Raw genomic sequence first — 144,179 nt, forward strand, 5'->3', positions numbered from 1 at the left:
GCAGTAGCTGGTGGCTGAAGAGCTGAATTTTCCGAGTTTTTCCCACACACGTGCTTTGCTGTCATTTCAATTAGGAAGTTTATTTATTTATTTTTTCCCATTGTTCTTTGTACATCCAGGGTAACAGAAACATCCAACAGTTCATTTGGAGATTTTTCTTTCTTTCTTTCTTTTTTTGCACATTCATTCCTCCTAGAACATAAAGTGAACTTAAAAAAAAATTGGAACCATGCTGTTTATTAGCTGTTTATAAAAGTGAATAAGAAGTTGCTTGTTCTTTTAAGTCTAAAATAAACAAGTGGAGAGAAGCATTTTTCTTCTACAATATTTAGCCAACATAAGAAAAAGTCCTTAGAAACGCACACAAAAAGTGAAAAAAGTTATTACAGGCATTAACAATATTTTATAATGAAGCTTGAAATCTATTTACATACATAAATACAATTGAGTTTATTGATACAACTTCTTCTGAAGGATTAAAAAAAACAAAGACAAATGATCAGCTTTGCCAATACTGACCTGGCAGAAAGAAAGAAGGCATCCCAACAAGGAACCAACCAACTAACCAGTAACCAGCTAACCAACCAACAAGTAACCAATCAACAGACCGAAATCCCCCAATAAATGTATACCGTAAACAAAAGGCGTCTTGTTCAGATGTGGAAAAAATATATTCTGAAATTGTTGTCAAACCATTTATTTTCATGTATAAAAGACCCTAAACATCGCATGCCTCCCCCCACAAACAAAATTAAAAGAACCAAAAAAAAAAAAACCTATCAAAACCAGAAAAACCCTAGGACTGAGTGTCCCAGGGAAAAAGGTATTTCAAGAAAGAAATCCGCAGTCATCAACTGCAGGCCGTTGAGGGAAACCGTTTATCCCTTGCCAGTCTGAGCATTTGTCTGCTACCCAGGGCGCTTGGGCCGCGGTGCAGCTACTCAGCCATGGACGGTGACTTTCCGAGGATTCTGCTGCCGGATCTGGACAGCAAGCAGATCGAAAAAGCGATCGAAAAAGCGCCTCTGTTCTGTTGGAAGAAACACATGAGCAAGAGAATGACCGACTCACCCTCTTCTTTATGCAAACGGAGAACTGGACCATCTGTGTTCTGGACACTTGGTATGGGGTAGGGCATGTGTGTGTGTGTGTGTGTGTGTGTGTGTGTGTGTGTGAGAGAGAGAGAGAGAGAGAGAGAGAGAGAGAGAGAGAGAGAGAGAGAGAGAGAGAGAGATGCCTCCTAGAAAGTACGCAGGAGGGAGAAGGTGGAGAGTTTGGAGGAGGGAGAAGAAAAGAGAGAAGAGAGATTGGAGGGTACAGAGGGTGAGAAAAACAGAAGGAACCAAAGTGTGTGTTAAAATCATAAATAGGGGCTTGAATGAGCAGTAGAAACGGCTTATTCCAGTTTTCTTTTCCTGGACCAGTATTCCCAAACAGCTCCACTTAGCTCAAGATTGGCTTATGGGTCTTACCTGAAGACAGTGAATGAAGTCACCTTGAGGCACCTGAAGTCAGTGAATATAATTTCTCGGGAGAAAAATATGTGCCGTATGGAATCTATCTCCAAGACAATGAGTGCCTGATTGATCTTTTTTTTTTTTTTTTTTTTTTTTTTTTTTCTGAAATGAGTAAATACTGTGAATGCTGGTGAGCACTGGGAAGCTCTGGACGGCTCACCGGGCCATCCACAACGAAAGTGGCAAGTCATGATACATGGTTTCCAGGGCAAAGATTTGAAGTGTGGGATTATCTGGTTCTTCTCATAGGGCCAGAGTGCCTTCAGGTATCAGAATTAAAATGAAAGAAATATAAATCTCCTTCCTTTATCTTTCCCTGGCATTTCCTTAGGCCAGATGTGGCAACCTATGCTAAAAAGAACATCTGCTTTTGGAGAAGTAAACTAATGGTCCTTTTCAGAAATTAAAACTTTATTTTTCTGACAATTGAGGAAGCACAGCTGTACAATGTACTGTGGGATAACGAGTGAAACTGAATGGTGGAGGAAGTTATGTCCGCTATGAAAATCTGGCCGGGTTTCTCCGAGATCCCCTGGAGCTCTTCTCCAGATAGGAACAGCCTGATAGCACAGGCTAACCTCTTACCAAAGTGCTGCTGCTCCGTGTAAAACAAAGAATCAATATATATATATAGATATAGATATAGATAACTCAAAAACAAGTTGTATTTTTTTTAAATAAGTCCAGCTGTTTTTGCTGCCTGCAGCCAAAGATCTAATCTGAATGCTTAAATTTATAAAATAATAATAATAAAAAATCCAACACTGTTCTGAAGTCCTGCTTTCAAACTCTCTTCAGAATTGACCTGACGTCATTTCAACTAATTTAAGAGGTACATTAAAAAACAACCAGGTCATTTTGAGCACACACTTGTCAAAATCAGCAGTTAGGATTTATAAGTTGCAGAACAACTGGATTTTGACCAAGCCCTCCACTATGACCACAACACAGTGCCGTTACAGTTACAGTGACCGTGATTTACATGGACTGCAGAGACGTGACGCTTATCATGCTGGTGCACAGATAAAGTGCACGCACCCCAAAGGTTGGGGGCTCAGCCTGGTGGGAGCGGCCAGGAGATGCAGCTGGTAAGTGAGCGGCTTCCGGTCAACGTTCTGCAAGGGTTGACAGGGTATCATCCCTCACAACCAATCCCACTAAGGTAGGCAGAGGGAAACTGGCTCCTTCCGGCTTTGGGGGTACACTCTCTTAAAACCCAGCCACTGGGCCTCAAAGGCACCTGGTGTTACCCCTTCTATTTGGATCTTTGGGGTGTAGCTGCGAGTTTTGGTTTTCATCGATGAACAGAAACTATTAATGGGAGGAAATTAAAAGATCACATTCACTCATTTGGGGCCCAACAGCTTACCTCAGTGAGTCCTGTTATAAAGTTGCCTGAATCAGAAGGCCTTGGGGCAAGCATACCTCCAGGCCGAAATAACATCCTCTTCAGAGCTGGACTCACTGGCACCTCTCTGAACCCTTTGGAGGGCAGAGTTTGACCTTTCTTTTGGAAGGGAAGGAGCCAGGTATGAGGCCCTTTGTTGAGCCTGGCAGAAAATTTTGCACTTCTCATCCTTGGAGTGACCCTCAGTGTCTAAAATCCAATTGAAAACATGGCTGCATTAGCTACCGACTTGTTTGAATAACATAAAAGGGAGTTTAATGTAAACAATATCTCTAGGTAACCAAGCAATCACATAACCCATCCATTTTTTTTTCCAGCCATCTTCAATACAATAACATTTAACTTTGGCTATTATAAAGAAAAATGTAGTACTTGATATTTTTCTTAATATAAGTACATTTAAATAATTAAAAAAGTATCAACACATACGTAAATGTTCAAACATCGAGATACATAAATATCTAGGGATTTCTTTGTGGAAATACAGTAGTTAAAAAATGACCCAAAGCTGTAGCTGTCTCTTTAAAACAAAACAAAACAAAAAAAAAACAAACAAACAAAAATCCCAGCTACAGGAAAAGTTCAAAAGTTAAATAAAACGTACAGAGAAGGGAATCGTATTTCTTTCAGTTGGTCAAAGGCAGAAAGAAGCAAGCTCAAATCTATACATATTTAAAAATAACGACCACCCAGATGCAAACACACATTTTTTTTGCAATTGATAAGGTGTGGAAAAGAAAAGTCCGACATAAGAAATAGATGCCCAACAGGATGAGCTACGTCTTCCTCGCCCCGAACCAAAAAAAAAAAAAAAAAAATCCCACACTCTTTGGAATAAACAACGTGGTTAAAAAGTGAAGTCAAGGGTATAAAATCTTTCTTTTATTCACAGCATTGCTAAATCAGAAGCATTCACAGTTTCCCTCCGGGAATCTTCCTGTTGGCCTCCGAGGGCCCTCCTGGCGGGGGTCTGTGCATGGACGGCAGGTGCAGCCGGGCTCAGTCCCTCCTCGGGCGCTCAGTAGGGCCGCCACACCGCCTCCTCCAGGCGCGCGGGTGGCATGTTGGTGGGCGAGTTGCTGTGGCTGCCCTCGGTCTCCACCACGTCGCTCTGGCTGGGGAGGCTGGGGTTGAGCAGCGCGGCGCCGGTGGACGCGTTGGTGCAGGGCGGCAGGATGCGCGGGGGCGATCGCTCGCCGCCCACCATGGAGAACTGGTAGGAGCCGGCAGAGGCGCCGTAGTACAGGTGGTAGGAGGGCGAGCTGGTCTGGAAGGGCCCGGCCTGCGCCTGCGAGGAGCCGGGGTAGGGCGGCGGCAGGTAGGTGTGGTAGCGAGAGGCCGAGCTCATGGCCGACATGCCGATGCCGATGCCCGACGTGACGGGCGGAGAGTAGGTGAAGGCACCGGGGTAGTGCATGCGCGGGTCGGAGATGGACGGCAGCGTGGGGAACTGGCGCGGGTCGCCGAAGGCGGTCAGGTCCGGGGCCGCTGTGGGTGGGTGGAAGAGATGGTGTGAGTGTGTGGTCTGAGAGGCAAAGGCTTCCCTCTCTGCCAGAGTGCTACTGCCCAGGACACCCAGGACTGCCCAGAGTGCTCCTGCCCACAGGGGAGGGGATCACCAAGAGTGCTCTGCCCAGGACACACAGGACTGCCCAGAGTGCTCCTGCCCACAGAGGGGGGGATCACCAAGAGTGCTCTGCCCATGGGGGGTGGGGGGATCACCAAGAGTGCTCTGCCCAGGACACACAGGACTGCTCAGAGTGCTCCTGCCCATGGGGGGTGGGGGGATCACCAAGAGTGCTCTGCCCAGAACACACAGGACTGCCCAGAGTGCTCCTGCCCACAAAGAGGGGACCACGGAGAGTGCTCCGCCCAGGACACACAGGTGCCCAGAGTGGTCCTACCCATGAAGCGAGGATCATCACCAAGAATGCTCCTGCCCAGGACACACAGGATTGCCCAGAGTGCTCCTCCCCACGGAGGGGGGATCCTAAGAAACAGAGCTACTTGGCAAGAAGTGAGTTTCACCCAGCATGCTGTCATAAATAGTGTGAGAACACAGAGCGATGGCAGACATTTTGGAGGGAGTTGTGCAATGGCCTGTGACATGTGTCATGGCATGGTGTAGCATCTGTATTGTATAAGTACCTCAATGTCACACACACACACACACACACACACACACACACACACACACACACACACACACGGTACTGCAATGTAATGTTTACAATATGCGTAAATGTTAGAGTCCCAGGTTGGCAAACAGCAGCCCATCAGTCAAAACTGGCTAGAGGGAATTTGTGTGTCCTAGGAATTAAAAATGGGTTTTACATTTTCAAATGGCTGTGAAACTGTAAAAACAAAAACACAAATTTTTTTATTCTGTTTTGATTTTTGAGACACGGCCTCAGTCTGCCGCACGGGGGCGTGGGGGTGGGGGTGGGGCTGTGAATCCTTCACCTGTGCTCCCACTACTCTTAAGTGACCAGGACAACAGAGCTCTCAAAGTTAACCATTTCTCTTTGGCCCTTCACTGGAAAAAAAAAAGCCTATCCTCTACTTATATTAAAATATTAATACTGATTAATATAATGATAATATAATCAGTACATTGGCATAACAACATTAATATAACAATATATAATGATATAACATTACAGCAATTGAGGTAATGGATGCACTTATATGTTACTAATAGACTATTAATATAACAACAGTGTTACGTTGCATACAGTATTCAGGTTGGACAATAGAAAACTCATTTTTGTAGGCTCTGAACCCTTGAAGGTTGGCTAATTTTCTGTTACTTGACACGATGCATACTGTGGTAGTGACTGCAGATGTTGGTGATTGGCATACCCCTTGTCTCTGCATCTACCTTCTGACTTGTTCTACATCTGTGTGGCAATGGACACAAGAGCTTATGTCTTTACCTAAGATGTGCTTCACTGTTTTCTATTTTATTTTTGATTATGCTTATGTGTGTGTGGATATGTGCATGTGTGCCTGCAGTACCCACAGAGGCCGGAAGAGGGTGCCAAGTTCGCTGGAGCTGGAGTGACCCATGGTTGTGAGCCAACCTGCGTGAGAGCTGGGAGTCAGACTCGGGTCCTCTGAAAGAGCAGTGTGTGCTCTTAACCACCCAGCCATCCCTCCAGCTGCTGCTTTACTGTGGTTTTTTTTTTTTTTTTTTTTTTTTTTAAACACAGATGGATGTAAGAACTCGGTGTATCAGCTTTTTGCACATCCTGGAATCTCCTTACAAGATTCATTTTGTTAGGAATGAGTCTACATTCATGCCATTGGCTGTCCTCCCGGGGTTCACCGGGTCCCCCTGCATTTCCCTCACGTGCATGCTGCCTTTGACGCAGACTGGGAATGAAGGCCAGCATGATTCCCCTTGCAGACCAGTTTACCAAAAGTGGCCCAGCCGGCGGCACCTTTGTCCATCCTATTTCTAGTGGGTGGTTGGGTGCTGACTTACTCCCTGACACTTGTTTGGGGACATCTAGGTCCTTTACCCACTAGATGCCAGCAGTGTTCCCACCCCCACTGTGACATCCGAAAATATCTCCAGACATTGCCAAACTCCCTAAGAATGGGTGGAGGGGGACGCACACTTGCCCCCTGCCGAGAGCCGCCACTGTGAATTGGAGGAAGGTGTTGTGGGTAGCTTGTGTGCTTCAGAATGAGAGTCAGCACACCCACACCTCCCAAAGACACCAAGGAGACAGCAGAGGCAAGAACTAACCGCTCAGAACGTTAAACCGTCAAATTACCGCACAGACTGACTTTAAGCTCTGGTGGCCTGTGGTCTGGGCCCTTCTGAGTCGAGCCTGCTAGAGAGAAACTTGAGGAAAGCTAAAAGCTTCCTTTGAAAGGAAAACTCCCCGGGTGGATTAATCGTGTGTTGGAAGGCCTGGGCTGTGATCAACTTCCTTCTATTCCAAGCCTATTATTCCAGCTCGAGAGCTGGTGTTTGTGTTCTCTGTTTCTCCCTCTCCCTCTCTCTCAATAATCTTTTATTGCTCTAACACAATTTTACAAAAGGAACTCTTGTGTACATTTGGGGTGAATGTGAGGGAAATAGACTCCTCATCAGAGAGGTAATTAGAGTTTATAGAAACAGCCGGAGTCTGCAGCAAATCCCCCTGCTAATGAGGAAACCAGGAGTCTGACTTGCAAACAAACACCCCTGTTAATGTTTTCAAAGCCAGTCAGACATGTGGGCAGCGAGAAGGCTGTAAACGGACAGCGGTCCTGGGGCTGCCCTGGCTCAGCCGCCCCTAGCGTCTTCTACAGCCAGGCCACACCTCATTCCACAGGGTTCATCCCTGCCCCCTCGCTGGGGCCCTCTGGGAGCAAGCTCCATGTCACTTGTTTGGCTTACACGGAGAACCGTGACATGTTTGAGTTAACAGGAAGTTTTACTCCACTTTTTTTCCCCAGTTAGATTTACACAGTCTAGGGAGAAGCCACGGCAGGAGGGAGGGCGGGAGGGCATTAGGCAAACACAATCCGTTTGTTGTCATCTGATGCAAAGCTCTGGACACAAACAAATGACTCTGCCCGCCATCCCCTCTTGCTTCACCTGCCCTGAGACAAAAAGGTGAATCCGCTGGAGAGAATGAATGAAAGGTCACCCTGTTTCACAGCCATGCCCGAACACGCTCTGCCAGTCCGGTCCAGTCACGACACGGTGCTGTGGTGATGGTGCCAAGTTACCGGAATCCCGCCCGCGTGAGTCTGTGATTTGTCATGGGCATAAGCCCACGAGGGATGTTACAGTCTCAGCTGCTGGGGGCAGAGTCCACTGAAGATCTGAGATAACTAGTGGTGTCTTTGGACAGAAGGTCACATTCTCCCCCCTCCCTCTCTCTCCTCCCTTCCTCTTCCCTCCATCCCTCCTTGTTTCATTTTTACAGTTTGTAATAAAAAAAAAAAAGACTTAGGTCCTCTAGACATGTTCAAATTCAAGTGGTCTCTTCAAATGCTTGATTTCTTTCACAAATACGATGTCCAACTATGTGTGTGTGTGTGTGTGTGTGTGTGTGTGTGTAGTGCAGTGTGCTTATGGACATTAGAGGAAGAAGTCAGATGGCCCTGGAGCTGGAATTATGGGCAGCTGTGAGCCAGCTAATGTGGGGCCTGGGAACTGAACCCAGGTCCCCTGGAAGAGAAGCAAAGGCTCTAACCACTGGGCCATCTCTTCAGCTCCACCTGTTCTCATTTTGAAATCTGGCCTATCCTCTCTTATTACAAATCACAGTCACAGAATTTACCGATCATCACACTATGGCTCCTCTACTCTCTTGGCTGGCCTACCCCCACTTCAGGAGCAAATGGGACAGTCCTGCCCCTCCCCCTCCAGCTACTCATTGGGAAATTTTAAAAGTAGGAAGTCTGAGGATTAGAAGGTTCAGGTGTTTTCACTGGAAGTATTTCGACGGGTGCTAAATATCTGCCATGACGGAGCCAGCCTTGGCTCTACAGCAGACAGGATGAAAGCAGCTCCACGCCAGGCCCCTCCCACTGCCCCCAAAGGATTAAACAACCTGAGCAGATAATGGCCGCCTTAAAAGGATCTTCTGCATGACTCAGATTAATGCACGCTGTCTGTCGCCCAGGTTGGCAGCTAAACATTAATTAACAAAAAGAAAAGGGGGAAAAAAGAAGAAGAAAAGAAAAAAAAAGAAGAAAGGTAAACCTTCATGTGACAGCTCCTTTCAGACAAGGTGTGGAGTCTTGTCTTCAAGGGACAGACAGACAGAGCCCAAGTGTGCAGGAGAGGAAGGCTGGCTGGGGCTGAGGGTAGATGAAGGGGCAGGCACACAGGGTTGTTGATTGGTGCGATTAAAAGGTTCATCAGCCACGGAGAGGTCAAGTTTGAAAAGCCTTGGGCCCAGGGGTGGGGGGTGGGGTGGGGGAGGGTGCTCTTCCTTTCAAGGATCCCAGCCTCCTGCCCCGGGCTTAGGACAACACTCTCTGGGCCCACAAGGCCTGCACTCAGGGCTTGATTTCTAGAGGGAGCTCCTGCCAAGCTGAAGCTCACTCTCCCCGTGCCTGATCTCTGCCACCCATGAAAGATTGCTTGTTATTCTCTGGTCTTCCCTACTGGGCAGCAGAGGTCACTTTGGGGCCCTGACATGGTTTTTCTCTCTCTCACATTCCTGTGCCATAAAGTACCTTCTTTCTAGCTTGCATTGTTGAAGTCCACATTATTAGGAACACAGCTGTGATTTGGATGTGTTACTTATTTTATTTGGGGTGATAGTGGCACTCCATAGTGAATGGGGACCCTATACCCATGTGTGTGTATACGGGCAGGGCCAACTGGACATAATTAATAAAAAACAAGTTAAAAATTTTTAAAGGACATGAAGTTTTGAGGGAGATGCTATGGGGGAGTGGAAGGGGAGGGATCTGGGAGTGGAGATGATCAAATGTGTCACACTGACGTATGTGATTCTCCAGGAGTAAATAAAAGTATTAAAGGCCACTGTTACATGTGATCGCTGGTCAGCTGGAGGAGCTGGTCCTAGGTGCCCATTTTGGGCGGTGACCAAGCTAAAAGACTTACGTAATAAATTTCCAGGGACAGACCCACACTGGGGACGTTTCTGAGGAAAACAGTAAGTGATTGAGATGTAGGCTGTAGCCAGTGGGCAGGGCAGCACCACTGAGAGGAATCTGCGAAAGCTGACAGATGCTACTGGAATCAGACTGTCCCTCAGGGGACAGGCTTTCACACACAGCCAGCTGAGCAAATGCCATAATTCCTATGTTACCCTCTTAATTCCTTAGACCATCGGCTCCCATGGGAATGCTGGCACTGATGGCCTAAAGTCAGGTGGAAACCGAGTGAGTCAGCCGGCTTTTGTAGTTCATAAAGCGCCAAGGGCTGGTTGATGCTGAAGGTCCTCACTGCTCCCAGCAGACACAAGTGGCAGTGTCTGGTGACATTTTGTGTGTGTGTGTGTGTGTGTGTGTGTGTGTGTGTGTGTGTGTGTATTCATTTATGAGTGTAAGGTTTTGGTCCTTATTTACGTCCTTTAATTACGTCATCAGCCTTCGCCAGCTTCCCAGCCTAAAAAAGCGGTTGGGCCCTCTGTGGGCTCTCTCTCTGTCCCCTCTCCTTTGCGCTCCTCCCCCCCCCCCCCCCCCCCCCCCGTCGGTCCCTCTCTCCCTCTCCTCCCCTTGTCTCTCTCTCTCTCTCTCTCTCTCTCTCTCTCTCTCTGTCTTTTTCTGTCCCCCCCCCCCCCCCCCAATAAAGCTCTAAAAAGGTAACCATGGCTATGATTCTTTCAATCAGCACGCTCCTCCGCGGGCATGGCCGCCGCGGGCGGTGACCAGCCACGAGGGGCAGCTCGGCGGCATAACCAACAATGAGTACCCTGTGTACAGGCACTTGTGCATGTGTGTGTAGAGACCAGAGGCCAGCCTTGGGTTTTGTTTCTCAGCAGTGGTCCAACTTTTTTTTTTTTTTGAGGCAGGGCCTCTCCTTGGCCTGGAGCTCTCTGATCAAACTGTTCCGGATGCTCCCCTGTCTCTCCGTCCCTAGTGCTGGGATTAGAAGCCTGTGACACCACACTTTGCTCTTATACCTATGTTCTGGGGAGTCATACTTGGTCCTCATGTTTGAAAGGCAAGGAAGGGCTTTACCACAGAGCCTTGGAGACATTTCTGAAGGGCAGGCTAGGACATTTGCTACTGGCATCTAGAGGTCAAGGGCGCTTCTAACTAATGTCTGGTGCACAGGACAGCTCCCTCCCCCGCCCCCCAGGAAAACACGATGCAGCCCAAATGCCAGTACCACTGCCGGGCGAAGACAGACTACACTAGCCAGGGGAGCTGGGAGGCCGCGATGGAGAAGCTGGCCCTCTGGTGGAATCTTAAGCAACCCCGGTGGTTGTCTGGAAACAGTCTTTCACAACATTCGAGGCGAGGCGATGGTCCTGACTCCTCTGCCCTTCTGCCTGCCCCCTCATCTGTTCTAATCTGCCTTCCAGAGCCCCAAAGCACAACCCGCCCCCCTCCCCCGACGACACACACGCAAGTCCGTCCCAGGCCTCCTGAGGGTGAAGCTCTCTGAAGTATTTCACAGTTTGGTTCGGCTCCAATTTCAAAGCCCCAAACAGTAAGTTTCTTCTTTTGCCTTCAACAAAGGAATTTTTCCCTGTAACTCCGATTTCCCTGCCCAGGAGCGAAGGTGAGTGCCAAGCCCCAAGGGCTCATAGGTTAAATGACTAATATTTAATGAGCTCGTATTAACAACAATTATGCTAACCATGACACCTGAGCCTTCTACCTTGTTCCCAACCCTCAGTCTGAACAGCTCTTAGCTGGGAATGTTTATCTTGGGGCATATTTGTTTCCTATTCCAATATGTACCCCGCTGCGCTGTGCGTAGGAACCTCTGAAAATTCACCACGACTGGGAAGAGCAGCCATGGTCTAGAATTCAGCTGGGATGTTGACTTCTTTGCCACAGGTATAAAATCCTTTGGCCGTTTTGACTCTTCAGAATAGTAGCCTTTGGCCACCAACCTTCCCCAACAGACATGAGCAAACCCTAAATACTGAAGAGAAAGATTAAGACACTTCTGCCTCCTCATCTGTCACCTCTTAGGATGTCAAGAAAAATTAGTGCTCAGCATAGGATTCCTGCAGAGGCAAGGGACTTTGCCTTTGAACCCTGTTCTGATCTGTATCCGGCCACCTCCTTCCCTTCGTCTCTTCTGTTCTTCCAAACCTTCCCCTCCAGCCCCACTGCAGATACATTCTCAAGTGGCTTACTTGAAAGTCGACTGGAAAGTTCTGCAGAGAGACTCGTCATGCCACTGGCACGTCCAGGTGAAATGGGTGTCGCTGGGTGCACAGAAGAGGTGGTGATCGATCCCAGGTACTGGTAAGACTGATCATAGGACCATGGTGGGGACGGCTGGATCTGCCTCGCGTCTGCAGAGAGACAGGGATGTTGATAACAGACCGAGAGGGGTGGGGTTTTAAAATGAAAGGGTCTTACAAGGATAATTATTAACCATTATTTGAGTAAGAATACGTGAATGTACACAGCTTGTTCATTTGTATCTAACGGGCCTGGTAGAATCCAAGTATCTGATGCCTCTGTGGTGTGATAGCCCTCCTTAAAGAGGAGCAGTTTGTGTTGGTTTTGGGGAAATTTTTACTTTGATAACTCTTTCTTCTATACATTTTTTTTCACATTAATATTACAGGAAATTGTTTACACTGGACACTAGTAGTACCCAATGACTTTACATTCCAAACATAATACATTCAGCTTTGCCAATAATTAATTATAATTATCATCACCAGAAACATTTTATAAGCTTAGATGGTCACCTACGTTCAGGAAACACAAAGGACGTAAAGGGGATTTGGGGTATGAGGGAACCTTGCAAAAATATCCATGGGCTTCTAAATGTTTTCTACTTAAGCAAATACTATTCCCCTAAATGATCACCGAAACAATAGCAATGGTGATAATAAAGTGATAAAAGAAAACACACCCACAGACACAAAATCAGAGAGCAAAGCACACTGGGAGTGAGCTGTTGTGACCAGGTCACAGGCCCACCAGCGGTTGCCCAGTCGACCCAGGCAGCACGGAGTCTTGAAGCTGGCAGGGTTTTTGCTAGTTTGTTTGCTCCGTTTTTGTTTGGTTTTTCAAGACAGGGTCGTCTCCCTACTCCCTCCTTCCCTCCCGCTGGTCCATTTCTTTCTTTTCTTGAGAACAAAAGAAAAATCGTGAAGATGTAGTGTGCCACAAACCTGGTCATTCTGGAACAAACATTGTAACTTGGAGTCTTTGGGATCTACTGGTTAAGAAGCTCTTGATTTCCTTCCACATGGTGGAGGATGGAAGAGACGGCACAGAAAAGGAGCACATTAGACTTAGCAGACAGTGAGTGCTTCAGTGCAGGGGGAGGGAGCCTTGTGCAATCTTACAGCTAACAGTGTAACAGGGCTGGAGGGGAGCAGAAACAGCAGCTTGTCCTGCATCTCAAGTTACTTTTAAGTATCTTGCTCCAAGTCTGTGTGTGGGGCACGGGAAGCCCATACACTCAAATATTTTCTACACGACATGCTTATATTCTCGCTACATATACTTACCAAATGAACATATACTAACCAAATATTTTAATCACTTAAAAAGCAAACAAAGGAGTTTCTAGAAGTGTCACAAAGGCCTCCGGGGTGTGAACTCTGGGGTGGTAATCCATGCCTTGTTGTGTAGACAGCCCAACACCCCTAGCCCCATGTCTAAAACCACACTAAGCATGAAGCGTTGGGCCATGATTCATGCTCTGTCATGTTTTACTGGAGTGAAAAAGTCATGCTAGGCCTTTCTAAACTCATAATTAAGCCATGCACACGTTGCGTAATATTTCACAGCCTTTTAAAAATATGCTTTGGTAAAATGACCTTTATGATTCCAGCCCAAGTTCTGTGCTTTTTCTTTTTTTTTCTTTCTTTTTTTTTTTATTTAAACACAGGTTATAGCTCTGGCGTCATCTTACTTTGCAGTGTTCAGTGGGGACAGCTTTACAAACCCTGAAGCTATCAGCCCATCAGCCTTCATTTTTTCCATCACAAGGAACCTCCTGGGGTCCTTTGCCAGTGGTGGGCCAGTAGGTGGTGGCGGTGAGCCTCTCCTTGCAATTCGGTCTTTTGTGTGAGCCAAAAACCAAACCAAACCAAACCAAACCAAACAACACCAACAAAAATAAAAGAGGCATGACAATACAGTGCCATTCTGCGTTTTGTGTGAGAGGTCTCTCTCTCTCTCTCTCTCTCTCTCTCCTTTTTTTTTTTTTTTTTTTTTTTCTGGCTCTGATGGGAGTAGAGGTAGGGCCAACATGAACAAAAGAAAGCCAGAATTTAAATAATCTTGTTTTTAGTTACCTAGCAGAAAAAAAGTGAGCTCTAGGCCCATCTGTTTGGTGAGAGGTTCAGTAGGCCTGGATCAAACCTTCCTACTCCCCTCTGGAGTGAGATGGATGATCTCTAAAACCATGCAGTGGTGACAGGGTAGGGTTACCCATTCAAATAAATCTAACTCAATATTGCGTTGTTTAACTTATCTGTTGCAAGGGCCAGGGAAGAATCAGGTAGGGTATGTGAGGTGAGGCGTGGTACTTACGATCATAACGGTGTGGATTCTGGGAAGTGCTAGAAGGGATTAAATGGGAGCTATCCAGAAAAGGCCACAGGCTGAGAGAGTCACTGCCAGGAGTTCCGCAAAGCCCAGGTGAAATGAGGGAGTTGCCTCTGGTAAGTCAATCCATCAAAGTGAACAGAAGTTCACTAAGCACCTGCCCTGTGCCGGGCTCGTGACAATGTGGTCAGTAACAGTGGTGAACAAGAGCAATACGGCCCCGGCCCCACTGGGACCTACCAGGGACGAGCTCCCAACCATGCCACGCTTCCTCCTGCACTTGTCGCCACACTGAGAGCGGCTTCATTCATGCATTCAGACAAACATTTGCATATTCATAGGCTGGTGAAATTATTCCCTGGCTCCTTCATTCATGTTTCCACAAACGGTTTTGCTTCACTGGGGCCCCTGTGTAGGGAATCACTAGGAAATGGTTTTATGGCCTCTACCTTCTAAGAGCTGCAGCCACTGGAGGAGCTAAAGGTCGTATAGAGACTGACTGCTCAATTACATGCCTAATTTGGAGTTGCAGATGGCCATTTCCAAGGCAGAGGCAAGAACAGCAATGATGTTTGTGGCATGCTTATGTTCTGCACTGCAGAGTAGGAAGGCACCAGACAGAAGTTAAACAGAGTTGGGGTTGAATTTTGCCTTTATCATGAACTAGCTTCAGCAAATCTCCTGTTCTTCTGTCTACCAAGGGTAATATCAAGGAATGAGCAAGCTACAGAAAAAAAGACATGTCACAATGTGTGCCCATTATAAATGCAAAAAAAGACATGTCACAATGTGTGCCCATCGTAAATGGTCAACTAGTTTGAGTGATTTCCATGATGTATTGCTGATGGAAATGCAATCCCAACAAGAGACTTAGCTGATGCTTGGTGGTAAGGCAACACACACTTGCACCGGGGTGGGGCCCAGGGGATACTGCTTTGCTTCGGGTTGAGGGTCTTGAGAAGAGCTAGGCTCTGGATAGTAAATGGTGAATGAGTGAGGAAGCTGGAATTCCGTGACATAGAGAAAGCGGGAATTCAATATTTCAATCAATTCTTGCTTCTGTTTTTAAAAGTTTGAGATTAGAAATTTAAGCTTGAACCTTCGGTACGCTGGTTGTGTTTGTTTTGTTTTTTTCAGGACAAATGGTTTTGATGAGATTACATGGCCAAAGCCACTTCAAATAATGGCTAAGAGGGGCTCCCTTTCATATTCCCGAACCCCACTCCCGTCCATTTGAAATGGAGGTCAAAGACAAGGGAGAAGATAGGGAGACAGAACAAAGGTCCATGGCGTATTTCACTCAGAATGCTTTAAGGCAACAACATCAAACATCTTTAGAGTCTATCATGACCCTATCAAATAATTCATATCAGAGTACCCTGCTTCTTCCACTTTCAGCACCAAAACTTGTAGAGCTGAAGAGTTACCATTCTTGTCCTTAGAACAAGGAAAAAGCCGAACAGAAAAATCTATGACTTCCTGGATCTCCCAGGGAATTCTAGCAGTAACGCAGGCCTCCACCCCAAAGTCTTGGGAGGCAGACAAGCATAGAAGACCACACCGAGGAAACAGAACCTGACAGGAGCACATCATGGGGATGTCACATGTTGCTGAAAGCTGAATATAGGCCGATATGAGAATATAAGTCTGGAGAGCTACAGTCCTGCCCAGAAGGGACATGTTTGTGGTTCAGGAACTCCACTGGGTTCTCAGAGAATCCCATCTCACTGCAGACTATTGATGGGAGAACTGTAGGGAGCAGAATAAGGCAGAGATCACGGGAAGCTCCAAGACACAAGGGGACAATATCAAGGACACTAGAGGAGCTGGAGTCCTTTGTCAACCATAGCGTTGTAGCCATTAAAAGCAAGCCAGCCCCTGCCTGCACGAACGCAGAGAACTCACACCAGCGGTCTGTCTGTGCTGGTTCATGTTCTGGGTGCACATGCTCAGCTGTGAACAAATTACAAAATGGGGAAGAAATGTGCGGCCTAAAGAGACAAAAGCAAGCCTTGCAAACAGACGACTCAGATATGACACAAATTCTAGAATTACCAGAGAGGGAATTTAAAATGGAAACTGGAAAAAAAAAAAAAAAAAAAAAAAAACCTCAAAAGAAATTCTGGAAATGAAAAACACTGCAAGAGAAACAGGAAATATCTTACACTCTCTACTGTTGACAAGTCACGGCTGAGGGAAGCCAGTGAACTTGAAGACGTGTCAATACCAACTTGTCAAACTAAAAGGTAAGGAGGAAAAAGAAAAGAAAAGAAAGAAAACACCAGAAAACTGTGGGATTGTTTCGAAAGGTATAACACACGTGTAATTGGAATACACGGAGAGCACACATCTGACATGAATGACTGAGACATTTTAACAAACTACAGAGCTGTGGAGCTGTAGCAGCGGAAAATCCAAGTGAAGGAAAAACTCTTTAAAGCAGCACGATGGAGGGAACATCTGTATAGAGGGAAAGAGGGATGAAAATGATGTCAGCTTCCCTTCATAAACCACGCAAGCACCAAGGGACCGAAGTGAAATCAAACGCTGAGATAAAATTCACCAACCTCGAGTTTTAAACCCAGCAAAATTAGTCCTCAAATGTGAGGGGAAAATCATTACCTTAGCTGATGAAACTGAAATCGAAGTCAATCATCACTCACAGACATGTTTAAAAGGCCTCAGACAGAAAGAAAATGACACAGACCAGTGACTTAGATCTACAGAGCAAAGGAGATCATCTTAGAAGGAAAAAAATTAAAATGAAATCAATACTTTCTTTATTTATAATGGATCTGAAAGATAACTGTTAAAGGCGACAATAGCCACAGTTTACGGGACCGTTACAATGTGGAGATCAGGAAATGAACGTGAGTAATGACAGGAAAGAAGGTCAGAGAGGTGGCCTAGGCCACCAAGCCCAGCAGCCTGAGTTTGATCCTCAAGGTCCACATGGTGGAAGGAGAGAACCACTAATTCCTGCAAGTTGTGCTCAGACCTCCATACACACACTATACCATGTACATAGACACACACACACATATACACACACACAGAGAGTAAGAGAGAAGCTAAATAAATAAATATAAATTTTTAAAAAGAAGTAACATATAACTATTAACAAATAACATTATTTGATTGTGAACCTAGTTTTTAAACTCTGGAACAATTACTAAAGCAATTTTTAAAAGACTTTATTTATTTATTTATTTATTTATTTATTTAATGTGTAGAAGAGGGTGCCAGATTCTCCTGGAACTGGAGTTAGCAGAGAGCCCTGAGTCACCTGGTGCTAGGAATCAAACCCAGGCCCACTGGAAGAGCAGACAGTGCTTGCAGTCTCTGCCCCAGCCCTCTAGCTCCCCAAAACAATTTTTAAAAGGATACTTGATATGCAAATAGATGAGCTAAAACAAAATCATATAAAATGTTCAGTTACAGCGAGAGGAGACAGAAAAGCAGGGGGCGGGGCCAAGAACCATGTGCAACCGACATAAAAGTCAAACCATGGCAGATAATAATCCAGCTCTATCCATAAACAGTTTAGATGGGAATTGTCTAAATCTACCACAGAAGTTGTTGGAACAAGCTACAAATAAAACTTAACTACCTGACGCATACAAATGGCTCATTTAAATACAGACTCGGGTTAAGTGAGAAGGGGTGGAGAGAAATTACGCTAACATCGGTACAGAGGAAGCCCAACTTGCTGTATTCGTTTTATACAAAGCTAATTGAATATGGAGATTTCCAAGGATAAGAGATGAGTTACACGATGATAATATGGCAAACTAATAATACGTATTCCTTCACAGGTGCCCAGCGAACAAAGGGTGTCGAGAGACCTGAGGCAAAAACTAAATGAAACACGAGGAAAAGCAGGCAAATCCATCATACGCTGGAAACTTGAGCGTCCCTCTGCCAGTCACTGATACATCATGCAAGCAGAAATCCAGACTCCACGGCTGCCCTGACAGGACCAGCTTGACCTATGTAACACCTATAGACGACTCCACTCTTCGGAAGCCCACACAGAGCACTCACTAAGACAGGATACATTCGGGGCCATGAAATACTACTCGATCTTAAAGGCATCATCATGCACAGTGTTTCCTTAGGCCACAAGACTTAAACTAAAATCAAACAATCCTTTCCCTGCAAAGAAAACAAAACAAATAAAAAAACCAGTAACAGAAAGATTGTTGGGAAATCTTCAAAAACTTGCAGATAACTTGTAAACACCATAAGGACCAAATCAGAGACCTCAAAAGATTTATAATACTTGTCACTTAATGAAAATGAAAACAAACAACATTTAGGGAACAGAGTGAAAGCAGTGTTGAAGGAGACATTTCTAGTGCTGGAAACATATTTGAAAGGAAAGATCCAAAATCAATAACTAAAACTTATGAAATGAGACAGGGAAAGAACACGCTCCAGACCCAAGGCAAAGCGAAGTGACGATTTCTAAAGCAGAGGTCAGTGAAACTGACTACAGACGTCAGAAGAAGGAACGCTATTGCTTTGACAATCCAAAGCCCATCAGTTCATCCTTGTGCCCTCTCTGGCCAAGGGAAGGACAGGCAGGGACATCCCGGAGCCTTATTCAGATGAACCTTTGGTGGCCTGGCACCTGACCTCACAGCCTGGGTTTCCCGTGACACTCAAGGAGCTGGGGTCACTTCCCAGCACCCGGGTCAGGTTGACAGGGCTCCATGACTCCGCTGTCCCATCAGCACCCTTTCCTTGACTGCTTGGCGGGCATGGCTCAAACAACAGATCTTTTGGCCACCTTTGACCACTACCAATAAACAGTGGGCCATCCACTCGGGGACTACCTACTTTTTAAAGAGCAAAAACTGCCCTGTGAACATACAAACTCAAGGGGCCCATTCTGGACTTTTCCTCAGAAGACTTCCCCCTCTTTCTGCAAGGACAAAGGCAGAGTCATTCATCTGCAGGGTGCCCTCCCAATGCACCTCGGTCATGGGTAGCTGGTGTAATGCCCCCGTGGATGCCTCAGAGCACACAACAGGATGTGAGTCAGGACTCAGGGATGTGAGTCAGTTTCCAGGGTGATGTGTCAGGGCGAGCCCCAGGGGAGGCTTGCATCTTCTCCTCTGGGACCCTTATGAAGAAAGACCCAGGTTACCTTTTTGTATATGGAAGAGGTGGTGCCCCCAGATGCTTGGAAACTACCCCCCACCCCAATTGCGCAATGCCAGCTTTTATAGCCCTGGCATTGAGCAGGTGACTCTCTCTGGAAGGCTATTTCCCTGAAGTGTCTAGTGTTTTGAGAAGCAGTGTTTCTTCTGGCTTCTGTGGTGGACATTAAATCCCAGCAGCACCAGATGTCAGAACAGCATTGGCCCCAGAGCTGCCACCCCCCCACCCCCCAGGTAGCCAGCATTGGATTAGCATCGCCTCAGCATTATCAGTGAAACCCCATGATAACATGAGTCAGTTCCCACCAGCTCTGGATTCTGGAAGAAAAGGGGGTTGTGAAAGAGCCCTGGGATTTGCCAAGCATTTGTCTCCCACTGGCCGCAGACGCTTTGGTTAGTCATGTGCAGCTCGGCTGCAGTCACTGTTCCAGCTTTGAAGGGAAGCTTCCACAGAGCCAGGACAGAGACCTGCCCGGGTCTGCTGTTCCAAAGGCCTTCAGGGTCTGGAGGGACCCGTTCTCCCTGACATCCACGGCCCAGGAGGTGACAGGCTGTCCGGGAAAGGGGAAGGCATTGTGGAGTTCATCTCTGCCACCCTTGCTTCCCGTACCCGAATTCCTCACTCCACCCAAGGAGACTTTGTGACTTTGAGGTCAGGATGCTACTCCTAACCCTGGTGGCTTACCCCAGAATCCTTTTCCTCTCAAACCTCTGTTTCCTCATCTTTTAAAATGGGGTGGGGGGGGGGGGTGTGACCAGACTCACCTGCCTCACAGGTGTGAGAGTTAATTAATGTTTGTGGTACAGCTTTGAGATCCACAGATGAAAGGTTCTCTATAAATGCAAAGTGCTATTCCTCATTAGAACTGCCAGACAGTTCCCAGGGGAAATAGTTCAGCCCTCGCCACGAGGCCGCTCCCCTCAGCCAGATCAGTCTGAGACACGTCTGGAAAGGGCTCTGTATTTAGGCAGAGTCCTCCCTGTGCAAGGGTTCAGGGATAAGTCACCAGCTCCTAGAAAAGACAGTGTTTTCATAACATGTCTCATTCTCTTTTGGCACCATCTCTGTGGACCGAGAGTGGCCTTTGGTGTCCAGAGGATAGAGGGACTGTGGTTCTGAGGGCACCAGAGGCCCTGTCTGGTTTCTGAGGCATCCTTTCCTACAGATAATTAATTTCAGTGAATGTTGTTGAAGAAGCACATCCCCTCATAAATGCCTCACCTGAAAGGACTGTCTGCACCCCCTGCTTTTTACACCTCTGACCTCTTATGTTCCCTCGGCCTGGAGGAGCCTATAGTCAGACTGGATAAAGTCTCGTCATGTACCAATCCTTCTGTGAGCACCCTGCTGAATTCTCTTTCTTTCCCTTCTTCCTCCTCCAATGAAGTCTGGAAAAGCTGAGGTGAAGATGCCTTTCAGCCCCCTGCCCCCGGGCCCCCAGTGGCCCTTCTCCAGTGTCTTAATCCTCTTTACTCCTTCCTCGAGTGGGGTGAGGGAGAACTTCTGTGTCAGGGGTCAGAGGTCCCTTTGCAACTTGGGGCCCAGCCGTAGTTATGGAGTGAGAAGAATCTCACTCAGAATGGAAGTTGTTGACGCCTCATGTGGGAAGCTGTAAACAAGAGAACATCGTATTTCCACGGGCAGCTCACAGAGTAGAATGTTCTGGGCAAGGTCCACAGCAGCACCCGCTGCACATTTTACTCCTGTGGCTCTGATCAGATGCTAGAGGCGGCTTCCGGCTGGCCGTGGAAGACTGCTTGTTCTGTCCAGTGTCTGCTCTCTGCTCCTGGTGGGTCTACAAGCCATTCCCAGAGAAGTACCCACTGTGTCTTCTACTGAAAACTAGATGTGGTCAGAGCTGTCCCTTGGGCAGATCACATTAAGTAACATGATTGAGAGTTTATGAGGTCCTCACAATGCCTTCGGGCAGCAGTTCTCAACCTTCCGGTCACAGCCCCCATAGGGGTCACACAGTAGATGTCCTGCACATCAGATATTTACATTAGCATTCATAACCGTAGGAAAATTACAGTTGTGAGGTAGCAATGAAATAATGTTATGGTTGGGGTCACCACAGCACGAGGAACTGTATTACAGGGTCGCAGCGTTAGGAAAAGGCCTTAGAATGATTGTAGGCATCAAGAAAGGAGCAGCCACTTTCTTTGGAACTGCTTGCGGAGGGGGTGGATGACGGACCCGCGACACACATGTGGTCAGCAAAGGCGAACTTGTAATTCCAGAGTGTAGCCTAGAATGAAGCCCGACCCGCTCCAGACTCTGTCATGCCATTGGCAGCCTTGTTTCCTCTGGGGATCACTGTTAACCTCTGTCATCCCAGGACCAGGGTCCTGATGCATTCTCATTGGATCCTAAGTAGCGATTACACTTTACATAGCAGAATCTCAGGAGAAATTCATATTCCTGGGGACAGAAGAGTCAAGACCATATCCTCTAGAATACTCCCACAAACAAAACAGAAGGTGCTCGGCTGTGTTATGATCTGTGTGGGCCTCTCTAGGATTTGGGTGCCTCACCTCTGTGCTGTCCCCTACCCCCAACCAACAGTGCTTGGGCAACCGTAGAGCAAAGGCATGACTTTCAGGTTTTAGCGACTGGGATGGAGACCCTCGTTGGCCAGTTTCTGTGTTGAGGCACTGCGTTCCTCCCTGGGGACATTTCCTCCACCTGTGAGGAGGGCTGATTGCCTCGGCCTGTGAGGTTACTGGAAGGGTGAAGTGGGATCTTGGCCTGTTATTGTCAATTCAGTTACTTGTACCAAGAGACAAGGTAATGGTGTCCAGAGTGAGGACTGCTTGGCTGGTGCCCAGTAGAGATTCAGCCACACTACTGGTGCTCACACAGCAGAGGGTGGCCAGGCCCCACACGGCTACCAGGAACAAGCCTTGCCTCAGCCAGCCAGAGTTCCGGGGTGCAAACTGTGGTTGCCACAACGATGTGTGTGTGTGGTTCTGGTGGCTTTAGTGCCAGCACCGAAACACAGTGCAAGCCCCTCCTCATGGGCCACTGCTCCAGGGGGAGTCTGTAATCACTCTGCGCAGCAGAGGCTCATGGCAGGGTGGCATGGTCCCTGCCAGGACACAGGATCTGAAAGCTGCATTGCAAGTCAAAGATTCATTGTTCTTTGTCTTCTGAGGTGTGAGTCATGTCAAAGGGTTGTTCTTTAAGAGCTTTCATTCCACACTCCCGACTCACAGAAGAACATTCTGACACAGGGAAACAGAAAAAAATTCCCAAAGATGAAGTACCTAGCCCCCTTTGAGAAATGCTTGCAAGAGAAATCCAGTCAGTGCCTGCCCCCATGTTTTCCTCAAGCTTTGTGTGGGGGTGGGCGGGTTGAGGGGGGGTGGGCGTAGGGTGGCAGTTCAGGTCTGGTCTTACAAGACTGTTCTCTTCCTGTCTTAACCCTGGCTACTGTCAGTTTTCCCTTTTCTACATACCAGACTTGGGCTCTTAGAACCAATTCCCTGAAGCAAAGCCAGGAGATCAGAACTATGGAGAGTTGTGGATTGGGGGTGGGGTGTTCTCTCTCTTTTGTCCATCTTCTAGCCTGGCTATGCACAGGTCTCTCTCCCTGTATAGTGGAATCTGCTAAGTCCAAGATCTGTCTGCTGAGACAGATGAACCCTTCATGGTTCCTGGCTGTTCTTGTCTAAATTGTTCCAACACATCCACCCTTTCACAAGAACTGTCCTGTCTGACTGTACAGTCTAACGGACATTGAACACTATACTTCCATTTGGTCTTCCGTGGCCTCTCCACTGTGCTAGAAATAGTGGTAGATCTGAGGAACACATTCACATTATGTAAGGGAGGGTCTTGTCCTCCAACTAGAGACATGTAACCCTCACATACCTTACCATCCCTCCTGCTGGTGGCCTCAAACAGACTGGGGATGTGTGGCTAGGGTCCCAGAGCTGACCTTCATTCTTGAACTATGATGATCCATCTTATGGATCCACCAACTCCAGCCCATTTTCCACAGACGGGTCTTCTAGGGGAGTGGTGCTTATCGCTTATCATAAACACAAGGCTCCTCCTCCACACCCAGCAAATGTTCTCAGAAAAAAAGCTGTGTCTCAGAGACTGCTAAATTACTCAGATACTCACCATCAAGAATAGGGTTGGGAAGAGGAGGCTGCCCCCCCCCCACGCTCCCCATCGCACATTTCTGTTCCAGCTTTGGGTTGTTTAGGGTTATTGAATGTCTTCACTTCACTAGCCACCGCCGAGGCACCAGCCAGTTCTTGCTTCTCAGTTGCCGGGCTGTAACCCCTCTCTCCTTTTCATGGAAGAACCACATGAGGAGGACTTGCTCACTTAATGTTTGTGGGCCCTTTTGCACACCCCAAGTAATTGACCTTGATGTGAACTAATTGGGATTGCAATAGATTAATAAGGCGGGGTGGTGAGGTGGAGTCTACCAGGCAGAGGATACCTTTGAAGATAAGAGCCATGCATGCTTTCATAAGCTAATCCCTGGTGCTCTGAACAAAGGACATAAACTAATAAAGGCAGACTCATCTGGGGGCAATCTCCACTGGCAGAGGAATTCCACCCTGTGCTCTGATTCAGAAAGGCAAACGGAAATCTGCCAGAATTCTTTTAAACTCTAACACAGATCTCAATAAAGGAAAAAAAAAAAAAAAAGACACATACCATACAGAGGAAAACTCTTGGTAATAAGCAGAACTCTGATGATCTAAAGATTCACAGCCTCATTTATTGACTTAGGGAGAGTAAATGGCATTTCAAATACAACCTTCATACTTGAATAGCTGAGGTCACCCTGAGAAAGATGATGCCAGGCTGAGCCCAGCAGTGGGAAACCTCCCTCCAGAGAGCGCCTTTGATTTACAAGGTCAAGGCAGCATTTCACACAGAAGCGGTAGGTTTTTTTAGTGACTTGGACGCAGATGGAAGAAAAGGAATGTACAGGTTGAGATAGCGGACAGTCCGAAACAGTTGCTTGCGCAAAGGGAATGGCCAGTGGAGGACGGGGGAGCCAGAGCTCTACGGACGTCCACTCGACTCACTTTCGTTACACACATTGACATGTTGTATGTATGGACTAAGTACTTAGGATGTTCCCAGGCTGGTGTAAACCAGCAGCGAACCCTCCTCTGGAGAATTTTTAGCCATGTTGGGAAACAGGCTTGATTAGAGTCAGGAGAGGGAGAGGCATTTAGTGGATGGAGACCAGGGGTGCTGCTTGGTATTTGAGAGTGCCTGAGAGGGTCCCAGAACAGAAATGGTTCAGCTCCCAAAGTCAAGGGTAACTAAAATATCAAGGGAAACCTGACCCGGAGAAGGCCAGACTGATACGGTAGTTTGGCCAACTTCAACGACAAGGCAGAAAATGTGACTTGTAGAGGCTGCTCTGACGGGGGTGGGTATGTAAGTTAGCACTGTGGTCTGGGTGGAATACACATGAACTGAGGGGTATGAGGTGGGGGCAGCTGTGGTTGGTTAGGCTGCACCCACACTGGAGTTTGGGGCAACCATTTTCTCACCGTCTCAGGGCTGTTACCCAGACTTGGCTCTGGCCGAGTCCAGCCCTGGGGGAGCCACAGGCGTAAATGACGGACAAGATTGCTTCTGAGTCGAGTCGACCACTGGTTTTGCCGCCTTGGAAGGGACAGGCCAGCACTTGCCTCTTCCGGGCTTCCTGGGCATGAGTCAAATGATGCAGATTACTGTCAACAGTTCTGAGGTCTCATTCCAAAGTCTCATGGGATGATGGAGCAGAAAGCAGCCCCAGAGATTCCCTGTGCCAGCTCCGACTCAGAGAACGCTCAAGTCCAAGATGAAGGGACTCTCTGTTCCCCACAGAAGGTTGGTGGTAGGGCCAAGGCAGATCTCCTGCTTAACTGTGGACTGTCACTTCCACAAGACTGTTTTCTCACAGGAAACCATCTCTCCTTCTATCTAGGCACCATATACTAGCAAAATGGAAAGGCTTAAACTTCAAAAACTATACAAGTAACTGCCAAGTACGTTGGTGGGATGGGCACTGAGGAGGGATAGCTCTTCTTGGTAACAGATCTGGGGCTATTCAAAGCTTTTGAGCTCCCTCAGAATTCTCTCTTACATTTGCATTTCCTTTTGTACCCTGGAAGCAAACCCGGATCGCAAATAAAAGTTGGTATCTGTTGCTATCATAATTCACAAACCATCCAAAATCAAGGACAGGACAGGAAGAGACCATTCTAGGGTAGTCACAGGGAGGAGCCAGGCTTCCTAACACAGGGGACAGCAACTGGGGGAGTCACACTGTCACCCCTTGCCTTGTCTTCTAATGGCTTTAAGCTGCCCAGCACGGCACTGCACTGACTTGAAACCCTTTTATGGAAAGTGCCATATTCTTTCTGTTCACATCACTTAAAATAATGAGTTAGCTGCACTTGTACTAGTCTGTCTTTCAAGTGGATTAGATTCACAGGCTCGTTCCCCTCGTCTCGCAAGCTTTGGCCTGGCTGTCTGAACCTCCAGATTAGACTGATGAGTGCAGGCCAGACAGCAATGAAACGCAATTACCTAGGCCAACTTTTGAAGGATTTGAGCCCTGGGGCACAGGCTGTTTACGGGAGACTGAAAGCACCGTTTGTACTGAGCAGGACCAGTTGCTGTGGTCGTTTGGATCCTGCCTGCCACTGGACTCCAGGCAGGATTTCTGGGGTCTGATAACATCAGCCTCTGTCCGCACCTCAGCACCTCAGGGTCTTTCTGGTTTTCAACAAGAAGACGCAGGCACCAACAAAGGCCTATTATAATATTTCCCTTTGTGTCTGCTGACTCTCTCTCATTGGCTTAGTAGGTGTTTTTTCTTTCTTTCTCATATGTATTGTGTACCATCTTGGGGGGAAAAATCCAGAAGTCATCCTATGGCTGACTGACTCTGTAACTTGGTTCTTTGGAAGTGAACAGCCTTTCTAAAACACAGGAACTTCCTGTCTTCTTAAAACAAAAACAACAACAACAACACACACACACACACACACACACACACCCCAGCTCATCCAAAGCACTTTCTCCTTGATTTGAACAAAAGAGTCTCCAAGAGCACCCAGGGAAGGTGTGTCCCCAAGGGGACGAGGGGGCCAGAGGGCCAGAGGGCTTCCTCTGTGGGCCACAGGCTGACACTGTTTCCCACAGATGCGGGGTGGGAACACAGCTGGCAGAGCACTGTCCTGATCAGAGGAAGGAGAATGCGAGGGAGAGGCCAAGGGGGGGGGGGGGTCCCTGGCTTCCCAGGTTGGTGGGAGACAAACGGTGAAGTCACCAGAAGGTGGGGGTGGGGCCCTGAAGGCCCCGACTTAGAAATGGGTCAATTATCTTCAAAGAAAAGATTTCTTGTAGCTCAGACTGGCCTTGAACTTGTTAATGTAACTGAGAACCACGGAGCTGAGAGTGAGCATAAACTTCTGATCCTCCTGCCTCCACCTCCTGAATGCTGGGGTTACAGATGTGCACTATGGCGTCCGGGACCAGCAGCAGCTGGGGATCAAATCTAGGGCTTGCCCATGCTAGGCCGGCACTCTCCCATCTGAGCCACAGCCGTAGCCCTGGAAAGCGGCTTTATTAGGTTGGGAAGGCAGGAGGGACAGAGAGCTAAAGAAAACGTTTCAAAGGATGGATCTGAAGAAGAGTCGAGGAATGCGGTCTGGGAAGGAAGCAACAGGCAGACGACACACCTGAAGGGCAGGAAGCGGGAGCCAGGCTGCAGTGGTGTGGTTGTAGGGGCTGGGGTCCCTAGGAAGTTGTGGGTAAATAAGACATCTTATTTCAAGGTCTGGGTCTCGAATTAAGCACGCAAAGCAGGTTCAAGGATGCGGAAGGCTGCCTTGGGTGAGGCCGAGCCGCCTACGGAGGAAGGAAGACAGGGCAGGGAGAGAGGGGTATGTGGTGTGGGGCCGGGAACTCCATGGGTTGGTGGGGGGGGGGGGAGGTGGGGGGTAGGGGGGTAGGGGGTTGGGGTTGGGGGAGGGAGTTTGGGGGAGGTATCCAAGAATGTCTCTGCCTCTGTGAACACAGCCATGGAAAGTCATGGACCAGAACATCAAGAGACAAGGGGACCTGCCATTTTCCATCCTTGCATTATTCCCTGCCTGGGACTCTGAAATGGGTTCCGACCCACAGATGGTCTACTTAGACCTGTATACCTAAGATCGGAGAAATGCTTCTACAGGGACCACCACTGGCTCCGGTGCCTCAAGACCTGGACTCCCTGAGACCCAGAGAAGTGCGAGAGAGGATTCAAGGGCACTTAGAACTCAGCTGACCCTTCTGCGGGCCTCAGAGCCCAGATGTGTGTGGGGGGAGGAGGTGCTGGGTCACATGGAGCCCCTCTTCCTGCCAGCAGGTCGCCATCTTTGACTGCCCTGCAGCACAGAAGGACATTGGACACAGGACAGTGAGGGGAAGAGCACTTGGCCCCACAGACCCGGGGGGATCACACTGAGAGGGACTGTCAGGGTTATCTAGGAGGTTGGGAGAGGATTCAGTTTGGTCCTCAGGGAGAAGAAGATGTCCTAAAGGATGGGGCACATGAGGTATGCTGAAGAATGGGAGGATATGCGGAAGTGGTGGGGATGGGGACAGGGCTGGCCACAGGTATTCGCTGGCCAGAGAGGAAGGCAGGGAAGAAGCAAGCAGCTCAGAAGCACTTAGTGCCTCTTCTCCTCCCTGCTCCCCTGCTTGAGTGTGAGCCGTTCCAGAGCCTGGATGGGCTAGGGAGCAATGGAGAGTCCCTTCTGGTCTGGAACACAACAGGGAATTACAACGGGCAGTGAAAACAGACTCTGGAGGCCATGTCTTTGGCTTTCAGTTGGCTTGAAAAGGCAGGAATGGCTTCTTCAGCCATGACCTTCTGAAGGTTACATGGTCGGACTAAGTGGGCCCAGTCAGTGGCACAGGACTGAGGGAGGTTTATCATGGTCCCTGGACACCCTCAGTGCAAGGGTGCCAGTGGGAAGCCGCGGGCTCTTCACTCATGGTGACCCTCAGAGTCACACAGGTGGAATGCACATTGAGGTCAGAGGCCTCACTATTCCTTTACACTTTGAAAAGCTGCCCGCCCCCTGGAACGCCACTGATGTCCATCCATAGAGAGATGCAAGGGTGGCTGAATTACCAGTGATTCATGCTACCAAAAAAGACGAGCCCAACTTCAAGTCTTGTGAGTCCTCAGTCACCAATGAACAACAGTGTTTGCATTCCCCTGCAGTGCCTCCAAGGAGGAAGTTCAGAGATGGGCTTCTTTTGTCAATGAGTTCTTTGTAGCTCTAAGAAGGTTGGCCACAAGCACCTAAGCAGGTCACTGGGAGACCGGTGAGTTATCCGAGTCCCCAAGACATGGTGGCTACCTGTGGGAGAACCACCAAGGGTTCCTATATGGCCTCTATACGGTGGGCTCTTACGTCACAGAATGTCTGGGACAATTGCATAACCCTTGTTTTGTGCCTGTGCCCCGTCTAATTCTGTGAGAATGCGTCCGTGACTGATTGACTAATACACCTTCAGAGACGTCAGCCTTGAGGGGTGTCAACCTGGACCTGGAAGAGTCCCTACCTGTACCTATTGCCATCAGAGCCTTGCGAAAGCTGGCTTTGCAGCGTTCGTGTCTATGGCCACCTCAGTTCTGTTGACCTTGAGGGACAGGCAAGCTGAACTGGAATGTGGCGGTCCTGTGCTTTATCAGTGAGCGATACACGGCTGGAGGAGAAGATGCCCTGTCACCTCTGTCCCTCACTAGTGTCAGCAGAGGACAGGAAGAAACGGGAGGGACACAGCCATGAGTAGGGGGATGATCTCAGGTTCCAGCACCGGGTGGGTGGGTTAAAGGTTACACTCCTTCTTCACCCTGCCTCTACTGGGCTGCTGGTCTCACCATGTCTAGAAGTTGATTGTCTAAGAGGCCTCTCTCTCCTTACACAGCAGTAGGATGTTTTCATAAGAGGGCTGTTGTTGGTATTATTATTTTTTAGCTTCTAAATATAAAGAAAAATTTATAAAATGGGAGGGGAACAAGGGAGTGGGCAGGGAGGTGGGGCGGGGCGGGGCGGGGGGACAGGGGAGGAAAAGACTCCAAGCGTCAGCTGATCTCAATATTATTCCCTTGACTTCTCCAGTCCCCCTCCCCCTCTCCACAACCTCTCCTCCTAGTTCTGAATGTGAAAAATAAGCAGCCCGGGCTGGGGATGCGTCTAACAAGGCCCTCATTGTCCTAGACAGGTGTGAGATTGGACTTGATCCGTGGCCAACACCTCCAGCACCAGAGCCAGCCATGTACGCTGCAAGCGTGCACCAGCCCTCCAGTAATGCCTCTGCAGCCAGCCAGAGACTCAACAATTTAAGGCTTAACAGGCAGAACATAAATCAGAGGAGGATGGACCAGCCGACCGGCAGCTTCTTGGGCAGGTGCCTGCAGACTGTCTGCAGATCAGACCCTGCCTGTTTGGGTTATTTGAGACTTTTTTTTTTTAAATATAATATAAAGATGAGAAACTGGGTGGAGCTGTGCGCACAGGCACACCGGGCTTTGCCCTATCTTGTCCCAACAGCCCCTCGTTTGCCTAAATGGTGTTTTTGAAGGGACTTCTCAGGACGGTTCCCTGTGTTACTTCCAAATACCAGGAATGTGTTCCAGCCTTCGAGTCGGGAGAGATGGGGGAGGAAGCCAAACACTTGGATAACAGTGTGTGCCACCCGAGGCAAGTCACTTGACCCCTCTGGGCTCCCGTTGCTCATCTATTTAAGGAACAGGCTGGCCATGCCATTTTGCCTTCTATGACACATTCATCATCTCCGACAAGTTCAAAGTCGCCATAAGTCTGCCCAAATCAGGTGAAATCACTACGGGTAGGAGATAAGTTCACTGGATGCTAGGGTCCGGAGGGGATCCTTTGCATTTCCCAGCATACCCTTCATTGAGCTAATCTTATCTTCTTCAGAGGCTTGTGTTTCTCAGACTGTGGAGGAGGCAAGCCCAGAGTGCAAGTCCCTTGGGAGTTCGGTCATGACTTGTCAAGAGCATGCTCCGTGGGTGGTGAAGGTGGGGATGACAAGCCTTCAGGGCTAATTAGTGAAGGGAGTCGAGTCCCCATTCTCTTTTAAAACCCGGTTAACTATTAACTAAATATCATTTGAGAGCCAGGATGCTGGAGTCCTCCATCTCTCTCAGTTAAGGAAGGGAGCCAAAAGCCACCCATCAATGCAGGACCCTGCTCTCTGGCATCTCAGGGAGTACGGTGGCTGATCTTTACAGACTCCAGGGCAGCATCTGGTCCAGCCATTCAAGACCTGACTCTGAATTCACGGACAAAGGCTTGGCTGTCACAGGGGCACCTCCGGACCCAGGTCCCAGGTCATTCCCTCTCATGGCTATTCAGTCTTCTGGGAGTAAATGACATGAGGTTGGCAGCAACATTCTGAACTGGGTTGAGGGGACTGTCACTCGGCACCTCCTGCCCCTCCCAGCCTAGGGCCTGCCAGAGCGGTGGTGGCGTTCCCACAGCTGTGGCCCTGTCACCCCACACACCTGTTTGCTGTCCTCTGCTTGGCCTGACAGCCCGGGCCACAGCCGAGAGCAGGCTTAAAGGGCAGGGCCTTGGGTGCTGGAGTCAGCAGAGGGAGGTATGTCTTTAAAATCACACAGGGAGATGAAACCTCCTCGTTCAAAGAAATCCTTTTGTAGATGGTTCATTAAAAACACAGAAGAGCCAGGCCATTCACACAGAGTGAATCTGTCTAATTCACGAGCCAGCAAAGGGAAAGGGGGAGGGGCATGCCCTGCCCACTGCCCACGTGGGCCCTGGGGTTCAGGAAGTGACCTGTCAGCTTGCTGCAGCTGTTTGTAGGGCTGGGAGCCTTTGGTGGGACCGAAGAGGCTGAGAAAGACTGTACCTTTATTCATAAAAGAAAAAAAAAATCTCTACTTTAAGAATAGAATTCAACATTAAGAAAAGAAGAAAAAGGATCATAAGAAACTAAATCCTACCCTCTCCCTGAGCCAAAAACACATTTCAGGAAAAGGCTGAGTAAGGCTGAGCAAGCGTTAGGGGAATGAGCTGTTCCCATATGACAGGCTTAAATACAGGAGGACAGACTTGGGCTGGGAGATTTCAGCTGTAGATGGAGCCCACAGTGGAAAGTCTCTGGGCCTTCAGGGTGTTGGTGGGGGTGGGGGTAGGGCGGGGAAGAGACCCTAGGCAAAGAAGTTTAAGAGTCCTTTCAACCTTGATATTTTATATTCTCATATGGCCTTGTGGGATAGTAACTATGGATTGTCCCATCTGAGTCCATTCAAGGAACAGAAACTCAAATCACATTCCCCTCTCTTCTCTCCAAAGCTAGCACTGCTTCTGGGACTACAGGAAAGAGAAGGTCATTACTGGGGAGTGGCTGTGGACCTCATGGGGCAGTGCTGATGTGAAACACCCAGACACCTATCCACCAGAGCCAGCAGCGAGAGTTGTAGTAGTGAGAGCTGCCAGAGGACAGGAACAGTTCTGAAGAATTCCAAGCGCCCTGAGCGCCGTGGTCAGCACATCCCAAGAACGCGTCTTGACCTCAGTGAAGGGTTTGTGCAGGAATGAGAAGAAAGACTTAATTGTGCCACGTGCTGGGCATCTGACACTCTATGCATGTTGATTCAGTCTTCAGGAGCATCCAATGAATCAGTCACCATGACCACGCCCATTTTACAGATGGAGACAGTGGCACAGGGACCCAAGTGCTTCCTGCAAGGTCATATGACTAGGAAGGGCACAATGTGGGGTTTGGATCCCAAAGCATTATGGATCTGCATTAGGCTTTCCTAGGAGCCCCTTGTTTATTCTGGGTCCCCTCTGATGACCAGGGATGAAGACTGGTTCTTTGCTGGCCAATGTGATGGATGGACAGAGGATTTGGCATTTTGCCTTGCCATCTCCAGGCTCTGGTGTCCTCCTCAGAGGAAGCCATGAATAGCCAGGGAGAAAGTTTGACAATAAGAATAGACCCTCTGTGGCAGTGACTCTCAACCTTTGGGTTGCGACCCCTTTGGGGTCACCTAAGACCATCAGGAAATATGGATATTTACATCACAATTCATAACAGTAGCAAAAATCCAATTACTAAGTAGCAATGAAATAATGTTATGGTTGGGGGGTGGGTTACCACACCATGAGGAACTGTATTAAAGGGTCACAGCATCCGGAAGGTTGAGAACCACTGCTCTATGGTATCTTCCCTCCCCCAGGGCGTGAAAGAATCAAATGAGGAAATCTGGAAAAGAAGCTGGACCAGAAATAACAAGGTTTCCTTCCCCTTCCACCTGAACTGGTTATCCATAATTTTACACAAATTCAATTTCAAAGTCATGTTTTGTAATTTATGGAAAATCATATTAAATTAGACAGATCTATGTCTGTGCAATGACTTCTCTCATTTAGCAACATACGGTGGCTCAGAGCCTCTCAAAGCTTGATCACACAGCAAAAAGTACCTCCCCCCCCCAAACCATCTGTCAATCAGAAGCAGCAATGTAGGGGCTCTAGGGCATCTCCCCGTCAGTTTCTCTGAAAGTGTTAGGGGTGACGGTAATTCCTTCAAGATACCGTATTCAGGATTACAAAACGCTTAGGACCAACAAGTGACTCACTTGCATGACAGAGAGGCCTAGGACACTTATGGAAAACAGTGCCAGAGGCAGGAAGATGTTCAGTCAGCCAAAGGCTTGCCTCACAAGCGTGAGGTCCCAGGTTGATCTCAAGAACCCCTATAAAAAGCAGGGTGTGGCGGTGGCGGCGGCGGCACACGACTGTAATATCAGCCATGGTGACACGGGAGGTGGAGAGAGGAGGACCCCTGGAGTTTGCTGGTCTTCTAGCCTAACCTACTTGGCAAAGTTCAAGGCTAATAAGAGACCCTGTCTCCAGCAAATGTGGCAGTTATTTGAGGAATGATGTCTGAGGCCATCCTCATACGCACATGTGTGCATATGCTTGCTCATATGCATCATACAAGAAAGGTGTACACAGATGGAGGAGGGGTGAGGAGAGAGAACAGTGTTGGGTAACGTGGAAACAAGGAGCAGACCCAACTGAACCTTCCAGACCTGCAGTTCTCAACACGTGGGTCGCGACCCCTTTGGAGAGTTGAACGACCCTTTCATAGGCATCTCCTAAGACCATCGACATACCAGGTATTTGTATTATGGTTCATAACAGTAGCAAAATTACAGTTAGGAAGTAGCAACGAAAATAATTCTATGGTTGAGGGTCACCACAATGTCAGGAACTGTATTAAAGGGTCGCAGTATTAGAAAGGTTGAGAACCACCACTCCAGGTGAGGTTTCCTCTGTCTGCGACCTAAGCCAGAACAGTGTTGGTGATGGGTAGTCACCGGACCACCACTCCCCATCCATTCTATCAACATAAACTGCGATCACTTTCTTATCACCTTCCTTATGATAGTCTCGTTGCCTCAACTACTCTGGTAATCATCCAGCTGCAGATGTGGTCACAAACCTATGGTGCAGTTTCAAAATCGAGGGTGCGGGTGCGGTAGGATCAAGCCTGAAAAGCTCTGGGCTCATTCTTAAGATACTAGTCTTGCTGGAAAACCCATAGAAGCACATCTTCCAATTTGGGCAATTCTGGTTGGTTTGTGGAATAGGCAGTTTACGGCGAAATACAGACGAAGATGAACTGACCTTGAGATGAGACATCTAAATAAACCACTTAGTGGGCAGAAAGGCCAAGGCAAGCCCTTGAGCCTGGGCTGACTTTTACAGATATTTTAATAACTTTATCATTCTATAATTTGCCATCTGATATGTGCAGAGAGATGCGCTAATGGAGAGAGAGTGGCCACAGCAGTGCGGTCGTCCCCTGAGACTTCATAAAGCAACCGTGTTCTCTCCCCGGGTACGAGCGGCAGCTCGGAGGAGTGCAGTTCCACAGTCTCCACAGTTCTTGTTCCCTTGCTATCTCAAGATGTTCTCTTACAGCCACAGGAGAAACCCTTCAAACCATGCAAAGAGGATGCAGCAAAGATTTAGCTCTGCACCTCGGATCTGGCTTTGGAATTACTCACAGGGAATGTGGGAAGCGACAGGAAGAAGATTCCTGCCGAAGTGGGAGTTGAGAATTTAAGAAGCTAGAGACTGTCCTAATGGGTGAGCTACCGGCTCACAGATCTTCCCTGGGGAAGTTCTGCTTTGATCCCACCAAGGGCATCTCTCCTCATCCCCAGAGCAGAGGGATTCTAGCACATCCTTTACCACATTCCCAGGACTTCCTGGTCACCAGAGTGCCCACATCTTGATATGCATATCTGTGTTAAATCCTGGAACCCCAAATTCAGTGACCCAAGTCAAACTGTGTGAAAATATTAAGATGTCGTGGAGGAACCAGGGACAGACCTGGTGTCTTCTCATGTCATCATCCCACAGCTGTTGGACAACATGGAATGTTCATCCCCCTCCTACCCACATGATTCTCTCTTAGAGGAAAAGCCTAAGTTTTGTATTTAAAATGAATACCCACCCTTCCAAAACCATGAGGTCATGATCCATGGAGGTCAGAATTGGACAGTGATGGTTCAAATCTTGCAAATATATCTCAAAGATTCCAAGCTTTGTACATGCCTAGAGGGTAATACCAAGTAATACTGATGCCCAGGGCTGCAGCATTTCAACCTGAGTCAGAGAAACAGGTCCCCTCTGGCCAGCCTCTCTTACCAATGGCTTAGTGGTTCATCCTAGCACTGGGACCATGGTTCTGTTTGCTCCCGAAAAGCTTCTACTTTTAAAATGGTAAGCACTGCTCAAAGGAGCCTGGATGGGCTGGAAGGCAGCCTGAAGACCCCCCATCACCTGGTAATAGAAATCAATAGGACAAGGAAGTAGCCTGGTCCCCGCCCCGCTTCTTTCTTACTCTGTTCCCAGGCCTGCATAGAGAGGCAGACCATACACATGACTGATCAGTGTTTGTTTTTAGGGTGAGCCCTATTCTATTTTTCTCATTATTAGTTTGTCCTATTGACTGTGGCTCGTAACTGAATCGCCAGCATCGACACACAAAATGTCCTGCCAGAAAGGGATTATGGGAGGAAAGTCTATGGAGAGATGCGAGGTTTGTCGGTGACGATCTCGTATTCGCAGGCTCTCTGTGATCCCTACCTTTAATCTCCGTAACAATTGACTGTTCTGCTGCTCTGCAGGCTTTTGTTTAATAATAATAATATAAAAAGTCTGTGTGGGGTCAGGAAATGTGGAAACAGGAGAGAGACCAGGCACTAGGTAGCTGTTGGCTAGAAGGTAAGCGACACCTGTGCCTCAGTCCACAGTCCCTGAGAGTTAGGATGGGTGTCCAGAGGGCTGGAGGAAAAGACTGACCAACGAAGCCTCTCATGTCATGTGTGTTCAAGGACAACCACAATCACCAGACTGGAGTGGGCCTGCGCTTACCAAGCCCACCACTGGGAGAACTCCTTGGTGACCAGGCTGTGGTTTACTTCAGCTTTACACCAGTCTCTCGGGCCAGACTTCTGAGAAACTTCGTAAGGCTTCACACTGCGTCAAAAACTCTTTCTTAAACCTCTAGACTTGAAAGGCTACCTGCAAGTGACTGGTGACTTGGTCTGATGAAAGACTCAAAGTAAATCAGTGTCCCTTTGGAATGGGTGTCTAGTTGACAATACCCTGTGCTAAAGCCACTTGTTACTTCAAAACAACAGGGACATGCCTGGCTCTGGCCTGGCTTTGTCTGGGAGGTCAAATTCTTGAGTCCATCCCAACTGGCTGGCTTTGGTCTTCCTGGATTTTTTGTTTCTCTGCTCCCTGCTGTTTATGTGGCCACTGGATTTTGGAGGCTGGAGTAGGAGGGCCCACGTCTCCCGTATTCTGATCTGGAAAAGCCTCCCTTCTCCACCACAGTAGAGCCTTTGGTTCCATCTGTATGGGTGCTCTAGATAATGCTGTGAAATTGTTGATCTTGTCTAGAGAAAAGAAACTATGCTCTCCTGCCTGCGAAATGAAGGGCTCATGACCCTGGGCTCCAGAAACTGAAGGGCTGAGATGGCAGTGCCCAGATGACAAGACTGGGCATGAGTTCATATTTACCTGGACAGCAGGTCTGCTCTGGGGGATGGATGGGGACATTCTTATTGGACTCACCCAAATCCACTGGCTAATGTTCTGATAACATCTGTACTTTGGTGTTGATCTAGGGCACTGAATGGTGGCAGCAGGAAAGACAGGGCCGTATTCTAACCCCCAGATTGGGACCACAATTTCATTTGGAAAGGGGTGGTCTTTTATATATGTAATTAAGTGAAGGACCTTGACCCCCCTCATGAATGACTTGAGTCTAAATCCAATGACACCTGACCTTTTAAGAAGCAGAGGGAGAGGGGCTGGAGAGATGGCTCAGTGGTTAAGAGCACTGGCTGCTCTTCCAGAGAACCTGGGTTCAATTCCCAGCACACACGTGGCAGCTAACGACTATCTGTAACTCCAAGATCTGACGCCCTCACACAGACATGCCAGCAGAACACTAATGCAAATGAGATAAAAAAGTAAGTAAATTCTCTTTTAAAAAAGGAAGAGGCAGAGGGAAAGACTGAACAGAGAAGGTCAGGTAAAGAGAAAACAGAGGGGAGAGACACAGCCACGAGCCAAGGAGTGCCCAGAGCTGGCAAGGATTAGAGGAGGCAGGAAGACCCTTCTCGTGGGCCCTCAGTGGAAGGGCCATCTCGTGTTGCCTTAAGGTTGGAGCTTGTCGCCCCCAATTTTGAGAGAATAAACTCTCATTATTCCAAGTCTCTAAGTTTGTGGTCCATATGTTGTACCAGCCACAGAAATCCAGCAGACTTGGTACTGTTGACAGAGCTCGCAACAGCGGTCACTCACCGAGGACATGCCACGCGCTACGTTTCTGTGTCCTGAAGACCGACAAGAACCACTCTCGTTTTGCAGGCGGGAAGACTGAGTGAGGCTTTAAGAAGTTAGACTTCTTGCTAACAGTCCTGGAGTGCATGCAGTCGCCAGGTTGTGCCCGTTTGTGGCCCTGCTCCTCCTCCCGAGCAGCTGAGAACTTGGGCCTTTCAAAGCCTCTGCTATTTAACATCACTATTGAGTAAGTGCACAAATGACCACTTTGGGAAGTCCCAAGGACACCGTTTAATGTCCCCGTGTGCAGCCTGCAGGTTCATTAGCGTCAGGGAGAGCTTCAAAATCTCAGCAGCCCAAGAAGGAACATTCGATCACCGAGACCAAGACCCACGGTAAATTCTTTCCCTTGCAAGCAGGAAAGGTGTCCACCAGGGACTAGCAGGATCTTGAGAATATGGACGGACCTCTTTGAGCAACAGTCAGGAAACAATCTGGAAACCAGGTCCTATTAAACCATGGTTTTGGATTACAATGGTGGTGTCAGTTTAAGTGGTAAGTGATTCTCGGAAGGGCTGATTAAGTATTTGGGGGCAAGGTCAATACATAACACGTCAAGGTCATGCACACTGCACTGTTTTAGGGACCATGGTGCTGTACCTGTGCCTGTCCTTAAGGTGACAGGCTGTGCTAGCCACCTCATGCTCAAGAGCCAAGGAGCCTAGGTGGAGAGGACAGCAAGGCCAGCTGGCTCTTTCTCCCTCCCTTTCCTCCTTCCCTCCTCGACCTCTTCCCTTCCTTCCTTCTCCCATCCACCCTCCTTTCTCTTTTCCTCAATGTCTACAGTAGAGTTCTCTAGTTTGAATTTTCGCACTTTCTTTAGACTTAGACTTTGTGTTGCATCAGCAAAGAATATGCAGGTGGCTGAGGGGTCATCAGCTCCTGCCTTAGAGCACTTCCCTTTCTATGAACTTGGCCTTCTCATCCTCCCTGATCACTGGGGGGTGAGGGAGGAGGAGGCAGCACCCAGCATGTGACATAGGCTCCGTATTCTGCACTCGTCTTTCAGAGCTTTTTCCCATCCACTTCTTCCTCCCTTTTCTCCTCACTTCCCTGTCTATTTGTGAGAACATCTGGTTCAGGCATGTTGTCCACGTACAGTTCTGATGCTACAGCTCTTCAGGTCTTGATGCCTGCTGTAGACAGGAGTTATTCTGAAGGAAAAGCCACTTCGTGTAATAAGCAAGTTGTATGAGTTGATTTCTAGTACTTGGAATTCTTTACTGTGTGTGCCTGACATGGCCATTCATAGGTTTACCAAGGAAATCAACAGGTTCATCCCATGTTGATGTGAAAGGTACACGTACGTGACAAAGGTATGTGTGTGAGAGAGAGGGCTGGGGGTGGGGTGGGGGGACAGAGACACAGAGAGAAAAAGACCAATTCTGAGCAGTCGCATGCTTTGCCCCAGGGTGGGAAGGGTTCCAGGTCCCCTTTTCGATCTGTTTGTGCTAGCTCCGCTGTGTTTAGTGGTGGTGGCAGACAGGACAGGAGGCACCCTGGTCTCTCACATCCTTTTCTGCCATTGCTCTTTGAACCCAGGAGTTTGCCCCTTCCTTGGGAAGGTGGAAATGCTTCCTTCCTTTTGCTCATTCTGGGGATTGAGAGAATTGGACGGACATGGTAACCCTACCTCTGAGAACATCACAGACAGTAGCAGAATATAATGTTTCCAAAGGGATTTCGAAGGAGCCTAACCAGCAAGACAATCCATTCAAAAACGGGAAATCTGGGGGCAATGTGGGAGCATATGGCCTTCCTTGGCCACGTGGAACTTCCAAACCAGGGCATCTCATCCACTCTCCTTTAGGCTGGTTAGATGGTACTTGGGAAGAAAGCCTTAGTCGTAAATGGCCACACAAGACAGACTCATACACACAGGAGGCAGTTACCCCAAGAAAGCATAGAGTGGCTGGAAGTTCTCTTACCCCACCATCCCCTGCCCACACATTCCCCTTTAGGGGATGCTCAGAATTTCAGTATTCTAATTGGCTGTCTTTTCTCCCCATCTTTAAAGATAAAGTACCCTCAAAAGATGAGTTAGTGAGGTACCCAACACAGAGCCTGATGTTATTATCAATATCAGCACCAGCATCAACTTCTAATTTCAATGGAACACATCCAATCCAGGTCTTCTACGTGAGCGGCTAGTCCAACACCTCTCAATGCCTGTCAGTCCTGAGCCAGGGGCACAGTTCATCCTTCCACATCACCTTACTCCACACAATCTTACTGCATGTGCCTTCAGAAAAGCCTGGATCTCAGTTCAAGTTCATCACTTACAACGCCGGAAGTGGTGGGAAACGTTTAACCTCTGAGCTGAGAGTTCTGTGGTTCTGTCCATAAACCACACCACAGGTTTGCAGAGAGAAAAGAACAGTGTAGATGGGGACGTCTGAGCTATGCCCAGATACTTCACCGTGAATCCCTGCCTTATAGCAAGAGGCTGAGCATGCTGGGCTGCTAACTATCTGGTTTGCAGGGTTTCTGCATGGGTGTCTTTCCACCCCATCCTCATCCCCAGAAAGGCGGAAGCCATGCCACCTTCATGATGGCTCGTTGGTAAACCAGAATCCAAGACTTAAAATGGCTCACTTGGGTTGCCCAGAGCCATCCCTGAGTGGGAGGTATGAGGGAGCAGTCACCATGACCCCAGAACTCTGTGATCTGTCCCATCCCCTGCTGTAAAAGGAACACAGAGAAGGCCTGGAACCTGGCAGGAGGTTAACAATGGTGTCCTGACTTGCGTAAACACGCAGCCATGACAAAATGGCTTTCTGTTCCACTTTTAGACCTGCTCAAATAGGAAGTTGAAATTAACCTCAGCTCTTTCAAAGTTAAAACCACAACAAATAAACAGTGGTTTGGTGGCATGGCAACCTGCCCCCCTCTCCATCTGAATCCCATTGCAGATCACTGGAGATGTCTATTTGGTAGGATAAGGAAAGGTGATATTCCATACCCATGATCCTCTGCTGGCAGAGCCGAGGCTGGGGTGGCTCTGGCCTGACAATCCCCTGCCTCTCCATAGACCCCTGGCAGTCAATGGCATCTCTGTAAAGCTGGAAATCATTCCCATGTCTGTGCAGTGCTGAGGAAACACAGCCCTGACTACTTCTGGGATCACTTTCTTAAAACTGTGATTGCCATTTAAGAGAGCCGTGAACCTATGCTGCATTGCTTAAATAGACATGGGTACTCTGGGCTAAGCCCAGGCATTAACTGTCTGTAATGCCAGGACCGAAGTGAAGAACTTGGCTGTTACATTATCTCTGTTAATGTTTGAATTTCAAGGGGGGGAAACATTCAAGCATCTACTCAAAAACTAGACTCATAAAAAATAGCATTTTCTTATAGGGAAAGAGAGAGAGGAGAGGAAGGGGGAGAAGGAAGGAGAGGGGAGAGAAACAGGTTGGGAATGGAGAGAACACAACACAATGAAACAGTTTTACATGCTATATCTTGAACACAGTTCTGAAACTGTGTGTCTGCCATGGGCCAAGTAAATCCTTGCATATCAAATTCATATACTGGAGGGGAAGAAAACATCCACAATACAGTCCACACATCTTTTGTGAGGAGCAATCAGGCCCCTAGGACACTCTAAGATCAAGTTATGACGCAGAGAGCCACAGACACCCACACCTGTCCATGGTGATGCCTCCCGCGCTCCAGTGGGCGGCTCCAAAGGCTCAGGATGCCCTGAGCACTGAGCACCACACTGCCACCCTCTACTTTCCTAGGGAACGGGGCACAGAAGAGGGTAAGTGAAAGCAGGCCAGACTTCCGAAGCAGGCAGAGGCGACAATTTGAATTTGCTCCCACATGACTGGGTTTTGCATTGGCTTTAAAAACCCTTTCGAGTTTGGGTTTGGCTTTTAGCAAGCAAAAGGCAAATCTCATCCCAGCTCACAAGTGGCGAGTGTAGCGAGGAGAGGCTAAGAGAACAGAGCTTTCTCCTTGGTTTTTACACATGGACTTCCAGAGAAGACGTGCATGAGCCTACGTGATGGTAAACACAGGACAGAAGAATATCCTCCTTATCCCCAAGACCATGCATCTCCCTAAAGTGTCATCTGCCCCAATTCACCACAGAACTGCACTGGGGGCTCTTTGGATTTGTGGGTCTTTTCCCTAAACACCTAAAACGATGGCCTAATTTTTTGTTTCCTTCTTACAAAAGAGAGGTCTACTGGGCAGTGGTGCCCACAGGGTCCCAGGTGTCCTAGGCTGGCCTCAAACTAGCTATGTAGCCAAGGCTGGCCTTGAATCTTGATCCTGCTGCCAACACCTCCCCAGTGCTGTGAGAGCCGGCCTGGACCGCCATGCCCGGGGGCGTAGGCTTTCTATTTCACACTCTGGAAAGGGTGAGCGTTTGCGAGCCCTGCATGCGCTCCTTCCCAAAGAGAGCAATTTGCTCAGAAAGCCTCTCAAGCAGATGCTGCCTGCGTGTCCCATGCAGAGCGCAGAGGAAGCGAATCTTTGCTTTCTGTGAAAGGCAGAGTCTCACTTCTGCTGCTGGCCCTCGGCCCCTTTCTCCAGACGGGCTGCATCTTTTCCTTTGAGTTGACTAAGCCCGCATCTCTGCGGAAGGGGTGTTACCGTATCATATACAGCTGTGTCCCGCCTGGCAGAGAAAACCGCCTTTCGGTTATTATAATGGTATCACTGAGCAAACAGCCTCCAACGTCAGCGGCCCTACTGCGTAAGTGCCCGGTGAGCATCATCTAACTTGGCGCCGAGGGTTTGTACAGCGATGGCCTCTTACGGGGCTGGGCAGTTAGTGTATCTGACAGCGCTTTTGCAGTTGGTGACTGCGCCCCCGCCCCCCATGGAGTGAACGGAACCCACAGTACTGACCTGAAAATACTATGCTTGATACAGCCACACACACATGCCTCCTTTTTCTTCATATTTTGAAAACAACAAATATTAGATGCAAACTCCACACATAATCTGAAGGCAACAAGAACTTGAAAACTCACCTTTACCTTTTGTTTGTGTATATGTGTGTTTATACATGCATACACACAAACATATACACAATTGTGTGTGTGGCTTCAAGACTAATGGCAGATAAGAAAACAACATACCAGAAGCTGACACTTAAAAAAATACCCTCACCTGTTTATATACAGGTGGCTCTTGGTATCTACAGGCTCTATAGCTAAAGACTGAACCAATGGTGGGTTGGCATTACAGCTTTTTTTTTTTTTAATGTACACATACTGATAATGTATTTTTGTTTTGAATCCCTAAATAATATAGTTCACTGATTGTCACTAGAGCATCTATAGTGTACTAGATGCTAGCAGGAATCAGGAATGACCTAGAGCCTCCAGGAGGATGTACACAGGCTTACGCAAGTACCCCCGACGTATTCTATCAGGGGCTCGGGCATCTGTGGATTTGGGTACCTGGAACTGATACTCCACAGGTACCAAGGGACACATGTCATACCCACTTGCGTATATGGATGGGTGGCCATAGCCAGGCCTGCCCTCCATGCTCAGCGCTCAGCAGCCGCACTTCTCAGTCTAGAGATACTCAGTAGGTGAACCGCTGGGGCGGGGTGACGCGGCTCTGTGCCTGGGACTCCAGCGAGGACAGAGGGCAGTGGGCTTCGTGGGGTACTTACCCTGCATCTGACTTTGAGGCTGAGGGTTAAAGGCAGTGGAGTGATTCAAGGAGGCCCGAGGGTTGGGCGTGGGGGCTGGGTGGTGCGGGCTGACCCTCATGGCCGTGCGCCGCAGCTGCTCCAGTTCACTGAGCCGCTCGGAAAAGGACAAGCTCCCCGGCTTGGTCTCATCTAGTTTCTGCCGATGTCCTACGATAGGGACCGGGAGGGGAAGGGAGGAGGAGGAGGAGGAGAGGGAGGGAGCAAGAGATCAGAAAACGCATTGTGGAGGGGGGCTTTTCTTATCTTTTCCCTCCCTCTCCCTTCACCTCCAAGGTGAGCTTGTTGGAAACTGCCCCTTGGGCTGGTGGCCTGGGGGAACCAGGGCCATTCTTTCCACAGCAGCTTGAGGGAGGCTCCTTCATCACCCTGGCCACTGGGCGTTCTAGGTCTGGGACTCCGGGATGCATCTGGCTGTCTGCACACACCTCAGGTGGTCAGAAAAGAGAGATGCTAGGGAGCGCAGCTGGAGAGAGTGGCCTGGGAAAGAAGCCCGTGCCTTGTTGGCTGTCGGCCACAGGCTGAGAGCTGATCCATGGCAGCCAAGAAACGTGGCCTCCCCTGGGGCCATGAGCGCCCTGACTTCTTGCAAACCTGACCAGAAGCAGGTCTGAGAGGTACCAGAGTGGGCCCTGGAACTCGGCAGCACGCCCCTTCAACAGGAAATTGGGTGCAGCTACAAACCACAGCCTAGGAGGGAGATTTCCTGTTACATGCAGGCAGGCACGGGGCAGCCCTGTCAGGCCCTACACTCTCAGGCCCCTTCCTCCTTCATACAGGCTCCTCAGAACCGTCCTTTCTTCTCTGAAGCCCACTCCCTGACATATCCCCAACAGGGAATAGGCAGAAAGATGCAGCCTATTGCTAGCAGGCCAGGCCCCTGGGAGCCCGGAGGGCTTGGCCAGCAGGTCTGCTGAGCTTCCTGGGGCTGAGGAGTCAAAGGGTGGGAAGATGCCTGTATGGGAGGTAGATGTCCCGATTACCAGGAAATAGGAAGCAGGGGCATTCACATGGACCAGTCAGGAGGCCTGGGCCTCCAGTTTTTCCTGGTCATCCCTTCCAAATTGTCATAAAACTAGAGATTGTAGTGGAGTCCAGCCCCCCACATAGGAACATAGTCACAGGGGACTTGGGAGATCCATTCCTCTTTTAAAGAGGCCAGCTCACCCTCAAGGTCTGTTTGACTGGAACCCTTAACTGAGATACAACTCTCCCATCTGTGCTCACACAGCCTCAGAATAAAACAGGAGACACCATTGGCTTCTGCCCATAGAAAACGCTGCTTCTGGTATCCCTTCCCAACCAGAAGCTAGACAGAGGACCCTGGGTACCATTCCCCCGGCACAGGGTAGGAGCAAGGCTGTGAATGGTAACCCCTCCCCACCCCCCAGTTCCCAATTGCTACAATTATAAAATTAAGTTGTAGAAGTCGTGTTATGGTTTCAAATCCCCGTGGCTTGCCGTTTCTTCCTGCTGCGGGCCCCTTGGCACCGCGGACACTGTCTCAAATTCCAGGCCAGAAAAAGGGCCTACTATATTGCAGAGATTTTTATCACTAACAAGACCTGTTTGGCTCCAAATGGAGGAAAAATGCTTAAGCATAATATTTGTGTAGTTCACACGCAATGTTCTCTCTTTCCACGTATCACCATGGCAAATCTGGACTGTCATTCAGGGCTGCAGCTCACAACACTCAAACACAAACACCCTGAGTCACGCAGGCTCGGCCAGCGCGCATGTGAGAGCCTCTCAGAGGCTGAGTATTTTAAGCTCTGTGGACAAAAGAGGCCAAGTCCCCCAGCTGCCTCCTTCGTCCTTTTACCAGCAGAAGTACAAAAACTTCTTTTTCCAGAACCTTCCACTTCAGTCAGCCGTAGTACATGCAATTGGGTGTGCAGCCTTCTTCGGCTCTTCCCTCCTCTGATGGTTGTGACCAGAGTCCCACTCCTCACCACACTGAAAAACCTCAGGCTTTCTCACGGAAAAACAGTCCCAGCTCTAAAGCCATTTTAAAGCATGATGCGGCCCCTTTTAAGTGCCTATCATGGTCTCACGCCAGTCAAGGAAAGAGAAGGGTAAGAAACACGACTCTGGAGAACTGTGTGGCCTAAGAAAGAATGTGGGCTAACAAGGGCTTCCGGCAGGGTTTGTCCATGTTTCAGCTTCACATACCTAAGGCACCCAGTGGCGTTTTTTTGGAAAACACTGTGAAAGACAGTGTGTAGACAGTGTGTGTGTGTGTGTGTGTGTGTGTGTGTGTGTGTGTGTGTGTGTGTGTGTCACAGAGAAAGAGAGAAAAGAGAGGAGAGAAAGAGAGATAGAGAGAGAGAGACAGAGACAGAGAGACAGAGAGACAGAGAGAGATTCTGAATTCAGAGCATCCAGTGTTCTGGTGTCTCTGGCCAGCCTTTGATGGGTGGTTGTCAGAGTATCTGCCTCTGTAAACTTGGGGACGTAGTCACTGAGAACCCAAATAGGAATAAGCAAGCCATTTGGGACAAGCCACTTTGTGGCCAACACATGTGACATTATTTATTTTTGTTTCTCTCCCCTCATGTGAGCTGTTTCTGTACCAGCTGACACCTGCCAAAATCGTAGTCATTTACAGAGATGAGCTGATGACTGTCTCCTTGGGCAGGAATGCTCAGACATAGCTCTCAGGGCTGCTGCTGCCTAAGCCCTGACAGTCTCGGCTGGTTTTAGGCTTAGGATTAGGGAATAGCTCATTCCACCCTCTCCCCGTGTGCATTCTGGGAGTCTGTAGGAGAGGTGCTGCCTGTGAAGAAACTTGACCCCCATGTTCACAGGGTGTTAGCGAGTTACAACACCAGGCCAGTTGTGAAATGAAAGGCATCTTCAAGTTCAAGGTGTGGTCCTGATGCATTTGGAATCGAGAGGGCCAGGAACACCTATTCTCTCTGGAAACCATCAGGCTTTGTGTGCCAAGCAGCAATATTTTCATGAAATACAGGAGCTTCCGATAGAAACTTTCAGGCTGGGGGAAAATGAATGCTTTATATCTCCAGTTTCCTGGATCTGTGTGCTATTAAAATATCAATTTGCCCCCTGAATTTTAAATACAGAAGCATAGAAAATGCCCACTATGAAATCCACTCTCCACTCTTACTGATTACTGGGCCCTGGAGGGAAGCAGGGAATTCAATACTGGATCAAACCAGTGTAGGAGTGTGCAGACCTAAACCCACACATGCTGGTAGCCTGGTTTTTTTTTTTTTTTTTTTTTTTTTTTTTTTTTTTGAGTTCACGGGGAGTCAATTGTGAAGGTTTCCAGAGAGGGCCTTCAAGCTGTGGCTAACTCAAGACTATGTATGGGTGCATCTTACTGATATTCACAGAGATAAAAGGGACTGACAAATCTTCTATTATTATTTTTACATTTTTTTTGGAGAAAATGCTCCTCAAAATGTTATTATACATGCAGAGCCATAGAAAACAACAAAAATGGAAAAAGAAATACATAATAAAGTAAACAAGTACCATTTGGTACATTTGTTTCTTCCTAAACAGATCTCGGTAGTTCTCTGAGGTGGCTGCCTAAATCAGAGCATGCCTAAATGTTACCATATTTTACGGCAATTGTCGCCTTCCTTCTGTTAAAACTGGGTGGAATAAGCATGCATAGCTCGATAAATCTCAGCTGCCTTTTCCAGGACATCACTGTGGACTGTGGCTGTAACTGGGATACAGCATATGATCCTCTATCAAAGGCAACCAAGTTAAATTGCCACCTTTTCCTGGAAACATTTGATTAGCCAGTCAATACCTTAGCTCATGCTTCTGATAGGAGCTTACTGGGTTCTCAGTGGATTACATAGCATATATTTAAAGTCTTGTTATGGTGATCAGATGGGAAAAGTCTATGCAAAATGACAACACTGAAAATCTCCCCCATCTCTGTCTCTGTCTCTCTCTTCCTCCCTCTGTCTGTCTCTGTGTGTGTGTGTGTCTGTCTGTCTGTCTGTGTCTCTGTGTGTAAACTGTCATTCTCCTAAAAGGAAAGGTGAATTGTATACCATCACCTTTAAAATGCCATCTGCATTTCAGAAAATATCTTTCAGTCAGCCCAATGCTAGCTACATGATCTGGGTATAAAAGCCTTATTCTGTCTTAGCAAACAGTTCACCTTCTTTGTGTCATGGTCGGCAGCTAACTTCTAGGGTCACTAGGATTTTAAAGTGGTGGGACTGAGCGCAGCGGTGGAACGTCTTGTAGGCAGCCAGACAGGCCTTCTGACCAGCAAATGGACCATCTCCCAGCTAATTTAAATGTTGAGAAATACTGTCTAATATTGCATATTGTTCACATATTACAAAGCACTGGGGATCTAGCTCAGTGAGAGACCACTTACTAGTGTTCACAAGGCCCTGAGTTTCGTCTCTAGCACTGTAAAAAGTGAAAGAAAGAAGAAAATGTTCCAGTTTAGCAAACATTTAAATTAATTCACATGCTATACACAAGATATGTAAATGATATTATCTAATATATGCTACTATAGATCCTAATGCACTTTATATATGTATGTTTTTATTGTCCAATGGTATATGAACATAGATAGTTTCACTCCCCCCTTAATTTCCTCTCATGTTATTATGCTAAGAGAACACATTTGCTACACTGAAGAACTAGAGAAGGGCCAGAGAAATCAGTCATGTCTTTTAAATGACAGCTGACAAGCCAAGTTCAGAGAGGTTATATCATTTAGCCCATATCACACAGCCATATGGAGGAAGGGCATGGGTCCATAAACATCCCCAGTTCCCAAGACTTCCAACTCACACCCAGAACTCCTAGAATTATAAACTTGGTTTTGATGACCCCCATCCTTGCCTAAGTGAAGTAATACAAGTGACACACAGTCCAACTGAGTCTAGATCACAGTCCACGAGAGGCTTGGGCTTCTCCACTCTGCCTTTGTCCCACTTCCGTCCCCCAGTTTGCCCAAAGAATGAGGAGGGCCAGGGTAGTACGGTGGTCTGCAGCCAGCTGCCGGCTCTCCACTTGTGGAGCAGGTATCAGAACCACCTGAGGCTCTCGCTAGGTGGGTGCAGAATAAGGTCCCCTAGAACTCCAGTTTCTAGAAAGATCTGTGTGCTGTTGATGGTGTATGTGTGAGAGCAGGGAGGAGGGGCTCCCTGACGGGCTTGTGAACTTCCTGTGAGCACCACTATTCTCTTCTCTTACAGGCTTCTGATGTGCTGTGGGCTGGGGGAATAAAACCCCACACAGTCTGCTCTCAGTATCTCTGGGATGGTGATTGCCTGAGTCTGGTAGATTTCCAAGCCTGTGCTGTTCAAGCTCCTGATCTGAATGGCCTACATTGATACCTATAGCCCATGCCCATCTTCCTGTATCCTTTCGATCGTCTCTAGGCGATTGCCAATACCTAAACAAATACAAACGATGGAAAGACTTTTTAATGTTGTATCTTTTGGGGGAATGACAAGAAGAAAAGTCTTCATGCTTAATACAGATGCACGTTTTGTAAAAGAACGTTTTTCATCCACTGTTGCATGAATTAGCATGTGTAGGGCTCACGGATACTAAGGCTGGCTGTAACCTAAGCTCAGGACACTTGGTGATGGCCTTGTTTGGTGTGAAAACTGCTGCTCCTTTGGTTTATTTTAAAAAGTTCTTCAATATATACAGAGAAACTCTTCCCCGGTGATGGTCATGTGCAATCATCTTCCACTATGGCTAGACAGCTTTGGTTAGAACAGTGGTTCTCAACCTTCCTAATGCTATGACCCTTTAATACAGTTCCTCAGGTTGTGCTAACCCCCAACCATAACATTATTTTCATTGCTGCATTTTTGCTACTGTTATGAATAGCAATGCAAATATTTTTTGAGATAGAGGGCTGCCAGGGGCTCACGACCTACAGGTTGAGACCCCTGGGTTAGATGCTTCTCAGAACTCTTGAGGAAGAAGCAGCTCCTGCCTTGCCATAAGAGGGAATGTGAGAACAGCAGGGATGGTCACATGGAGCTTACACTATTCTCAAAGTGCAGCAGGTAAGACCTCAGAGTGCTCCTGAGGACCAGGGTGTTAATGTAGCACAATAATCCTTCTCCCCCTGAGAGGCAGCTTGGCACCGGCAGACATCACTGCCTGTCTGGCATGCCCCATTGCCCATTCTAAGTCTGTGCTTCCTGCAAACTCTGCTTCGGGCAGAGTAAGTCTCTTCACTGCTCCGGCTCCTTATCTGCAAACCTGGAATTAAAGGACTAAGGTGGATTACTCCCAGGGGCTCTAAAAGCACCCATGGCAATTACATCTGCCGCCATTATCTACTCAGCCAGGTCTTGATGGATGACTCCAAGCATGGTGTTACTTCACAACTTCATGGGATGCCATGACTCAGTTTTCGTAGTTTCTTTCGGGCAGACACCTTTCAGGCAGGTCTTTAGAGCCTGTCCCCAGTCTGACCATTAAGATGGTCTTTAGAGATCTCCCTCTTGGGTGTGTGTGTGTGTGTGTGTGTGTGTGTGTGTGTGTGTGTGTGTGTGAAACAGATTTCCATGTAACCCATGCTTGCCTTGAACTCACTATGTAGCAGAGGATGACTTGAATTTCTGCTCCTCCTGCTTCACATTTCTGAGTATTGGGCGACATGTGCATACCACCACACCAGGTTTATACAGCACTGGGAACTGAACCCTGAGTTTCATGCATGCTAAGCAAGAACTCTATCCATTGAGCTCAGGCTCAGTCCCTGGCTTCTTCCACAGCACCATTGTGTCCCTGTGGTGTGTCTGTGCCCACTGAACCCTAAGTCCATGGAGATGCAATGTTGCTTCCTGTCTGAGTACCTAAGGTGCCCATCACACACTCAGCCAGGGCTAAATGCCAGCTAACAACCAGCGAACTCAACAGAGAGAAGCCCAGAACTTTCACGACCAGCGCCACCCACCCTGCAGCCCCTAGACTAGAGGAAAGTAGAGTTCATTTGGGGCAAACGAATCAAGAACTGAAGTGTGACCGCTAGGAAACTACCTGTTGAGGCAGATTATCAGACCAAACAGGGGAGCGTCCTGAAGAACTGTCCTGTTAGCGTTTAATCACTCAGCAAAACCCATTTGCTTTTCTTTTCTTCCCACTGAAAAATAAGACAAGTCCCTTGTGCAGAGCTGAGTGCAGCACCCTGGCATGAGCCAGCAGGAGAAGCGGCTGCTGCCTTTTCTCTGTAGTGAGTTCCACACACAGATGCTTACACCACACATGCATATACCACGTACTTATACCATGTGCACTGTATGCATCTATATACACATCTGCACAATGCATGCCTACATATTTCTGTCAACTCATATATTCACCATGCCTGTATACAGGACATACTCCTATCACATCATACATATTTGTCACATACAAACACATATAATCTGTGTGTGTGTGTGTGTGTATATATATATATATATATATATATATATATATATATCGCATGTATATAGCAGTCTACCACATAATACATACAATAGCACATATATATGTTATATGTATATTCCATGTGCTTATATCACACATACATATACATATAACACAGTACACATATACATGTTCTATATATGCATTATATACATTACATGCAATATTATACATATATAAACACACACATGTATACACACACACACACACACACACACACACACCTTCACACAGACACAAAGTATCCTGTGATCCATACATGGAGCAGTAAAACTAGGAGAGTCCAAATTGAAAGCAACAGCTAACACAGTCACAAGTCACAGGCGACAGGGCCTTCCTCCCTCCCTCCCTGAGACCCCAGGACTCCTCCCTCCCTCCCTGAGACCCCAGGACTCCTCCCTCCCTCCCTGAGACCCCAGGACTCCTCCCTCCCTCTCTTCCTGAGACCCCAGGACTCCTCTCTCCCTCCCTGAGCCCCCAGGACTCCTGCCCCCACTCAGCTCTCAGATTCAGGGGACAAAAAGCAGCAGCAGGGATCATTCTCCATTCTGAGCTCAGAGGAACAGACTTCAGGTGTTTTGGCTCCCGTAGGCCCTGGTGTCCTGGACTTTCCTGAGAGCAGAGCAATGGCGTCTGCTGTCACCCTCCATCACCTCCTGCTCTGTCTGGTGACTAAGGAGGTAATTGAAGCTTAGAGGAGAAGCTGTCTGGTTATCTTGTGCCTTTGACCAGAAGTGGTCCTCTGTGGGGGTGGCCAGTAGGGGCAGCCTTGTGGGAGGGGTGCAGGGAATTCACACGCAAGACTGTCTCCTCTGTCGGCCTATAATCCCAAGTGTTATCAGCTCTCCTTAATGTATTGTCTCGGGACCCTCCTTAAAGTATAATTAAAAAGTAACCTGATGTAACTGTCCATGTCTGTCTACCAGAGTAGCTCTGACCCGATAGGTTTCAGGAAAGGCGGCCACAGAAGAGTAATTCTGGGATATCAGGCAAAGGCAGCATCAGGAGAGGAATATGGACTCTAAAATGTGCCTCAAGAGTCTGACCTGGCTTTGGACTTGTGGCCTTCAGCAGGGTAAGTCCCGGGCTGCACAGGCCTGAGAGGAAGGAGACAACATCCCAGAGGCCCCCACCTCTATCTCCACGCTTGGTGCATGGCCTGAGCAGCTCTGCGTCTCCCACTTCTCCGAGTGAGCTGCCCTTCCTCTCCCATCCCAGCAGCTGCTGCATGCGATTAGCAGTGGTGCTGAGCATGTGTGCACAAACCCAGATAAACCGAGGCCCTTTCAAGGCTGAGCGATGTCTCTGTAGAACCTGGCTGCATGAGTGAGTGAGGGGATGTCCTTTCTCTGGGATTCTGTCAGCAGCATCAACAATGATCTCTGTCCCTCTGTGCTTAGGAAAAGGGGTAAAGAAATTATCTCTGGCTAGCCCAAGGTCTACCCAGCAGCCCCAGGGCTCTCTGTGGCCAGATACGCCTTCTGACTTTCTCAGACCACCAATACCAGCTGGGAGCTGAGGGTGTAGCTCAGTGGTGAGTGCTGGGCTGGCACGTGTGAGGCACTGGGTTTGCTCAATCCCTAGACCTGAAGAGAAGAATGCCAACTGGGGTTCTAGACTGGCCTCAAGGAAGTGGGACCAAAGAGCCAGCACACAGCCAGATGCTAGGTAGAGTTCTCTAGGAAGAAAACCAACAGTCCCCTTGTTTTTTGACAAACCACTGGCTTTATGTCATAGTTCCAGAAAAGGCTATTTTTCAAGTTGTTTAGAGATGCCGCCAAGTTTCAGCCACTGTGGTCTGCGGCAGAGAGAGAGAGAGAGAGAGAGAGAGAGAGAGAGAGAGAGAGAGAGAGAGAGAGAAGCCAGGAAGGGGTGAGTGAGCAGAATCCTGTCTACTAGTCACCCCAAGTATCCATGAACAAGTGGCCATGTACCTGTCCACCACAGTAAGGAAAATGCCGGTTCTGAATTGGCCTGGTGACATGGGAAGAGAAAGTTCTAATCATTACAAGACCCCAGCACCCCCATTCGCCCTACCACCGCATCCCAGGAAAGGACGAGGGAGAAGTATGGTTATCTCCCTAGCAACCCTGGCCAGCATTCTCCCTCGGAGCCTTTCCCAGACTTGACAATGGTGGGTCTCGTCCCTGGTCACCTAGGGACTCCCTTGTTGGAAGCTGGTCTGGTGGGACCCGGCTCCTCTCTCTGTTGTCTTCAGTGACAAAAAACCACTTTTAAAATGAGTTTTTTGGACCTTTCTCTTTACCTGCCTCCCTTCCGAACACTCCAGTGTGACGGGACAGACTTCGGAGCCCAGCTAGAGAGCCCCAGAACTGTTGTCTTTTCCCAGCCTGATGGGGCCCCGCCCCACTCCCTTCCTGTTCTCTCCCCCACCTCACCCTCCCCACCCCCAGCTACTTCTGCTTCCTTCATTTTCTCTACAGCTGCGGCTGAGATATAGTAAGGCTACTGTATAGGACTTTGAAAGCAGGGCCGCGCAGGGCTTTCCAGACTCCATACAAGCCGGCTATTCTCCGCCTTGTTTTCTTTGGCTTCAGGTGAAGCAGCTCCGAATGAGTCAAACAGTATTAACTTTCAATAGGGAAGTGGTGTGGTCAACCAAAGCTGTTTGTGGCTAGATTGTGAAGATAGGTCGGGCAGGTAATGAGGAACAGCCCAGAATACGTGAGGAGGTGGCGCGGGAGCGAGTCAGGCAGCTCTGCTCAGCAACGCTCTGGCAATTAAGTCAACAGAACTCACACCATCTTTTTATTTTTTGTTGGTTTTTGTCTTTTTTTTTCCAGTTGGCTGAGGAATTAACGCCGAGGTCTCTGACCGGGCAGCTTTGGGAAGTTGGGCATTAGGCTTGGACAATTGAGCACTTTGTGGGTTTATGGATTTTTTTTTCTTTCTTCTTTTTTTCTGATGCTGCCAAAGTCATGGGAAATACAGTTTTGATGGTTTCCCCTCCTTAAGCCACTCCACTCTGCACGGGCCTTTCTTCATGTCTCCTTGCAGCAGCCTGGGGTGGGTGGACTGATCCTCCCTCGACCCTACCCCTTCTTGCTCCCCACTTGCCCCTCCCCCCCACTCCCAAGGCCCACCTCTTCTCCATCCCCCCTATGGACACAATCATCAGAGCAGATCTCGACCTGTCTCCTGCTGGAGGCTGGAAGACAATGCTTTGCAAGTTCAAGTGCTCTTGGGAATATCAAACCCCACTTTCAGGGGCTCTTTAGTACCTCAGCCCTCACTACACTCCCTTCCCACTCTGTAGATGAGAAAATCAAGGTTCCAGGAGCAGCTAAGGCAGGCAGCAGGTCTGAGGACTTTCCACTGGGCACTGCCCCGCTGAGAGCTCAGGTCAGGAGCAGTGCAGAGGGCAGCCCCGCCCTCGAGACTCTGATTTCAACGGTTCCTAGTTCTTTCTCCCTGCACTCTGCTAATTATTTATTTTGAGAGTGGCTCAGTCACCCTCAGGACAGAAACGATTCTCTGATCCTGCCCCAGCCAGTATGTCCGCAGATGGACAGGAGGGCCAGTCCAGAGCCGCATCACCAAGGAGCTGCTGTTTTTGAAACAGGCATTGAGTATAGGGTATACCATTTCACCTCCCTGAAAGTGAATCTCAGACAAATGCCATCTAAGGAAGCCGCAGTCACAGTCACAGCCACACAGCCACACACACAAACACACACACACACACACACAGCCACAGCCACACACAGCCACAGTCACACACACACACACACACAGAGCCACACAGCCATACACACACACACACACACACAGAGACACACACGCAGAGACACACAGACACACACATACAGACACACACACACACAGCCACACACACACACACAGACAGCCCCCCCCACACACACACAGAGACACAGAGACACACAGACTATGGACTCAGAAACGGCAGCCTGCACTGCTGTCTCCAATGGTTTTGCTCCGCGAAAGCTGTAGAAGAAAACTCTTGGGTTTTGGAAAAGAAAATAAATTAAAATAAAACTTTGAACTGTCGATCAAAGTTGCATCATTTGTATCTCAGTGTCTTAACGAGCTTACAGATGGAGGCAAATGGCAGAGGTAAGGTCTCTAAAGCACAGGTTTACAGTGGTGGCTGATTTAAATACTGGGTTTCCCCCTGTGTTCTCACCAGTCTGAAAAGATAGATGAGGTGGAGCCTATCTTTCAGGCTGGAGAAGGGTCTGCAGTTACCAGCACTTGTTGCTCTTATAGAGGACCAGAGTTTGGCTCCCAGCACCCACAGGGCAGCTCAGAACCATTTGCAACTGTAATTCCAGTACCAGGGGATCCAATGACCTCTTCTGGCCTCCAGGGCATCAGGCATGCATGTGGTACACATACATTCATGCAGGCAAAACACTCATACGCAGAATATAAAACAAGTAAACCTAAACAAAACAAAACTGTCTTTAAGAAAGCAATCATTATTTTCCTTACACTCCCCGAGTGTCTTGTGCGATACCTGTAGAACAGTAACAGAGGTTTCCAGGTGCGTGTGTGTGTGTGTGTGTGTGTGTGTGTGTGTGTGTGTGTGTGTTTGAGGCTCCCTCATTCACATCTATTGTATTTCCATTACTTGGCTGATCCACCGCTAAGCCACACTTTGATATATACCATCTCAAACAAGGCAAAGCCCTGTACAGCAGAGAGAGCTCACTTGATACTCATAGAGGATTCGGTAGAATCTCTAGATGCTAGGAGCTTTGGCAGGTCACAGCCACGTGGGCGGTTAACGTTCTGCTGAGAAATGGAGCTGCACATGACACAACCTTTATCTGGAAACGCCCTCCTGGTCGCTGAAGACGGGGAGTGTGGGCTTCTCAAGGCGGTGCCTGGAAAAGGCTTGGGTTTGTGGGAGAACTATGCTTCTGGGTTCACAGCGACCACCAGGCAGAGGAGGAGAAAAGCCTCTTCAGTGTCATGTCCCAAGGGACCAACGTGCCAGGACTCCCCCTGCCCCCATTTTAAAATAACTTGGCATTGGTACATATTTGGCACCCAGTGGAGCAGAATTCCACGTGGTTCCTTGTTAAATAAACCGTTGGGGGATGAAGGAGAGCAGCCCGCCTGTATCTTGGCGTGTGCTTTTACTGTTTAGAGGACACCTCTGTGCAGGGCTATGTGAGGCACTCTGGCGTGCATGTTTCCACTTGTCCATGATGGGGGTTTTATAACGGCCTCATCATCGCGGGGGAGGCGGAGTCAGGCAGCTCGCCTCGGAGCCTCCATTCCCACCTGGTCTATCTCATTTAATTCTCCCATCTCTTTGGGAGGCGGACATCTGGAAGACCCTTCTACAGAGGAGAAACTGAGGCACACAGGCAGGAAGTAACAGAGGTTAAGACCTGAAGCCAGTCTGGTCTGGCTCCGGTTCCCTCTGCCACTCCCTGTGGAGACCTCTGACTCTGTTCTGAAACGCTGGGCCATGCCCCGAGGGCAATGTCAGGCAAAGAGAAAACTGTCCCTCTGCGTGTTTCTCCCAGCTTTTGTAAAATGAATGGGTCAGAATTACCGTGAAGCCACTCACGGGTGAGTGACAATGAGACACCTGGAAGAAAAAAATCCAAAAAGGGCCATAAAGTCATCCTGCACTTAAGACGGGACTTACTTCAAATGTTTACATTTTTGCCTCAGATGGCCAGAATATGACTTACCAGCCAGAGTGAACCAAAATGAAAACAAGACCCAGCAAATGAACTAGCCAGTGTTCGACATTTCAGTGGAGGCAAGCACACTAACTTTTTCAATAACAGTGTGGGCTTTAGTCAATACTTGCTTTAATGGAACCTGGGCATATGGAATTCCTAGGAGCACGAAATTAATGTATCGCCATTAACTTACTTCATAAGGGTCTGGGGAGTTGCAGATTAATTCCACTGTGCTACTTTAAGGGAGGCTGGGGGTGGGGGAGCCCACAGGAAAAACACTTCCTTTTGGGTACTTAGATATTTTTTAACCTTGGCTTTTACTTGTGGGCATAGATTGAGAAAGTTTGATACTTATAGCAAGTTTTCCCAGGAAAGCCTGATACACTGAACCCGATGACAAGTGAGCTGTGAAGAAGGCGCTTGGACCCGAGTGAAGGCCAGTGCTTTCATGGTGCTGATGACAGCTGAAACACACACTGATAGATTATACCTACTTTACCTCTTTCCTAATGGCACCAGTTAATCCTGTCATAGCCCCAAAGCAAGCTGCTTTACAAAATGTTTTCAGATGCAAAACACTTAAAAGAAGAGGCGGATTCAAATTAGCTCCAATGAACCTAGATCCAAAATGAGGAGATGGGATTTACTTATTTAATCAAAACTTTTGGGGAAAAATCCTTTCATGTGTGTGTGTGTGTGTGTGTGTGTGTGTGTGTGTGTGTGTGTGTATGTGTGTGTGTGTGTGCATGTGTCAGTGTCAGAGTCTTTGAGACACTGTGTATCAGCCTTTTACTAATGGCCTTTCCCAGCTACGCAGCTTACAGGAAAACCCAAGCCCTTGGGAAAACGCAAGAGTTCGTTCAAAGTGGAGAAGGGAAAGTGCTAAGACCATGAAAAAATCGCAGTTGCCCTTGGAAAGGGGAGAGGTAGATGTGTTACAATGCGCTCTGACTATGGGGGCTGCCAGCCACAGACCTTCAGCAAGCTGCGGGGGCCACTTGTCTCCCAGGGGAAATGCATAAAAGCGGAGTGTCCCAGAGGATGGGCTGCAACATCCAGAGAGCAGGAGGAGTGCTTTCTCTGTGTCTGTCTGTCTGTCTGTCTGTCTCTCTCTCTCTCTCTCTCTCACACACACACACACACACACACACACACACACACACACACACACACACACACGGGGTGGGGGTGCTCACCAGACACTTGCTTTGACTTCAGTCAAAAGGGTGGCTAGCTGCTTCCTGTGTGTGCAGAACTTGGGTGTGGCTAGCTATCACAGGCATCCTCATGTGATAAGCCCAATACAGTCAGCCTCCATCTCTGGGGTTGATACATTCTTGGGTTCAACCAACTTCAGGCTGAAAATACTTGAGGAGGAGAACACGTGTCTGTAGGAGTGTGTATAGACTTCCCTTGTAACGCAGTCTGACAATTATTCACACCATCCTGTATCGAGTATTTCAGTAACCCGGAGGTGACTGACAGTCTACAGGAAGACTCACACAAGTTAGCTACAGATAATCTGCCATTTGATAGCAGGCGCTGGAGCGCCCTGCGGCAGAATCTGTATCTGAGGTGTTGGTTCCTGGAACAAGTCCCCTAGGGACAGCAAGGGCAGACAGTGTGGAGGTCCTCTCACTTTCCAGAACGATGTGAGGTTCTTCATCAGCTGTATTGTGCACACACTGAGAAGGACCCAAGGGTTAGATCTTGGGTATGAGGCAGACCTCTGCTCTATGCTACTGGGACATAATTTGTCTTTAAGTTTTTCACAAAGTATGACATTTGGGAACAAGTTTATGGAACAATGAGGGACTTAGGAACAGTGCCCGGAATATTTTAAGGGGTCATAATATGCCAGAAAAGAATTTACTGGGCCTAAATACAAAACAAAAGCTGAAATAAAAAAATCAAAATGCATAAATGTTTAATCACATCTCAAAAAATGCAACATTAAGGCAACTTCATGAATTTTTAAATTTAGGATTCACAAATTCCTTTTTTTGTTGTTTTTTTTTTTTCTAGAGTTTTTGAATTTTCCAGAAGAGTCCAAGACTAAATACAGATAATAGCTGACATCTTCTGAATGCTTATTGTGGCCCAGGAAAGGTTCTCGGGGGTCCATGGAGGTAGTCTATCATTCAGCCTCTTGGCCCCATGACACTAAATGGCCATTGTCCCTGTTGGACAGATAGCCAGATATCAACACCCCAAAGTTAGTTAGGGCAAGCATGGGAGTCTCAGCTCCTACTCATTGTTTCAAGCTGAATGGCAGAGACATGAGGGCTGCAGGACATTGTTATTGTAGCTAGAGAATCTCATGACAATGACAGAGCCCTTTCAGAGAGAGAGAGAGAGAGAGAGAGAGAGACTAATGTAGAAGCCATGGTTGAGGAGATGGAGGATGGTGATGTGTGGTTGGTGGCTTGGGGGTGGTGGCCTCTAAGGGGTCCCATTTGTGAGGAAACCATATATCTATTTTGCTGACAATATTTTGTTACCCCTTTGAGTGGGAACTAATTTAGAGATTATCTCGTCTCATTGCCTAGTTCGACCCAAGAGGAAACCAAGGACTAAAGTACTTAAGATAATTGCCCAAGTTCACACCCACAGGTCTGATGGCGCCAGGGCAAAAGCTCAGGTCCCGGAGTTAAGGATCCCAAAATCTTTTCACACATTTTAAGATTAAGGAACGGAAGCCTCACTGTAGACAGTATTATGTTATTATTATTATTATTTTTTTTAGCACTTCATACAGTCAGTTCTAACAAGGACTTCCCATTAGCCTAGACTTCTGCTTCACTGGTGTGGCATTCTAAAGAGCAATACAGCTTTCAGTGATCTGACTGGAAAGACACATTCAAAGGAATGCCTTAGCTTTCATTCATTACCTGTTTCTTCTTGCTCCTTTTTCTCTGAATCAGACAGAGAAGGTGTCCTGACTGTGCCTTTGCATTCTTACTTCTACTTGGAAAGACCCTGCTTCAGGTGGCAAGTGCCTTAGACTTCTGCACAGAAGCAGGACATGGACCAAGAACTCACCGGAGCACTGTCAAGGTCGACTGTTGTCTATCTGGATAGTGTCAAGGTGGATTACTGCTGTTCCCAGAGTCAGACGCATGTCCCCTTCTGAATCCTCTCATATCCCCTTTGCCCCGGGGACCCTTGGTCTGAATTTGAGGAGTCGGGGAAACCTTGATGCTCACAAACTCTCCTAGGTCTAGTTTCATATTACTAAAATAATACACAGGAAGCGATTCTAAGATTCGTTGGAAACACGTAGGCTTGGTTATTATTAATGCTTTTGAGAACCGCCTCTCTAAATCTCCAGGTAGTAAGTGAGATTAGCAGAGTGGGGGCCAAAATACCGGGGTGAAGGCCTCCCGGAATCCCTGTTTGCTTGAGATGCCTTCAGAGTGGGAAAGCAGATATAGAGTGCCCCCCTTTGGCCCTCTGACTTCCTTCTGCTTTACATCCGGGTTGGAAGGAAGGAAAAACTATCTTCATTTTCCTCCGTGTACCAAGACTCTGTCTTGACCTGATACACATGTCTGGTATTTGAACACTCCAAAGTTGAGAGGGAATAGATCATGTTGGTGACCCGGGAGGCACATTCAGTGCAATTCCCTGTGGGCACAATGACAGTCCTAAGAGCACACACTGCTAAGTGCCCAAGCTTTATGTGGCACCCTTTGCTAAAGGGGGATCCCTATTAAGACACCTGCCCCGGAAGCTGCTTTGGTCACTGAATTAATATTTTCTGGAAGAGGTACAGATTCTCCTTGGTTTACACTCTATTGATGCCAGGTCCCCAAGCAGACCTCAGTGACATGCACAGCCAATTGTTGGCACATGTGGCAGTGGGCAGCATCTGTGCATTGGGAACTGCCTGGGAAGCAGGTGGGTAACTCACTAAACCTACTTAAAGGAAGACTGACTCCCTCCAGTCAAAACGGCAAAGACAGCTGAAAAGCCAAGAAAACCATGCCTAGTCACACCCGCATTGATAAGCTCTCCTTATCAAAGATACAGGAATCACAATACAATGAGGCTCAAATACTATCACCATTCTCAGAAGCAGACATTGGGTGTCCGTGGAGCCCAATATCTGGATTCCTCAGCTTCTATTCTGGTTGGCTCGATGGGTGACTTTGGATCCATTTCTTAATTAGCTTTTGCTTCAACTGCCTTGCCTGTTTCTTCTAAGAGTTTATAAATGAATATGCCTGCAGCACTTTGAATGGTATTGGGCAAATGATGATTATTGCACAATGTTGGTCATCACAGTTACTGGATCTTATTACAAAGAGAAAAGAATGTTTTGAAAAAGATCTACACTGTTTTGAATCATAAGAAAAAGCCATTAAACACTCATATGACACTGTTCTAACAATCTTGATTTTAAGTCCATTATAACCATAAGTTTACAGATGTCCTTCATACATTTTGTTTTTTCACTTGAAAATACTGGTCGAATATCAAGAGTCTACTTAACCTATATGTACGCATACATATGCATGTTAAATATTTTTGTTATTTCCCTTCAAAATCAAAGAAGAAATTCATATTCATGAGGTTGGGAATACAGTTCAGCTAGTAAGGTGTTTGTTGCCCAAGTATCAGGAACTGAATTTGGATCCCAGCGTCGATGTATAACAGCTAGCCTTGGCAGTGCAAGCCTGCAACCCCAGCCTGGTGAGTAGAGACAGAAGAACTGGACAGACTCCCTAGCAGCCAGTATAGCCAGAATTTTAAATTTGGTAAACTCGGTAGGCTCCGGGTTTAATGAGAGACCCTGACTCAAACAAAAGGGTGGATGGAGAGCGGTGGAGGAAGACACATGACATTGACCTCTGGCCTCCATGTGGGAGCACACGTGGGTACATGTACACAAACATGCATATTCCACATCACACGCACACACACACACACACACACACACACACAGAAGCATGCACACACACACAAGCATGCATACACACACACACACAAGCATGCATACACACACACACACACATACACAAGCATGCACACACACTTATAGCCACAGGACGACATCAACAAAGTTCTCTAAAAAGCAGCTGGTTGACAAAGAGGCCCTTCAGTTGACCCACTCTCAGGGTGATCTCATCTAGAAGAGATCAGTCGGGGAGACCTGATGACTTCAGGGATGGCTCCACCTTGCCCTCATCACTGAGTCTCAGAGCTCCAACAGCGACTGCTAAGGGCAGCCCTACAGCTGGACAGAAGCTGCCCCAGACACAGCGTTTGTTTCTCGACCTTTTTGAATTGTAATGGAGTCTTATTCCACGTATCACAGGGACCTGGCCCAATAACAAAGACTGCTCCAGCCTCATCTCCAGGATGGACCCAGTACATCAGACTCTCCTAACTACCTCAGCAAAATGTCTCCTGTCACACCAAACCAAGACATGCATTTAAATCACAGCGTGGACTATGTATGTAGAGAACGTATCTTGAAACACACATTCTCATATCTCAGCGTTCCCGTAGTTTCCTGAATTATAGACACAGGGGTCAGTTGAAAGCTAGAGTTTTCCATTAAGTCCCTAGAAATATTGAAGCTACAGAAAACAACTCTTAAAACTCCTTTTGTGAAAAATTCTTTTATGGGGCAGGGAGAGCTGGGGAGTGCTCAGTCAGTAAAGCGCACGCCACTCCAACGTGGAGACCACGTTCCCATCCATCCTGCCCATGTAAATAGCCGGGTGAGGCATGCAGATCCCCGAAGCTTACAGACCAGCTAACATAGCTGAGCAGATGAGCTACAGGCTCAAGGAGAGCCCCTGTCTCAAACAGCAAGGCAGAGAGCAGAAGAGGATGGTGGCTGATGTTGACCTCTGACCTCTACACACACATACCACTACCATCATCCTTTTAGCCTATCTTCTCTTCTTAAACTATCTTTCAGCATGTTAACAAGCCATTAAATGCTCGACTTACTCACTGAAAACAAACACCTGCTGGCACTCTTGCTCCCCGGGGAATTCAATTCCACTACTCTCACTAATGTCTGTATGGGCTGGAGATGCAGACGCATCCCATGGAATGTGTGAAGAGCAAGTTTTGACTTACTCAGGTTACTGGAAAATGACCACCTGAACTACAAAAAGGCTGGGGATTCTCTCTCTGGGGACACAGTCTACTAAAGTTTTAGTCCGACCATGTCAGCACTGAGGTTAGTTACCATATGCACTTGCTTTACAGAGCTGGGTCCCACGGGAGAAATCATAAATGCCAGCCCCACGTTTCCCATACAGAATTCTGAAGGGAGGAAAGAGGGTTCCTAGGACATGAAGTGCAGACAGCATGGCGTGGATGGAACTGACGGACTAATGGACGGACAAACGGACAGATGTGTGGGAGGATAACAATCCAAGATCCGACAACAGTGAGAAATCTTCCTTCTCCCTAGGGCTTCATCCTATTTAAACCTGGACAGGTTGCTTCCTGTCTCTGGGGCTGATTTTTCTTTTCTCAGAAGGACCAGAAGGTTCTTTCTCTCTGAGTCTTTAATTTCCTGAAGTGAGAGAACTTTGCAACATCGCTCAGCTTGGCCCATGCCAGGTTTCTTGGGCTAGACTCATCTAGAGTTCATGGCCCATCATTAATGAGGGGTTGGACAGAACTTCTTAATCTAGAGTGTCTGCATCAGTCAGGGTCCTCACTTCCCATTGCACTAAAAAGTGATGGTGAGCAGAACACCACCAGAAATAATCAAGATGCTAAGAAGACAGAGTATGAGATGTGATGGCACAAGCCTTTTAACCCCAACACTCAAGGGGACAGTCAGGAGTTTAAAGCCAGCCTGGTTTATGTAGCAAGTTCTAGGCTGACCAGGACTACACACAAGAGCCTGTCTCAACTCAAAAGACTAAATAAACAAATAGGAAGAGAATAGTAAAATTAGCCACTAATGGCCCACCCTTGCTTTTGGAGTTGGCCTGCATTTGGCTTTTGTTCTAGAAGCTTCTTGCGAAATGGAAGACTATCTACCTGGGGCTACAACAGCTCTTTATGACACACTTATCCTACTCCTCCCTTTCACTCTTCCCTTGACATCAAATCCCACCTGAGAAGAAAGGCTGGGTACAGAGGGGGGCTCTAGGGCCCTTCTCCCAGTGACTATTCTCATAACTTATAAAACAGCAGGGATGGCGAACACTTTATCTGAACACTTGATCCTCAGGGCGGGCAGCTGTACCCATATGAGGGCCATTTCTGTTCTCCCTGCCATGTGTTTTTCAGGTTCTGAATGCACTCATTTTCTACAATTGCAGGAAAGGATACCATAGCCACAGTGACTGCTGGAGAGCCATAGAGAGTCATATGCCCAAGGGATACTACCTCAGAGCCCAGAAGATCTGCCGCTTTAACAAGGTTGCCTGTTGAGGATCACACCCCAGGGGCCTACCTCAGATGCCCAATGGAACCACCATATTGGAAAGGTCACCTGGAGCGGACAAGGCAAGGAAGCACCACTGGGGATCCCCGACATTCCCTAAGCTCATGCCCTGTGCCAGGCACATGGCGTCATCTAGTGAAGTCTTGTGAAGATGCCGTCATTGTTACATACATTGTATGTATGAAGATGAAACTGGAGTTCCAGGAGGTTCTGAAACTTCCTGCAGGCTGAAGAATTCTAGGGGTCACGTTCTTAAGGGTTCCATTCTTAGCACCTAACCTCTTTCACCATAGCTCCTGGGAGCAGGACGGACCCCACTTTTCAACACCCCAAACTCTGAGGGTATCATTTTCCAGGGACACTTGGCATGGTTTGAAGATAAGCCAGTGTCCATCCAGGGCTCATCTGCCTACAGTCTTGGAACTCTAGTCCAACCTCAGCTCCTGGGCCAGGGTGTGGTCCTGGAAGACTGTCACTTCTGTGTTTACTCAAGGGTAGTCATTAAGTCACTGTGAAGACATCTTTCCTTCAGACTAAACAACCCTACTTCCTTTTTAAACACTCTGCTCACAGGAGCTCTCCTCCGAGACCGTCTTTCTATATATACTGGTTCCTCCAGCACTCTTCTCCCAGCCCAGTCTCTGTTTTGAACAATTCTAGAATAAGACCTGCACTGGGGAAGAAGAGAGGAATGTTTTCACAGTTTTCATCTCTGGCCTTAACAAATTAACACTAGCATGGATGGTCAGCCGCCTCTTCCAGTCCACTCTGACCGCCAGGTCTGTTGTAGCATCCTGTGTGTGGCCAGTCTTCTCTTCACTGTTCATTTCTCATCACACTGAACTTTGCTGTATACTTGAGGGCCTATTCCTTGGCCCCCCCAAAGCCTCAAGCTGTTCTGAACTCATTTGAATTGGCCTAATTTCCCTTTGAGGTCCAAGACAAAGCTTTAGAAAACCCAGGACACAGAAACAACCTTTGAGAAGTGAGGGGTTGACAAGGACACCCCTCCTGTCTGCAGGGGCCTGGCATCCCTTTGGGAGAGACACTGAAGCCGCAGATAGGTTCGTAAGACCCAGCGGGTCTTTGAGTACACCAGCCCAGAGAGTTACCAGCCCCAAGGGGGCCCACTTACTTCGGGGTTCTCGCGGGCCGTCCACTGTGATTTTGATGGCTCTGTGGTAGGTGGCGACTTGTGGGGGGTTGGTAAAGACGGTGATGGTCAGAGTGAAGCTCTTGCCTGGAAAGACACAGAACAGAACAGGACAGAGTGAGGGCTGGTCTGAGCATCCACCCATTGCGTTAATCTAGGCTCTCCAGCCCCCAAAGCGGGAGGTGACAGAGCTGAGGCAGGAGGATTTATTCTCCTGGTAGTCTTATCGGTCTGGCTTTGTCTCCAATCTGGAATGGACACAGTGGGTTCACTAGGTGTGACACATTGCATAGTTATGTGGCTTTAATTCGATCACTAATTAGCAACAGGATCAGGAGAGATCAGAATTTACGCCCACATCAGGACTCTGGGAATCGCCAGCTGGGATTCATAGCCGTCCACTTCCACCCTTTGTCCTCCCATCCCCACTGCCTTCTCTGGATAGTTATAAAATCCAGGCCAAGGAGGAGGAGGAGGAGGAGGAGGAGGAGGAGCAGCAGCAGTAGCCCCCATATCCCCCTTCTATCTCTGCACTTCTGAGGATTAGCAAAGACTGACTTTCTAGGGCTAGGCTGAGGGTAGCTCAGAGGGTACAGTGGTCGTCTAGCAAGCATGAAGCCCTGGGTTCTATGCCAGCATTGCATAAACTGGGCACGATGCTGCACATCTGTAATCCCAGCACTCAGGTAACAGAGGCAGGAGGATTAGAAGTTCACAGTCTCCCTCGGCGACACAGTAAGTTTAAAGTTAGCTTGGGCTACGTGAGACCCTGTCTCAAAACAAATGAACAAACAAACAAATCAACCAAGATTGAATTCCTAAGTGTGAAAACATGCTAAATTAGAAAATATTCTCTGTACTATTAGAAGTTGATGGTTGACATTAAACACTATTCATAAATACCAGATGACGAGATGTTACACAAACACTAATTGGGTAGGGCAGAGCAAAGGTATGCAGCCAGCAAACTGAGGTTCAAATGCATTGTTCATACAAAAGTGTGCCTGGCTGCTGGGCCGGTGGTGGCGCACGCCTTTAATCCCAGCACTCGGGAGGCAGAGGCAGGTGGATCTCTGTGAGTTCGAGGCCAGCCTGGTCTACAGAACGAGATCCAGGACAGGCGCAAAGCTACACAGAGAAACCCTGTCTCAAAACAAACAAATAAACAAGCAAACAAACAAACAAAACCCAAAAAAATAGAAAAAATACAAAAGTGTGCCTGCCTCTCTCTGTAATACTTTAATACTGTAATAATGTCTCTGTGAAAGGTCAGCTCAGAGTTCAATCAAATATATTACTTCTTGGTCTCATGGCTTCAGGGAATGGATTCTGGGTTTGAATTCTCACTGCTTTACCCTGATAAGCCACAATATCTAGACTTCTCTGTTGCTCAGTGTTCTTGCCTGAAAAAAATGGGTACAGGCAATTTTCCAAATGTATACAGTTTGGGACTGAGGGAAGAATAAGTGAGGTGAAGCATTACAACAGTGTCTGTCCCTAGTGTCCAAAGGCTCTATGTCCATGTGTCCCCTGTACTTCTCAGAGCCCTGTATGGAATCCTGGTATTTGACTGAGAGCAATATTAAGTCTTCTACCTACATATTAGTTCTTCAGTTAATACAGTTTCTCCTCTTACTCACACAGTATCAATGAAATGCAAACAGAAGGGAGACCAACCATGCCCATTGGCTCCGAAAGGCATTGGCTACTTTAAAACCCAGCTGACCTGCCTACCCTCCTTTAGAAGGAACATACAGTTTCCAGCTGACATGCGTGTTAACGTGGGTGAAGGCCACTGAGAAATTCCCCAGGATACGACCTAAGGCCATCGAGAATTGAATGTTCCCGAGAATACAATCCATGACCACAGTAAGCTGCACTCCTAATCCTAAAACGTGTTCCCTGATCATCCTGGAGTGTCCGTCTGTAATCTGTCTGCTGAAGTCTGTGTCAAAAAGAGCAACAGCACAAGGAAGGCTAGCCATGGAGTCCATTTTGCACCATGAGTGGCCCAAGGGAGCAGACCAGAGCGGTTTTTAGGAACTGGGGTTCTACGGCACATGAGGCTTTGTGCCTAAATTCCTCCTACCTCCTCAGCCAGCCTCCTCCCCACAGAGAATGCTGCCAGGCTCTGGGGATTTGTCATCATGAGACAGCTGCAGATATCAGGGGATGTTACAAGGGGTTCTCTGCTTTAGCATCTAGCTGACTTGGAGGGACAGTCAACGGAAGCCCAGGGTGGACATGCTGAGAATGATGTGCTGATGTGGAGGCCTGAGGGAGCTGCCCATCATTCTCCATCATCTTCAACTGTATCAACAGTCACATGGCCTGCTGCTGTAAGGCAGGCATCCGGCAAAGCTCACAGTGGGCCATCCTTTCTCAGTAAGAACCCACTATGGGCTACCCCTCGTATCATCAACATGGAATCCTAGAGTCGGCTTCCAGAATCTTCTCCCTAGAATCTTGAGGCCCATGAGCTCAGCTCTTGATAGGGCCTTGGGTCTCTGGGCTTTCTGTACCAACTACTACTTCGCCAGCCCCTCAGATTCACTTGCTTAGGTCTTCCCATCTTCAAAGCCCAGCCAGTTCCTGCTGATCTGCTTCTCAGATGACCTTCCTTGAGGATGAGTGTGCTTGCGACCATTTCAGAGAGGCCTCACACATCACTCTTCCCCTTGATTAACTGAGATGTTTGCTTTGACAGCATTTGTGACTGTCCAAACTTAAACTGCCTGAGGGCAGGGACCACTTCCCCAAAGCCTGTTAATATCTATCCTTCAGAAGTGTGAAAGGAGGAGAGCAGCTGGACGCTTAGGGGCAGCAGAAGACAGTGGAGTGAGAGGGGTAAAAGGGAAAAGTAGCTTGAAGACACCTGCCATGGTGACACAGCTTAGTTCTGAGCTGGCCGTGTGCGTGTGCGTGTGCGTGTCTGTGTGTGTGTGTGTTGTGGGGAGTGACCGGACAATGAGACCTGGTGCCTCTGGCTAGAGAGATAGAAGATTTGGATTCTCCCACGTTTTTGCCTCCCTTGGTCCCAGTTCAAGAGATATTTGTGGTATGACTCATAGCTCTCTGACACTGCCTTCTGCGCCTGAGGCAGTAGGATGCCTGCATTGGAGCTTGTCGCTCCACGACCGCTTTCTTCTCAGTTCGAGGCTGTGGGATGCCTGTAGCATCTAAAGTTCTCTGATAGTGGCTTCTGAGCCACGGGTTCAGCCACGGTTGCCTGAAGTGTGTATTGCGGCTCCCGGATGAGGTCATCTGAGCCTGTGACTATCCAGCATGGTGTCCCATGAACAGACCCACACGGCCCGTATCCTCGGTTGCTTACAGCTTCCGAGCTGCAAAGACCTCAAGGAGTCTGGAGTTCAAGCAACCTCGGGGCTGATACAATACAGTCCCACGGCTTAATACCCTCAGATCCCATCTCTCGTTGTTCTGGAGCCACAAGGCCAAGATGGAGGAGTCTGTGGGACTGCTCCCTGCATTGGGGGTGGCCGGCTCCTTCCTTCTCCTCCTGACTTCCTTAGACTGCCAACAGCATCGGCCTGTAGGAATGGGTACTCTCAGCACTCCATTCTCCGACTCCATCTCTGAATGGTACCTTCCTGTATATAGTATAGCCCTTGATTCTCCCCCATCCTTAGAAAGCCATCAGGCTAAGACTTAGAAAGGTGAAGTTATGGTCTCAAAATCACTCCATCTAGGTTGACAAGATGGCCCAGTGGGTATTTGCTGCCAAGCTGGACAACCTGAGTTTCATTCTTGGGATCCACACAATTGAAGGAGAGAACTGACTCTCCCAAGTTATCCTCTCACCTCCATAGATATGCTACAACACACACACACACACATACACGCACACGCACACGCACACGCACACGCACACGCACGCACACACACGAATAAACATAACCCAAAAAAATAAATCAACTAACTTAAACACAGAGAAACGAATCCTAAGCCTTACAGTCAACACCCTCTGTGTTTCTGTCACTGGTGTCAAAAGCGTCCACCTGTGCCAAATCCAAACTCACTAGCCTTCATTCACCCCCTCCCACCATCCCCCAAAGTGAAAATTGCCCCTGTGATTCTAATGTGCAAACTGTTTTAGGCAGCTGCCTATGAACCTGGGTCGGGGCTCAGTGGCGGTCTCCTGGAGGGGACTGGGGCTTTTTGAAGGTGAAAGCTTGTGAGAAATCCCAGTTAACCAGAGTAGTTGACTTAAGAGAGGAATTTAGCTGCAGTGGAGGCTGGCAAGGTCACTGCTCATCTCCGTGATTCTTACTACTTTATGCTCATCATTTTATGTGCAGACACAAGGAGTTTCCACTTAGTGATGGCTCCCAGGTAGGGCGATTTCACATCAGTAATGGGATTCACCTGGGAGGAGATAAACTTGTGTTTGTCCTCACAACGGGCTCTGGTTACAGTCGATGTGTGTGGTCACAGGTCAATTGTGGGTGTCCCTTCTCAAATACTGCCCATCTTGTTATTTAGACAGGGTTTCTCACTGACCTGGAACTTGTGGCTTCACCTAGGCCAGCTGACCAGTGAGCCCTAGGGATGTGCCTGTCTCCACATCCTCCCCGGGATGGAACTCAGGGCCTCATGCTTGTGAAGCAGACATTTCGCCCCCTGAGCCATCTCCCCAGTCCTGGTGAGAGCTTTGAGTACAACAAGGACATCTGCTGATTATCTGTAGATGGTGGTGACTTTTTTCTCACCGGTGAGTGTGACATTTTTCCCCTGGGTGAAAACCTGAGCCCCATTCCTTTGGATTTCTTCCAGCTGGGCTTGGCACGTCATTGACAACGGCCCCCGGGTAGCCAGAGGCACAGCTGAGGGTGCTCTGAATTGCAGGAACCATGTGCTCGGCTCTCCACCCACCCAGGCCCATGGCTGCTCAGACAAGGCCCTGCTTGGCCAGCACCTGTAGACGTGGGAGCTGCAGCCTCGAGCACACATGCGTTATTAGCCAAATTCCCTTATTAAAATGACCTATGGGCTAGGTATTTTAAGTGTGTGGGCGTCGAGAGTAAAAGACTTTCAAGTGTTTTTCTCGCAAGCTGCAGCCAGAAGAGGAAGGACTTAGAGAGGACCAGAGCAGCACCATAACCCTAGCCTTCCTGGGCTCTTCAGGACCAAGGGGAGGCAAGGGGAAGGGAGGGCCTTAGCTCATGCTCCAGTGTGCTGCCTTCCCAGAAGCCCTCACGGGCCAGGACACAGATAACCCGGGGCTGATCTCAGACACTGCTTGGAGGCAGAGGCTTTTGGCACTAGAGGGACAAGCTGTAAGTCACAGATGCCCTGAATGTGAGTCACATGGCCAGTGGGAGGTGCTAGGGAGAGAGGGAAGCATTAAAATCTTCACTCTGCTCCTGGTACTGGATGCAACAGGGGGCATCAGCTCCAGTGTATGGTTACAACTAGGGAGGGCAGCTGTGTGATAAAGAGTGGTAAAGAGTGACAGGAGGGTTGAGTGAGGGAGAGGAAGGACCAAGAAAGAAAAGCCGAGCGAGAGAAGAAGGGGCCGCAGTCTGGACTCGCACTCCAAGCATCGAGAGACAAAGCTCGCTCATAAGGCTCCAGGAAATACCCAGGGAGAGTCCCAAATGTGGCCGCTCTGCCAGTCAGTGGACCTGTGTTCGAATCACACTTGCTGCCTGTGTGATTGTGGGCGAGTTTCTTAATCTCTCAGGGCCCCAGTTTTTCTCTTCTGCAAAACAGAAGGTAGTAACAGCCCTTCTGTCTCAGAGTCTTCTCATGTAGGCTAAAGGAAATAAGGAACACGTGGGCCGGGCACCCAGCAAAGTCTTGGTAAAAATGTCAAAGACGTGAGACAACCTTCCACAAAGACATCAGGGCCCCAGAGATCCTGTGAGGAGGGGTTAGGGTGAGACAGTCACAGACACCTGATTGCGGGTAGGACTTGTGGAAACGAAGGAATGTTCAACAGGTGACAGAGTTGGTACTCGGACTGACTTCAAGTTCACGGCTGCGTCACCAGCTGGCAACCTTTCGTAAGGCACGACTCTGAGTGGCTGATCCGCTACATAAACAAGCCAAGACAGCACCATGTGGCGTCTCCCTCGACGCCAGTCTGTCCATCCACGGGGCAGAACAAAATACGAATGGCTTTATTTAGTCAGAAAGGTCACGGGGTGAGCCTTCCTGGACACTCACTGCTGTGATGTGGCATGCTTTCCAGGGCCAGGAAGTTCCAGGGCCTCAGGGAAGGGTTCTCTGGTGAACAGGGACAGTTCTGAGGTCTAAGAAAGCCTTGGCTAGACGCTGTCTCTCTGTCCAGCCTGAGACACACTGCGCTTCTCCTCACATCTAGCGAATGACTAGACCACAGGGTCAAGACACTATCAAGTTGTGTTCCGCCTTCCTCAGGAGGGCTGAGGCCGGAAGTGGAGAGTAAGCAAGACTGTCGATGGCTAGGGAGCACGTCCTGCCAGGTCCTAAACACCATACATTCCAGCCAGACCCTCTCCCCACCCCCAAGCCAGCTGGAGTCAGGGGTGGCCCTCTGTCTCTTGCTGGGAGCACGCCGCCCTTTCTTGGTCTGTGGGCGACTGTCCTACTCCACCGTTCCTCAGTGGCTCTGTAACTCATTCTCCTTGGTGTAGGTTGGGACGCATGAGTCATCTTCTCCTTTGGGGGACTGTTTCTGGGGATGTGAAACTTGCCCTTTGTCACGAAAAGGAAGATCACACATGCAAAGGATCTTCTGCCCGGGGATGCGGGGTGGCCATTTTCCTCAAGCAGTAGCCATATCACCCCATCCACATGTGTAAGGGGGCTGGCTTTCTCTACTTAGAGCACCCAAGAACATGTGAAAGGAAACATTTTTTTTTTCTAAACTTTGCATTTGAAGAATCAAGGCAGGCAGGGAGGTCCTCATAAATTCAGGAAATCCCCGAAGATTCTCAAAGGTTGCAGGGAGAGTTCCCCTTGGACGACAGATTATGCCGTATCTAATTCTGGCCACAAATAACTGAGCATTGAAATGGATACACCCAGGCCAGCGAGACGGCTCAGGGAGTGAAGGCCTGCTGCCAAGCCCAGCCACCTGAGTTCAATCCCTGGAACCCACAAGTTGTCCTCTAACCTCCATAAATATGTACGTGAACACACACACACACACACACACACACACACACACACACACACACACACGACATTTTTTAAAGGAAACAAATGCTCCCTTAGATTCCGGGGAAGACTCCCATGTTAGCAATGTCATTCCCTGTGTGCCCGAAGCATTTTACCTCTGACTTTCCCACCGAGGCTCCTAACAACCAACACTCAGGCCTGTCTCCCTTCCTCTTTCTTTTTCCACTGTGGTGTGTCGACAACAGAGCTGCACAATTAATTTATTTAGGGACTTGTGAGCAGGGCACAAATCGTGAGACTTGTGTGGAGTCCCCTGGCTCCTCCAAGCTGAACTGGAAGATGTCTGTGTGTATATCTTATCTTGTGCAAAGAGCCCCTGTGTCCAGCTGGCCGGATCCAGCTCCATCTGTGTCCATGCAGGCAGAATGCAGGACAGAGCTCCCTACTCTTGGCACAAGTTCAAGCCTCCAGAGCCTAACTGAAAACGTGAAATACAGAACTCAGTTTTCCATAGAAATAACCTTTGCCTGGTTACATGGAGTGACCAGATACTTGAGAAAGGGCTATCTACTCGGAGAATAGGAACGCCACATGTTACTCTGAAGTTCTCTGGAAGTGAGTCAGTAGAGTTCAGGGGCTTGAATCATATCTGTGTTTTCCGTTCCAGTGTTATTTAACAAAAGGGGAGGCTAATGGGATGGGGAGACGGCTCAGAAGGTGAGCTGCCATGCGGCACCAGCATGAAGACCTGAGTTCGGATCTCCAGCACTCACACAAAAAGCCAGTGGGCAACGGGCACCTATAACCTATTCCTGGGGGTTGATACAAGTGGATTTTAGGACCTTGCCAGGTGAAACAGTGCTCTGGGTTCAGGGAGAGACCTTGGCTCAAAAACGTAAGTGGAAGAGAAATTTGGATACCAGTTTCTGGCTTCCCCACACACCTGCACATACATGTACACACACACACACACGTACACACACACACACACACACACACACGATAAAGAGAATCAATGAGTTCTGCTGACTCCTGGCGTGGCAGCTGCATCCGCTTGGAAAGCCTGGCTGTACTTTGGGTGCTGGGTTAAGTACAGCCATAGGAAAGAAATGGACGAGTAAAGCTTTCCTTCGCTGGGCACGCAGTGAGTCCTGCCTCTCTGTCTCTGAGGGTTCAGCCTGCCACAGTTTAAACCTACCGGGCAAAGATAAATCTTGTAAAAGAAACAAGGAGCACAAGCGGCCTGTGCAAGTAAGTTCGAGAACAGCTATAGATTTTGGCTATCTTCCGGGAGAGGTCCTAGAACTGGATTTAACACTTTATGTCACTTGACACCCCCAACCTCAAGGCATCAAGATAGTCCCTGGGGGTTCTGTTTTCTTTCCCCAAGTTACATGTTTCCTTCGGTCTTATTTATTCATTTGGAATCCGAGCCCCACATGCTCTCAGATGGTGAGCCTGTTTTTAGCCCAGACAGGGACGAGATTCTCTTTAGGCTAAGGCCACATGCTGTTCTGTCCTTCCATCCAGAGAGACAAACCCAGCTTCCCCAGGCTCTGCTGGTCTATGTGGCTTGTGTAGTCCAGCCAGGGGCCACACAGGGGAAAAGCCCAAAGTGGCTTCCCAGGGCTGCCTGACTCATTGCCCTGCGTGTACCTGTGGCCTAGAGCCTCACACAGACCTCCTGCACCACATGTGGGAGCGGCAGGGAGGCTGGGGTCCTGGTGTGGACATTCAGAAGGGAAGGTGGCGGTGGCACTGGGGTCCCCAGTCTCGGCTCACCGGCTTCTGGAGCCTCTGCTGTGATGAAAGGAGGAAGGGCAGGTGGGCTGGATGCTGGAGGCCAGCCTGAGGTGGAAGCTAACACCCCCTAGCAGTGACAGGTACTAAACAGAGGTGTTTGCAAGCTCTCCATGCACAGATCTGAGGGTGCCTGGGAGGCGAAACGTGCCAGGTTGGTCTCTCAGTACCCCAGTGCCCTCCAAACGCCTCCCCTACTCCTCACACTAAGTTTGTCGATCATGCGTGTCTGGGGATGCAGTTCTCTGCTGAGAACCTGTTGGCATCAGATCCAGTGCCCAGGGTGGATGTCAAGGCCCTTACAACATCCTCACCCAACCCTACATAAGGTCCTCCAGAGCAGACCACCCTCGTGTCTCTTGGTTCTTCAACAGGCAAGGTGCCCCCCTCACCCCCAACACACGCACGCTCTGTTGCCTCCCACAGGTACCAACAGAGATGACAAGCCTCTGCCCTTCACTAGGTTGCACACATTTGCTCCTGCTGTTCCTGTCCTTTGACACAGCGACGTCCACTCAGAACACTGAGGGCATGCTTCACTGTCACCCCTCATGAACCCCTGACCTTGATAACTAACTGCTCTTCAGCTGACTCATGACTCTCCAGTGCTAGCCTAACAGCTGACACGATACACAATACATATGTAATGAATCAATGAATAAAGGCTGAGACAGGAGGATCACTGTGAATTCCAGGCCAGCCTGGGCTAACAGTGCTGCTTTGTGCCCCCCCCAAAAAAAAGAATGAATGAATGAATTAATGCTCTCTGTAAATGACTTCATGGGACAAGATAAGCAAACAGATGTAACAAAGAGAAATGGACAGGATGTGTCTAACACACAGTACTCCCAAAAATGATTATTTTATGACTGTCATGCATGCATTTATTGGTGAATATTTATGAAGATCTATTATGTCCCAGACACCTTCATTTTACCAAGTCCTTAGCAGAACAAAGGGATAAAAGTTCCTTGTCACAGAGGAGGGGGCAGTAAGCGAGGGTCCCACCCTTCCTAACTTCCTGATTCAACAGGCTGCTCCTGCCATCTTCTCCTTCCTTCCCACAATTCCCACTCCAGGAGGAAGAGCCACCATACCTGGTCTTTTGAGTCTCCTCATCAGGGGACCGTCTCATTTTTATCATCTTAACGCTGTGAGGAGGCCCAGACGAAGGGCACTGCCATGTCTATTACCCAGGAGGAAAAACCAAGGCCTGTACATCTCAGGGAGTCCTGACCACTCCTCAGACATCCTCACACTGTCCTCCGAAGACCCACAGAATCATTCTGAATAGATACATGTTTCTGTGTAAGTGTGAGGAATCAGAGGAACCCTAAGTGAGGCTCAGTGGCTTTAGTGTAACCCAGAGCCCAGGAATTTGGCCAGAATGCGAGACAACAGTGTAGTCGGAGGCTGCTGCAAGCAACAGATTAAATCAACTCTCTGGGTTCCCTGTGGCCACCAGAGAAAGCCCACGTGCGACTATTCACTTGCAGTTTATTAAAATGGTGAGATAAGGACAGCTTCCGGGGAACAGCAGGATGGCCTGGAGCACCGTCCAACCAAAGCAAGCATGGGTCACACAGACATAAAACTCCCCTAAGCTTGGGTGGAGACAGCAGTTACCACTCAGGAAGAATGCGATGGTGCTGGGTGCCAGCATGCACAGCTCTGCTACGGACAAAGGGATTATTCTGCCTCATTGTCAAAACGCAGTGTTTATTGTTAAAATACACTCGGGAATTAAAAGGGGCATGTATGAATCATAAATATTTGCATGCTATTAATGTTTGGACAAAAGAGTTGGACAGGCTAAGTTGGGAGAACTCCTTTTCCCATGAAAAACAGTGCTTCGAATTACAGTCCATATTTAATTTCATCTCTTCCATTGCTAATCTGAAATCCCAGTGCCTGCTGGGCATAACCCTTTCAGGCCCTCAGAGCTCCAGGAGGCTGGGGAGGAAGGGGAGGCCAGGAAGCTTGCCCAGAAATCTACCAGGAGCAACAAGAGATGGGCCTCTCACTGACCGACTGATGGCAGCTGCTACCCTCGGCTTGCGATTGCCACTGTCTCTTGCAGGGACACTGTCCCTGAAGAGACCTGACCCAGGTTTGAGGCTTCACCCAGGTCTTTCTCATCCAGGGAAAGCAGAACCTGCCTTTTATCTCAAGTAATCAATCCTCACGGCACCTCCTCCTCTCTGCGGACAAAAGGGGAATGGAACTCAGATAGATACATACCTTTAAGTTGTTTTCAACTTCCCCACCCTCAGGGGAAGGCTTGACAATGTCTGCAGATATTTCAGATTGTCACTTCTAAGAAGGTGGGGGAGGGCGTCATTGGTATGCCGTCAAACATTCAACAGTGCGTATCACAGTATTTTCCCCTGATCACCCCAAAAAGGGAATGAATGGGTGGCTCTAAGTGTCAATGGGGATCCACGATCTGCTCTCAGATAAGAAGCTGGTAAAAACCCACTGCTTAGAGTGAAAACAGTCCTGGAAGAGGCATTCACTCGCGTGGGGGTTTAAGGAGTGGGTGAGTACACGTCACGCAGGGATCGGGACGATGTCAATGGGCAAAGCTGGATTTTTGGTTTTGGGGACACTCCTCAGGGCTTCTGGATACATTCTTATTTATTTATTCCCCCACTCCCACCCCAAGGCATGGTCTCTTTAGACCAGGCTGGTCTGGAACTCAACATCTGACCAAGGATGACCTTGAACTTCTGATCCTCCTGCCTCCACTGTTTTTCTTCATTGTGAATATCACAAATTTAAAGTTTCACACATTTTCAGGGAAGGTAAAGATCATGAGGGAGGAGGGGCAAGAGAGATACTTAACTTTTGGGAGTGGTGGGTCTCCAGGTCAGGGTTTCCCCCATGTTGGTATAATTTAAGTTTTATAATTGGTCTTTTCTGAGGGGGTGGGCAGTCTGCACATAGTAGGGTGTTTAGCAGATCTCTGGCCTCAACCCCTGGGTGCTATGGACCACTCCCCCAGCCCAGTATGTGACAGTCAAAAGTATCTGCAGACCTCAGCAAATGTCCCCCAGGGGTCCAAACACATCCCAGCTGTGAACCACCAAGCAAGAGGCTCATCCAAACTGATCACATACACAGGCCATAGAGTGAAGGGGACCTGCCCCCTGGGTAGCAGTTCGAAGGACGAAAGTGGGGACCTTTATTGTAGGTTCTTGAGATGTCATTTAAAAAGACAAACAGCTTTCTCAATGATCCTGGTTCAGATAGCTCCTGGATAGAAAAATGAGAGATGCCGAACACAGTCCACACAATGCCAAACACAGTTCATACGATGCCAAACTACTCCATACAATGCTGAACACACCCTATACGATGTCAAGCACAGTCCATACAATGACAAACACACTCCATACAACGCTGAACAACTCCAAGCAATGTTGAACACACTCCATACAATGCCGAACACACTCCATACAATGCCGAACACACCCCATACAATGCCAAACACACTCAATGCAATGTTGAACATTCTCAATACAAAGATTTCAAATAGAAATACAGAAGAATGTCTGTGAAGATCCACAACCAATACTATGAGCAAATCCTATGAGCTGAATCCTATGTTCTCCATCCACCATCCAAGGGCCCCTCCCTACATGCCTTGCCCATGAAGATCTGATAAGGATGCAGAGGAACACTACACAGCTCCTTCCTTTGCATAAGGTGACTTGATTAGAGACATACACCTCCCTAGAGGGCCCTGGCCAGCCCTCCTATTCACTGGACCTGGGCCTCCTGGGGTCAGGTGTTGGGGAGGGAGTATGGTTAGGCCCATGTGTTCATTAGGAAGGTCTTAAGTCTCTAAAAGCAGGGAGTACTCCAAGTAAAAAAATAAGCTTCAAATTCACTTACATCTTCTATGAGCAAAGCAGAGTTTAAGTGGCTCCTGAGTGACTATTTCCTCCTGTGCTGAGGAAGCTGAAGGAAACGCACTGGGACTCTGGAGTTAGAGCATAAAGCCTCTCACAGGCGGCTGCTGGGATTTCTTTACACTCTATGGACCATGCAGCCTGGCATCCTGGCTGGAGGAAGTTCGGGCACAGCAAATGGAGTTCCTAAATGGGATAGGCTGCCCGATATAGGCTAACAGAGGCTGGGCAGTGAGCTGGGGTCCCAAAGCAGTGCAGTGCAAAACTGAATGTTAACTCCATTCTCCACACAGCCCCCAAATGCGAGATTCACAGTGGAACCAGCCATGGAGGACAGGCATTGCCTGAAACTCACTAATGGGTGTTTATAAATACAGGCAGAATGTGAGCAGCGTACAGACAGCTGGCACACGGGGACATTTTCACAGACAGACAGCTCATTAATTTTAGTTAATTGCTTGACTGGGGCCTCACGTGAGGAGATGTTATCAGCATGGATGGACTCAATCTTCAAGAACATTTTGGTCCAAGAAGTCTCTCAATGGAAGTATAGACACATGACTGTACACCCCTGGAAAAGGGCCCCCAACAAGGCCTGCAAACTGCATACCACTCCACATTTACAGTAGAGTAAGCCCCACGTCCATGGGTCCCACATTCGTGGATTGAAGGAATCACAGATGACAAACACTTGGAGGAAGACCCATTTGTTCTGAGCTTGTGGGCTTTTTTTTTTCATTATTATTTCCTAAACAATAGCACAGCAACTACTTATGTGTAAGTGATATTCTATTAGCTATCGTAAGTAATCTAGACACGATGTGAGTTATATTATAGGGTGTGTGGGGTTCTTTACAAAGGTTTCCCCATTCTGTACAAACGGCTGGAGCAACCGCAGATGTCTGGATGGGAGGGAGGGGGTTCTGGACCAACCTTCCATAGACACCAAGGAGTGACTACACACAGTCATTCTTAAATATCCCTCACTGCTCTCAGCTCATTTTTATAGTCATCAGCAGGGAGGGAGGACTCCACAGACATTACACCATCTCTCTGCTTCAACAAGTAAGTTTCCTTAAAAAAAAAAAAATCCTGAAAGACAAAATATATTCTTCCATAACTAGCCTCCTCCACCCTCCCTTGTACCTCACCAACCAGCACACACACTCACACACACACACACACACACACACACACACACACACACACACACACACACACACACACAGCTGATTTATTAGAACCAGTGCAGCATTGCTGAGTGGCTAGCTGGATCACTGTTTAGGTCTATGACGCGGTCCTAACAGGAAGCTCTAAAAGTCACTCAACCATTATCTCTCTCCAAGGCACTTTCTGATTGATGGTCTTTATTTAGTCCTGACCAAAAGGAGCTGGCTCACCAAAGGACAGCCCTGCTGCCGAGGAAGGGTGGAGGGCGGTTCCCTACAAGGGCAGCTTCTGCCACACAGCTGAAAAATCCTATTCATGCAAGTAACCTCGACCAAGAAAAGCCCTGTGACACCATCCTTGATGCTTGGCACTTTGTAAAACCCACCCGCAAGGAAAGTCTGATGGAGTGGAGCATGACACCATTGTTTTCCAACAGGGACAGCGTGCGGTGAGCTGCTCCTGGCTCTTACTAAGGCTCTGGCCACGCCAGGCTTTAAGCCGGACAGGGAGAAGCTTGCTTGAGGAAAGTGTCGCTAACTCTTTTCTTGTCAAATATAAAAGAGGAGGGAAGCCTGGTCCTGGTTCGACAGGCCACATTCTGCATCAGTTCTGGGTGAAGCTCGTGACCTGCCAGGAAAGGGAAGTATTCGCTGGGACCGGCTGAGGCTTGTTTTCTAAGAGGCCTTGGTTTTGTTTAGTTTTGTTGGATTTTATTTGTTTTTTATTTTTGTTTTGCTCTGTTTATCCCTATTTGTTCACGGCTAAATCTGAAGAAAACAGATTTTACTAGATGTGCTGTTATAAACAGTAGACGCAAAACCAGAAAGAAAAGGAAAAAAAAAATGGACATTTGATTTGAATACAACTCACATAGTTTCTTTCTATTTATTCTCTCTAGGAGACCCAACTGCCATTTCTATTGCTTACCTAGAATGCTCTCCACAGAACATCTCTGGGGCTGGCAGTTGGATTTTTCCTTCTTCTAGTAAATGAATTTGCCATCAAATAAAGAATGATGTGGCTTCTGTAACCTTGTGAGTCACTAAGACCAACTCTCCGGTAAAAGCCACCACAGAAAGACACCCCTCCCTGTTTGCCGTCTAAGTACAGCTTTTCTTTCCCAACTGTGTCTCCACCAGAGGCTTCTGCCGAGCCGAGAGACAACCTCCCCATCCGTGCCGTACCCTGAATCATGCAGAAGGCGATGAAACTGCCACAAGGAACCGACATCACACAAATGTGAAAGAGCCCAGCTTGTGACAGCATAAATATTATGTCTGGGAAGACGTCCACAGCAAGGGTCTAGGAAGGAATTTCACTTCGGAAAAGCACTATTTTCAAAGTGGGCAAGTTCCGAGCTGCCAGGAGGCCAACGTAAACAGCAGATTCCACTGAGAAGCGAAACGCTTTCCCGACAGGCCACAGGACACCTGGCTCCATGGGTCCTGAGTGTCACTGAGCCAGGGCGGATGACACTCCTGAAGAGACCTTACTGTCAATGACAGAATGGTCTCCAATCCTGCATGAGTGATGACATCCACTCATATACCTAGTGGCTTACCAAAGGCCTGGATTGGCATTTTAAATTGATCTGCGTCCCTAACCCCTACCAATTAGGCCCCAAGTCTACGGATGTCACTGTCACCAAAACAACAGAAGGGCGCCAGAAAATGTCCACCTTGTGGTTCCCTTGGATATTTATTTTCTGGGTATTTGGTACTAATCTGGCGCTCCACAGTCAAAGCCATATTCCAAATTTGCACATTTTGGCATCCACACATCCCAGAAGATCTACGAGCCAACTCCAGAAACTTTACGCTGCACACAGAAATCTTTCGCCCGTCTTCCGTTCTTGGGGAAAGTCTTTTAGAGGATTTTCAGAACTGTCTATGACATCTCCCAAAGATTAAAATTCACATTCTTAGAACAAATGGAAACTGGCCATTGTTTCCCTCCTTACAACACAGCTATTGGTACCTTTGGGAGCCGTGCGTGCGTTTTGGTTCTCTGTGAAATCATTGGTGCTATACTCTCTGAGGGGCCAGTTCATTGGTAGCCAATGGAATACTCTAGTAGGGAAGAGGCATTTGCAGACATGTCTGTCACCTCTCGCTGTGGGGAGCTTTCTTGTCATCGGAATGTACAGATTGCAGTTATAGACAGAAAACAAAACAAAACAAAACAAAACAAAAAAACGCTCAGTTAATTAACCTTATGAAAGAGTTCTTGTTGACCCTGAACTTGGAGGTGACTGATAGTCTCAGGCCCTGCGATTAAAACCACTGTTCTGAACAACCACTTGTGTGCCTTCCTAATCTCTGGACTTCAGTGAGTCTCCCAGGATCCCCTCTTCTCTTCCCCACCCCCACCCCCACCCGAGAGCTGCTCTCTCTTCTCTTGTGAAGTCACTGCCAATCAACACGCAGATCAGGAATCAAAGGGAGACACATTCCCGGGTGAGATACTTGGAGGAGATCTGAACTACCCAGAGAGCAGGGGGAAGCCAGGGGCAGGGGAGGAAGCCTGAGCTGCCAGTGTTCACAGGGGCCTGCAGTCAGCCAGGCCTTAGAAGCAGGACAGGCAGGTTCTCCCAGTCACAGGCTGAACCTGAGGTTAGGAGCTGTGGCCCTGGCCATCAGCCAGCACCAGACAGATCCACTTCTTGGAAGAGAGAAAACTCCTTCCTTGGGTGGCTCGGGCAGTCTCTGGGAGGGTCACAATCCCCAGGGTCGGGCATCTGGCACAAGAAAGGGAGCACCCTTACATGTCCTCTCTACCTTCCTTCCACACTGAGCACCCAGGCCCCGTGAAGAATCCACCACTGACTGGACTCAACACTGACCTTAAGATGTGTGCACGGATGAAAAGCCAAAACCTTCTGGGTTAGTCTGTGAATGTCAAGGGCATATTTTTAGGCACATTTAAAAAAAAAAAAAACACAGAAAATGAAATAGTTGAGTCTTAAGATCGCTTAATAAAACATAATGAAACTTTTAAAGGATAAAGCTCAGCCAGGGAGATTAGGACTAATTGTTAGAATTAGTGAGAGCATCTATTCCCTTTCTAATGGGAAGCAAACTGTGAGAGGGAGGAGAGAGGAGGGAGAGAGGAGCGGGGGAGAGGGAGAAAGAGAGGGGGAGAGAGGGTGGATTGTCTAGCAGGCTTTGATGACCACAAAAAAGCAAAATAAAATTATATTTTGTGACTACAACGTGAAATTATGAGATAAAACCATGTTCAGTCTTCTGACAGCTTACTTGTCTTATATTATTGACATAAAAATTTTAAACCAAGCCGGGCAGTGGTGGCGCACGCCTTTAATCCCAGCACTCGGGAGGCAGAGGCAGGCGGATCTCTGTGAGTTCGAGGCCAGCCTGGGCTACAGAGTGAGTTCCAGGAAAGGCGCAAAGCTACACAGAGAAACCCTGTCTCGAAAAACCAAAAAAGAAAAAAAAAAAGAAAAGAAAAAAATTTAAACCATAAAAACTCAAGACCAACGTTATATATGGTAGCCGTAACTGGGTCAAGTGGTCAATTAATGCTCCTGAGTTTTAATTACTTTCTATCAGGCATGGAGAGGGGAGCCTGTTCAAATCAATTATAATCCTTTTTTTGCATCTGATTAATTTTTCCATTCCAGGGTCTGAGAAGCCAGCCTGGCCTTGGGTGCTGCTGTTTCCCTTTGGGGGGTTTATGCAAACTCAAGGGCACACTGGCAAGACTCAGGTAGCAGAATGCAAACAGTCCACACCTTGGGGAAACAGTCGCCCGCCCGCCGTTCCTCAGGTAAACACCAGCACCTATTAGTCACCCACTCAGAACAGAGACGGCCAGAGAGCGATGGGGGACCAGCCCTCGGCAGCACAAAAGTAAGCATGCTGCTCTCAAAACCCCATTCCTCATCGTCCTCATCAACTTCCGGTGACGACTGTCAGAAAGCCACCATGCCACCCTCATGGAAAATGTCACCAGAATGGGCCTTTAAATAGTCTTCAAAACTCCCATAGCCAAACAGGACAAAAAGACCCACCTAGACGCCTAGGAGCATGATCCCACTTTCTCTGGCAACCAAGTGATACTCAGCTAGCCATTCCTAAAAGTGGCAATTCCTAAGAACTGATGGAGTTCATTGCTAGGCAGGTGGGGGGCCTGGCTGTGGGGCTGTTATTTCTTTTCGGCTTCCCACCCACTCTGCCAGCAGCTCATCTGAACTCTTCACGGTGTTTTCTGGACACACGCCTCTGAACCATAATGCGAATTCCATTTGCAGAAAGGCAGACTTTCAATATAACAAGTGAGCCCACTTAAGGACACAGGCTCTCCCGGCGGCATCCCTCAGGCTCTCAATAAGTGGAGAGACTTGTCTTTGGATCCCCTATTATTAGCATAGTAGTGTGAACATACAGTTTCAATCACATCACACTTTTTTTGTTTTTCTCTAGGTGTGATTTCATTATGAAAACACCCTGGACATCTAGGCTAGCCAGCACAACAGCCCAGATGCACGGACACTTACCCTCTCCCCTCTTCCACTGAGAACAGATTTTCTAGGGTTTCTGAACGCCTTCGTTCACAGGGGTGATGACCCCTCTGCCTGGCCTTTTCTAGACTTGCCAGTCTGCTGGTTTTGTTTCGTTTGCTTGGCTCTGGGGACCAAGCGGAGGGCCTTGCATGTGCTAGGCTAGTGTTCCAGCACTGGGCTACAGACTCCACTAGCCCCTTCCTGTTTCTTTTCCAGTACAAGAACTGTCACTGTTACTTACACACGGATCCTGTCTTTTTGATTAAGCTAGAAACAGCTTTGACGGCCAAGCTTATTCAGTTCTACAATACAGAAGTGAAACTTTAAACCAAGTCCCCTTGCTGTTAAATCTTCACTACTCGTGGATGTCTGTAAAATACGATTTCCGCCGGGCGGTGGTGGCGCACGCCTTTAATCCCAGCACTCGGGAGGCAGAGCCAGGCGGATCTCTGTGAGTTCGAGGCCAGTCTGGGCTACCAAGTGAGTTCCAGGAGAGGCGCAAAGCTACACAGAGAAACCCTGTCTCGAAAAACCAAAAAAAAAAAAAAAAAAAAAAATACGATTTCCGTCCCAGAAACAAAGAGAAACTACAATAACTGGAAAGTGGGGACGTCCACAGCGAACCAAGGTTTCCCTTGCTACTCCAACACTTTGAAAGTTGGCTAAGGGTGAGGGACAGTCAAACTGCATGTCCACCTGAGCTAAGGGAACAGTTTCTTCAAATAATCTGGTCTCTAACATGATTAACATCTAAATGTTAAGTGAGCCCCATTTCTCTCACCAAGTAATAATAACTACATCATGAAGGTCACGTTGTTCTCGATTGTACTAATATGATCCCATTTTTATCCTAGAAATGTAAGCTTGCTTAAAACCATATCACAGACTATAAGGATTTCTCCCAAATTATTGATGTGAGCAGTTGAAACCCCGTCGCTTGTAGAAAGCACAGGTACCATCTGCTCAAGGCTATCAATGTTCAGATTGCCCAATAGTGAATTCTCATTACATAATCTCAGTTCTCATTGTGGTGAGGTTCACTTTTCTCGTTTCAGAAAAATGGTGAAGTATTTTATGGAAATTTACAATTCATGCCCAGCAGAGGTGGCACACGCCTTTAATCCCAGCACTTGGGAGGCAGAGGCAGGTGGATCTCTGTGAGTTCCATTCCAGCCTAGTCGTCTATAGAGCTAGTTTCGGGTCAGCCAGAGTTACACAGAGAAATCTTGAAAAATCAAAAAAAAGGAATTCATTCATGTATTATGTGTTCCGAGTCAGTCTTAAGCCAATTTAGTCATCAAACATGGTAATAGAAAACGAGACTCTTGCAGAAGTATTAAATTTCAAATAATCATTATATTAAAGTTTGATGCGGCATCAACAATAAGAAACTGCTACCGGCTGGAAACCCTGGGTTTGTTCCCAGGTAGATACTTTGCATTTCAAGTTCATTTGTGACAGATACGCACCTCTACCGCTCCGACCGACAAACCTGAGGTCATTGAATCTTGCGACTTGGTTCTTCATGGCCGCTGTCGCGTTTCTCAGCTCTGCTGAGTAGTTTTCATCGTTGCCTGCCATGACGGTGACCAGAGTGCCATCCGGAACGTCCCCTAGAGCCACCACCTAGACATCAGCCAAGGGACAAAGGCAGACATCAGAGCTGTCGTAGGGACACTTCTACGTCATCTGCGCGGCAATCATTCTAAAATTAAACATATGCTTAACAACACTTTTTGGCTTTTAGAAGAATCATCGTAACTTGAGCATCATAACCGAAAGGCTTGCTGTTAATTCCACAGTGCGTAGATGGATGTAGATTTTCACATGAGGAAGGCATTGATGAAATTGAATGAATAAGGCCACACAACACAGTAGGAACAAGATAAAAGGGAACAGGGACTCTGAAAAGCTACTGATTCTCATCAATGTAGTCATCTCTTAAGACATGTTTGAAAGACAGAAAGTCTTACATGGTAGGTTTATAATCTAATCCACCTTCAAAAAAAAGGTGGATTCATTTTATTATTTTGAATTATGTGGATGTGGGTGCATGTGTGCACATGAGTGTAAGTGCCACTGAGGCCAGAGACATCGCAACACCCTGGAACTGGAATCGTAGGCAGATGTGAGCCACCTGACAGGTGCTGGAACCAGAAGCCGTCCCCTGCAACAGTGTGGTGTGTCCTTAACTACTGAGCCATCTCTCCAACCCCATCTTTACTCGCTTGGACCTCCGTTGGTGCCCCTAGCAGGACCTGGACTTAGGAACTTCAACTTAGTTCTGCTAAACTTAAATTTGACTTTTGCTACTGATCTTTTTTTTTTTTTTTCTTTCCGAGACAGGGTCTCCCATAGCCCAGGGTGGCCTCAAGCTTGTTGTCTGACAGATGGCCTTGACCCCCTGATCTTCCTGTGCCCGCCCTGCAAGATACAGGTATGTGTGCCATCATGTACGCAGCTTCCAATGGCCTGGAAGGGATTTAAATTGCCCATTGCAGCTCATCTCTGGCATCTCTTTTGCCTCTGTTGGAGCCTCATTAGCAGTGAACTCTGGCACTCAAGGAGAAAAACCAGAAATGTGCCATTTATTTATCATTAATTCCAAAAGAGATGACCTCAGAACAAAGGGAGTCCCAATAATCATTCTCAAATCAAAGGTGAAACCAGGCTGCATTTTCACATCTGTGAACCCCAAACATATATTAACTGTGTTCTGAGGTGTTCCTTTACTGCCATTGAGAAGGTAACGGCTTATTATATTTTGAAGACAACTGGTAGATAAACATATTTCACATCCAGAAAACAAACAAACAAACAAAAAAGCAGCAATTTTAAATTAAAATACTCTGAAGTACATGCCTTGAAAATGCTCCACCAAGTATCACCCATCACTTGGCTGCTGTTTGATTGATTCTTTTCATTTTATTTTAGAGCTAGGGTCTCACTAGGTAGCCTAGGATGGCCTTGAACTCACATCCTCCTGTCTTCACTGTGAGGCCAGGGCTTACAGGCATGCACCACCAAGCCGGCGTCTGACTGCAGCAGCGATTTCTGAGTTCTGACTTGATTACAGCTTACATCTGCTTTGTTCCAGTTTCAAAGTGGTCATGGAATTCAAACCAAAATGCCTCAAGTTCAGTTTTTTTTTTTTTCTCAATCGTTTCTGACATACATTGTCAGTCTGTGGTGGAATTGTTATTTATCCTGACAACGTGGTCATTGTTAGGTGGATGTTCTCAAGTTGGGAGCGGCAAAAGCCCTTCTCAATATACTGTTACTTGGTTTTTCGTTTTCTTTGCATACTAGTTGCTGCATAGTTTATTGCAGGAAAATTTCTCTGTCTGCATGTATGTAAATAAGGATGCCACAGATTCGCTAATCGGGTACCAATATCCAATCCCTCTGCTCGCCATCCTCACTGAGCTTAGTCATGTCCCCTTCCGCTCTCCGTTGTCCTGCTGATGACTATCTGGGTGATTTTTATTCTTTGTGGCCGCACCATCTCCTGGGTTCTAAAGAACACGCCAGGAAATGACTCCAGCTGCCCGGAGAAGTGGACAGTCGGGACCCCAGGACATCACCAGGACACTCTGCTCTGGGTACTGGGTAAGTATCTTGTCAGCTCTTTAATTTTATCTGTTTTTACCAACTTGCTTTGTGAGACAAGGACAGAGCCTCTTGCCTCTTTTTAACCCTTTCATTCCAATTGTTGGACATGTTTTCTACAAAGGAGATTTAAAAACATTTATTCTCTGAGCAGTCTGTAATTAGATGTTTATATCCCACCACAAGTGTTTGATGGCCTTTAATTAAGATTAGTAATATGACAACTCTTTTGTTTCAAAGAACATCATTGCAATAAATCTCCCTGATCAGTTAGTTGATCATTATTTACCTTTCTTTCTACTCCTATAAATTCTGCTGTTTTTAGTCTCTATTTTTTCCTCCATTTCTTTCCTCACTATTTTCACTTCCCCTGCACAATCAGCTCACAGTGTTGAAATGTCGTCCACGAAGACGCTTCACTTCCTCACCCTCCTCTCACTGTGGGGGAACTAGGCTTTTCTAGTTCAACTCAACACCCACGGGTACCCAGGATACCAGATCTACCACGGGCTTCCAAACTGAATGCCTTACCGTTGGGGCCCATATCTCCTAAGAGGTTAAAATAAATACATCCTGTTCCACAAGTGCCCAAAGGCATGCTGAGTCACGGCTCTTCTCCTGCTGTGTCTCAGTGTGCCTCAGTTTACCACTGTTACTCCAGTGCTGCTACCTGATTAGTGGGGGGCCAGCCCAGGAGGCCCTCACGGATAGATGCAGACAGTACGAAAGGACCAGGGTGGCTAACTAGGAAAAGGCTGCTGATGCTGGAATTCAAAAGGCTAAAAATCAAGAGTTTAAATTTCACCACTCTCATTTTTAAAGGAAGTGGGAATGGGTAATCTGGGGACTCAATGATTACTTCTTTGGCTTTCTGATTTATCTCCCAAGAGTTTTGGTGGGGAAGGGAAGGAGACAAATTAAATCCAGGGACATTTAACAGTATATTTCATCCAATGACAAGTATACTTAGACTAGGCTAAATTTTTTTTTTAGAGTTAAAACTAACATGTCCTCCAATTTGATACAGATTTTTGTCATTGAGAAGTGATATAAAAAAATGAGAAAAAAATCTAACTTCAGACAGAAATAGAAAGCAGTGTCTGCAATAAAAAGCCATAAACAATAGGTAAGGGAAGACAAACATTTACATTCAGCACAGACCAAACAGACAAGAAGGGACTTGCTGGCCAGAGATAGCTCATATTTTGTTGAACTTCTCTGTTCTCCAAGTATCAGGAAGTTGGGCAAAATATCAGCTCTCCTCTATGCTATAAGGGCTTCCCAGTACTGTTCTTGGCTGGCCTGTTCATAATCGGAAACCGGCATTTTTCAACAATTTTATAGGTTGAAATTACAGTTACAATTCATGTACGGCAAATTCCTTGATCTTCCAGAGTTTCAAAGAAAGAAGGCTATGTGTAGAACATAGAATTCATCTGAGATGGCATTTAATGCGTAGCTAGGGACCACGATCTTCCTGCCAGAAACATGATTTACTCCTTTTTTTAAAAAAAAAAATGAAAAACATATTCCATCAGCACCCAGGGTCTTTGAACTCCCTGTTGAAGGCATGCATGCTCATGCTCTGTGTACCAGGGCCTAAACGAACTGTACTATTACAGTCTTACAAAATCTGTCGCAAGTCACCTGAACAACTTCGCTGGCTGCTTTTACGAATACTGCACAGCACACAGAAGACTTCACAATTTCTCATCTGGGAAATTGTTTCTCCTGGGCTAAGATAAACTGTTTGGAGGTGAAAAGCGGTGCAGAGGAGAGGCAGGAGAACCAATGAGGATGATTTAAATCTATTTTTTGAGAGAATTCGTGAATTTAAATCTCTTGATAATTCTGAAGACTAAAGCAGAGGACTTAACAAAATTCCAGAAGATTCCTGAAGATGCTCCCCCACTAGGGGTGGGTGGGTTCCATCACTGCTTCACATAATTTGGTTTTTATCTTGGAAAATAAGATAATTCCTGTAGGACTGACCTCTAAAGAGATTCCTGAGCCTTAATTCCTATCCGAAATGTAGAGAAACATTTTTTGGTAAGAGCTGGTACAGATTGGGGCCAGGATCCAGAGAAAATGCAGCTAGGATGCTGGTCTGTTTAGATGCACAGCTTCCTCTTAAGTCCAACCTTTACATTTCTTCTCCCTCTGAAAACCCTATCTACTGCCTCCGTTCAGCAGGGTGCTGAGCTCCTGGAAGTGGCCTCTCTCTGTGGGACGGAGTGGTGACAGATATTAATCGAGTGGTCTGATTTTTCTGCTACCCTGTCCTTTCCCCCCAAACTCTCTCAAGGGACCCACTTGAACCTTTCACACCGTGCTGTGTACACCTTGACCTTAGTCATAGCCACCGGCTGTCACTCAGGAAAACAAACCGAGATTCTTTTAGAAGTGGGTTTTCCAAAATCATTTATAAAAAGGGAACCTCTATGGCTGTGATTATTTTTGCTTAAAAGGAATTTTCCGCGGTTTGTAAAAGCAGTACGTATGGTCTTTTCATTCTTTTAAAAGAAAACAAACATTTCCATGTGGTAGCTCAAGACTTTGCATTGCTTCAACTCCTGAGGACAATTTCTAAAAATCAATCATTTAGTGTCTTGGTAAACTGGAGTTCCCTCACAGTAAAAACAGCAGCTCGGAAAAGACCCCCCAAGGAAGGCACAAGTCCCCTTTAGCTCTGCTCTGCAGGGACACTTACCTTAAATGGTCCTTTTGTTGACTACACAAAGCCTGATTTCTCTCTGCTGACAGTGACCTCAGGGCTCAGCCCAGTCAGGTTCCCTCTCATGGTGAGCAGAAGACACCACCAACTATCCTTGTATTTTCTAAAGGAACCGGGATGGCTTTCCAAATCACTGGAGGGGGGAGGTAAAGCCAAAGCCTTGCCTACCCTGGAACCCTCAATCCTACCCCTAACCTTTTAAAAGTTGCTTTCAAAAACTGTTGAAGGCAACATTTTTATAGACAGAGACAATTGCATATTCTATCTCTATAATTTTTAAAATGTGGACGGTGTTTTTAGGGTTTACAAAAAAGGAATTTGGACAGCACTTTTCAAAAGTGAGGGTTATTCGTTGTAATTAGATCAAGGTCCAGCTGAGGCCTGGAACTACGAAAAACTTAAATTAATCTCCCTCCTAAAGGGGACCATTTCTTCATCTTAAAAAAAGCAACCTCTCTTTACAGCTTGGACCTGCCTCCTTCATCAGCCTTTTAAAAGAACAGGACCTAACACAGCCAGTGTGCTTTTCAGCTAGCTGTCCTTTAAAACCCACCACCGAAGAAGACCAAAGAAGAGAATTTAAATTCTCAAGCTCCCTGCCAGAGTAGTAGGGTAGTTGTTTTAAAAACGCCCCGGGTTGTTTATACATCCCTTCTGAAGGCCAAGGTTTAGAGGCAACTGAAAGCCAGGGCAAGATCAGGGTGAAAAGCTACCCGACGGAAGTGAGCTGCCCATCTGAAGTTGCTGGGTCGACACTGCCCCCTCCTCTAACAGAAAAGCCGCGGGATTGGACCTTCCCAGGTGTCAGAAGACACCTCAGCACCTTTCTTGCCCAGGGCTTAATTTTCTGGAGGGTTCCAGAAAAAGCAACAGGATTTGCTACTTGCGGCTTCTGGCAGGAGCAGGCGACAGGCTCGAAAAACTCCTCGGAACTTTGGCAAACTTAACTACGCCTGCAGTGAGTGGACTTTGGACATTCTGATGTCTATAGGGCGGTTAAAAAAAAAAAAGGCGCGCTGGAGGCGGGGGTGTCCCCCTGGCTCTTTCCCTTGTTGGTTTATTTTTACTGACCGGAAGGTATTAAAGTATCTCTCTCTTTCTTTTTTTTTTTTTATTTCCTGATGCCTTCATTTGAGAGACACAAAATGGTCCGGGTGTTCATCCGGAGGTCCGGGAAGCTTACGAAGAAAGACGGATTTGTCCGCCCCAAGGTTTTAACTTTTCCTAGTTCGTAGCAAAGGTAAGGCCCTTGGTAGATATTCTGGGATTATCTTGACTTTTTTTTTTTTTTAAAACTCCTCTTGATGCCTCCTAGGGCTGGCTAAGGTGGGTCCCTCCCGAGGGTCGCCACGGCAACGCAGCATCCCCACATCCCAAACTCAGTGAGAAGAGCCAGAGGCTTCCACAGGCAGCACCCCTGTCTAGATGCCGCTCGGCCTCTGCCCTCTAGGCTCCCCCCGGGCATCGGCCGGCCTTCTCCCGATCCTCCCACCACCCTCTCCAGGCCCGAGTACCTTGAAAGCGATGGGCAGGGTCTTGTTGCAGCGCCAGTGAGTGGGCAGCACGGAGCACAGGAAGTTGGGGCTGTCGGTGCGCACCAGCTCTCCGGGGTGGTCAGCTAGTACCTCCACCATGCTGCGGTCGCCGCTCCTCAGCTTGCTGGCCAGGGCGGCGCCGGCGTCCGGGGCGCCCAGCGTCAGCGCCTCGCTCATCTTGCCGGGGCTCAGCGCGGTGGAAGGCGGCGTGAAGCGGCGGCTTGTGCTGGCATCTACGGGGATACGCATCACAACAAGCCGATTGAGTAAGGACCCTGAAAACAGCTCCTACTAGACGGCGGCAACACGGGCTCGGATCTTCTGCAAGCAGCTCCCGGGAGACCAACATACAAGTTCAGGAGACTTTATCACTACCGGAGGGTTGTGGGGGAGGAGGGAGGCTAAATTACCAACAGTCCCGGACTGAGTTCTAGTTACTCGGATCGGCCCTCACACCCAAGCAGGGCTAACAACTGGCCGATTAGTGCATTAAAGAGTGGGCAACCAGAATCCAAAGTCAAATGCCCAATGGAGGCTCGCTTTCAAAGCTGAAGTTCAATCTTTGGCTATTACAAACGGTCCCGGAGGCAAAATTCCCGTACACGTCCTAAAATATTTATGCGTAGAACAAAAAATGAACAGCAAAAACTAGATTTGGAAGTTCCAGCAGTTAATTGCCCGTCAGTTTGCTTTTCTTTCTTGCAGATCAGTTTTGTTTAAAGTCCCAACGAAATACAAAACTTAGGAGTGTCTTCCATACAGGGCTCCCCTCTTATGAAAAACTCACTTCGGTTCTCAAAAGCAAGAGCCGCAACTTTAAAAGATTGTGCTAGTAATGTATGTGCTCGTATATATAAATATATACATATGATCTACTTCATAAAATATTTACAATACAATCTGTAGAGAATTTAAACACAACAGAAATCCATTAATGTTCGCTGAAGTTTTTTTTTTTTTTTAAGTAGCCTTGAAAATCAGCTTCAGTAGTTCAAAGGCTGGGGTAGAATCACTTGTCATTACTCAATAAATTCTGGACAAATGGTCAGTGCAGAAAATTTAGCTTTACAGAGACCTCTATCTAATCAGGAAAAAAAAAAAAAGCCAAACTCGATGACGCTCAGGCTAGAGCTTCCCCCATCTGAGGACTCGGGTTTGGGAACGTTGGTTAAGTTTGTGGCTGATCCTGTGGTTTGGTGGGAGTTGAGCCGAAGTTGGGTCACAGAGGCAGACGCACTGTTCGGAAGCCAGCCACTGTCTACATTGGTTGAGTGAGTCAGCCCAGACTAGCAGTAGCAAGACGATCTTCCTCCAACGTCGTCGCCCGGCGCTGGCTGGCTGGTTTTTCTGCTGGGGCGCACAAATACCCACGAGCGAGCGAGCACCGTGTAACCGCAGCAGGTGGAGCGGGCCCGGGAGGAAGCGCCGCAGACCGGGAGGCTCGAGTTACACGCGCTCGCGCTCACTCCCACGCGCCCTGCCACGCACACGCAACTTCACGGCACTCCCGGAACCCCAGCACACTTTCTCCCGGAGTTGTCAAAGAGAAACAATCGGAGAAAAGTTCACAGCCAGGAAAGAAGTTGAAACATCCAAGCCTAGATGAAAGCCAGTTCATTCAAAAGTGAGAAAGGAAAAATAAAAAAATAAAAATAAAAGGAAAACAAGGAGGTCCAACGCAGATCGAGGAGGAGCCGCAAAGAGGGTGACTTTCTTGCGTCCCCCGGAGCTCAGGATGGAAGTGGCAGCCGCAGGGCCGGGCAGCGTGGTGCCCTGGCTGGGTCCGGCCGCGGGGCGCCCGTCCTGCCCGCGCCCGCTGGCTCTATGAATGAGAGTGCCTGGAAATGAACGTGCTTTTACTGTAAGGCCGGCCGGAGGAATTCCATTCCCTCAGCTCGTTTGCATAGGGGCGAGCGGCGGCCAATCACAGGCCTTTCCGGTCTCAGCCTGGGCGCGGCCCGCCGCCGCGCTCCTGGAATTGGCCCGCGCGCCCCCGCGCGCTACTGTACGCAACCCTGCCCGGGGACTCGGTGGCAGCCCCTGCTCCCGCACCCACGCCGACCCACGCACATCCATGCACACGCTGCCACGCTTGTCCGAAGCCCGGCCCAGGTGCAGACCCCACTAAACCCGGCAGCCACGCGCCGGGGTGGTACTGCTGCACTCGCGCTGGGTGGTGGGTTTGCCGGGCGCAGCGGCGCCACCGGCGGCCAAGGTCCCGGAGACCCTGCAACAGGAATCGAAAAGCCGGTCGGGCATAGGAACCGGGAGCTGTGCCCGGAGAAGCCCGAGGCCTGGAGGCCTTGGGAAGGAGACGCCCTGCGAGCCCTGGACTCGTAGCTGCCATCCCGAGGCTCTGGGGGACCAGGGCTGGCGTCCCGGAACGGTCCCCAGCCAGCGGTGCACTGCAGACTATGGGCTAAGCCTCCACGTCCCGCGAGGACAGGGTGGGATTCGGCCTCAAGAGGGCCGGAGGGCTGATGGCTGGGTGGGAGAGGCTCTGAGCGCCTCCCCCGGTCTGGCTGGCAGCTGAGGCGAAGTGGCACCGAGTCATTTAAATAAGATCAGTCGCTGCTCCGCCGCAGGAGTTTGGGGTTTTTAAGCATCCTCTCCTTGGTAGAGTTGCTTTATTTAGTGTCTTTTCTCTGCTGCTGGGCTGCGGCTTGATTACGCAGCGCGCCGCGTTCTGAGTGTGCGCAGCGGCTAAAGAGGAGTTAGTTTTCTAACCAAGGCCTCAAAGAACCCTAGACTGCAAAGAAAGTTGAAAGCATCCGGGGTAGGGGAGAGGGGGGAGGCCACCCCGATCGCCCGAGCCCTCAGCCACCCTCCAGCTCCCGGGGAAGGCCCGAGCTTTCCTCCAGACGCTGAACCCACTTCGCTTGCGCACTGTGGGGGCTCTCCCCCCCCCCCCCGTGTCCGTCCCCGTGGCGCCGAGGGCATTTTCGCGGAGCTTTAAGGGTCTGGGTCCTGCCTGGAGCGTGGCCCACTGCTGTCCCCAGCCGGAGCAGCTGGTCTGTGTCTTCCGTGGGTTCCTTCGTTCTCCAGGGCCTTGCCTCCGCCGGGACTTCTCACCACCCAGTCCGTGGAGCCCGTTACTCTCCACATCTGCCCCGAACCCCTTCACTTCCATTCTGTGCTCGGGTCCCCGGCTGGTCCCTGCGTGTGTCCTCCCTCCTCACGCATCCGCGCGGCCCGGGCTCGGTGGAGAAGGACGAAGCCGTGGCGGTCCTGGCACGGAGGCCTGGCCTGGGCTTTAGGGCCGCTTCTTTTGCCCCAGGCGGGGTGGAAGCTGGCGGCCTGGAACCCTGGGCAGGACACGGCGGAGCTCAGGGCGGACGCCAGGGGGCAGCAGCGGCCCTTGTTCGGCGGCCTGGGACGCGGAACTGGGCACTGGGCACGCCCCGGCGGACAGGCGGGCGGCGCGGGGATCTGTCCCACCCGGAGGCCCTTGGAACGGTGGGGTGGAGTGGGGGGGCTTGTGAGTTTGGGAACAAATGGCCACCAGAACACACCCGAGCGCCTCCGTCGCTCAGAGGTGGAAGCCAGGCTAGCCTGCGTGGGAATGCCCCCTTCAGGGGGCTGTCACGATCCGCCGAAATCCGGGCCTCTTGCCTTGGAAACTTCTTTGCCTGAGCTCTGCCTTATGCTAGTTCGCGACATGAGTTCCCCAGGTGTGCAGCGAGCACCAGCAAAAGCTTTTGCAAGTGGCCTCATAGTCCCCAGCCTTCCGCGTTTTCCCAAGTGGGCCTTTCCTGTCCGGCACTAGAATTGGGCCAGCACGGACAAGCTCAGTATTTCCCGTGTGTTTTTTTTTTTTTTGGGGGGGGGGGGTCCGGAGCTTTGAGAAGACACAAATTCTCTATGCTTTTCTTTTATAACTGTTTCCAAAGAAGTCCCATTTCAGGTGTCAACTCTCTGAATGTCCCCTAACACTCCACCTCGCCTGAGTGATGCTAAATGCTGCGGTCCGTCGCCACCCTGCAGCCTACCTTCCCCTGCCGGGGCCACAGCTTCCTAGTGTCCAGGTTTGGAGGTGCCGGCTCTACTGGTGAGTTTGTAGCCAGTGGAAGCTAGACTCCCCTAAGTGCGTTTTCTAAGAAGCTACTTCAAATCTAGTGCTCCTGGGGTCACAGGCAAGCGCATCCCCAGGGGGCACACAGAGACAGAGAGTGTGGCCGGGACAAGTGGCCCTTGACTCCAGGGGAAAAGTTGACTCTGGGTTTTCTGCCTTTCGAAGAGTTAAAGGAAACGCCTCAGAGTCAGACCTCCTGCTTAAAACCCCCAAACCTGAATGGGGTTTCGGGTTGTCTCCCTGGCAGAAGTCAGAGCAACACGCGCGCCGCAGAGTTTAGCTTTCAAGGTCAGCACAGCTGAGTTAAATAAATTCAAACCCCGACAGCAATGATACAGCAACGAAAGCTTCCAAAGCCATCCTCTGGCATCCCTGGACCTGCCGTGGGTTGTCACTGCGCCACCCTGCGCGCTCGTGAAAACCAGAAACAAACAAAACCAGTGTCCCCCTCCTTACTGAGGAACCAGGAACTCCCTGCGCGAAGCTGGGATTCAACCTCGGGGCGCCCAGAAGGCTCAGCCCTCAGGGCTTCGCACAAGGTCTGGAGTCCTGTAGCGGGAGAGGGAACGGACGAATTCCTTCCCACCCAGAGCGCTCATTTCAACAACAATCAACACTTTCGCTCACTTGCCTCACCAAGAGCTGAAGGAAAGGCTACAACTTTCACTTCCAGGCTCCCTACAGTGACACTAAAATTTACATGAGGAAAAAAAAAAAAACCTGCAAGGGAAAGATTTGCTTAAACTGCTACTGTGTGACAGTCTAACAAATTTGTTGCACCGGGGAAATTTAAAAGTGTCCATAACAGGATTGGAAGTTTCTGCAGTGAATTTAGAAAGTGATATTTGGTTTAATGGGAAGCAATCATTTCAATGGAGAACAGGGCGGTGTATTGACTTATTTTTTCCTACGTCTTTGGGTGATTCGCTAATTGTAAGTGGTCGCAGAAAACCAAAGGTTTTACGTGTTTGTTCTATGAAATCATCTCCAAAATAAGATGTACTTAACAGCAATTCTCTCTTAAGTCAAAATTACCCCTCCATTGTAATACTCTATTGTCCAAATCAGATTCTAAATGTGGACCAGTTCTAAAAGGATTGTTTATTTCTCTTCCTCTTTCTTCCTCTCTTACTTTCTTTTCTTTTTCCTTTCTTCCTTCCTTTTTTTTTTTTTTAAAAAAAAAAAAAACAAAACTAGAGAGCATATTCTACTACAAGTGCTGCACTGGTACAGAGTCGCCGCACTGATACACAGGCATGGAGCGATTCTGGTGACTAGCAATTGATGTAACCAGCGACCTGCTGTCCACACAACACAGTCTGGCTTCCAACACTGGAACGTAATCACACTCTTCTCCCTCCTGAAGCACTTGTGGGGCTGGCTCACTTTTCACACTTGTTTACTCAGAGGACCAAACAAACGCCTGAAGCCCTGCACTGCAGACTCCCCGGATGTTCCTCTGCTGTGCTGTGGACAGTGTGGGATCCCTCAACTCCAACTCTGGCAACTCTTTGTGGCCCTTACAAGGAGCAAACTGAAAATCTCTCTCTTTTTTCCTCACAAAATACAGGGCGCTTAGTAAACATTTTACCCTCATAAAAAATCCGCATCACCGCTGCTCTAACAAATGCAATAAACTCTGTCATAGCTGATAGAAGCCAAGCCATATTTTTTCAGAGAGTCATATAGTCCTTTAATAACAGCAGAATGTGTAAATGGTGAACGCCACAGAGCTGAAGGTATCATTTAAGATTTCATTGGGGTATTTTATGTGGTATAACAGCTACAATGTGGATAGCTCCTTTTAAGTATTTTTGCATCAGCAAAAAAAGCTTTAATTATTTGGCAAAATGATATTATAAATTATATATAGAAACACATCAATAGAAAATCATACATATACGAATGTATATTTCATTAAGATGTGTAACTTGGAACCTAACATACCATGAGCCTCTCTAGAAGGTAACCCCACGAATAAACTGAAAGTTACTGAGTTTTTATTCTAATTACAATAAAATGCCAAGTTTAGAGAACAGAATCTCTACAGAATTATTTTTCCTATTTCATTGCTTGTCATATTTCTTAGCATTGGGGGTTTTATATCATGGTCCAAATAAATCCAGCATATTTGGCACAAAAATAAAACAGTGAATCACCAAATAGGTGAACTGTGATCTGTCTAGCATGCAACTTTATGTGTTTTCTACCCATGCTGGATTCCGAATGCTGAATCTCTGTGTCTTAGACGCTCCTTTCTCAGCTGGACGCATGAACACATGTGAATTATTTACTAAAGCTTTGGGGATGACTCAGACCTCCAGGTGAGATTAAAACCAAATCCCAGCTTAATACAAAATGTTTTAAAATCAGTAACATGATAGAGGCTAAGCACAAGAGGTAGCAATTCATTGAAAGCAATTTCTTTCCTTAAAGCAAGTGTTTATCCAAATAAACAATTTGGAATACATCTTCTAAAAGAAACAAGCTGATGCTTCCGTGTTCCAATTGCTTCCCTCAAGTGATAGGATATTCCAGAAACATTCTCCCTGTGATGGCTTCCCTGCCCTTTCCAGTTAGGAGAGAGTCTGTTTACATGGAAACCACTTCTTCTTGAAAGGACACAGTCTTCAACACCCTTGGGAATCATTATCATATGCTAATTTCCCAGGATGAAGCATTTTCTGCATTCTGTTGCATCTAAGGTATTGGGAAGCCCACTGAGAAAGTCCTGTGAACCCGCTCTCTTCCTCTTGTGTATTCACACTTAATGTGAGTTGGAGATTACCCCTCAGCCTTGCACACGGACCGCGGTCAGCACCACGTGACACGAGGGGTATATGGTTTCAAACCTTAGAATCCAGGAAGCCCTACTCTACAACAGTATAAGATGGCTTAAAAACAATGTTGCAAAGAAGAACAGAGCTAATTATTCCAGATTTCTGGACGCTGTTTAAATAGGCAGGAGGACAAGATTTGCAACTCCCTAGTCATATATTTTTGCCAAAGCAAAAGAGCAAATACAATAATAAGGCTTCTGTAGGACTGTCCTCTAATGAAAGATTGAATGACTTAAATATATATGGCCTCCAAGGAGCATCCTTAAAACAGTTTTAAAAGATCATAGTTTACAAGTACATAAAATATCTCTGTAAAAAAAAAAATTTTTTTAAACAGAGTAGGGGCAGAATAATTCACACTAATTATTAGTGATAAGGTAAGAAATAACAAATGAAGCTGAAGCAAAGCAAGCTTGGTTCTAACAGGCGAGGGTTGGGCCTAAGAGATTCGCACAGCAAGACTGAGCAGCCCAGGCAGATTTATCCAGAGACCTAGTGCAACCAAACTCCGGAACAGTCTCATGAACCAGGAGACACCTTCCCGTGTCAGGGCGAGAAACTGGAAAGGCAGAATAGACAGCAGGTGTTTGTGTATACACTTAATACTTCAAAATTCTTAGAGAAAAGCCGAAGGTCTTTTTATTCTAAAAACCATGACAGAAGTGACTGGATTGTGAGAGGTCTGTGTGCTACCGTTAAGAACTTTCTTAGCTCCTGTGACATCAGCCTTGAGGACACAGGGAAGTCAGCTGACCTCAGGGAAGCCCTGAACTGATGTGCACAGGTAAAGTCAGACCTGCGTAACTGTGAAGGGATCCCCAGCTCCAGGAGCTAGTTAGGTGCCACCCTGGAACAGGGAGAGGGCAGAGGCTACGTGCTCACAGGTGGGAGCTGGACGTGGCTGCTTTGTCTGTCATGCTCTCCCGTCCTTCCCCACTGCATGCCATCATAGGCCAGGCAGTGATTACAGCCGCCCCGGTTATCCCTTGGAATGCCACTGTCACCCCCATTTTACAGATGAGGAGTCTTCCCTTTGGAGAGCTTAGGAAACTTGCCCGTGGACACGCACACGCATGTACTCACACGCATGCACTCACACACATGCACATGAACACTTGCATGCACACACACACTTGTGCACACTCACACACATGCATTCACAAATGTACAGCTCATGCACACACACACACACATGCAGAGGCACACACATTCGTACTCACACACAGGCATAGACACATGTGAACGAGTTTACACATATGCACAGATGTGCACATACACACATGTAAAAACCTGCACAGTTGCACACACACACACACACACACACACACACACACACACACACACACGTCCACAGGCATGGGTCAGCTCTGTTTCTTCATAGATAGAGTTGGGATCTTATTTTCCACCTCTCTCCTCATGTCATATCTTCATTAGAAAACATCTCAGAAATTCTTCCCTGTGTAAATCTCAAATGTGTAGAATTCCTTCCCCGAAGTCATTTCTTGTTATCCAGAGTCTGGACATGCAAGAGCTATTTGGTTGAGAGGTTTTAAAATCCCTAGCGGATTTTCAGTCTTTTCTGACCCCTAGTCTTTCCAAATGGCACTTCTGAGACCCCCCCAGAGTACGATGCGTTTGGTTTTCTTCCTTCAGCCTTCCTGTAACGGCCCCTGTGTGTCAGCCAAGGTTCTGGGCTCCTTGGTGACAGAGAGCAAATAACAGGTCGCAAAGGGGACCATGGCTACTGACCAGCACATGTGCTGAGTCCAGAGAACAAGAGGAAAGGGCCTGGGATGTAGGGGCCAGCACCACCAGGGGGCTCAGAAGACTGTTCTTAATTCAGGTGATATGTGGTAAATCTTGGAAGGTGGGTGGAGTCCTAGACTGTCCAAACCCTGGTGGAGGGAGGTGGAATGAGGTGGGAGAAGGCCCTCCAGGGAGGACGATCATAGAGAGCAACAGGAGGAGAGGAACATGTGGATCAGGTCATCGTGCCAGTTCCGATAGAGACAGGGCATGGGTTTGAGGTCAGCTCCTGGAGGGTGGGGTGTGGCAGGCCCACACAGCCTGAAGTGACTGAACCTCAGCCTGAGGGCTATGGGTTCTAGTAGAGCTAGGGAAGCTGGGGGGGGGGGCAATCTAATAAATTTAGAAAAATAAATCCACTGAAAGTGTATAGATGACCGGGGAGCAGACAGACATGGAGCCAGGAGCTACAGGACATGGAATCCTGACGGTAGAAATTAATATGTGAGCAATAATGCGTGGAATAAGGGATGAAGGGTAGAGAGGGAGGAGCTGATTTGACCCAGTTTCTGAGCATTAGTAGCAGGGTAGGATGATGTTAGAAGTGGGCACTAGGATTTAGCTTTGGATATTTGAGTTGGGATCACATGAGCAGTCATACAATATCTACAGTAGCTTCCAAAAGCACAGACAACATGCTTGTACAGGAGGAGAGCACTAAAGATGGACAGATCAAGTAAATGGAGGGCGGGGCTGGACCAAGGGGCTGAGCTAGCAAGAGAGAGATGAAGGTCTAGACACCACAGGAAGACAGGAGTTTGCACAAGAACATCATATCCCGAAGGTCCTAGAGTGGCCATGGGGATGGGCACCAAAAGACAACTTTGAGTTTTATCTACAGAGGAAAACCAGTGATTGTGACCTTGACCAAGAGAGATTCCTTTTAGCAGGAGCAGGCAGCACCAGAACAGCAGCATAGAGGTGAATGTGGTTCCGGGAAGGGAGGCGGGGCTTCGGGAGAAGAGAAGGGACTTGGTGGGTTGGCAGGAGAGAACGACCAGTGTCAAGATGTGTGTGAGTGTGTGAGTGAGTGTGTGTGTGTGTGTGTGTGTGTGAGAGAGAGAGAGAGAGAGAGAGAGAGAGAGAGAGAGACAGAGACAGAGACAGAGACAGAGACAGAGAGAGACAGAGAGCGAGAACACAGGAAGAAACCCACACTTGCCGTGTGCATTTCCTGCACCTCAAGCCAGATGCTGCCTCTTTTAGGGCAGTTACTCCCAGGCTGGGGATTTGAACCCGGGGACTTTCCTTTGGCTTTATTCCTTTTGTTGCTAAGGCCTCCCCTGTGCTGCTTTGCCTGCTCTCATTTCTCTCTCCACCCCCATCCCAACTGCTCCCACCCCAGAGCTCATCCTCTGCTGCTTGTCAGATTTCTTGCGAATATCTCCTAACAAGGGGTTCCCACAGCATTTCCAGACCAGCCCTCCTCACAGGCTTCTGCTAACCTCGCTCCTCTGCACATCCTGGACCCAGGGCACACTCTTCAGCTCAGTCCCATGGGACTAACAGTCACCCTCCCCATCCTCATCATGGAGGGATTTTCAGGTCTCTTGCTCAGACTAGATTCTCTCTCCTGGATCACCCACGTACTTCATCATGGTCTCCATGTCTCCCGGCTGACCTTTGAACTATACTTGATGTCTCAGCTATTAGAATGATGGAGGGTGGGGTTGCTAAGAGGCCGCCTTCCCGGGGCTTCAGGTTTCTATGTGGAACAACATTCCTCAGTATGCAATCGTTGGCCCCTTTCCACACCCACATTCATCCTCTACCATGAAAGATTCAATTACCGAGCCAGCAACTCAGGAAGCAGGAACGAGGTATACGAAGAAGAATTCTAAAACAGAACCTCAAGACTGTCTATTCCAATAACCAGAACAGTGAGTGAGACAAGCTTGTGTGAACTGACTGTGGAACATGGAATAGAGGGATTTTCGCATGTAGTCAAGGCTGCTAATCAGTTGGTGTGGAGTCAGCCAACAGAGATTACCCTAGCTGGTAGAACGGAGACTGTTAAAAATGGCTGAGTTTTTCTGCCTGGGGCTGGAGCGAAGCCAGCCATTGCCCTAGAGGTTGAAGAAGGCCATGCCCAAGAATGGAAGAGCAGGCCTGAGGTCCTGAGCCTCGCTCTGGCCACCAGCCAGGAAGGAAGCAGGGTCTGTCACTCTCTAAGTTTGTGGAACTACCTTCTACCAGCCACCTGTATGAACCTGGAGGGACATCGCCTCCTAAAGCCTCAAGATAAGGCTCAGCTCGGCCCACTTCTTGATGGAGAACCCAGGGAGATACGTACGCTGACTTACCGTGCGGTGAGCTAATAACCGGGTGTTCACAAACCGAGGCGTTCAGACTTGCGGGTTGACGGCAATGGACAACAGGCGCACTGACTGTCAGTGCTCTGGTTAGGCTGGGGGGGCGACACGCCTGTGCCTGAGTGAGCAGGTGTGCGCACTCCGGGCACCAGCGGTAGGGAGCCACACACCAGGCTACGTTCTCCGTGATGTTCTGGTGGTGGCAAGCCTGCTGTCTGATTCTCATGGTTTGTCTGCCGCACAGTCGGTTCTGGGAGCGGGAGTCGTTTTTACTGAGTCCCTACAAAGCCACTGTGTAATAATCCTATTCTTCTCTCTGTCACTACCAGCCGCCCCACTCCAGACACTTTTGCACGCACACTTGACCCCCGGATGTTTGGACACCTTACCAGAGAGGCTGTCTAACTCATAGTTTAATTTCTGGGCGCCACTGCACACACTGAATGTGCTGGGAAACCCAAGGGCCCTCATCAGCTAGAGATTCTGATGCAGCAGGTCTGGGGAGAGACCCAAGACTTCATTTCCAACAAGCTTCCAGGGATGTCACTGTGGCTGCTGGCCCAAGGCCCACACACCCAGGGTTGACAAGGTCCCTGGAAGCTGTTGGGTCTCCAACCAAAATTGTGTCCAGCATAGCCTTTTAGACAGACTAAGGAAGTATTTTTTTCACAGATACCATTACAAAATATAAATTCATAATAAGTCATCTCAGATCAAACTCTTTAAGCTATTGTCAATGGGCTGAACATTGTGTCTGCTTCAGAATTCCTCTGCTAGAGTCCTAATCCCCGGTGGAGACCGGGACATGAAGGTAGGACTAGTAGACTTTCTCTTGCTGGGTGTGGTGGAGCATACCTTTAATCTCACCATTGGGATGGCAGAAGTAGGCATATCTCTGTGAAGTTGAGGCCAGCCTTGTCTATATGGTCCAGGCTAGACAGGGCTTCAAAGTGAGATTCTGTTTTCAAATTCTCTCTTCTCTCTCTCTCTCTCTCTCTCTCTCTCTCTCTCTCTCTCTCTCTCTCTCTCTCTGCTGTCTCTCTGTCTCGCTCTCTCTTCTCCCTTCTTTCTCCCCTTCCTCCCTCTCTGTATCACATGAAGACATCTAAGCCACGAGGAGATCCCTCCCGAAATCCCAATCCTGCTAGCACCCCACTCCAATTCACTAGCTCCCAGAACTGTCAGACATGAACCTTCTCTGTCTTGGTCCCAGGTCTATGGAATTTTGTTACAGCAGCCTGAACTTTCTGCGACAGCTGTGATTACACACGTTAGCACTCTCCCCCTGTTTGCAAAGCCATGAAGCCACACTGCTCTATCTGGCCCACACCAAGTACGTACTAAGCCACAATCACCCCTTCGCCCTTCAAATGGGGGAAGTAAGATTCAGTCACAGGCCAGTCTTGAACCCATGCAGTTTGGAGGGGGGGCCGTTATACCCAGAGACTAGGCTGCACAATGGCCCATATTGTAATACTGTCAAGCACGTTTCTTAAGAAAATCCTGACAAGCTGAGTGTCCTCTCTCCCCTCTCTGTCTCCTCCTTTCTTCCTTCTGCTCCATCTCTCCCCTCCTCTGCCCACGCTGCTGCTCTTCATCCCCCTCTTCTTCTCATTCTTTTAGGCAGGGTCGCACGGGGCCTCAGCTCGCTGTGTATATGCTCCAGAAGATAAAGCGGGATGTGTACAGAAGTGATCCTATCACTCACTGCTAGAACTTTCCGAAGACGCCTCTAGGACACAGCTGCAGCCCTGAACTGATCATCTGGGTCGTGGGACCTTGCAGGCATGCACCATTGTGCCCTGTGGCAGCTGTGTATAAACCGGATGGGACTTACTTCTCATTCTGCAGCAATATAATGCGCACACGAGATGTACAATTTTCCAATAGCCAGTATTTCTTTTTACTTTTGTAAACCAACAGGTGGCATTAACTAAAACACCCATTACTTAATAAGTAATTGATTCACTGGTATACGTGTGTAAGGATGTGTACCCCAGCTTGTGTGGAGGTCAGAGAGCAACTTGTGGGAGTAGCTTCCGCTTCTCCTCTTCCACCCCATGGGGCCCGGAGTTCAAACTCAAGTCTCCAGGCTTTCAAGCTTGGCAGCAAGCACCTTTGCCTGCTGAAGCGTTTTGCCAGCCCGGCATTAACATTTATAACGGTTTATTTAACCCAGCCTATTCAAAACATTGAATAAACCTGCTGTCCATATAAAATGAGGTATTTTCCATTTTCCTTTTTTATATCACATCTTCCAAAGTCTGTGTGAGTTTTGCGCCTACAGCACATCTCAGTCTGGTCCACCTGCCTGGCAGTGTCCAGCAGCTGCTTGTGACTGGTGACGACTGTATCGGTCGGGGCCATACTGGAGTGGGCACTTACTACACAATCAGTGATGACCCGCAGCTCTGACGCGCTCTGTTGAAGCTCCAGGGAGCCCATTTCTCCCCTGCTATGAGTGAAGACTGCGGGGCTTCCTTGGCTTAGATTTTTCCCTCGGAAAATACAGTTTGTATTGTTTTGTTTTATAGATTAATAATTTTCTGAAACAGTCCTACACTGTACCCAAGCTAGCCTCCGACTCGCCCAAGCGAATTCTTCTGGCCCAGCCTCCTGAGTGCTAAGCTTCCCATCTTTGTTACAGTGTTGCATGGTTGAGTCAAGGGCAGAGGAATACACACAGTGGCCGCTGCAGGAGGTCTGCTCTTACTGTCCGGCATGGCATGCTCCTGCATCGGGCAACCAGCCCAAGCAAGCCACGAGTTAATCGCCTGCATTCTCCATTGCTCCTTGCCATCCACTAGCTGTGATGGCTGAGCCTGTAAGACAAAGCTTTGGCCCCTTAGCACTCTGAATCGACATCACAGGAAACATTAAGCTAGTTCTCTATAACATTTGTGGGCTGGATTATTTTTTAAAATAAAAAATTATTTTATGTGTCTGGGTATTTTGCCTGCATGTATGTCTGTGCATCACATGCATGCAGTGCACACAGAAGCCAGAGGAGGAGGTTGGATCCCCTGGAACTAGAGTTAAGGATGGTTGAGAGCTGCCATGTGGGCACTGGAAACCAAACCTGGGTCCTCTGTAAGAGCAGCCAGTTCTCTTAACTGAGCTGTGTCTCCAGTGCCTGTGAGGGGCATTCCTAAACACCAGATAAGACTGGACACTCTGTGTTTCATGTGTCATGATTTTAAAATTGCTGGTGCTCCCTTTCAAGTAGGAATTCCTGCAAGTGTGCTTCTCTGGGAATACAGCATGCAGTCTTCCAAATTGCCGCCTGTTAGGAAGTGTCAGTTCACACCCATCCATGCTTCAGGTCAGTGTGGCAGTTTGGTAGTGTGTGGTGGAGGCTTTGTAGCACCATGTGTCTGCAGTCTGCCTTGTTTGTATATCCTGGACTTCCCTTGACTCCTCTGTCCCTTCCATGAGACCTACTAGCAAGGATCTCAAGTCTTTCTGGAAACAACTTCTTCTTCTTCTTCTTCTTCTTCTTCTTCTTCTTCTTCTTCTTCTTCTTCTTCTTCTTCTTCTTCTTCTTCTTCTTCTTCCTCCTCCTCCTCCTCCTCCTCCTCCTCCTCCTCCTCCTCCTCCTCTTCTTCTTCTTCTCTCCCTCCTCCTTTTCCTCCTCCTTCTCCTTGTTCTTTCTCTCTCTCTCCCTCCCTCCTGACCCCAAGCAACTATCCTAACTATCCTGCCACAGTATGAGGACCAGAGTTAGGATTTCCAGTACAAACATAAATCCCTGGAGGGTGTGGTGACCTCACTGTAATCTAGCATTTTGGAAGCAGACAAGGAATCCACGGGGCAAGCCATCTAGACTAGACTAGACTAGACTAGACTAGATTAGACTAACAAGCACTGGGCTCAATTGAGCCTCCCTGAATAAAGATGCATAATGACCAAGGAAGACACCTGATGCCACTCCCTCCCACATACACTCACGCACACCTGCACAGATATCTTCCCATACACGTGGACACAGACATACAGGCTCACACACACCATACACACACACACACACACACACACACACACACACACACACACACACACAGACATACACACAACCATAATTAAATGACAAGCAAGTCACACCGAGGTTCTGTGCCTTCTGGAAGATGACACAAATTCATTTTGCTCTGTTCTATAGGTTACCAGTCGGTTGGTGCTACAAGGGACCGAGTCATAATGGGGTGTTACCATAATAATTTATCAGTGACTAACATGTTAAATATATTATAACCTAGTATATTAAAATTAGCCTTTTCATTAATTCTTTTTTCCCCATGTCAACTGATATAGTAAGGCTTCACTACACATTATATTCAAAATAATAACTTAATAATAATAATAATATTGAGGCAGAGAAGATGGTTCTCACTGTGGTGGGTAAAGGCAACTGCTAGCAAGTCTGACAGTCTATGTTTGATCCCCGGGACCCACAGAGTGGAGGGAGAGACCCAACCCTCCCAAGCCGACCTCTACAAGTGCATGGTGACATGTGCATGCCCCCCAGATAAATAAATAGATACATAAACAAAAATGTAAAGGTAATAATACTGTGTATTAACAACACAGTCCGTATCTCTAGGATAAGCAGCTGTGAACTCTCTTGCTGTTTTATTATTACCATTAGTGCCTCCGGATGGTGCCCTTTGCACTCAAGGGACGTTTTCTACCGCTGGCCTCCTGTAACTGAGGCAGGACTCCCCACCAACAGCAGAGGTCATTAGGAAGGGCATTGGCAGCTAAGACAGTGTTGGAGCTGAGCTCCCTATCTGCTCAAGAGGAGAGAGGGAGGCACATGGAGTGACCCTAGGGCTCCTAAGCTGCCCAGCTAAGTACCTGCTTCAGCAACGTCTGTCTTATAAAATTCTCTGAGCCTTAAGAGGGGCAGTGAAGGCTTTCATGCTAATGCTTCTGCTTTACAGTCGGAAAACAGACATTTGGATTTGAATTTTTAATTCTTATTTTACATGTATGTGGCTGTGACCTCGTGTGAGCCTGCGCATGTGCGTACAGTTCCTCCAGAGGTTGGAAGAGGTTACTGGGTCCCCTGGAACTGGAGTCACAGGTGGTGAGCTGTCTGACATGGGCGCTGGGATGGGGACTTGAGTGTTCTGCAGGAGCAGTCATCGTTGCTAACCACTGAACCATCTCTCCCGTTTCCAAACAGTTTTATAGGAAACAGCAGTTAAAGTCATCACGGACCTGTTTACATGTGGGGTTACAGAGTTGTCATATTCTGTATAACTTTAATTTCATAGCTATGTCATAAAAAATAGCTGAAGAAGTCATCAAGTCTCATGTCTAATATATGTTTTCATTTTAAAAATTTATAAAATAACTATTTCATATTTCATATGATATTTTCCTATTTCAGATAATAAATACTTAACAAGAAGGAAGTGATCACACTCTTGTGGCTTATGCACCCTACCCTGGAGGGAGTAAATGTTTCTAAGGACAGTTCTTATAAAACACAATCATCTGTCATCAGTAAAGTAATGGTTAAGTCAGAATTAAACTTAAAAAAAATTGTTTCAGGTTTGCCCAGAACACTGCTGCCCTCTAAATCTCTTTTGTAGAACACAACGAGAATTTATTGCCTTCCCTGAGAGAGCACACAGCAGGGATCCTATGGAGCTTCCCTGAGAGAGCACAGGGCAGGGATCCTATGGAGCTTCCCTGAGAGAGCACACAGCATGGATCCTGTGGAGTTTCCCTGAGAGAGCACATGGCAGGGATCCTATGGAGCTTCCCTGAGAGAGCACACAGCAGGGATCCTATGGAGCTTCCCTGAGAGAGCACAGGGCAGGGATCCTATGGAGCTTCCCTGAGAGAGCACACGGCAGGGATCCTATGGAGCTTCCCTGAGAGAGCACACAGCAGGGATCCTATGGAGTTTCCCTGAGAGAGCACACAGCATGGATCCTATGAAGCTTCTCTGAGTGAGCACACAGCAGGGATCCTATGGAGCTTCCCTGAGAGAGCACACAGCATGGATCCTGTGGAGTTTCCCTGAGAGAGCACACAGCATGGATCCTATGGAGCGCAGCTAAAACAAAAAGCAAGGGGAAGAATGGCCAAGGAAGACAAGCATTACTGAGAGCAGATATCATCTGGTAGCTGATGCTCACTTACATCACAGGCACAGCGAAAACAATCCACAGAAAGGAGCTCAAAGCAATTAAAAATGGTGAAAACCCAAAAATAACACTTGAAGAATTTTGCACTTTTTTTTTTTCCAGAGTAGGTAGGTTTTTAAAAATAGCGACAGCCAAGCAACAGATGTTTGCCCACACATAACCACAAATGACCCCAAACTGTATTCAAGTTCACTTCTGGTGTGACCATTGGCCAAGCAGAACCCAGATGTTTCCCTGCTCTCTCACGGTCCTTTTTCTTTCCACCTTTGCGTCATTACTTTAACAATTCAAATGCACACGAAGACGTCCACTTTGAGGGGTAGTTATGCACATGCACCACTGGGTTAGCCTAGCACTTTTGAATAAGTTTTAAGAGGGATTTGAAACAAGATGGTTATAGAAATGTGGATTTTAAGTTTTTAATTTTTTTCAATTTTTACTTTTTAGCATTCGATTCTAAGTCGTTGTGTAAATTGTCAAGCTCTTGATTTAGGAGCATCTCATACGTCAGGGGAAAATATTCTAGAGGAAGTCACCCTGTTCTTACTGCGTGCTGCTGGAGGGTCTGTCTCACGCAGCTCATGCTGGGCTCCTGGTCCTCTTGCCTCTGCCTTCCAAGTCTTTTTTCTTAGAGCGGAAATTGTATAGTTTATAAAACGGGAACAGTATTGTTTAGTCAAAGCTCTTTTATAGTGGAAGTCACCCAATTCCTCTCAGACGCACATGGGAGTGGGGACCCCACTTTAGACCCCACTGGGCTATGACTGAGGGCTGGATCCCTTCTCAGCTAGGTGACAGAACTGAATAATGACACGAAGCAGAAGGGCCCTGAGGAGACCCCTCCCTACACTAACACGGCTCACAGGGGAGCTCTCCTCTTTTCTTTTTTGCCTCAGGCATATACAGGATGGCGATTTTCATCCCATGACTGAAAATGTGCCCCTTTCTTCTACCTCGCCCAATCAGAGTGGAAAGGAACTAAGACTCCAGGTTAAACCCACTCCTTTCTAAGAAGGAAATAAACTGGCTTATGTGTGACCGATTTTTCTGACCTGATGCCCACTAGTCTGATGGATCATACCCCCCTTAACATCTGTCCTTAGTGAAGACAGATCCCAAGGGGAGGGAACAAAATAAAATCCGCATGAGTCAGGATGTGACTCACTGCTACTGTCTTTCTATGTGGAAGTGTTCTCAGCTGGACATGGCGCCCAACTCTGGGAATCCCAACATTTGGGAGTCTGAGGCAGGAGGATGACACAGAGTTTGAGGCCAACCGTAGTTACCAAGGGTGACCCCATCTCAGCAAAACAAACAACAACAACAACAACAAAAGAATTTTCTAGAATACTTATGAGGAACCCTCAGAAATTCAGATACAAACTAGAAGGTTGTATCAAGGCAACAACCAAAAGCACATGGACCCCGTGGGATAGAGAATGCACACGGACTCCCTGTGGGATAGAGAATGCACACAGACCCCCGTGGGACAGAGAATACACACGGACCCCCATGGGATAGAGAATGCACAGGAACCCCCGTGGCATAGAGAATGGAGGGCAAAACCAGGGCCCCCTTCTTGGTTTTCACTGTTTACACCAGCGGAGCAAGGGGAACCAGGAGCCTTGGTAGATGTCTAGAAAGTGCTGGGTCACCTGAAGCTCATCAAGGAAAAAATCCACCCCTCCCGCCCCCCCTTCCACCCCCTGCAGAGGCTAAAAATGGAACTTCTATAGCAAAAACATCCTGTCCTTATTGATTTTTTAAGATTTTGGAACGTTCAGGTCCTAAGTCCGTGCACCTTAGATGCCTCCACAGTAGCAGCCCGAGGGCCAAGCCCCTCTCTCCATCCCAGGAACGTTCATTTTGTTATGAATAAGTGAGAAGGGGGATTCAGCACCACCACCCCCAAATCTAAATTCTCTTCCAATAGGAATGTTAGATACTCAGAAGTAACCATGGTTATTTTCTGTGTTTTGAAGATTATAATAAGTACATATACCATTGCCGTAGCAGGCCAAGGAAATAATTTACCTTTCCCACCACAGAGAGCCTGGCTAGCAAGACAGTGGGTCCTGCCTGCCCTGGATTGCAGATGCTGGGGTATGATTGGTTGGAGTTCATGAAGAAAAGACTGGGTCACCTGACCTTCACCTTGGGAACCCATCAAGTGTTCTGAGCCTATGAAGACAGAAAGTTCTGGAATCTCATAAAAGCCTTGTCTGTGTTGATGGGGTTTTAGCAGCCAAGAAAATTTCAGTGATTAGACACCGGAGGTTTTCAGTATTTTCTGAGCTATTCTGAGCCCCAGCGCTGTGACAAGCGATTTGTCACACCATCTCATTTAGTCTTCCTGCTAAAGTTGGTAAATTAGGAACCATTATCCCCTAGGCCAAAAGAGGTTAGACGACTTGCCCAAGGCCAGGGGAGAATGATGCTCATTCTTCGTGTGTGTGTGTGTGTGTGTGTGTGTGTGTGTGTGTGTGTGTGTATGTGTGTGTGTGTGTGTGTGTGCATGTTCATGTGTGTGCACCTGTACATTTGTGCATGTGTGTGGAAGCCAGAGGATAACCCCAGGAGTGACTCCTCAGGTGATGTCCTTACTGTTATAAAGACAGGGTCTCTGACTGGGCCTAGAACTCACAGTGAACCCCAGGGGTCTGCATGCTTCCACCTCCCCAGAATGGGCCAGGACACACACCTGGGTCACATGGTTCCGGGACTGAACTCAGGCCTTCATCTTTTGCTCTCAGTGAACAGAGCAGACGATCTTTGCATTGTGTGCATTTTAAAAACAACAGTCTTCAGATTTCTTATTCTAGACATTTCTTTGAGACCACCTTCTGGAAGGCTTACTTTGCTTCTTGGGGACAGCCTCCCTGAGGTGTAGGGTCTGTGCGAACAGGCCCATTCTGGCTGTGTGGCTGAGGAAATGAGCTGTTTAAACGGCACAAAATCCAGCGAGCTGGATAAATATTTCAGTGACTTTTCCAGAATGGTACTTAAGGAGCAGAGCCCATCTCCACTTGGGTTTGAGCCCATGGCCTTATGGTTTAAATATAAAATGCATTACAGCTCTTTATTTAGAGGCCATATGCCATTTTTAGGGAGCAGCCCCAACTCTCCTTCTGACTCCAGGGGGAGGGCAGGGCGGAAAGGTGTCTCGAGACTGTCATTAGGATTCATTATTTATTAGGTTTTGATGGTGGAGTCAAAACCAGCTAGGAGGGTTAGGTGCCCCTTCAGTGAAAACCTCAACTCTAAGGACCGGGACTTCCGAGTATGTGACCTTTGGAGGCTCCTGACCGGGTGAGGAACCCAGAATAGGTCAGGGCTCCAAAGCTTCAGGGCGGAGAAAAGAGGGGGACTTCAATTTTGAAAACCAGCCCTCAGTTTGCTGCCACAGGGTAAACTCTTTCAGTGAAGAGGAGAAAGAAGCAGCTCCATGAAGGGACCAAATGCTTCACGGGAGTCATGGCCAGTTTTGCTTTCCTGAAGATCTCTCTTCGATGTCGGGAATCGTGGCAAATGACGTTTGACTGCTGGTCACTATTCCAAGACATCTGAAACCCTCTGACCCAGAGGGAAGTTCGTCTGAGAAGCCGCTCTGTCCCATGAGTTCCATGGCTACGTGTGGTAACACTGTGTGTGACTCTCGGTGGGCTCCCTGGCTTCTCAGTGCCTCACTTTCTGCCGTGGCCAAGTCTAAAATCACGCCATTCTCGTGGTGTAAAGAAGACCAAACTGAGTTGTAACTGCCGGAGCACACGCAAATGCTAAGGTTGGTCACCCAAAGTAAAGGATGGTTATGAAGTATGACAGAGCCGAGGGGCTCCAATGGCCACCTTCCTGTGGAAGACAATGCTCATCGTTTTCCTTGAGACAGACACTTGGTTTAATTTGTGCATTTTTTTAGGCAGCAAGGGGGCTCCAACAGATGAGTTGACTCTCCCCAGCTCCCTCACAGCGCAGACCCAGGACCCTCCCTCTGCGAAGGGGCGTCTCACCCTCCTCGGTAGCCTTGCGCCTCTTCCATCAGCCCTTTGGCAACTTCCCTAAAGTCAGGAGGGTCTTGTGAAATTTGATCTAGAAGAATTTTAGATGTTACTCCTGAGAAGCTCGAATGGGTGTCTTCTCTTTCAAAGTAGTTTCCTAATAGCAATCCCATAAATTTAACTCCCCAAGAAGTTCCAGGAACCAAGGACCTCATCTCTGGAAGAACACATATGAAGAATTTTTTTTTAAATTCTTGAGATGTGGTACAATAAGATGGCAAAAGGAATTGACATTAAACTTCTTAGGATCTCAACTGCACTTTTTAAAATTTATTTCTTTATTTTAATAGTTAAAAGCAGAAAAAGGAGGCCTACTCAATGAGGCCATGTTGGACCGAGCGACAAAGAAACCATCTCCCTGAAAAAAATGTCCATCTTCTGGGACATTATTTTAAGTAGCTTTGGAGGGGAAGGGGAAAGGACATTCTTTTCTTTAATGACCCAAGCTGGTATAAATAAATATATAAATAAAGGAAAGAAAGACACCCAGAATATCTTCGTCTTTCCCCGGGAGAAGTGTCTTAGCACAGAGCCGGCTGCTCCAGTGAGGGTGTTGCTCAATGTTGTGTTACAACACTATTTTAACTGTCACTGAGGGCCTGGATGCAGCCTTGCATCAACTCCCCTGCAAGGTGTTTCCTGGACTTTGCAGACAGGGGCTGGGGGAGGTGCAGCTCGGCTTGTGAAGGCAGATAATGCCTTCTGCTCCCCCAGCTATCTTCCCATGCTCGCCCTGTAGATAACACAGTTTCACTGCCCAAGCCCCACTTTCCCAATTTGTAGATCTATATTGATGAAGCCTTTTGTGAGTTTTATCAGACACAATTTTATCATCCCTCTCCAAACACCCTCTGTCAGAGTCAGCCTTTGAACTTTTGCATATTTATCAGCTGGGACCAATGACTGCAAAGATGCAAAAGTTTATCTTTAATTCTAAAGAAAGAGGAACCGAGCCCTGGATCTCTTTGCTAGAACAGATCTTTTGGGGGCTGGTGTGTGTGTGTGTGTGTGTGTGTGTGTGTGTGTGTGTGTGTGTGTGGTGTGGGTTCGCACACAAGCATGCGTGTTTGTAGTTGCACATGGGCATATGCTGACAGAGGAAGATGGAGGGTTTTATTAATTACCTTTGGGGTGGTAGAGAGACCTATACAGACATCTTATGATGCAGTTTGTCTTCCCGTGTCCTGGACACCTTGTCTTGGATTGTTCTCAAGGCCCCAGAGCAGGTGGCTGAGCTCATGCTGTGCACAATAAGGAGTCCTGCATAAGACCTCTCATTTAGATCAGGAGTCTCTGAAACTGAGTATCAGTTCAGTCCTTGAATGAAGAATTCATCTCCCATCTTAATGTGGGAAAAGACTGAACCTTTCAATTAATAACTTCATCTCTTCTTTCTTTTTTTTCTACTTCCTCTTCCTCCTCCTCTTCCTCCTCCTCCTCCTTCTTCTCTCTCTCTCTTTCTCATTCATCTATCAAATTCTACTCTGCAACTGTAAAAAAAAAATCAGACTAGAAAGGAGGGGATGTGGGGACAGATTAGGAGGGTGAGGCCCCTCCCCGTGCTGGGCACAGAGGTTCCTGTGACTTTATCAACAGTATCAGAGGGGGTGAGAGGGTGGGGGGTGCGAGGGTGAGGGTGGGGGTGGCTGGAGGGGAAGAGTAAGACAAAAGCGCCACTTTGCAGACCTGGAGGGAGCTGTAGAAGGAAGTCCCCACCCCAGAGTCCAAATTCCTGCAGTCTCCGGCTCCAGCAGGGTGATCTACCCATGGCCTGAAGGCAACTCTGGGAAACGTGGCCTGATAGCAAGACTGGGATGCGACCTTCAGAGTCCTGAGTCCTCTCATCAAATGGTCTCTGCTATTGTCTCTCCTCTCCCTCCTCCTCTCCCTCCTCCTCTCCCATCCCCCCTCCTCCTTGTTAGTTATTCCTTTTCCTCTCTCCCCTTCTCTTTTCCTTTCATTTATCATCACCTGCCGGGCTGCAAGGGAGCCCCTGTAGCTTTGGGGGGTGGGGGTAGCTGTAGAGCAGCCCAGCCACCAAAACAAGCCAATGCATTTACTCTTAATCAAGTCAAGAATTTCAGAAACTGCTCTGAGGTTCCCCTTTCCCTGCCAGCCATGTTCCTGGCTCAGCTCTTCCCTCTGCTGCCCTTGACCTGCTGTCCTAGGGACAGCCTAGTCTTAGTCCCAGGGGCCCCCTGTCGTCTGGCCCGGAGCACATTGATCTCCCCACCTTTCCCAGCACTGTGGGGACTCTCGAGACTCCCAGGCCTTAGTTTCCTTATTTTGATAGTTTCCAGATCAAATCTGTATCAATGGAGATAATTTCAGAACTTTGTGATAATCATTTTTCTCTCAGAGAATTCATTTAGGCTTCTGGGGACCAGAAGTGGCCTTCATTTGTCTGTAGTCCAGAACTCCACAGTGAGTGATAAATGCAGGAGTTGAAGCTCCTACTGCTCTGGGTCCTCTTAACAAAGATAACAATCAGTCCTAGGGGTGTGTGTGTGTGTGTGTGTGTGTGTGTGTGTGTGTGTGTGTGTGTGTGAGAGAGAGAGAGAGAGACAGAGACAGAGAGACAGAGGGAGACAGAGAGACAGAGGGAGGGAGAGAGGGAGGGAGAGACAGAGAGACAGAGGGAGGGAGGGAGAGAGACATAGAGAGGGAGGGAGGGAGGGAGAGACAGAGAGAGAGAGAGAGAGAGAGAGAGAGAGAGAGAGAGAGAGAGAGAGAGAGAGACTGTAGATCACGTAGATCGCTTCCCTTCCTTGTGGGGCCCTGTCGCCTTCAGAGAATGCCTGTAAGCCTGCCTTAGAGTCTGGACACTGCCTGCTGAGTGGCCACCAGCCTCAGCCTTCACTCTGGCCAGCACTTGGCCCTAGCTTGTCCCTTCATCACATGGCCATTGACTCCTAACGCTCATATTGATGTTTTATGTAGAGACAGCTTGGTTTCTCCGTATAAGATCTGTCACAAGGGCACACAAAGCTTTTATCAGAGCTCTTTGGGGACAGTAGGAGCTGTCAGACAAGGGGATCAGGTCACATCTTGATCCAGGCTTATGAGTTCTCATGGTGGAGCAGGACCTGTAGATGCTGGCTGGCTAACATTGTTTACCATGAGTATTCAAATGCATTTGTGGGACCTTGTAAGACACAGGGATATTAATGAGAATAGCTACAGTGTCTATCCCTGCAGGAACCTGAACCAGACCCCTCGCCCCTGACAGGTTTAGGAATCCTGCATCCCTGAGACAGGGATGGAGATCGGCCAAGGGATTCCCCTAACATGGCTGGACCTGTGTGTGGAGAGAGGAATGGCCTGCCATTGGCTCACGCTGGAGGTTATGGTTGGGAGGAAGGAGATGCTCTTCTTCCCACCCGCCCCATGGGGCTGTTGTCTTCTCAGCCTCACTCTGCTTGATTGTCCTGGCAGATTCTGCCCCAACCTCACGGCAGTCACATGATCAGAGTAAAGGAAACTGGACATGTCTCTCCTCGAGTCAGATTCCCAGTGTTTTCTGGGCATCGGGAATCCCAGGCCCCTTAGAAAGCTGGCCCAACTACCACCTGACATAGATACCACTGTTTGCTCAGCTCACTCTACCCTGGTCCTTATTCTGCCCCCAGATACACGAATCTCGTCCTGCCTCGGGACCTCTGGCCATCCTTCCTTGGGCCAGGGTCACTTTCCTCAACCTCCTAGTTTTTGACAGGGCTGCTCAGCTGTCATCTAGTAAAGTATGAGATGAAACTATCTCACTCTTAGCCCTGGTATCCAGTCACTGGACTCAGTCCCGTGATCGCATTTGTCCTATGTAATTATGATCTGCTGTCTGATCCCGACCTCAGACTGAAGGAATGGCTGTCTCTAGGGGTTTAGTCATTAAGGGGGAAAAACAAAAGGCAATCTCCCTCTGCCTCTGCTGCTAGTTCCTTTCTCACTGAAGGACACTGGGTCCACCAGCTCCCCGCGTCCTGCCTCTCTTGGGGCCTCCACGACTTTGGAGGTTGGGGAGGTCAACAATATAAGGAACACCCTGAGACCACACATCTGTGTTTCAGGCACTGTGGTAACCACCAGTGGCCAGCGGTGACCTCTTCCCCACATTCATGCCTTGTTTAAGGAAATGTGTGAGTTTTCTCTTTGGCAAACATTTCTGACAAAACAAAAACCAAAGGAATGGAGCAAGAATGGCATCTCACCTCCATCGCTTTGTCTCTGGGGCAGAGGTGGAGCTGGGTAGGGATGGCTTCTAGGTATTTGAGGAAGCCCTGTACAAACCAGGGTGTAAACGGTGGTACTTCCTTCCTCCTGCTGGGGCTTCATCCTGGGTCCTCTCTATCACTGGCTCTGACAGAGTAAAGCTCACTTTCCCACGGGGCTCTGTAATCGTCTAAAGCAGAGCATGCTGCCACATTTGGGAAAGTTCTGGACGCTGCACACTGAGTGGCCACCATCCTCAGCCTGTGCCCTCCTGGCCAATACTGGGTGCTTAGTGGCCTTGTCCTTGAATCCTTGACTCCTAATGCTCATATTGCAGCAGTGAGTCTTGCCGGGACTTTTTTTTTTTTGGTTTTTCGAGACAGGGTTTCTCTGTGTAGCTTTGCGCCTTTCCTGGAACTCACTCTGTAGCCCAGGCTGGCCTTGAACTCACAGAGATCCGCCTGCCTCTGCCTCCTGAGTGCTGGGATTAAAGGTGCATGCCACCACCGCCCGGCTTGCCGGGACTTTTCTCTGAGACCCTTACCCTGGAAAGGAGCAGACCTGCAGGGCTCCGGGGCAGGCTACCCTGCTGAGAATGAAGGAGAGCTTTGTCATGGCAGCAGATCGGCTGTGGACCAGCTGTGCCACTTGCAACCTCAAGAGGGGAGTAGCCTATCCGGAGGACAGCACCAAGCAGAGCTGACTGACCCCTGCTTCCACCACACATGCTCCTTAAGCCTTGTCACTTCTCTGTTATTATTATTGCTACTATTATTACTTCTGTCATTCACATCTATACTATTTCTCCACAGGGACCCAGGACAGCATGGGTGTTTTGAACAACCCTCCAACACTGGGTTTCAGCTGGGGGCAGGTGTGGGGACCCTTTACATCATATTCTTTAATAATTCAAGTGGCAGCATGGTAGGGCTACTCTTAACTGCTTAAAAGTAATTAATTGATTTTCTGACATATCAGTTAACAATGTATTACTCTGACACAAAGTTGTGTTTCAGCTCTTGATTGGAATAGAGTGCTGTATGGATTAAATTCAGCTCAGGGTTTAGCTTGGGAGAGACTAAAAATATGCCTCTATAAAAAGAAAGGCTTTTTACATGGAGTGTTGTCTAAAAATCTAAACCATACGTTCTTTCCGGGGCTGTCAATGGGGTGATGTATAGGTTCAAGTCTTTGTGACTGTTCAGGCTTGGAACATTCAAGAGGCATGGGATAACCTACTGGAGTTCAATATGCGCCATGGTCTAGAGGAAAAAAACCCAGGCTGTGCGGAGGGCAATAGGAGGCTCCCCATCCAAACATGGCTTGCTAAGGGCACTGGAAAGAAGGTGGTAATGTTTCTGTCCTAGGTGTGGTTGTCTACCAGCAGCTAGGTCCTTTCCGGAGCTGAGATATCCACTCACTGTTGGCCTGTGGTGGGAATCTCACCCACAGGGAGGATTCTGCTCCATTATGTAGATGCTCTGAATGTTCCCATTCAGACCAATGTTTTAAGTGGCTTGCTCTGGGTCATGTGGTGCAGGATGTGGGCAGTAAGGATGACATGATACCTTGGCCCCTACAGTGATGCATGAGACAAACTTCTTCAGTAAGGGAGGTAGCATATCCACTTGGAACTCACCATGTTTATTTAAATACACACTGGAAATCCCTGATAGATCTATTTTGGTAGAGTGGCATTTCTTTCTCACTGTGGACAGTGGAGAACCCACACATGTTACTCAGGCTCTGGCACACGACTCCAGCCATTCTTCACTTGGTGTGTGGTTAAAATGGGTGAAGAAAGAATAGCACAGGGAACTCAACTCCCTCCTTGTCCCCCTTTTGGTGACAGGGCCGGGTGTTCAGGACCCAGTCTGTGTCTTTGTGTGGCATGTGTTACAGGCTCAGCGCTGGCTCAGCTGTGTCTCAGACAGGGCAGCGAGCCGAGCATGAAGCAGTCGATGACCCTCAGTGTGTAAGCCTCAAGTCTCAGCAGGTGACCCAGCTGAATGGAGCTGTGAGCCTGGCATTCTGTCTTGCGTGTGTCCCACTTCTTTCTGACTTGTCTGGGTTGATCCTTTACTCAAGAAGGCAGTCCGCCATTGAATACAGTCCTTCAAATGTCAGTACTTCCAAAGAGACCTGGTCTAAAGCCAGGGGACATGGATGGTGAAACAAACCCATTGGAGGCGGACACCAGAGCGGGTGGAGGTCTGCTTGCTCTGTGTATCTCACTGGCTGGCCATTCAGTCTGTTTCTTCAGTTCCAGAAGGAGACCAGTGATTCCTAACTCATCACACTACTCTGACGACTATATGGCACAGCTGTGGGGTAGCATCTAGAACACGTTTACTCTTCGCAGTTGCTCAGTTGAGGGAACGTGAGCTATTGTATTTCTCTTGTGAAAGTACCAGGAGATTGATAGAGAAAACTGCTGAAAAATATCACAACACTGTCGTAATATGTTGGTTTGCGTTTTCAATATTTGAGAACGTTTTAAGTTCCAAGACTTCTTAGGAAGGGACCTTAGTGGAAAGAGCAATGAGCAGGTGGGGAGAAGGGAGTGAGTTTAGGGAGGTGGAGGAGGGGCCTGACAAGTGAGGACTGGCTCAGAGAAGGCTCCCTCTGGGGCTGGTCCCCGACTTTCCTTGAATGAATGTATCTCTTTTACACCTTGCTATTCTGAACCTATGAGGGCAGGGAAGACTGCTGGTCCTCCAGGCTGTCTGTCTGGATGAGCCTCTAAGGGCAAGAGCATTTGAAGGATGCTCAGAGACGTATCACACGCGAATATAAACTGTTCTCACTGCTATGAAGGAGACTGCTTTGATCCTGTTTATTGCTGTGTTTGGGCTTCCTTGACCAAATGGACTCATTCCAGAATTCGCCCAGGATACAACCCTGTGGATTCTATTTTTCTAGGCTAGCCTTGTGTTTCTGAGACAGAGAACAAAAGTTAACATTATAAAAGTCTGTAAAAAAATAAACGAGAGATCTTTGGGGTCTGAAGTGTGGGACGTCGGCACCCCCTTCTCATCTTAATTTTTGGAAAGAAAAAGCTCCTATCCTGAAATACGGTTGTCTTTACCCATTAAAAGCATGGTGAGTAGAGCTCTGGGGCAGAGTCAAAACTGCAGATTCTGAAAGTTATTCAAGAATAGGAGAGGATTTTCTTCTCTCTCTTTCTCTCTCTCTTTTTGTAGGGGTGTGGGGAAGAGACATGAATTATTTACCACGCCTCTAGAGATGGGAGAAAGCTTTAAGATTTTGCTGAAGTCTCTGATTGATTTTCTGACACAACAAGTGAGAGGAAACCAGAGGGCCTAGTGGCGGGGCAGACACCCGATCTGCAGTTAGATGCAGAGTTGCAGCTCAGTGGCAGTGCGTTTGCATGTCTAGGATAGGAAAGGAGGTGATCTCTGCTGCTGTATAATTAACACACTCGATAAAGCGTTTGAAGAAATCAGCATAGGAATTGTACAGTCAATCAACATAGAACAAGCATTCCCCTTCCATTAAGTACTATCCTGGACATCCATCTTGGGGAACGAGAGGGGTAGAATTGTTGAGGGCATCCTGCCCCTTAACAGCTGTGCAGTTAAATGTTAAAAAGTTAAGATGGCAGGTTGATTTCTAAGGGTTCAACAAATGTGCTCAGAAGTTGTAAACCAAGGTTATGGGAGCCTGGAATAGGAGAGTAATGGGTCCCACCTAGGAGGGCTGGGAAAGCTTCCAGGAGATGATGGGTGGATGGAGTCTGGGATAAGTGTAGGCTTAGATATTCGAAAAAGGAAAGGCGTGTAGGACAGGTCACATGGTACAGCAAGTCAAGGAAGAGGGAGCATTCGGGGATGTCACTGAATGGTGGAGCCAGCTGCAGCACACGCTGACCTGAGGGAGAGAGAGCCCAGGCAGGGTGGGGACCGGAGGAGGCACTGGCTTTTGGAGAGAGCAGTATTTTCAAGTTGTCAGAGTCTGAGTGAGTCCTTTATGGGTCTTATCTCCTTGAACGCTCATCAGAACCGCTGGGGAAAGGCCCCATGGATGGTCTCATTTCACACAGATGTATAGGGTCAGCCTCAAAGCCCCTCACCAGTAATGCAGCGGAAACAAACTATAGACTGGCAGGAGCAAGACGGATGCTGGGGACCCAGGTGGTTTCCATTTCCAGCACTCTAGGAGCTCCATAACTCAGCCTGTGTAACTAAGGGGTTTGGTGGCCTCTTTCCTAAGGACAGGTGGACATCACTTAGGGGTTTTGAGTGACAGAACACATGAATGCTTGTGCTTCAGGAAGAGCCTGAGACAGCATTCGGAAGGATGAGAGAGCAGAGATGGAAGGCCCTCAGTCAACCAGGAGGTTTGGGGATGGCTGGGGGAGGGACTGTAGTAGCTGTGGGAACAGAAGGTAGACAGAGAAGACCAGGTGGAAATGGATCCTCAGAGTCTCGAAGCTGGACATAGGGCTGGGTTAGTGTACGGGTGAAGACATTCTGGTGCTTAGCCTGGGTGACTGGGGGACTGAGACAGAAAGCCCACATTAGAAATCATGCCAGCTTTTAGCTCAATTACAAGAACTGGGACTTTACATTAGCATTCTGCATCTTGGTTCCAAATGCACAGCTACTTGATTATTAGCCCATAAAAAGAGATGTTAGGTAGAGCTGGAATTCTAAATCAAGTCAGGGATGCTCCTGCTGGGGGGAACATTTAATGAAGTGACATCATCTCCAGATTCCTCTCACTTTTGGCAAGGATACTTTAGAGGAGACCGATGGGAGGAAAGGTGGATAGGAGAATAGAGGAAATGAGAGATGCAGGGCATTAGCTAGCTTGTCTGGATTCTCCAGTCTTCATACAACCACTACAGTGTAGGTAGAGCTTGGTGGCTACCCAGGACCAGCCAGTTATCATCCCTGGAACTTGGAATTGCTTTGTAAGATGGCTCACCTTGACCCCGGATGCATCAACAGAAGCATGAGGCATGGTTTTAAAGCTGCTGGCTTCTACCCAAGTCATGAGTCTACGTGATCGCCAGGACTGTCAGAGGCATCACTGAATATTAATTCAAGTTCTTCCCCTAATGCTCGTGGCATGGGGATGCTGATGGCACGATGACGCGTCTCACCCTAAGAATGTCTTGAGGACACTCCCTAACGTGTGCTCACAACAACTGTCCTCTGACTTGGAATCCAAATGTTCTAGCTGGTTCCAGCCTTGCCAAGTTCACAGTGGCTGTGTGTGAAGCAATCACTCCCAGTTGTGAGGCGTGTGTGGAAGGGTCTGTGCTTAAGAGATCATCAGAAAAGAAAATCTCAACTTATATACTGGGATCTCATTAGTGACCTTGATTTTATTCTTTGTTGAGATGCGTTGACTTTCTAAGTAGGAAGGCTGCACTGTATAGATCTTTTACAAACTTCTAAACCACAAAATAAGATGAATAAGATGCATAAAATGCGGAAGTGAACTTGAGATAGAATTAGTATGTGTCAGACACTATCATAATTTATCAAGTAATTATAAATCAATACAAATTCCTTTCTTGTTCTACCCATTGCTGGGAGGTAAGTTTTATTAGTATGCACGTTTGGCAGATGGGGAAGCTGAGGCACACAAGTGTCCATGAACTTGCCCAACGTCACACTGCACAACAGGTAGAGCCGGGATTAGAACCCAGGCAGTTTGGTTCCTGAACGTGTGTTCCTAGTCAGTATCCTAAACTACTTTCCTTGATACCAAAACCTAATCAATCCTTGGCAAAGGACTGCAAATTCAATCTATGAGAAGTGCTGATAGTAGAGAGAATGGAATTCTGGGAGGAAAGGGTCTAATCTAGTGATGAATGAAAACCTAGGCCAGAAACTCATGATTACATTTACAGCTGAGCCAGGCTGCTGGGGAACAGATAAGGGACCCATGCAGCTTTCTGGATTCCTGGCATAGGGATATATGACATATATTATTTATAGAGTTCTGCAGGGACCCCTCTTCTCTGCTCACCAGGCATCATTGGCCTATCTTCTGCTTCAGTATGTTGGGTGGGCTGCACTCCCTTCTTAGAATCCTGGTTCTCCACCAAACATCTGGCCCCTTCCCCACAGACCCTCCCTCTTCAAGGGAGCAACAATGATAGACCAGATTAGCATAGAGATAAAAAGACTTCCTTCTTCAATGGAGTGGTCCCCTTACGGAACTGAAACAAGATTAGATCTAGGAAGTGGCAGGTATTTTGGTAACTGATGCTTGAAAATTGAGCATATGAGATTCGGGTCTATGCCCAAACAAAGCCAATTTTAGAAAATACTACAAAAAGATAATTTCAGATGAACTATCTTAGGTCTGAGTCTAAATGAGAAGGATATTGTGCATATTATGTTAGTGTTTGTGAGGGACACCAGTAAGTAGGTTCATTCATTCATTCATTCGCATTCATTCATACACACACACACACACACACACACACACACACACACACACACAGAGTCATTCAATGGCTAATTGTTGAACAGGGATCCTTGGAAGACCCTATTTTGGCTCTTTGACTAGCATACTGGAAAACAAAAACAAAAACAAAACAAAACAAAACAAAATAACCAGCAAAAACCTTCCAGAAGTCCACATTCAGAGCTCAGATGAAGAAATCAGAATGAACTCAAGCCCATGTTTGATGACCAGATGTTACAAAAATAATCACTAGCAAAGAAAAAAATGTTCTTCATCTTCAACATCTTGGTTCATACCGTTTTCCCTGCAGTACTGGGGATTCTCAACTATTTTCTTTCAAAGCTGTATTTTAGCAACTAAGTCACTTTTACAGTCTCACTCCCACCCCCTTTAATAAATGTTTATTTTGATGTTTTCTCATTCTACAACCAAAGCCTTTGTCAAGACCCCAAGCTGTCTTCCATCTGATGGTAAATGGTGGGCAAGTCTCTAGGAACAAGGGTTACTCTGTCCTGTCCCTGGATGATGGGATGAAGCAAGCAGCGAAACCCCGAGGCTCCCGGCACCACCCATGAGAAGCAGCTTCCAACCAGACACACCAAGATGTTTGCCAATTTCTGACCACACTGAACAGCAAGGAAAACAAAACCCTTTATAAGGATTTCTCCCTTTGTACCTCATATTTCAGTGGAGGCATTATCTTCCTGGGCACACCTGGCTGTGTCCTTTGGGTGACTTTTTGGATAGAGTCTTAACACTTGGAATTCTTATGGCCCCTTCAGCTTCTAATCCAAAACCTGGGGTGAAAAACATAGGCTCCAAGGCCCCTGTGTTCCTCTGTGACAGTGTGTTCTGTGTGTTCTCCATTTTGTGTGAGTAGCAAGACCTCTATAAATATGACCTTCTGCTCCCTCTCACTTGATAATGGTAAACCATACCTAACATAGCCTTTTCCATCTTAACCACTGTTAACTACACCGTTCCATGGGGTAGGTTCTATGACCATACGATTCTGGGACCATTGCCACCATCTATTTCCAGAACGCTCTTATATTAACTGGAACAGCACAATATTTGAACAACTCCAAACATCTCCCTTCTGATCATCTTTGGTAATTTACCCACTCTCTGTCTCCGTGGCTTCATTACCTTGTGGACCTTCATGAAATGGAATCCTACAGTGATGTCTTTTTGAGACTGGCCTCTTCCGAGTCCATCTGTGCTGTGGAGTATATCTGAATTTACCTCCTTTCATGGACATGTGCACGTGTACAAGTGTGCTTATGGTGATGTGTGTGCATGTTTGTGTGTGGGTGTGTGTACATGTGGGCATGTGTATGAGGGAAGAGTGTACATGCATGTGTGTTTGAATGTATGAGTGTGGGGGGTCAGAGGTTAACCTCTGATGCCATTCCTCTGGAGTTATCCATCCATCTTTTTTTTTTTTTTTAAGTGAGTTCCAGAGAAGATACACAATTTGCTGTTTATGGTTAACAGCTGGTAGTTGGCATGTTGGTGACATGACGTACACAATGGCACTCAGATTCAGAGGGTCATTGCCCATGGACTATCCAATGCCCTGTTCATGTGCCACCCCTTTATGCTTTACTTTCTCTCCCTACCATGATACATTGAGGTCCTTGGTGATCCCTAAAAGACAGGGTGCCCCTGGCTGTTATGACAGGTGGCTGTGCAGCTTACACCCGGGAGGAAAGACGCGCCTCTCTGGCCCTGTGGGCTGTTGGTTCTCTTTCATCTTGTGCAGCAGTAGAGAGCCACCATCTATATTTAAGTTGCACTCTTCAAGAGGCGGGCTGCCACTGTCCGTTAGCTCTGTGGTTTCCATTTCTTTCCAGTGGAGCTTGTGAAGATATTACAAAAGCCATGAGCTGTGCTCTGCTTGTCCCTGATGACAGTTGTGTACATTTTGAAGTTGTGATGTCATGAAAATGGGAGGCACGTTTCCAGAGTCAGAACTTGATCTCAAGTAAAACTCTAATTATAGCTGTCACTGAAAAAAAAAAATCCCAACCCCAAACCCCAAACCCCAGTTTTTAATTTTGTGAAGCTGAGATATCCCATGGGAAATCAAAATGCCCTAATGTGAAAGCAAGCTGAAGGCCAGCTCCCAAGCCGCCTGTGCGTCCCCCTCTGTGCATCCCTGTGAATAAGTCTTTGACTCACTGCTCAGAAGTGAAGTCACATGCCATTCCTCCTCACTGCAGCCCCATTGGCCTTTGCCTTTTCTATGGACCCTTATCCCGTATCCTCTCCCCGCTGACAGTGCCTGGACTTTACTTAGCACAGTCCGTGGGTCTGACCTTGGCCTCCAGTTCTCATCTTCAACACCCCTGTTCAGCCATGCCTCTCCTGTTCAAATCCCAAGGTCCTTTTCTGCCTGGGCCTTTCTGCAGGTATCGTCCCCGGCTGTAGAGCCTGTGTTTGGGGATGCATCATGCCCCCTAAACCTCTCTTTGTAGATCTAATGGCTTTGTTGTTGTTGATTCTTAGGTAGTTTTGCAGTCTAAAAACCATCTGATGAATCATTACTTACCAGGGGCCTTACATGGCAGGCTGCGTCCCTTCTCCCATGGCAGCTCACCACAGTTGACAAGAGCTTGGCCGTAAGCCTATCGACAGATACTGTCCCTCTGCCAGGACTTCACTGGGTCGATCACCTCGTTTCCTTTCCATAAGAACTGAGATAAACTAAATTCCAGCAAACCTCCAGTGGCTAGTTGTTGAGAACTAGGCTCTGTGCTATTTGTTGGGAATATAGAAAGGACACAGGCTCTGTCCTTCAGCACTTCAGCCTAATAGTCAGTATCCATGAGGGGAAGTGTGTGAGAGAGAGACAGCATGTGGGAGATGCTTGTGAGATTCAGCACCTTGGAGCACTTCTGGGACATGAGGTAAGATAGGGAATTGAGGATCCGATGAAGAAGTTCCCTATTTACTGGACTAAAGAATCTTAACTGTCCCTCTTTCCCAGGAACTCCTCTTCCTCCTTGCCAAAGCCCAGGCTAGCCTGACTGAGTTGACTTTGATAACATTGATTTGTCACCGTCCTGCAGTTGGAAAGTCCAGTGTCCAGGGACCGTCAGATTTGACTCTGCTTCCTAGTTTGCACTTGGCGACTCTGTCACTTTAGCCTCATAAGACGGAGAGAGAAGAAGCAAGTGCTGGTTCCTCTCTTTGAAGGGTGCTAATCCCACTCAGGAGGGCTCCCCCCAGTACCTAGTGACTTCCCGAAGGAGCTGCCCTCTCACATTTCACCAGGATTGAAGGCCTTGATGCTTCAGCAGACGAATGGGGGGCCCAAGATCCACCCAAGCACAACGCATTTCATAAACTCTTTAGTGTTGACGAATTTCTAAATAGTCTTATTAATAGAAAACATAGAGCCAGATACAGGGGTGAAAACCTGAGAGAGATCAGAGGAATAGGGACAGCCACATGCTAACCTCACCTCACCAACTCCGCAGCTTCCAAAAAGCGAGATACTTCCTGTCTACCCATGCCTTGCTGTTCTGCCATCTGATTTGCTCTCTCTGTCCAGCTACATCACTTCCTCTTCCTGCCCAGCTCTGTCACTTCCTGTCTGTCTGTAAAGACCTCCAGACCTCCATGGTTAACTAGTGTTGGAATTTAAGGCATGTGCCACCATGCCCGGCTTGTTCCCAGTGTGGCCTTGAACTCACATAGATCCAGACAGATCCCTGCCTCCCAAGCAATAGGATTAAAGGTGTGTGCTAACATCACATGACTTTTGTGTTTACTTATAATGGCTGGCTTTTTCCTCTAATCTCTAGGCAAGCTTTATTTATTAGAGCACAAATAAAGTATCACCACGCTTTAGTGTTCCCAAGCCATCTCATTCTCCTAGAATAACTATGGGAATTTCCATATCAATGATGGTTTGGACTGTGTATCTGAGGACTTACCTTACTTGGACCTTTTATTATCCTCTAATGGGACTGAACAAAAATTTGACCTCCTCGGTGTTATAGGCTGAATGTTCACCCCTGCCCCCCAACTCCATGCCAAGCTAAATTAAAATCCTAATTTTCAGGACTGGTATAGATGACTGCTTTTGGAAGTAATGTCTTCACCACTATAATCGAGTTGTGATTAGCGTGACCCCTAATCTGGCATGACTGATCTTTATATATTGTGTGGCTGTTTCCTCCAGGTTGAAGCATTCCTTTGTGGTTGGAGGGGGAAAGCTCAGAATATTCACGAAACTCACAAGGCTCTTGAGGCCCCTCCATGAGGTTATACGGGCAGTGAGTGGTCACTAGCAAGGAGATGAGGGTCTCTTCAGAGGTGTAGACACCTCCAGGCTGAATAGGGGATTTGAGTGGCACAATTTCTATAAACTGTCACTCATGATGCCATAAGCTTTGTTGTGACCGAGCTGCCCATGTCACCTGTGAGACAGCCCCTGTGCCAGAGACCCCTCCCCCATGCTTCCACCAGCGGCCCCATCAAACACATTGGTCCATCAAGCTCAGCTTAAGATGGAATCCTTTCTTTGGGCTGTTGTTGGGCTATCTGGGGTGACTAGAAATAGTCTTCCCAAGAAAAGGAGAGAGACATTACAGAAGTGTCAGAACATCATTGAGAAAATAAAGACAGGGGCCCGTGATGTCAGTAGCAGAGACTAGAAGGAAGGAATGCAGTTACAGGTCAAGTGATGGGAAAGACAGGATGATTCTCCAGTGTGAGTGTGGCTCAGACCACACATTAGTAGGAGACTTTTAACCCCTGGAACCAAGACAATACATTTCTGGTGTTTTAATCTGGTTACTTTGTGGTACTTTCTTAACAATAGCCTGAGAAAATCCAATATATGAGACTACCATCAGTCGTCTGTTCCTTAGAGGCACAAAGTACATGGAGTGTTTTAGCATTTTTAAAGCACAGCTCAGAAAGGTGCCTACAAAATATTTACTGAGTGTTGAATTGGTGCATGGAGTGCATGTGTGTGTGTGTGTGTGTGTGTGTGTGTGTGTGTGCGCACGCGCGCACGCACATGAAGGAGGCTTGTGCCTATGCTGTCACCAGGGTAGGATTAGCTGTGTTTGCCAAACTTCAGGGCCACAAGGCACTCCTCCTGCCCATGTCTTTGGGCTATGGGGACACTATAGTTTTCTAACATCTAAAGTGTCCTCTCCTCGGCCATTAGAAGCAAAACTAAGAGCAGAACATCTGTGAGTTGTTAACAGAAGCCAACTCCAGAGGGTGATAATTGGGACAATTTTGATCAACTTTTTGCTTTAGTTGGAAAGAAACGTATTCTTTCACAGTGAAAGGGATCTTTTTTTTCTTTTAAAAGGCAAATGTCTTGGGTGCCTAATATGGATAGACAACCCATATTTTCTGTTGATTGATTAAGTCAGTCAGCTTTTTGATCCACAGCAAACACAAACTGGAGTTTTCTAAAGCTCTCCTAAAGGCAGGCTTTTTTAGTCAGTGTTTTGAAGATCAGGTACGTGAAATAGTCTCTCGTAGTGGGACTTAATATGTATTAATACACGACACCAGGGTTGAAGACAGGGTTTTGTTCTCCCCAGTCAGATGCTGTTTAGCCTTCTTCGTTCATGGTTTCTAGCTGAGACTGTTGGCCAGACAGGTAAGACAGATGCTCCCCAAAGACAACAGCCCCTTGCACAGACCATCAAAACCATCCCAGAGAAAAGCAGGGAGGCAGCCATGCTGTCTGCCAGGGGTGCCCTGGAAGCCCAGAGTGATTCCTCTCTCTGCCCTTCTTTTTCCCAGAGTACCAAGTCTCTCGCTTTGGTTAAAGATGCTGTCAACAGGGCAGCTGCTGAAGTGAGCCACTTAGTGAGAGAAAAAGTGTGAAGTCAAGCATTTCAGAGACTGACTTCAGAGTGTGTGTGAGTGTGTCTGCGTGTGTGTGTGTGTGTGTGTGTGTGTGTGTGTGTGTGATTCATGAATGAAAGTGAGGCAATTAAGGAATCCGAGTTTGCACACTGCAGATCCAGGGAAGCGGTCATACCTGTGAGTCCTAGTGAAGGACTGACTGACTGATGGTTAGGGGCCCTGTCTCCTTCCTCGTCATGGTCCTTGCAACAGAGAACTCACAGGCCTCCAGGCTATGTGTAGACATTTTGACAGTGTCGGGCAACCTGCTGTTTGTGTATTAGACAGAATTAGTGCCTTTTCTTAAGATGACATTTGTTTTCTAGTCATGATGGTTTTCCTTAGACAGAAGATGTATGAGTGTGTGTGCATGAGTCAGTGTGTATGTGAGTGTATGTGTGTGTGTATAAGTGAGTGTGTGTGTGTGTGTGTGTGTGTGTGTGTGTGTGTGTGTGTGACAGGCAAGGGCTCCAGGTTAAGATGGTTTCTCTCATGTTCTGTGCTCTGGGTGGGTTCAGGTCAGGGAACAGTTCATTGCTCCTATGGCTTTTCTTTTGACTACAGATAGCTTGTGTATGTATACGCAGACCCTGAGTTCATGAGGTTCTCTCAGCTTGAGTCTACCATTTACTCGACATTGACAGTCATTTTATCATAGGAGGGATAGTTTTAGATGACAGTAAGAGTTGTTAGATTACACACAGTGCCTGCCACAGGCTCGGTCCTTCAAACATGTTTTCCGAAAAGAGCATGCTTCGGAGACATGAAATGCATCCTGCATGGGGGATCTTCAGGGATTCAAGTCGCTGTGCTAAAGAAGGGACTAGTCAGCTGGTCCTGGCAACATCTTTTCTAGAACAAATGATTGCTTGGGATGATGACATGATGGTTGATACCAACAGTCAACTTGACAAGACCTAGAGTTTCCCAAGAGATGAACTTTGGGCATATCTATGAAGGATTATCTTAACTAAAATGGGATGACCCATCCTAAAGTGGGAGGCACCATTCCCTAGTCATGAGTCCTGTCCTGAACAAAGGGGGGGAAAGCTGGCTGAGTGTGGGAATCCCCATCACCCTGCTTCCCAGCAGTGAACTCGGTGTGACCAGATACCTCAGGAAAGCTTCAACAGCCAGGACTTTCTGTCCGATGGACTGCACCCCACAATGTAATTCTCTGCCTTAAGTTGCTTTTGTCATGGTATTTTATAACAGCAATAGGCAAAAGACCTCAGACCAATGACCTAAAGTGTTCTTTAAAATGTCACATCTAGGATATTTCTGGGACCAGAAATTAGTCCTCGGTATCGAAACAAACTCTTCAAGAAAAGCCAGCCGAGCAGGCTTGTTTGAGAAGCACTCAGCACTTCAGAGTAAGACGGCCTACACGGCACCCGCTCCATACGAATTGAACTAATACATAATGTCATTCAATAGCAGCCTGGAGATGGTGGCTGCTATAATGCACTACACAGAGTCAGGAAATGTTCCCGTCATTTTAGATGTCTATTGCATTGCCTGGATCTAGAGTTCTAGATTTTTAACATGGCTTCAATAAACACCAAATGACCACACCACCAATAAAAACGTAAGTAAAATGTCCTTGATCTTAGTTCTTTTAACTTATCACTAGTTTCTAAAAGGATAAAGTTAAATTAATTTATTTAAGATGTTCTGGTCACAGCCTGATCCTGGATTAATGAACCTAATGTTCGTGTCAGAAAGGTAATATGTCCTTTCTAGAGCCCTCAGGGAAGATGGCCTAATGAATTTCCCATGGTGACTACTTCTATTTCATGGCCAAGCCAACTAAAGGGACAAACAGAACTTTGATAAATTTAGGGATCAAAAAGGAGCCCCAAGTGTTGTGTTTATTTGTCTAGATCTCTGGGATTTTACGTAAACAAACCCTCTTTAGAACTCTGTCTTCTGGCATAGGTCCTTGAATCTGTAGGAAGCATCTAGACATGGTCCTTCATCCCAGCTGTAAACCAGTCAGGAGGGACTTGCTACCCAAAAGCAATAGATGAGAAATGGGCTTCCCCTTAACTTAGCAAAGGACAAGTTCAGAGCTGTCCTTTGGGCTCTGAGCAGATATCTGTCAGAATGCATTTATTGAGGGGTTTCTTTGTAAAATGTGCCCATAGCAACACTACAGGATGAATCGTGCCAGGAAAACACAGGACTGGGCCCAGTGTGTCACCTGGGAACAGCTTCACCCAGATGGTTTGACTCCATTTGAACTTACAGAAATGATGCCTCTAGAAACATTTTTGGGGTAGTGAGTACAGAACTAAAGAGAAAGGGGGTCTCAACAAGAAAGACGCTCTCCTCTTTGTCCAAGAGTGACTCTCAAGTTCTTGACATTTAATGGACTTTGCCATAGAGCTTCATGGTGCTCAAAGAGCCCAGAACAATGCTTTGAGACAGACACTTTCGTTGAACCCTGTGACTCAGGACAGCACAGGTTTTGGTAATATACCAGTCAGTAAACAATACTGACAAGTATTCTCAGGACAGGAGAGCTGACTCAGCAGCCATCCTCTTGCAGAGGACCTGAGTTGGATTGCCAGTGACAGCTCATGCCACTCTGCACTCCTGTTCCTGGGGAAGCCAACACCTCTGGCCTCCACAGGCACCCGCATCTATTTGCACACACTTCCTACCCCATATACATACACATAATCAAGGAACAAAACCTAGTTCTAAAAATGTACTCTGTAGACGATCCACTGCAGGAAAATGAGGAGCAAGATGACACTGCTTCAAGAGAGTCTCTTCGATTGCCGTTTTCTTAGGCCTTCACTACACACACACACACACACACACACACACACACACACACACACACCCTTGTCGTGTATTCTTCAGATCTCTGAGAGGTACCATCTATATATTTGAAATGTTGTCACCCTGAGAAATTCTGAAGCGTCACTGCTCATCATTGTGAAAGATACTGGTTTTCTTTTTTGTTTAAGTATAAAAGAGACATCCTTTAAGGATAAATAATAATCAGTGGTATCTGTTATGTGTTCCAATAGCTTGGCATGTTGAGCTTTGAGAAGAAGAAAAGATTACAGCTGAACTGTATTTAAAAGTACTTGTGTAATTCCAAGGCCATACTCATCTTTTGCTTGATTTTGAGGACAGTCTTGCTCCCAAGCCCATCCCTGAAGTTTCCTGGCTGAATCTACCCTGCAAGGCACGCTCCCTATCCTAGCAGCTCACTGAGCAGGCTCAGCACCCGTGAAGAGAGCTGGATCGCCGTCATCTCCTTGACACTTGGACTGGAGTCAGATGGGTTCTGTATAGTAGGGGGATTATTTAATTCACCTTTGAGATGTCATGTGTGGTTCTCAGTGCCCAGGACCCTGGAGAACACACAGCAGGAAGTTTATAGTGCTCCGTAGCTGTCGTCTCCACACACCTGTGCTGAGAGGTGACTCACGCTTTTAAAACTCCTTTAATAATATTGTTATTTTTCTAAGTGTCTGGAAGGCAGTGTCTAGGTTTGTTGAGGAGTGTTTACATTTGAAGATGAGTTAATCAGCAAGTCTTTTTTTTCCCTCTTAAGCTTAATAGCAACAGTAAACAGGTAGTCTAAATCCAAGTTAGATGCCTGGAGATGGGATGGCCAATAAGGTTCATCTGGAGCTGCACCTCTGAGTGATTGGTACTGTCTGAGGAGAAGACTCTGAGACCTCGAAGTAGCACAGCGGAAAGGAGGGTACTGGTCAATCATTAATGTCTGCAGTAGGCACGTGGGGAAGATGTGGCTGTGTATAATGGTCCGAATCTTTAAACACCTAGACACAGGGAAGGGACAGTAGGAGGTAGGAAATCACCAGGTGGTGGAGTCCACTTTGAAAGAGACCTTGGGATGTGTTTATGGAAGTCTTTGAACAGTGGAGCATCCTGACTAGATATAAACATGTCGGCAAAGCCAACAGATTTAACCCATAGGAAAGCAGCTGGCTGTGTATGTGAGAGCTGGTGGGACAGTCGGGCCAAAATGAAGAGACAGGGCAGATGTAGGGCCTAAGGCACTGCCTAGAGGCAGTGAGGGCCAGGAGGCTCTGACCCGGCTGAGGGGGTGGGGGCGTTGGAATGATATCAGTAGGCTGGTATCAACTTATGACCCTCCTCTTTTCATCTGTGCTTCAGTAAAGTGACTATTACACCACAGACATTAAGAAAATAATTAATGAGAGCTACGGCATGAACAAATACATTCATGAGCTTGAGGAAGAAGAGCTGGTTGGGATGAAAAGTGGACAGGCTTTTGTGTAGACATGAGCTTGGGTATGGACAGAACCTGCAGGATGCTGTCCACTGCCAAGGGAGCTCTCTGGTCTTCTGCAAATACGGTTCTGACCATAGTTGGCTAGAGGGTCTTCTCCCCAAAGCAATGACTTCATGACCACAGATTTCCATACAGCACACATGAGATTTAGGAACCTTTCTAGCAGTCTCTCCCTGTGCAGAACAATTACCTTCATTGAGAGCTCTCTTTGGTGGTAATACTTGGAATACAATGTGTCAGGCAAACTTCATGGCTCTTTGACGTTTTATATATCTATATCTATATCTATATCTATATCTATATCTATATCTATATCTATATCTATATCTATATCTATATCTATATCTATATCTATATCTATATCTATATCTATATCTATATCTATATCTATATCTATATCCTACCAAACCGAAACTGAAGTTAAAGTGGCAGAGCTGGGATTCAATGGTGAGTTCCTCTCCCTACAAATATGATTCCTCTCTCCTTTCTTCACTCTGCCTCAAGCTGCTAAGAGTTATAGTATTTAAAAAATGCATATCCCCTGTTGCTGCTTTATGTGAACTGACTGTGCCCAAAGGCCCTTTCTCACTCCTTGAATTTTCTATACTCCTTTCCCATCACGGTCTTCAGTTTTCCATTACTGTAACAAATATCTTGGCCAATCAACGTAGGAAGAGCAAAGGTCCATTTTGGTTCCCAATTTTAGAGGTTTCAGCCCTCAGCCAGTTGCCCTGTTAGTTCTGAGTCTGTGGCAAGACAGTTCATTATGGCAGAAGTGTGTGGCAGAGGAAGCCTGTTAGCTTACAGCCAAGAGCAAAAGGACAGAGAGGAATAGATTAGGATGCTACAGTCTCCTTTGAAGGCGTACCTGAAACTTCCCAACAGACCCTGACTTCTGGCCTTCTAAATGTTTCACCAGTTGCCACCAACATCATGCTAGAGACCAAGTCACACGTGTCTTTCAGATCCAAACTACAGCATCTGCTCTATTTTCCTCTCCCAGGCCTCCCATCCTTCTCGGACCAAGTAGCCGCTCTTCTTACTTACGGTTCCAGCTCTCCCCTCATAGCATCTGTGTCCTCTTTCAAGTTTTCACGTCTATTTCACTCACGGATAAAGACACATTTATGTTTATGATTATTGCATGCACTTGGAGGAGTGCCAAAAGAACCTCCGTAAGAAAATGTAGTCAGAGGCCCAGGGAGATGGCTCAGTGGGTAGAGTACTTGTCATTCCAGCGAGAGGACTTGTAACCCAGGAGTGGGAGCTGGACGAGAAGATCACGAAAGCACATTGGCCAGCCACTCTATCTGAATCAACCAGCTCCGGTTCAGTGAGAGACCCTGTCTCAAAAAATTAAGTGGTGAGTGACTGAGGAAGACAACCAGAGTCAACCTCTGGCTTCCACATACATGTGCATACATGTGCACCTTACCCATGAGTACACACACACACACACACACACACACACACCAAACTGTGGACACATCTGCACACACTGTGGTATGTGTTCAACCAAAGCTCTTGACTTTAAGCAGAAACTGATTATAAAGGAAATAGGCCCAAGGTGTAACTATATATCTTGGAAAATTAGTGGTTGTGGCACTTGTGGCCACTGTTGAGAACTGAACAATTTTTTGGCAGCCTCCACTACCTTCTCCAGAGCTGTCCTTTCCTGTATGCTGTGAGCTGTGTACTTGTTACGTGCCACCCACAGCCCTGTTAGTGGGAGCCAGTGTTTCTGAACGTCGGCACAACTGGGTCAAATGGCATCTAGAGCTGGGACACGGTGTTCTGTAGCCATTTGTGTTTTATTTTCTCTGACTCACAGTCTCTAGGGTTTTAGGTCACCTGCGCAGAACCCAGCATCTAACATTAGGAGTGATGGGTTACTGTCAACTTAGCCAAGTTTTGATTGCGTGTGTGTGTGTGTGTGTGTGTGTGTGTGTGTGTGTGTGTGTGTGTGAAGTGAGACACCAGAAACACCAGTGTGCTCTCTGGACAGGATGCAGAGGTGTTGCTCTTACCCACTGGCTGTCTAGGGGTGCTGAATTGCAGCCTGCAGTTAGAGGTTGCCCTACCAAGTGAATTTTTAATCCATGGCAAACAGGAGATGGGGGGGGGAAGGTGGGATCCAGAAATTCACCCTTTTCTAAGAAACATTAGATTCACACATCTTTTTAGAATATGTCTTGACATGCCAAGTGTTCAAAAGTGTGTTTGTTGTAGGTCATGGCTAACTCAGCCATGACTGTCTTAATGGTTCTTTCTCTTCTTTATTTCCTTGAAATTGTTCAGCCTACAATTCCACCCCAACACAGCATTAGCATGGGATCTTTGGTCATAAGTTCTACTGTCTGTTCATTCATCTCAGGGCAAGACACATTTTTGAGCATTTTACTTGACTATAAGCTCCTGGAGCGCAGAGAACGTGCCCTGCTTACCCCTCTGTTGAGAACATCTATATCTTTATTTCATATTTGCTGAATAAAATGTCCAATTGGCCAACAGAGAATACTTAGCCAAGGGGGCCAGAATCTCTCAGTTAGGCTTGGCTTTGATGTCCAAGCCATGCACAGCCTGACACCCAAACGCTGGCTCAGCCAGCAGGGGCTTGGCAAGGGTTGCAAAACTTGTTTTTGGAGATGCCTCATGAACTGACGGCTCCAAGAAATGAGCACACAGGCTTTAGATGACACCAGGGAAGCAGACATTGGAAATCTGGGGTCGTCTGTGGCCCTGGTCTCACAAGTGTGGCAGTGAGGGACTCATGGAGTCAAAGCTCTGATGGACTTTAACTGTCTTGGAAGGAAGGAGGCTGCTGGGTGTCAGTGAGGGAGGGAGGCAGCTCTGGGAGTTGGGCGGAGAGTGGACAGCTGGCGGAGTGGGCCCGCCGGGCCTCGCAGGTGGGGGACTTGCTTCTGCCTATCAGGGGACAGCTGGCAGCTCCTTCCCTTCCCAGCCCCCTCACTCTTTCATTCTCCGCTACAGTATTCCTAAAACTCTTCATTCTGTCTTCATTATAAATTTGCTAGCTCAAAATATGACCTCTTTTACACTTAATAAATTCTTAGCCCAGTGACATTAAGAAGAAAAAGAACGAAGTTAATAAAGAGGATTAGAGAGGAAACCAGAGTGAGCGTCTATAATGAAAGTAACGTGCTGCCCATATGCTGGCTGGTTCTGCTGGATGTGCTCTTGAAGACCGTGGAAAGGATCAAGTAATGGAGGCTGCCGCTGGGGGCTGTCCTCTCCTGGCAGGATTTTCTACCACAGAGCTTTGGTGATTCGTAACTGGGGTGGGGTAGGACAAAAACCTGAATTTAAAAGGTACTGTTGGGAGCGAAGGAATCGATAGCTCAGTCTGGGAAGTCCTTGTCTTGCAAGCGTCACAACTAGAGTTCAATTCACATGCAGGGCATGTGGTGTAAGCTTGCAATCTCAGTACGAGAAGGCAGTGTCCGGCAGATCTCTGGGGCCTGGTGTCCAGCTAGCCTAGCCTAAAGGGTGAGCTCAGGACAATGAAAACTGTCTCACAAAACACGGTGGATGGTGCCTGAGGAATGAGACCTGAAGTTGTTCCCTGGCCTTTGTACTCAGGAGGCACATGTGAATGTGTATACCTGCATGCTTGTACACACACACACACACACACACACACACACACACACACGCACACACACACCCTACTTCTGCTATTTAATTATTATGAAGCTTGGACTTACTTCTCAGTGCTGTTGAGGCTCGATAACTCTATAGCATGGACAGCTTTGCTGTGCATTGTTTACAGAGCAGCACCCTTGACTTCTACCTATTAGAAGTCAGTAGCACACCCTGCTTCTGGTGCCACATCCAAGAATGTCTGCAGATGTTGTCAAACATCCTACTCCTGGGTAAAGCCCTTCTTAGGTGGGGACTGTGGGGCAGGGTGTGCCCAGGGGAGCCACAGTGTCCCATCGGTCTGTCAGTGCTTTGAATGAAACTCAGAAGGTAAAGGTGATGGACACCCCCATAAACGGAAAGGTGCGCTATAGCAGCAGGTCCACAGGACAGCCTTGGCTAACCTTCACGTACACTCACTCGCAGCTACATTTCCAGCCACACTAAGAGAATAACACAGTGGGCGTGAGATCTGGGAAACGACCCTTCCCTGCCTTCTGGATCATGATACATATGTGAGTAGCAGTGTAAACTGATTTATGACCCGATCGCTATTTGTCCACATACATCAAATAAAATTTGAGACTTGAAGCCACAAGCTGCCACGATCATTTTCCTGCCCCTGCTCCTATGAGACAACCATCTAGAACTTAGCCTCTCCGCTGCTTTTTAAACAATAGCCCTCTGTCATTTCCAGAAAATGTTTTAAATTAGTATAAAACTTGGCTAAATTTAGCTTTTATAGAAGAAAGAATAAAACATAATTAACTGTTTAAAGAAGCAAACAGAAACCACATGAAGGAATGAGACTTGCTGGCGAGAAATCTAACAGTAGTGCTTGGTAGCTAACCCATCTCCTGCGCAACAGATGTTCTCACATTTAAATGGAAGCAGGACCAGCATTCCTGCAGAAGTCATTTGTGCTAAAATGTTGCTAAGCGTTCTGAGGTGAGCTGTCCAGGTGTGCTGTTAGGGTTCTCTAGTGGCCCAGAGAGGGAACTGTCCGAACACTTGACTGTTCAAAACAACAGCAATCATCTCAATGTAGGAAGAAATACTGACCCAGTGAATGCTTTGAGGGGGCGTGAAACTTGCTAATGTTTGACAGGTGGGTAAGAGAGCCGGTGCTGGATTCTAAGGCTTTCTGATTTTACCAGAGCACATAATATCTTCAGAAATGTTGTATACATACTTGTCAGCTTAGAAGACCCCTCCCCCGTCCAGACTATTTATGGTATTTTATTGGTGAAGAGGAGAGAGGTAAATTTGATTTAAAGACTGAAATGGATTCTCTGGCTTTTTCTTGTTTAAGAAAATTCCTGCCTAGAGCAGAGACAAAGGATCCTATTGTGTCCCGACCTAGGCGTGCCATGTCTGAGACAGAGGCCTCGCCTGAGGCCTGCTGCATCACACACACATGGATCCAATCTTTGTCACCTAATAAAGACTCATTGAATCAAAGGCCAGGTTATCATTTATTCTGGGGCCTGACTAAGGTACCGTTCTGTCTTTCATGCAGTCCTTTCTTAAGACTCAAACAATTAGGCTTATTGTTGTTATTGTTGTTACTGTAATATTTTAAAAACACAGATGGACCTGGTAATTCACCATTGTAACATGGTGGCTGCAGGCCAAAAAAAGAAGTACAATAATCCATTGTTGCATTGGAATTCTTCTGTGGGCCATGGGCCTGGGGATGTCTCTGAAATCATGGCAACAACTTAATCCATTCATTTCTCTTTCATTCTTCAGTTTCCATATTTCATCACCCTGGGCACACCTCAGAGGAGGCCCTCTCTGTGGTCACTTTAGACTTGAGATCAACCTATCTAGACATTGAAGGCACACTTCTCTCCAGTCTGACAAACCTGGAAGAATGGGCTCTGTGTGGATTCCTCTTTTTTTAATGTCATGCTGGAGCATTAGGTGACAAAAGGCCTATTAAGAAACAAAAAGGAAAAACATGCTCTGCACCTGGATGCGGGAGGAGAAAAGGTCCTCCTAACTCAGGCACCCCACTTTCTATGCCTTTCTTACTTTTCCATAAAACGCTAGGTGAGGATTTACTTTCGTCCCTTCCCCAGAACTGCGCTCTCTTTGGCCCATGGACTTTTTTACCAAGGTCCCCATGTCTCAGAGAAACGAGGGGTTAGACTCAGCACCTCTGCCGCTTCCCTTTCCCAAGCATCTCTTGTCTGCAGACACGAGCTCTCAGCCTGCAGGCAGCCTGCATGCAGATATGCGTAACCCTGTGCGACTTGGGACGATCAGTTTCCAAAGTCTACCTTCTGATGAAGAGGATCAATTAATAAACCATGATTTAGAAACGATATTCAGAGTGAAAAGCTCATCACACTACGACGAAGAAACCTAGTACGTGACTTTATTTTGAAATAGTCTCATGTCAACTGTGTTTCTAAGGACAATAAACTCTTTTTCATCTCTATCGAAACAGAAAGTCGGCAAATCCTCTCTCAGAACTTAATATTTATCTCAACTCCTCCTGTTTCTAATTTAGGGCTAAATTAGTTCTCATTAGAAGGAAAAGTTGGGATCAGTTTTTTCTCTCTTAAGCTTGAGTTCTCTTAGCCTGACATCTTGCTCAGGCTCGAGTGAGACCAGTTTTGTTTATATCTCTCCTTAATTTTCCCTCTGCTTAGCATTCGCTCCCCTTTTCTTTGATTCTTGGAAATGAATGCTTTCCTATATGCGGGCATCCTTCTGACCCGCCAAATACCACATCTGTCAAAATGCTGAACAGACGTTGTTTAAAAATAAGGGTGGAAACTTAGCCCTTCATTAAAATCTCTAAAGCAAAAGCTACCCTCTTTCCTCTCAACACATTTTTTTTTTTTTGGTGTGCACACTCGATATTAGCATTTAATAATAGCATCTCACCACGTCTTTGCCCACAGAGTGCCAAAAGGAGAAACCTTCTGGTGATAACCTTTAATGAGACAGGCAGTCAAGAACCTCGGGAAGCAGGATGCTGGTTGCGTTGCTTATCTGGCAAAAAAACAATGGGTCCAAAAAAGACTTACATTCCCCTTACTGACCAGAATCATTCTAAGTTCTTTTTTCTAGATTCAGTTCCCGTGAGAACACATTCTATGCTTTAAATGCAATCTTCATGGAAGTTTTACAGATGAACTTTATAAGTAAATCAAAAGATTAATTCATGGCCATCTGATGCTTTAGATAGATAAGTAAATGGAGACTTGACCTATTGAGGGAACCCTAATAGACCACATGGTGGGGTTTCCATAAGGTCATCATCCCTGTAATGATAGGGAAATAATGACAGAATAGAAATAGAATAGAATAATAGAATAGAAATAATAACAGAACAAATAATTAAATGAGATAACTTATCATTTAGCTGGGTTCAATGGGTATACTTCCTTGCTTTCAAAGCTGTGTAGATGAACAATTGATGCCCAAATATTATTCTCCTGCCATAGACAGGAGCATCAGTTTGCTTCTAATTTGTTCATCAATGGCTTTATCTACAGCTGAATCGGGCTTTGAATTGCTCCTATTGGTAAAAACTGTCATGCCTGCTGTGACGCACGTAGCAAGAATACCCCTTCCGTAGCAGAAAATGCATAAAACAGGGCGTACCCCACCAAAGTACAGCTGCCATGTTGGAGCAGGAAAGATATGGAAGGCCCCTGTCTCCATCCTAAGCAACTAAACCAACTGCATGTGGGCCCCAGAATTCAGCCTTGTGCAGCAAAGAGTTCACCTTTGTAACAAAGGCATCATGGACTCTCTTGGCCATAAAAGGATTGGCTGATGGGCTTAGCATTTGCTTGAAAGGGGATCTGAACGCATCTACAAAGACAGTAACATTTTGAAGCACCGGGATGCTGGACCCGAAACAAATTCTACATAGGTGTTTTGGAAAACTCAGAAACATTTTAAGTTCTATGATCTTTGGATCACTTTGTTTCCAGGTTTTACTTTTATTTTTTTAAAAAGTCTTCTTCCCTGCGAGGTGCTTTCGGATGAGCTCAGTAATTGTGTAACTTAACCAAGCCATGCCTCTGTCTTTAATATTTGTTTTTGTTTTGAGTTTAAAGGGAAATCAGCAGCAATGAGGAGACCAAACCATTCAACCTTATTAAGTTTTCTGGATTCTTTACAGTCTTAAAAAAATAGTGTTAGCTTCTTCTGGCATATGGTTAATGCCAAATGTTTCTACTTTGTGTGTCCAGGGAATGGGCAGTTGAGTTGTGGAAAGATTGCCGAAGGTGGCTATTGAGAACCTTGTGGAATGGGAGCTGTCAATAGAATGTAGAAGCAGCAATGATTTATGAGGCAAATTAATAATGGCAGCTTCTACATAAGTACCAGCCCAGCATTCTTGGACCATCAGTAAAGGATTCCCTGTGGTCTACCAAGTGGCAAGCATTCATTAGCTCTTTAGTGTCCCAGTTAAATGTGTTTCACATTCGTCATCAAAATCTAGAATTTCTCAAGCCAAGTCATAAACACACAGAGAAGGGTAAGTGGTACAAAGAGGAATAATTATCCTCACGATTTTAAAAGTCAGTTTTCTTTGATAGGACAGTGTCCATATTCTTGTATGTGCAAGGACAATCAATACATGCATATGGGAACCTTAAGACATAGATTATGAAAAGTTTGCATTGAATGCTTGAATGTATCTCTAAGTCCTAAATCACAGTCAGGGGAGAAGATACGAGGCCTTTTGTTCTGGGGGTGGGAAGCTTGCAGGCTTTTCAGGGGTCTCACTGTGAGTTACCCCACTGAGCCTTGAACAGTTCTGCTTCTACAAAGAGGGAGTGGAGGCTCTACCTGGTAGACCCCGGTTTCCATAAGGAGGCAGAGTGGTTTTGGGAGCTTTAAAGAGTGATAATTAGTAGGTGTCTCTACCACTGGGCTTAGAACCCTTTAATTTGTGTTTCTGGTTTTTCCAAGAGAGATTTGCCCTTTTCAACTTAAAATTAAATAAATTCAGTCCATGTTTGCCTCCATGGGAGCGATGACCTGATACTATTAAAACATCAGCACAGAGAACTGGAAATACCTGATCTGTCCACCACATGAGGATTATGGGCACTACTGAACCAAAGAGGCAGGAGTGACTCTTCTTCAAGTCCCTGCCTTCTGATGTCTGGCTAGAGAGTCATATTTTCTCTAGCCTCAGTTATGTGACCAGGGTAGCAACAATCAAAGTTTCCTTCCAAAAAGGCTTCACCCAGAATCAGGACAATTGCTACGCTCAGCCACTCTGTTGTCCGACAGTCACTGCAGTTTCTTTGTCCCCAGGGGGTCCCAGACAGGAATGGCAAAGGCTTCATGATGGACTCAGGCTCATGAGAGAGCGAGGCCATGAGATGTTGGTCGGAATCAATCTGGTGCCAAAGGAAGAGAACCAAGCAGGGATCAGAGCCTATTCAGGCGTGTCCAGCATCTTGGTGTGACAAGACATGGTCATCTACAAGTTCATACTCGAGAAGCAAACCATCAGGGCCGGGGGTGCCGCTCAGTGGGTAGAGAGATGGACGAACCCATAGGAGAGGTTCTGTGCTTTATCTTCAGCATCTCCTAAACCAGAAGTGGGGATCCCTATAATCCTTGTACTTGTTAGAGGCAAGAGGATCAGAAGCTAACCTCCACTACATAGCAAATTCAAGGATAGCCTGAGATACATGAGATCCTCTTTCAACACACACACACACACACACACACACACACACACACACACACACACACACAAATAAATAAATAAATAAACAAAACAAAACTAAATCCTAAACCCAAAAGAACCCCTTATAATGTTTTAAGCAAATTTATAGTTTTGTGATAAGCCACATTCAGAGCCATCCTGGGCTACATGTAGCTTCCTGTCATAGGCTGGACACTCTTGGTACTATCTATTCATCCTGGCTCTGAGGCTTGGGGCAATTTCCTCTTTACTCCTGAGTTCCCACACCTACCTTCTCTCTTCCTCCACCACATCTGTCTTCATGTAGCCATCCTGAAGCCATGTAAGGACGTCTACGAATTGGGTCATCTACCGGCCTCCTGATCTCATTCTGCGTGCTAGGCACTTCACTTTTCTGCCTCTGTCCTCTCCCTTTTTCTAAGGTAAGAGGTTTGAGTGAAAAGGAACAGTTCAAAGGAAGTGCGAGGCTGCCCTTGGCGGGTCCCTGTGGAAGGAGATGCCTACTGCTGAAGATCACATCGAAGACACCAGTCTGAAGTGAGACAATCCCTTCCTCCCAAAGCTTCAGCTCCTCTGCCCCTACAGCACCTCTTTAGAGTGCACCCCACAACACAACACAGAACAAAACCAAGTTGTTGACCTGAGACTATCTGCCTCCTCTTCTCTAAGGGTTAACCGCTCCCGCACACGGGTCTGACTGTAGGGCATGAAGCCCTGCACAGAGGTCTCCCTTGGTTCCCAGGGTTACCTGCCAGCCAGGCTTTCAAACTTCCTGATTTCTCCTGAAAACGCTTACCAAAGAGCTCTCTTGAGTGCCAGCCCATAAGCTCAGCAGGACACGTTTGGTTCTGTTTACCCACATTCTTTATCGAGGTCATTTTACTAAAGCCAGATAACTGAAGATGAATGCGTGGAATCTAAATTCTTAATAGTATGCAAGGCTAAAAATAGTTTGATTGTTTGATGTTTAGCTATAGATGATGAGTCCTTTTCTTTCTATTTTTTTTTTTTTTTAAGTCTAGAGGATTGTTTAATGAGAGACACATGCAGCGCGTCACAGCGTGCAAGCTTTCTACATCTCAGCAATGCAGAAAATTCCTTCGACTGTTGGTTTCCTTTTGGATGGCGTTCTGGACCGTGTAAAATGCGGCATGAGTGCCCAAGGAGGAGGAGGAGGAAGAGGAGGAGGAGGAAGAGGAAGAGGAGGAGGATGAAGAGGAAGAGGAGGAGGGGAGGAGGGGAAGAGGATGATAGGAAGAGGAGGAGGATGAAGAGGAAGAGGAGGAGGGGAGGAGGGGAAGAGGATGATAGGAAGAGGAGGAGGAGAAGGAGGAGGAAGAGGAAGAGGAGGAGGAGGAAGAGGAAGAGGAGGAGGGTGAAGAGGAAGAGGAGGAGAGGAGGAGGAGGATAGGAAGAGGAGGAGGAGGAGGATGAAGAGGAAGAGGAGGAGGAGGAAGAGAAAGAGGAGGAGGGTGAAGAGGAAGAGGAGGAGGGGAGGAGGATGATAGGAAGAGGAGGAGGAGGAGGAAGAGGAAGAGGAGGAGGGGAGGAGGGGAAGAGGATGATAGGAAGAGGAGGAGGAGAAGGAGGAGGAAGAGGAAGAGGAGGAGGAGGAAGAGGAAGAGGAGGAGGAGGAAGAGGAAGAGGAGGAGGGTGAAGAGGAAGAGGAGGAGGGGAGGAGGAGGATAGGAAGAGGAGGAGGAGGAGGATGAAGAGGAAGA

The 144,179-nt window shown here is 47.6% G+C and overlaps 1 protein-coding gene across 1 annotated transcript; it reads right to left on the bottom strand.

Annotated features, from left to right (window-relative positions):
- Positions 1-3,729: 3,729 nt before the first annotated feature.
- Positions 3,730-93,927, bottom strand: Runx1 (RUNX family transcription factor 1). The gene is made up of 6 exons (XM_052741221.1): positions 91,001-93,927; positions 84,613-84,769; positions 64,595-64,699; positions 42,865-43,053; positions 11,724-11,885; positions 3,730-4,413 (listed from the first exon to the last, which is right to left on the bottom strand). Exons 1-6 carry the CDS (start codon positions 91,268-91,270, stop codon positions 3,944-3,946), a joined length of 1,353 nt encoding a protein of 450 aa, XP_052597181.1. The 5' UTR covers positions 91,271-93,927; the 3' UTR covers positions 3,730-3,943.
- Positions 93,928-144,179: the final 50,252 nt, after the last annotated feature.

This window comes from Peromyscus californicus, unplaced genomic scaffold, assembly GCF_007827085.1.
Source record: "Peromyscus californicus insignis strain IS unplaced genomic scaffold, ASM782708v3 Scaffold_16__1_contigs__length_79575227, whole genome shotgun sequence".
In the NCBI taxonomy this organism is placed as follows: domain Eukaryota; kingdom Metazoa; phylum Chordata; class Mammalia; order Rodentia; family Cricetidae; genus Peromyscus; species Peromyscus californicus.

What these genes read in the sequence shown, in the direction of transcription:
- Runx1 (XM_052741221.1), bottom strand. Translation starts at nt 91,270, where the DNA reads ATGCGTATCCCCGTAGATGCCAGCACAAGCCGCCGCTTCACGCCGCCT. An exon ending in GCCTCAAAGTCAGATGCAGG is followed by an intron (nt 11,886 to 42,864) that starts GTAAGTACCCCA and finishes GTCTCTCTGCAG; the next exon opens with ACGCGAGGCAGATCCAGCCG. An exon ending in ACTTTCCAGTCGACTTTCAA is followed by an intron (nt 4,414 to 11,723) that starts GTAAGCCACTTG and finishes ACCCACCCACAG; the next exon opens with CGGCCCCGGACCTGACCGCC.